We start from the raw sequence: 142,528 nt of genomic DNA on the forward strand, positions 1-142,528 counted from the left end.
GGAATGCTCCTGTTTTCCCCAGTGGACATCTCCCCAGGACAGACGTCCCCGAGGCTGAAAGCTGGGGTCCAGCTGGGGAGCGGCAGAGCCACAAACCTGCTGGACGTGGCTGTGCCCAGCCTGGGGAAGAAGTGCTCCCGAGGGCTATTGCCCGGCTGCTGCCGTGCTGCCGGGCCCTGACACACAGACCGGGGCAAGGCTGCCCGGGGCAGGTGGCACAGGGCCGGCTCCACGGACACTTTCTCACGGCTGCTCCCAGTCCCACTGTCCACCTGGAACAGGCCCCCGCAGCAGACGCAGCCCCCTGCGCCCCCGTACATCTGCCTCCTGCTGCCCGCGGAGCTGGACACAGCTCGCCCGGCCCAGCCCGGCCCCGTGGCTCTCCCGGCCCTGCCCCGCCACGACCCCAGCCCCGCTGTCAGCCCGAGGTGCAGTGGGTGCTGCCCCACGCTGCCAGGGCTGGGCGCTGGCCCTCACCTGCCCACCTACCTAATCCCCGCGCTCGCCACGGAGCAGCCCCGGCACCCTGGGCTCGCAGGGCCACCAGAAGGAGGATGAGCACGAGGGTGGGGGCCATGGTCCCCTGCACCTGCACCATGCTGCTGCTGCTGCCGCTGCTGCTGCCGGCGCATCTGATGTGGTGCCCGGCAACAGCACCGCACACCCCGGCGTGGCACCGCAGGGCTCTGTGACCTCACAGTGCGGCCTCTCCCCCGCAGCCACGGCCCTGGGGCAGGGCACGTTGGAGAGGAGACGCTCTGTGAAGAGCATCTTTTTTTCTGAGCTGAGGGCAACAGGCGACAAGCGTGATGGAGGGCTGCTGCACCGCGGCTGTCAGCTGTGAGCTGTGCAGCTTGTTCCCCACGCTCCTGCAGCTCTCCAGCACAGGTAAGGTTTTCAGGAGTTCTTTCCCAAAGGGTTGCAGTTGTTGAGAAATTGTGTTGCCAAGCAATGTTGACCTTTGTATGGAATAAGGCCTGAGTGATTAAAGTGCACAGAGAAGATATCCTAACCTTGAGAAGAGACACATCCTGGCAGAACTGCTGAAACAAGGTGGATAACAAAGAACAGCGTGGCCAGACTACAGAGTTGGAAAACATCCAAGGAGAAAAAACTGTCCTCAAAAGACTCGTGACCATAAAAGGGAAAAAGGAGTAGGGGGTAACTCCCCAAACGACCACCCGAGCTCCCCGCATGCGTAGTGTAGTTTTGCAACACCAGCATTATGGAAATGTAGTAGATAGGAGGAAAGGCGGAGACTTCTCGAAAAATGTATGAATATTCATGTCTTTAAGGTACATAAAGGATAACCTTTTGTTTTAGTGTGTGCATGATCCCCCATGCACCCAGCGCCGAATAAAGAAATGCCTGTTCTTAACGCTACACTGGTGCTGAGAGGTTTATTCCCGATTTCGGTGACACAGTGGGGCTGTCCACTGTCAAAGGCTGCAGCTGCTGGGCTGTGGGGGTGGCTGGACAGGGCTGGGGGCTGCTGCGAGAGCCCTGCCTGAGGGTCCTGGCGGCCTCAGGGGACCATGTGGCAACCAGGACCCCCGGGTCGTGGTGCTGGGGCTGCCCTGAGCCCTGAGGCTCCTGTGGGCATGGCCTGTGATACAGAGAAAGGATTACTTGTTTTAAGACTTAGTTACTTAGTTACTTACAGAAAACTGCTTAGCAACTTATTTCCTTACTTCTAGCAAGTTATAGTATTACTTATAGCATTTTTTAATATCGCTAAGAATCCTGCTTGCCCTGTTTCTAATATTGCTAAGAATTCTGCTTGTTCTGTGGAATTTTACCAAGGACTACTGCGTCCATCAAAACAAAGCAGTTTCCTGTGAAAATCTACCAAGAAATGCTGTGTTCAGCAAAATATCATGTTTTTGTCCTTGAGGAACAGGTGTGCTCCTGCTAGTTGGGCCTCGGTAATGAGTAAAGTAAACACTGAAATTTTCTGAAATGTTCTGAAAACACTGAATTTTCTTCCGAGGATATTAAACTCCCCATCGTTCCCCACAGCTCACCTTGCTCACCCTGCAGCGGTGATTGATGCCGGCTCCTGCTTCCTCACAGCAGCTCTTAAGTTCTGAGGGGTTTGCCACCGCAGTGATCCAAGCTGGTCACACTGATCGCCCGCTACACGGGGCACCATGTGTGGCAACTGAGGCACGGACTCTCTGTGAAGTGCAGAAGGAAAGAGAGAGGTTGTTGTTACAACGGTACATACTTATGCTCTCGGATGCTGTCGGTAAAGCTCTTACTTCATAATTAGCAAATCAGCAATTAGACAGCTATCAACCTTTTCTCCTACCAGCATCAGACCCCTCTAACACGCGCTGTGCAGACCAATCACCCTCTCGTTCACGCGCTGTTCACGCGGCGGTAACTTCTCACAGCTCAGCACTTTCCCACAGCTCAGTGTTGCAGCTGTCCGTTGTTTTTCCCTGCCACCTTGGCACAACTCGGCAGTTTCTGATCTTTCTCCCCAGGCCTGTTTCTCATCAAATCCTCGCTGCTCCTCAGGGGCTGCGCAGGGCTGACAGGCCGATGCCTCCCACAAGCGACGACCCTCACCTGCCGTCTCAGCGGGGGCAGGGATGGAGACAGGCAGCACGGCAGAGATGCAGGGTAGGGACGGCTCAGGAATGGAGATGAACTGTAGCAGGCGATTTACAGATGTTACTGCAGCAACTCTGTCATGAGATAAACACTCAGTTAGTAGTCTCAGTGGTGAGTACTAAGAAGGAATTTCACAGCGTGACTGAGCACAACGCGCTGTGTTCTGTGTTAGAGTGTTTGCTCTTGAGGTCCCACAAATGAAGTTTTAACGGCTGAAGGTGAGTGAAGCATCTTTTGTTTACTCTCCAAATCAAAGCGGGCTGCGAAATTGTCTGTTGGGGGAAATCCTGGATAAATATCACCTCTAGGATGTGTGTACTTAGAGCTAAGTTCTAATTTAAATCAATCAATTAGAGCAGGGACGGGCAGCGCCGCTTCAGCACCCTGGAGAGCGGCCGGCGGCAGCGGCGCGGGGACCGTCCGCGGACGCGCCCCCGCCCGCGGAGTCCCGGCCCCGCCCGGAGCCGAGACACGGCCACGGCCACGCGCGACCGGCCCCGGGAGACGCAGCCGCCACCCCCCGCCGCAGGCGCAGCGGCACAGGCGCGCAGGGGCGGGGGCACACGGGCACCGGGGCCGGGCGGGCGCAGAGCCCCGCGCAGAGACAGCGCGTGCGCACGCACCCGCGCAGGCGCACACTGAGACAGGCGCGCGCACGCAGGCACAGGGGCGCGACCCCCGTGCGCGCTCTCGTGGGCGCGGCAACACCCGAACCGCGACGCTGACACCCCCACAGACCCCACACCCCACTCGCGCCGTCGCACACGCACTTTCTCACCCGCCGCAGCCCCCGTCCGCGCTCCCACAGCCCCCCCACGCGCAGGCACAGTCCCACGCGGACACCCAGCGACCCCCGGACACAGTCACACCCGCGCACGCACACCCGGACCGCGCGTGCTCCCGCCCCCCGACACGCGGACACACACGCCCGCGGGAGGGGCGGCCGGCGCGGGGGGGGGGCGGGGCAGCTGCCGGCCGCGGGGCGGGGGGGGGCGGGCGCCTGCGCGGGGGGAGCCGGCGCCTGCGCGGGGGGAGCCGCGGCCCCGCCCGCGCAGCCCGTCCCGGTGGGTCCCGGCGCCGCGGCCCCGAGGCGGGGGAGCAGCGGCCGGCCCCGCCCGAGCTGGCGGCAGACAGGGACAGCCCGGGTCGCTCCGGGGCTCCCCCGGCACCTCCCGCCCCACGGTCAGGCTGCGCTCGCGCCCGCCGCGGGGGGGGCGGCTGGTCCGTTCGCGGGCGCGGGGGGGCGCGGAGCGACGCGCGGGGCCGGCGCCGGCGCCGGGCGGCGGCAGCTCGCGGGGCTCGCGCGGCCCCGCCGCTTCCCCCGGAGCCGGCGCCGGGCTCCGCGCCGAGGGGGCCCGTCTGAGCGGGGCCCGCGCCCGCCCTCGGGGCCGCTGCGGGCAGCGCCCGCCCGCGGCTGCGCGCTGGGGACGCGCCGCCTCCGCCGCGCTCGGTCGGGGCCGCGGGCAGCGCTGCCCGGGCCGCGGCTCCGTTCCCGCAGAGGCCGCTGCCGGCTGCGCGCTCCGCTCGCCGCGGCTCGGTGTCCGCGCTGAAGCGCTCGGCGCTGCGCGGGGCCGCCGCGGGGCCTCGGTGCGGCGCTGCTGGAGGGACCGCGCGGGGCCGGGGGCGGCCGCTCGGTCCGGGACACGGGTTCATGCGGGCGGGGGATCCCCGCGGGGTGCTGGGCGCGGATCCCGGCCGGCCGGCCGGGAACACTCCGGCACTGACGGGAACCGCCTCTGCTGCCCTTCCTCTGGCGGGACTCGCTCCGCTGGAGATTCTTCACAGAGTTTATAAACCGCTCGGTCTGTCCGTAACTGCTCCGTGCGGTCACTGAGCGGGGCCTGGCGGGGCAGCACTCCAGCTCTTGCAGCAGTGCCATCCGGGAACTGGGGGGTGTGATTTTAAAAATCCTAGTGAAACTGGGAACCTCGTGTCAAAGAGAAGGGGTAAAAATGATGCACAAATCCAAACAGCCTGTCCAGCCCTTAAACGAGACTAAGGCAAAGCAACGCCTGGTCAGGCCCTGAGAGAGTCACAACTTCAGATAAACTCACACCCAGAGGTGGGGAATCATTTCCAACGTTCTGTTCTGTCTTATGGAAAATCAGAACTAATTAAAACTTCCAGTGCCCGCAGTCCGTGTCCTCCTCTGTCATCATCCTTAAGAGATGTTCTGTGGATTGTGAGTGAAGATCCTGAGCCCAGGTTTCGGTAGATGCTTCGGTTTGATGCTGTGGAAGTTCAGTACGAATACCAACGTGTTTGGGGCACTTTGGTCACAGCTGCCTTGCTGCTGAAGAGGCGGCCGTGCTGCTTTTTATAGTTGTTTTTCTAATAAACATACTATAAACAAAGCCTTTATTTCTTAGAGGCTGTTTCTGGCACCTTGCGGTTCCATCTTTCCCCGGGGGGGGGGAGGTATCTACTGAGAGTCTGTACGTGTTCATGGGAAAGGGAGAAACTGCACGAAGGACAAAATCGAAAGCGTGCAAAGTAAAGTTAAAAAAAATGAGAATAAAATAGGTGTTTGTAGGCGCCAAGTCCATGTGGAAATTGCATTTGGGGAATAGTGAGATTGAATAAAGGATCAGTTTTCTCGTCCCTTCTCAGTATAACTGGACCGTGTATATTTTAGTGGATTTGTAAAAGCTGCAGGGGAGTTGTCTCTAGGGAATGCTGATGTCAGACTCACAGCAGACACCTGGCATTACCCTCCAGAACACCATCTGCCAGGCTGTCTGGAGATGGGGGCTGGAGTCTGACATGGGATGGCTGTTAGAACACTTCAACCAAGGTAAGAGTGTAACTACTTGAGGAAGCAAGAGTTAATGCCCTGGTTGGTGCCGGGTATAAAGAGGAAGGAAATGTACAGAACTGGCAGAATTATTTCTGGTGCAGGAGGAACACAGGACGGTGGTGCAAGGGTCTCTGTGACCGTGTATTTCTGGGATGTACCCACGGTGAAGCGATGCTCCCAGACCCCGGGTTTCTGTTCTTTATAATCCATGACCAGCCACATCGGTAACAATAGCAGCCAGGTGTTGTTTTTAGGGTGTACTGAGCTTTTTGGATCGCTGGTAGACTTTGTATAAAATGCGTCAGTGTAGGTGTGAAGGGTTTTGCTTCAGAGGTGAGAGCCTGGAGCCTCTGCTCTGAGTTGGCAGTGCTGTGGTTTTCCATGTCCGTTGGTAGAACCTGAGGTTGAGAAGAGACCTGCTGCGGTGTGAAGCTGCAGAAGGGCACACAGTGACGGGCGTTCCAGGAACACGGTCTCAGTTGGTGGCACTGGATTTACTTGTAAAGGTAAAACCCGATGTCTTTCCCCATTAATGTTTTTGTTGTTTGCTTGAATTTTTTGTTTGTTTGTGTGTTTTGGTGTACTTAACCTATTCTAAAAACAAATTCCTTGTGTTTTTAATATGCAGGTCTGCGTCCTGCAGGTTGACCTGTGTCAGGGGCACGCTGGAATCAGGAGCTATTTACCCCTCACCGCTGAGGGGTGAACAGAAATTCCTCAGTCTGCAGCTGCTGAGAGCAGCGACCTTCACCGTGGTGTGAGCACCAAGGCACCAGCAGCACACTGCCCTGGGTCTTTAAAGCTGCTTCTGCGCCATCCATAAACTGAAACAAAAATTTTGGAGATGATAAAACCGGCTTCAGACTGCAAATAGTAAAGAGATGGCATAGAGCAGTGGATTAAAAAGGGGACTTGGCTGGCAGTGCTGAGGTGGGGTTGTTGTGCCAGCTCCTGCATCTTGGGGGTCTGCACAGTGAAAGAAACAATTGGTGTGACTCTAATTGGGTCATTTAAGTTTCAATTAACGTTATTTCTCTCATCTTACGTGATAAATGTAATTAAAATATATAAATGCACATTTTATAACCCGTTGGAAGGCTATATTACAATGTATTCATGGTGGGGCTTTTCTGGCTGTCTTTTAGCACTTGCAATATTACTCGTTAAAGGGTAATTCAGGTTCATTTGCTGGTTTAAAACCAAGAAGTGGAGTGAAAATTAGGAAAAGATACAGTGCAATAAGATTATTTCTCCCCCCGGATTGCTTAGCGGACTACTCTAGCTGTCAGAGACGTGAAATACGTGCCCTAACTGCAATTTCAGGTGAGATGTTTGTGGTCCCGTTGCTGGCACTGACACGTGTAGACACGTGCTGCTCGCACCTTGTTTGTGAGCCAGGTGTGTGCCGGTGTGAGCGCCGCAGGTTGGTTGCCCTGGGCTGTGTAGGGCAGCCTGCCTGTTGGAGCACAGCGCTGTGCTCTTCCCTCTCACACGCTGTTGTTTGTGTCTCAAGAAAACAAGAATTTGGCCTGGAGAGAAGTGCTGCTGCGTGTTGTGCTCTTGTCCCAGCCCTGAGCTGGGTGGAGCCCAGAGCTGTGCCTTAAGGACAGGCTTAACCAGTCTGACTGAACTGAGACATGGACCCCATCTAGCCTGCCAAACCAGATGGTGGGGTTTGTTCACTTTTCTGAGATAAATTCCATCCTGGGGAGAGATTCCTGCATTGGTTTCTGCCGTGTGAGCCCTACTGCTCGCAGGTTTTGTTGAATTGTTCCCTGCTGACGTTTTCCTCATGATTTGTACCACTCTTTCACAGTATTGGCCGTGGATCAGAATCGAACTTCAGAACCATTTTAAGAGGCATATTTTTATTTTAACATATTTTTTCACTTTTTTAAGTTGGAGATACTGAATATTTGAGATCTATCTTGTCATACTTCCCTATACGTTACCACTGACTGTGGCTTACTGCAGAACATCCTATATCAGATACAGCAGTTTCATAAACTAATAGAATTGATAGGCAGGGTCATATGATGCATAGTAGCATCTTCTCATTATGTTATTTCAGGAAAGGGAGAACAGTCATTGAGGAAAAAACCTGACAAAGTCTTACAGCTTTATGGTTTGATTTTTTTTCTTGCCCCTTCCACCCCCTCCTCAATCAACATAATCAGAATTTTGCCCATGGCATTTCTGGGTGGTGATTTTTCATATGACAGCAATCAGGGTGTTTTCCTTCCGTTTGACTTTATTTTTGACATGGGCTACAAGCCTTAGTGGTTTCCTCAATACAAATACAAGTTTGATAAATTTCAACAGATAGTTCATGGTATGTAATCACAGTGATGTTCATGTGTCGGGGGAGGCAGCGGGTCTGCCTCTAGTCTAACTGAAGAAGAATTTAACCTTGAAGAAATTCCAGTGTATCCATGAGAGGCGAGAAAGTCCGGAGAAGTGCCATGGAAACAAGATTAGAGAACTAAGATAAGAAGAACTGTCCTGACGATTCAGGTGAGAAACTATCACCCAATCGTGAACTGTTAGTTACTAAAGTAAACCAATCCTGTATGAACACCTACTTTGAAGAAGGTTATAAAAAAGCTTGTTAGAACAATAAAGGGGCTTTTGCAGCCATTTTGGTCGCTTTCACACAATCTGATGTTTGTCGTGTCCGTCTCAACTGCGACATTCATGTATGCCTTTTATCTCAATTCCTCAAAAAAATATGCGCTTGGAAACATGAATAAAAATTTTCTTTTGTACAAAGGGCTTTACCTGAAGTCCTCAAAGTGCTTGGAATTAATGCTTTACCTTAATACAGCAGGTGAAAATTTATTCTGCCAGCCCTCTTGTGATAAGCGTTCTTCTCTTCAGTAACGCTGGCAGTAGGAGTCCCTGTTTTATGTGAAACCACATTCTTTATCGATTTTGCACCACTCCTTTTCCTCAAATTCTGAAGAATTGTAAGTGCCAGAACTTTCCAGACTGATTTATGGTTACTTTTAGCCCAGATTGCCATGAGAACTTCTAGTTTGATATTTCTGTCTCCTATGGAATCCTGTTTACATACAGTAACACTTTGTTTTTATCACACCCGGAATACAGAAGCCGTTGGCTCTTACCCTGTTGTGGGTGGGCTGTTTCAGTATTCTCCAGGGTGTTGCGTGGCCACTTTGGTCATGTTTATTCCAGAGTACTTGGAAAATGGAGATTGTTTCACTACACATTTTCTTTTCTCGTTGCTCCGTGTTTCGATTTGCCTGTTGTGTGCTTTGGGCAGGAGGGGTCAGCACTGGTTGCTCCAGAGGGTTGGATGAGGTCTGATTTTGTTGCACAGTTCACTGTCCCAAGGCACCTTTGTACCTTTCCATTTGTCTTGTGGGGCACACCGCTTAGTTAATTGTCTCTTTCTTACTGATCTCTGTTCCATTTACTGTGTTAATTTTTCTCCTGAACATCCTACATTTGCTTCTCGAGTCTTAACCCAGCTCTCCAACTCTTTCCAGGGATGTTCCGAATCTTTGGGGATTTGTGTAGTTTATCTAAATTTTATTGCCCTCAGCCTCATAAAAATGGATCTTCCTGGCAGACGCTGATGGATGTGTTGTACTTTGGGTTGTTTGCTGCAGTGTGTCAGTTCCATGGTGTTTTTACTTAACCTCCGGTCTCCTCCAGCGTGAGCTTTGGCTTCTCCATAGAGCACCTGCTCGTAGCTACAGTCCAAAGAGGATGGATTTTTTTATGTGCCAAATTCAAGCTGTTTCACTGAAACCTCATACTAAGTCTTCAGTCTTCTGAGCATCTTTCCCCAGGTGCGAATTTCAGTTTCTCTCTTACCTGATGATGGTTAATCTTTCTACTGTTGAAAAACCTGGCTTTCATCTTTAGGTAATATTCACATTGTTCTACATTGTAGATCTTCTTTTAAACAGTGTAGAAAAATATAACCAGAGTGTAGTATTCTTCATCATTTCCAGCAGCTTTGTGTTTTCTTTCCTTTTCTTGAGTTAAATGAAAACTATGAAAAATGTCAGAAGCTTCTGAAGGTGGGTTTTGGGGGCTGTGACCTCACTGATATTTTATGGGGAAAAAACCTACTTCGAAATTGTTTGATATTCTCCTTGCACTATAGAAAGCACTGAGCTCTATCAGAGTGGTGGAATTAAGGATGACACTACTTAAGAGGATAATAAATGTCAAGTAAAAATGAGCTCAGATGTTGCTTGGCTCGGAACAGAAGGCACAGATAAGAAAACCTGAAGCTGTCTGGTAAAACTAATGGGAAAAACCTTTTCTAAAAGATGCCACTAAAATTCCCGAGAACGAAAGTCAGTGAAAAGCTGGTTATCAAGTGTCTGTTGTGTCAGACGTGTCAGATGTCACTTCGGTGCCGAAAGGAAGCAGCTCACAACTGGGTGTTTTAGCAGCATCGATGGGGTTTGGGCACGAAGACAGACTGTGCTAAACCTGCATCAGGGCTGCGGAGTTCAGCGGCTGCTGTACGGACATCGCTGTGCCAAGTAGCTCTGCCCATCGCTGACAGCTTTGTGGGATCCTGTTCAGGCTGCACAGACACTGCGAATAGAGTTTAACGTTACTGTGGTTTGGGGTTTTTTTTAAGAAAAATTGAGCTGTAGAGCAAAATGCTAAACTTCAGTCACACTGTTGAGAGTGATTCTCCCTGCTTTGCTAAAGCCAGTTTTGTGTTTGAATTTAAATGTTTGAACCAGTTTCCATGGTGCAGTATTTCATACAAGTTTTCATTCTTTTTGAAGTCAGAATAACAAAAGGTAGATTTAATCTGTACTTTCAAATACTTTGCTAGCTCACAGTACGCTTTATCAAGGGAAGTACTTTGAGCCACACTTGAATGTTGTGGGTTTTCTGCTTTGAGGGTATTTTGTTACTTTCCTGAGCTCAAGAGTAAATGTGAATATATTACAGATATTATTGTGGTATTCATGTCATCTGAGACAAATTCTTATTTTGAATGAATTTTGATTACAGCCACCTTAAATATTTCCCCCCCTTCCAAAGTCTAACTTCAAAAATACAAAACTTCCCGTATTAGGTGTTTCTTTACAAAATCTCTACTTTGCTATTTTGTTTTTTTGAAGGTGTTCATAAAAATTCTGTCTCAGTTTAGCGAACAATTATATAGTTCCACATGGGCATCAGGCATTATGCCAAGTGCAAGGTCCTGCACCTGGGTTGAGGCAATATCAACACAGACTGGGGGAGGAATGGGTTGAGAGCAGCCCTGTGCAGAGGGACTTGGGATATTGGTGGGCAAAAAATTGGACGTGAGCTGGCAGCGTGTACTCGCAGCCCAGGAAAACAATCATCTCCTGGGCTGTGTGACAAGAAGCGTGTGTTTTGCTGATCAGGAATATCAATTAAACTCAGACACCAGAGTGAAAAGAGCAGGCGCATTTTACTAGAAATAACTAAATAATATAACAGAATAATACAGAAAGCACACAGTAAGAAAAGACAGAACAGTGCACTTAAACAAATAGGAAAACACAGGGTAATGCATCACATCATTACTACCTGAGAGAGAGAATAGTGATTAACAAAAATACATCACCACTTGAATACTTTACCATCATCCAGATCCGCAGTCGCTGGGCAGCCCCGGTTACAGCGAGGATTTGGAGAACCTTTCCCGGCAAGTGGGAAATCCTACGCGGTGCGTCCACCCGTAGGTGAGGCTTCCAGAGTCACTGTGAGCGGGCCCAGCCTTATATACCTGCGATCAGTAAGCCAGAATAGCTGGCACCTTTTGTTTTAAGAGGAAATATCTGGAGTCAGTCTCACGTTAGATTTTCCCAGAGCCTGGCCGGGGCTCAGGGAAAAAACTAAGGGAGTTTTCCCAGCTTATCTAGGTGATTTATGAGCAAGGTCACACACCAGGTCACAGGGCCAGACAATTGTCTCTGTGGCCCTGTTATTGTGGTCTTGTTACCTTGTTTACACACACAAAGAAGGATACATGTTTTATGATGTTTAAGATACATTTTCTATACATATTTCACTAATGACTACATACGGAGTTAGCAATTTCGGTTCAGGACCTATTGTTCAGGTTTCAATATTCCCACCCTTTACATCAGGGCAGGTGGTTTGTTATAATTTTAGTACAATACCTATTGATACAATTCTTGTCAGTTATAAAACATACAGGATTCATTTATAGGTCAACTCTGGTTTGGGCTTATTGTCCAAGCCTTAGCACTTCAGCGTGGCCAGCAGGGCGAGGGGGGGATTCTCCCCCTCTGCCCCACTCTGGTGAGACCCCCCTGCAGTGCTGGGTCCAGAGTCGGGGGGTTCAGCTGGAGAAGAGAAGGCTCCGGGGAGACCTTAGAGCGGCCTTTCTGTATATAAAGGGAGGTTTTAAGAAAGATGGAGAGAGACTTTTTACCAGGGCCTGTAGTGCCGGAACAGAGGGCAGCGGTTTAAAACTGAAGGAGTACGGTCAGAGTGGACAGAAGGAGCGTACGTTTTTTTTACAGTGAGGGTGGTGAGACCCTGGCACAGGTTGCCCAGAGAAGCTGTGGCTGCCCCCTCCCTGGCAGGGTTCAAGGCCAGGTCAGATGGGGCTTTGGGCAACCTGGTCTGGTGAAAGATGTCTGTGCCCATGGCAGGGCGTTGGACTGGGTGATCTTTAAGGTCCTTCCAACCCAAACCATTCTGTGGTTATAAATAATAATAAATAAGTAATGAATTGTCCTCTTTCCCACTGTAGTCTGCAAGCTGACATCCAAGATAGCGTATTTCAGTTATTTTTTTTTTTCTTTTTCTTCCCCCATACTTCCATGACTTGGAAATAGGATTTCCATAGAACAATCCTTTTCCTAATTTATCACTGTTATTTTTCACAGTCATTTTTCCTGTCATTTCATTTCTCTTCTCATAGTACTTTTTCTGTGTGGATGTACTAAATCAGAAACTTCCATGTGATAAATATTCTCTGGTATTTCTTAGAGAACAGTAAAGTTTGAGGCTCACCAGGCTTGACAGCTGGGAAACTGGAACTGAGCAGCTGAAAGCTCTTCTAGGATTTGGGCACCTGTGTTTGCTGGCACACTTGGGGCTCATTTGTTCTGCGTTTGCTAAAGATTAATGAGAAAGCTGCTTTCTATTATTCTAAGTGTGGGATGGACAAGCCCAAGAATAACCAAACAGCATGTAATACCCACACTCTACATCTACAAGCACTTGACAAACCTTAGTCTGGAAATTATACTATTGAACACGTTCAGAAATACCCATTTGCTGATGTGATTATAAATAAAACAGGATGTCACATGTCATAAGAAAAACCTGGCAAAGATGAAAGTTGTCATCTGAGGCAATATCTACAAATTTAGATGTTTAAAATGAGACTTAAAGTTGTGTGCTGGCTTTTAAATAAGCTTTTCATAAGGCAGTTTTTAATCTGAATCTAATGATGCAAACACAGTTTTAATGATGAGTTTGTGGATGGTGCTTCGGTGTGAGAGCACATCTCCTAGGCTGTGCGTGTCACTGTGCAGCGCTGGAAATGGAGAAGATGACATCAGGCAGTAGCTGCCCACTGATTTCATTGTTGCAGGTTGAAGTGCACTGCTCTGTGCTTATTTTGGTGCAATGTTATTTACAGATATATTAAATTTTAAGGGGAACAGGATTGTTTTGTAAATAAATTTGCAGTGGGAAACCATTCCCAGGAACTTAGGTGTGTGGAACAAATGCACAGTGTTTACCTTTAAGAACGCATCCATTTGTTCGCTCTACTTTGCTATGATCTAAATGATCTAAGACAGATACGGGGTTTATTAAATTCAGAGCTTCAAAGGACTTTTGAGATTTCCACAGAATATAATGTTCCACGTAGAGTTACACTTGCATTTCTCCCCGGTGTCTATTGAAAGCGAATTTTGCTTATTGTTTCACTTTTTCTTTTTTTTTTTTTTTTTTGGCATGGCAGTTGTGGCTTTTCTTCAGTTCATTTCAGTGGTTACAGCATTTGCAGAGAGACAAATGTAAGGGACCCATCATGGTATAAATGCTTGAGAGCTGGAAATCAAAACACTTCACCGTTTATAACTCCGTGAAGGAACTTGAAGGCCGTGATTTCCTCGAGGAACATAAAAGTGCTGTGAGACACAGGTTCCCAAGAGCACTAGATGTTGCTCTTCTGTCCATGCAGGATCTGGGCGTTGAACACCCAGCTCCAGACCTGGAATTGATGAATTTCACAAACCTGTGGGAAATACCAAAGCTCATGCAGTTAATGAATGAGGCAGCTAAGCTGGAGATTTCCAGCAGCCTCCCCTGAGCGACCGAGGTTCAGGGCAGACAGGAGCATCACATGGAGTGATGTGCTTGAAATCCTTTAGCCACAGACACCAGCTGCCCAGCTGGGTCAGATGCCGACATGAAAGTGAGTTCCAAAGGCTGAACTATCTGCCTCGATAGCAAGGGAGTTACTTTGGTATGGCTGGCTGTGTCACTTCAACCCTTCCAGGAGAGAACTCCTGGCTTCCTCCAACAGCTGGAGCTGGGACGTACTGGCTCGTCAGCGTGAATGGAAAATATTCAGTGCCCTGGTTTTGCATTGGTTGATATCTTTAATGCATGTTTTGCAAACACATTCATCCTTCTTGAAGCGGTAGATGTGCTGGAGCAGGATAATTACAATGGAATAAATATTAGATAGACTAGATAGTTATTAAAACTAGATAGTTGTTAAATATACCTGAGGCATTTCTTAATCTTGTGCTAGAGCAGAATTCAATATTACTTCTGTAATAATCTTCTAAGTGAGCATCAGATCTTAGCCTGGAGTGCGGGGATAAGAAAAAAGGGTGCAAGTGAAAAAAGCAGATCATTTACTGTTTTATCAGGCGGGAGCATGCTAGCACGGTTTGTTCACAGTTGCTGTACTGCAATGTCAACACTTCCTAGATGCTGTTAGATCTTGCAGCCTGTGTTACTCAGAGCCACTTAGCCCTTCCAGCTCGTGCTTGCCAGCTCATTTGTCACATACAGTGTGTCGAGGTGTTGCCCTGAAAGTACTTTTTTCAGTCTGGCATGAACTGTCTGAAGCCCAGTTATGTCACTCGTAGAGGGAGGCCATCAGCGAAGCAGTCTCAGGTTTTTAGATGCTTTTGACACTCAAATGTTATAAAACTCTCCAATTTCTAGTTTTGTGATGAGACTCAGTAGGTATTCTAAATCGCAATTGGTGAGTACTGTGGGCTATCAGCTTGGCAAATTCTAACCACTGACACATACTGATAATGGGGAAAAAATCACATTCCTCGTATGAGTATTTAACCCAGTGATTGATTCTTCAGTTAGCAAATCTGTTACGTTTATATCCAATTACGGAGTGATTATATATACACGTTAAGCTTGTTTGTGCAATCAGCAGTGTTAAATCTAAATTCAGGAATCTGCTGTGCTGGCTGCTGCTGCTGCAGTCACCCCCGTGCCCTGTGGAGGAGGAGGCTCCCCAGCCCCTCTGGTTTCGTGCTGCCGAGCGAGCCAGGGCAGTTCAGTTCTGTGAAGGGAGAGGATCTTTATGTGCCGATGGGTTTGGGATGGAAACCCGTCTGTGCCAGATACCGAGTTAATGCTGGTCAGTTTGTCTTCCATAAGCGCCTCACAGTGAGCAAAAAAGCTAAGAAAAAGGGTCTGTTGAGTTGGTGTGCAGTCTGCGCTTGGAACAGAGTGCTGCGGTGTGTGGCTTTGAGAACAAGCTGGTGAGCAGTGGCGATATATCCAACAGTATTTATTTTGCATTGTCTGAGCTTGTGTTCTGTGCTGCCACATTTGATTGAACAGACAAGTGGAGGACAGTATCTGTTGTCTGAAATGTGTACGATTTTCCCTTGAAACACAGTTGAAATTTCAGTGTGAATCAGACAGATGTCCTGTCTGCACACCTTGGGAGCAGAATGAGCACCAGCCCGGGTCTTCGCGTTAACACAGTACGAACTGTTTTCACCGTGACAGTGTTGTTCTGGAACGCTTTGCTCCTCTTAAAACATTTTGTTGCATTACCACTTCAGATCAGCCAAGCCCGCATTAAAAAATCTTGAAAGGTATTTGGTTTTCCTCTCTAAGTGTAGAAAAAGTAGGAGGTAATGAGGTCTAAGGAAGAAAGATTGTATTTTCTTGCATTTGACCTTAGTAATAAAGAACAAATAAAAGTATAGAAAATGTATGGTGGGAGGGGCAAGAACCAGAATGTTGTAAAGTGTTTTTGAGTGCTTTTGCTTGCTGGTTTAATTTCCACAGAGCTGTGTGAGTTTGCATATGCCAATCAATTGAAAGTAATGCTTTGCTTTGATTATGAACGTGACTTGAGAATAAAATTAACGTTGTGTAGGGCTCAGTATATGTAAATTGATATATAAATGCTGCTGTAAGTATAATTAATAGCAAAAGACAAAATCAAGCTGACTAAGAGTTTTTAATTAGATTAATATAACCCATTTTTCATTTAATACAATGCTGTCTACAACATTAGATACTATATGCATGCGTGTGAAATCAGTTCAATAACATACTGGGTCCAAATTAGCTGTTCTTATCATTTCCTTGACTGAAAAGAAATTTGAGTTTTATGCTATAATTTTACTAGTCCAGTATCACTGACGTACATGGGAAAGATGCATTAATTTTATTGCTGGGTATTCAGCCCTGACTTATCCTGGTTCTTGCTGACTTAGAACTTAACTTTGCAAATATAGCATCTGGCAAGGAGAAATCTTTCACCTACTTTGAAATCATATTCAGCTCAGTAAGAGTGAGATATTGGAAATCCCAGTGTATTACAACTCCTTTAGATCTTCCTTTTACATTCCAAACTCTGCAGGTTAGAAGAAGGTCGGTAGGTCACTGCCAGGTAGCAAAGAGCAGATGGTGTTTATTCCTGTGACCAGTAAAGCATGTGTCTGTGGGGGTGATAAACCCAATTAGCCAAATGTTTATTGTGCTTTTAGATGTTGTGGTCTTAGTGCCTATTTCCATACCTGCGTGTACGCTCAATATAAACTTCATTGTGCGCTTTGAAAAGAGGTCAGTGGTGCCCTTCTACAGCCTGAATCGTCAGCGTTCGCAGAAATACCGGTTTAGATAATGTCCTTCAACTGAGCCAGGCTTAGAGACGCAATCCCAAGACCCCCTTATTACTTAACTTGCATTTTAGTTGTTTCTAAATAGTAAAAAGCCTGACTGCTGCAGGCTTGGCTAGGACACCGAGGATGACTGTAAAAGGCAGGTGGCTGTTTGTCCTGCAGAGGCCTCCTGCCCTTGGTTCAACAGCCTGTGACATCACTACAGGGCAAGCTCATTGTTAGCTCAGCAGCGCTGCAGTTTTTAAAAATACTGATCTTCTTGAGCAGCTTTCCATCAAGGAGCAGTCAGCCCTCAAAAAGATTGGCGACTCTTTAGAGACCTGGGCTGGGGTCAGCGGTGACCTCTGGCCGTGACTAGTTTGCTGATAGCTCTGACCTCCCTGCCGTGGGCAGAGAAGCCTGAGAGCCGTTCCTGTGTGCCTCAGCCTCCCACACCGCCCGGCGGGGCTGGCCAGAGAGGGGGAGCCTATGGAAGAGCAGTTTGTGCAAAGGTGCGGAAGAATTGTAGGGCAAAAGCCAATAATAAAATGTGCCGTTAGGATCCTCTTTCTCTTTTCTGAGTTGAGACAGAAGGCTCTTGCGTGGGCTCCTGTCCGCAGAGCCTGGCCCTGCTGCACTTCCCTGCAGTGATCCCCACTGTCATACCCGACCCCAGGGATTTCAGTGACAGCACTTTCTGCAGTCACTCCCTGGCCACCCAAATAACTAATAATAGCCATATCCATTCCACAAGGCCTGTTTGATTTTTTTTAACATACTTGACAACTCTTCAGAGTCAAGATAATGTCTTTCAGCAGTGCCTGTGCAGTACCTGGGACGATGAGTCTCTCTGGATAGCTCTGCAATTCAAATAATAAACCCCCTAACCTTGTTAATTGCAGGTTTAATATAGATCTGCAAATTTAATTGGTTCCTTGGCTTTTCCTCAGTTACCTCAAGTCAGAGTTAAAAATAGAATCACACCAAATAAAATGTTTGGGTGTCTGAAAGATTAGCAGATTGTAATAAATCACACTGCTAATGAATGTATTAGAGAAATAGCTATTTAAATTTTCCTGAGTTAAGAACATTTAGGGGAATAAAGATACATCAGACACCAAAATTTCTTTTTTCTTAATCAGAAAATTTATTTTAATTTTAAGGGTCTTTTAAATTGCTTTATTTAAATGCCACAACTTCTTACCAAATTCTGATGGAAAACTGATAAAAATGAAAAGCGAGGGGATATTTTTGCTATCTCAGTGTGGACTTGTATCTGGAAGATGTTTGTCTGGAGTCGCTGACCATCTGTTCCATGGAGTTATACCAAAAATGTATTTTCACTGTAGATTTAGATGCTTGCTATGGTCTAGTAAACAGCCAGACAAGTATTGCAGCTTCTTCTTCAAGCACACCGTAACTATGAACTCCCAGCACTCCTCAAGGTAAAAAAATGTGTAATAAAAAAAAGCGTTTATTTCTTAGGTAAGTCTTCTAGTCACAGTAGCTTTAATGATTCTAACTTTGTTACTCGGATTTAATTTATTCTTGAGGGAATTCTATTGATTTAAACCAGAAATTAACTTGGCACGGAGTTGTCAAGAAGCTGTATCTTCCCTTTGAGCATTTAATTTTGAGTCCGTTTTTCTCCACACTCTGGCATCGGGTTATTGTTCAAAGCAGAACGAAGAGATGAGACCAGGGAGCTCTGTAGAAAGCAGCAGCCTTCTCCTTCAGCCCTGGGACCACCGCAGGGGAGTGTCAGTGGTGCAGTACTTGAAGGTAAAGCGTTAGTGCGTGTCCTTTGGAGTAGATCTCCAGAGACCCTCTGGAAGAGTACCTTCATTTTCTTCTGCTGTTTGCTGTCTCCTGACGTGCTGTACGGGGTTTGGTAGCGGGGGGGCTACAGAGGTGGCTTCTGCGAGAAGCTGCTGGAAGCTTCCCCGCGTCCGACAGAGCCAAGGCCAAGGCCAAGGCCAGCGGCTCCAAGAGGGACCCGCCACTGGCCAAGGCCGAGCCCATCAGCGACGGTGGTGGCGCCTCTGGGCGAACGTGTTGAAGAAGCGGAAAAAGCTGCTGCACAATGGCAAGTTCAACCGGGGAGAGGAGTGAGAATGTGTGGGAGCAAGAGCTCTGCAGACCCCACGGTCGGGGCAGAAGGAGGGGCAGGGGGTGCTCCGGGCCCAGAGCAGAGGTTCCCCTGCAGCCCGTGGGGCAGCCCATGGGGAGGCAGCTGTGCCCCGCACCCAGGGAGGGGAACGGTGGGGCAGGTGCCCACCTGCAGCCTGGGGGGGACCCCACGCTGGAGCAGGGGGATGCCCAAAAGAGGCTGTGACCCCGTGGGGACCCACGGCTGGAGCAGGGCAGAGTGTGAGGAGTCCTCCCCCTGAGGAGGAAGGCGCCGCAGAGACAAGGGGCCATGAACTGACCCCAACCCCCATCCCCTGCCCCCCCGCGCCACGGGTGGGGAGGAGGGACAGAAAATCGGGAGCAGAGCCATTTTTCAGGCCCACAGGTTCACTTTCAGCATCCAAACCCTCACCTTTAGGGCAGAAAGCATCAGTTGAGGGTCCAAAGCCCCACTGATAATGTCCAAAGCCTCAATTTTCATTTCCTAAGTCTTAGTTTTGGCTTCCAAAGCCTCATTTTAGGCTCGAGTGCCTCGTTTTTACAGTCCAAAGGCTTAACTATAGTTTGCAAAGTCTCCTTCTAGAGTCCAAAGCTGCATTTTGACTCTCTGATATCTCCTTGTCAGGCTCCAAAGCAGCATTTTTAGGATCCAGCCAGCCATTCTGAGGATCCAAGATGCATCTTGAGTGTCCAAATCCCTAATTTTTAGGCTCCAAACCCCTCTCATGGAACCCAAAGCCTCATTTTTTGGGTACAAACCCTCATTTATATGTTCCAAACCCCCCCTTTTAAAGGCCAAAGACGGATTTCAGGGGTCTGGAGCATCATTTTGAAAGCCCAAAGTCTGAATTTGAAGGTCCAAAGCCTCATTTTTAGAATCCAGATCCTTATTTCTGCCTGTGTGCGTGTGTTGTGTGTGCGTGCGCACACTCGGGGTGTGTGTGAACACCGCGCGTTGCGCTCTGTGTTCCAACGTGTGTCTCGCAGTGCGGGTGTGCGCACGCTGCGGGTGTGCATCGCACCTTCTCTTTGTACCCACGGGTGTCTCCGGGCAGTGTGTGTGTGTGCACGTGCCCCAAAGCTCTCTGCGTGTCACACTGACTTTTCCTGTCCTCTTTCTGGCCCCGATGTGCCGGTCTTCTCCGTGCCGTGGGGGCTCTGAGCACCCTCCTCTCAATAATCAGAGACCCCCACCCAGGAAATTATTTATCTTATCTCTGGAACTCAGGGAAGTATCTCAGACAGTGACTTGTGAGGAAAAAAAAAGGGGGGGGGGAAAATTTTAAAAGGATTGTTAGTCCAGAGTGCCCAGCTGGAGTCACCACTTTTACTAGAAGAGGGAAAAGTTCAGGCAGCGGTTTGCCGGTGGTGAAGTAACGGCAGCGCGGGGCGGGAGGGCAGGACGGGCTCCACCGGGAAGTTGTGAGATCGCAGGAAAAACACAATAAAGTGAAGAAGAAGCCAATAAAACATGGGGATTTTGGCGCGGATGCGGGAGTCTTGAAGAGGAGCTCCGTGGCTGCCAGCCGGCCGGTTCTGCCGGCCCAGCAGAGAGAGCAGCCGGTCGGGGCTGATCGTGGGCTCGATCCCGGGCTGGCGGCAGGGCCAGGTCAGGCTGAGCCTGCCCGTGCCCCCTGCCAGTGCCCCCTGCCAGTGCCCCCTGCCCGTACCCCCTGCCCGTATCCCCCGCCTGTACCCCCTGCCAGTGCCCCCTGCCCGTACCCCCCATCCCCTCTCCCCCCCGCATTGTGCGAGCCGTGGCAACCGCGGAATGTGTCGGGGCTCCCCCTCTCCCCCCCGCCCAGTTTGCATTGTCTGAGCCGTGGCAACCGCGGAATGTGTCGGGGCTCCCCCTCTCCCCCCCGCCCGGTTTGCATTGTGCGAGCCGTGGCAACCGCGGAATGTGTCGGGGCTCCCTGGGCAACGGGGCCACAGCCGGGCAGTCGGGCAGTGGACGAGCGATGGCTGGCAGCAGCGATTTGGCTCTCCCGGCGTTTCTCGCCCCCGACCCGCCCCGCACGCCTCTGGCCCCTTCCCCTTCCCGCCGCGCCGGGCCCCGCCGCCTCGTCCCCGCCCCGCGGTTCTCGCCCTATTGGCGGTGGCGCCGCTGGATGGGCCGGCGCGGCTGGGCCTGGCGTGGCAGCGCCGCCCCCCGGCTCTGCCCGGCCCGGCCCCGGCCCCCGCTGCCCCCAGGGCTGGTGGGGGGCTGCTGTGCCGAGGTCGCTCCCTCCCTGCTCCGCCCCGCCGCCGGCTCTGTCTCCTCCTCCTCCTTCTCCCCAGGCTCCCCCACCCGCCCGCAGCCGCTCGGCAGCCCGAGCGCCGGCGCTGAGCCACCGGTGCCCGGTCCGGTTCGGGAAGTGCCGAGCCCGTCCCCGTCCCCGGAATCGGGCGAGGGGGCCGGGGTGCCGCTCCCGAAGATCCCCTCGCCGGCCCATCGACATCCCGGGAGCGGCACGGAGCTACACACAGCCAAAGCAGTGCCAGGTCAGAGCGGGACGGGCCGGTTTGGCTGGGCCCGGTTCGGCGGGGGGCGGGGGGGCGGCCGGGGCGGGGCGGTGACGGCCCGGTCTGGCCCGCAGGGAAGGAGAAGGGGCGGCTGGAGGAGCTGTACCAGGTGGGCCAGCTACTGGGGAGCGGCGGCTACGGCTCGGTGTACTCGGGCATCCGCCTCTCTGATGGCACCCCGGTAAGTGGTGGGGACAGTGGCGGGGCAGAGGGGAGGAGAAGGAGGAGGAGGAGGCTCAGCCTGTCGCTCCCCTTGGCTTGCAGGTGGCCATCAAACACGTGGCCCGGGAGCATGTCACAGCGTGGGGTGAGCTGGTGAGTGACCGGGGCTACCGGGAGAAACTGGGGCGTCACGGGGTGGGGGATAAGACGAGGCCCGAGCGGGTGGAAACCGGGACACCGCAGGGGGAGCGGGCGTGGAGTCACTGGGGGACGCGGAGCATCCCGGGTGAGGGGCTGCCCAGTCCCGGGGGGGCCGGGCGGGGGGGCACAGGAGCATCCCCTTGGCAGGGGGGATCCCTGGGCACCGGTGGGGCCGGAGAAGGGGCAGCGGAGCATCCCGGGTGGGGGGGGTGCACAGAACCGTTGGGGCTGAGTAGGGGCACACCCGAGCAGCGGTTCCCTAGCAACGGGGGGCACTGGGGCATCCCCTTGGCAGGGGGGATGCCTGGGCACTGGCGGGGTCGGGCAGGGGGGCACTGGAGCATCCCGGGTGGTCCCCCCGCAGCCCAGCGGCACTCGAGCGCCGATGGAGATCGTGTTGCTGAACGCGGTGGGCTCCTCCGGCTTCCGCGGCGTCATCCGCCTCCTCGACTGGTTCGAGCTGCCGGACAGCTTCGTGCTGGTGCTGGAGCGTCCGGAGCTCGTGCAGGATCTCTTCGATTTCATCACCGAGAGGGGATCCTTGTCGGAGGAGGTGGCGCGGGGGCTGTTCCGGCAGGTGCTGGAGGCCGTGCGGCACTGCAACGCCTGCGGTGTCCTGCACCGGGACATCAAGGCGGAGAACATCATCATCGACCTTGCCAGCGGTGAGCTCAAGCTCATCGACTTCGGCTGTGGCACCTTCCTCCAGGACACAGTCTACACGACATTTGCCGGTGAGCCCACAGCCGGGGGACTGCTCCCGGCACTGCACGGCCCAGGCTGACCGGGCACCGGTTCCCCCTTTGGAGGGGGGGGAATTAATTACTCAGCCGGCTGCCGAGTTGTTTTTGGCGCGGGGCGGATGTTGTGAAACGGGAGCTGGCTCCCAGCCGCTGCCAGCCGCCTGCCCGGGGCTGGGGTGGGGGGATCCAGCCTGACAGAAACAAACACCCGTGGGGGTAGCGGGGCGGGGGGGGTTTGCAAAACCCGTATGCTGGCCGGTTTGGATTGCAGGCGTGGAAGGGCTTGGGCTGCTCCACTCCCCTTGTTTGCCTTGGCTTTTTTTAAATATTTTTTTTTGGCTAAGGCAGGGGGGGAAAGGCGTGTTTTTTTCCCAACTGTGGGTTTTTTTTCCTTTTTTTCTCCTTTTTTTTTTTTCCCTGCACGTATCGGTCGGGCCTTCCCCAGGCCCATGCTGCCCTCCTCCGGCACCGGCGGCTTTTTTTTACAACCCAAAGAGTCCCGTGTTGGCGAGGGGGTGGCGGGTCACACTGTGTGTCGTCCCCCCCCGCCACCGGTGCAGCCCCCGTGTCCCCAAGGACGCTCGGGTGAGGATCCGTGAGCGGGCAGCATCTGCCTGACGAGCTCCGCCTGTCTCCCGTAGGAACACGAGCGTACAGCCCGCCGGAGTGGGTCCTCTACCACCGCTACCATGGGCGTTCAGCAACAGTCTGGTCCCTGGGCATCCTGCTCTATGACATGGTCTGCGGGTACATCCCCTTCGACCAGGATCAGGACATCATCAGGGGCCAGCTCTTCTTCTACCAGCCGATCTCCCTCGGTGGGTCCCCGGCTTCGTGGCGGGCAACGGGTTTGGGAGATGGCACCGGGTGCACGAGTATCCCCGCTCTTACGGCTGTGGAGGAGGGTGATCTCCCGTGGTTAGCTGGGGGAGGTGGCACGTGAGCAGGGTGATCTCCCGTGGTTAGCTGGGGGAGGTGGCACGTGAGCAGGGTGATCTCCCGGGGTTAGCTGGGGGAGGTGGCACGTGAGCAGGGTGATCTCCCGGGGTTAGCTGGGGGAGGTGGCACGTGTCCTGCCATCCTGCTCTCCTCCAAAACAGCTCCTGGACCGGGAGGTTTGGGGGTGGTTCTGAGCACACCCAGCATGTCCTGGGCACTGCGGACGGTGGTGGAAGGTGGACAGGAGCCTTCTCTGACCGGCGGTGTCTGGTTTCTCTCCCCAGAGTGCCAGGATCTCATCGAGTGGTGTTTGTCCTCATGTCCTTCAGACAGACCATCTCTGGAGGACATTTTCAACCACCCCTGGCTGCAAGGCACTCACCTGCCCTAGGAGATGGCAGAGACCCCCCACCTGCACGGATTGGCCCGGGACCCTGGCACATAACAGCTCCAGGCATCTCCTGGCCATAAGAAGCAAAGAAGACCAGGCTTCCTCACCACCGTAGCACTGAGCAGGGATCATCGGGAACACGCACATCCTGTCCCGAAGCTGGGCTGGAGACCTGATCTTCCGAGTGCTGGTGGCCACCATCCAACCCAGCTGTCCTGGGCTCCATCTGAATGACCCTGTCTCATTTGCTGGTCTTGCCAGTAATTTCTTTTTTTTTTGGTTTTGGTTCTGTTATTGGTGGAGAGAGGAGACCTTATTGCAAACCATCTGGTTTTGGTGGCTCCCAAACGTCTTCCTGACCACCTGAATTCGGGACGGTGAGAGGATCAGAGACCTTATTGCAAGAGACGCTTCAACGGGGGAAAAACAGTGGCCGAATGGCTGCCTCCTCGGCTGTCACCGTGCTCGAGTGCCTTCAGCTGAGATCTGGGCTGTGCTGGAAGAAATACTTGAATTTTCCTACACTGCTGCTTTTCCAAGACTCGCCTGGGTATAGACTTCCTTTTCCCCTTTCAAAAAGAAAACGGGTCAGAAGACACCTGGGAGCCAAGCAGGCGATCCCTCACCTCCCGTGCCTCCACCTCGCCTGGATTTTCTGGGTTTCTTTGCTTCCCGGTGCCCTCACGAATGCACAAACAATGCAAACCAACAGAGCTGTAAATATATATTATTTATAAATGTTATACAGGAGCGAAGTTTGATGTGCAGTTGTTACTTTTTTCCCAGTTTTTGTTTTTAAATTTATTTTCATGGATTTGTTTATTACAGAGAGAGTTCTAGCCAGCAGGATAACTTATTTATTTATTTATAATTCACGTGGGTTTCCAACCCACGCCTTGCTCCCACAGCTGCTGCCCCCCCGGTTTTCTGTTCTATTTATGCTTTTTGTTGTGAATCTGCAACTTTCATTTGTTCGAGCCTGGAGAGCGGGACAAAGCTGCAAGTCAATGTCTGCTGTCTTGTACTGCTAAGAACGGGAATGAGATCCTGAAATTGTTGAAATGGTATTTTTAAGACATACATGCAACTTTGTGGCTGGAAAATTGCCTGGGGAAAAAGGACCTGGGGGTGCTGGTCAGCAGCTGGCTGATTCTGAGCTGGCAGTGTGCCCAGGTGGCCAAGAAGGGCACTGGCATCCTGGCTTGTGTCAGAACTAGTGTGGCCAGCAGGACTAGGGAAGTGATCTTACCCCTGTACTTGGCACTGGTGAGGCCGCACCTAGTTGACTGTGTTCAGTTTGAGCCCCTCACTGCAAGAAAGAGTTTGAGATGGTGGAGCGTGTCCAGAGAAGGGCAACGAAGCAGATGCAGGGTCTGGAGCACAGGTCTGATGGGGAGCGGCTGAGGGAACTGGGGGGGTTTAGTCTGGAGAAGAGGAGGCTGAGGGGAGACCTCCTGGCCCTCTACAACTACCCGAGAGGTTGTAGCGAGTTGGGTGTCGGTCTCTTTTCCCAAGTAACAAGTGATAGGACGAGAGGAAAAGGACTCAAGTTGCACCAGGGGAGGTTTAGGTTGGATATTAGGAAAAATTTCTTCACGGAAGGGGTTGTCAGGCCTTGGAACAGGCTGCCCAGGGAAGCGGTTGAGTCACCATCCCTGGAGGTATTTAAAAGCCATGTCGATGTGGTGCTTAGGGACATGGCTTAGTGGTGGCTTGGCAGTGTTGGGTTAACAGTTGGACTTGCTGGTCTTAGAGGTCTTTTCCAACCTAAATGGTTCTATGATTCTGTGAGCTGTTAGAGCCTCTTGAGGCTTTGAGGAAGATGAGAAATAGGTGATCACACAAGACTCTTCACTCTGGACTAACTGATTTTGATACCCTGGAAAAAGAGCTTGAGAGAATCATGTCACTGAAGGAGACCATGGAGTTTGTCATCATTTAAATGTCAGTTTCATAATGTACAGTCTTGGATATTATGGGATAACTTTGAGAGAATTGTTTGTTTCTGAGGGTCTGTTCTCTGTTAGATAGTCAGTCTTGGAGTCCACGGTATGTTTGGCAAATAGCCAGCAGAGGTGTTATATTGAAGAAAAAAGCTAAAAATCATGGTTAGTCTTCAAGTTTGAATACCAGCAAGGTATATTAGACAACTTCTTTGTGTGAAACAAGCAAACAGTGGTGTTGACATGAACCGCTGTAGGAATAGAGTCTACCATCTCTTTGGCCGCATCAGCCAGACTTTGATAACTCACCCCAAGGGCTGTTTCCCTGCCCAGCATCACCTCATTGCAGCCAATGCACTTTGATCTTTTTCTTTTTTTCCAGAAGGAGAAACCATGTGTATTTTCACTTTCTTCAGCGAGCAAAGTTGCTTTTGCTCAAACTTTTCTGAAAATTTCCAGCACTGGGACAGATTCTGATAGAACTCCAGTTTGCAAGGTGGCAGTTCTGGAAGACACCGTATTTTTGCATGCAAACACGTAGTCTGGTGTATTTATGTTTGCTGTGAAGGGGCTGTGTGGTCCCAGGCAGCCCAGCGTGGCCTTACTCATCCCTTTCAAGTTAACAGTGCCAGTGCCTTTTGGCAGCCCAGGGTATTAGCGTGGTATGGAGCAGATGCTCTTAAACTTCCAGCCCGCAGTACAGGAGCTCTTTCTCCTCCAGCCGAGGCAGAAGTGGCACTGGCTGGCTCTGCACAGAACTCCAGAGAAAGGGCTCTAACTGTCTTTTGTCCTGCTTTCAGGTTTACCGCCAGCAAGAGTCAGCTCGCAGCGGTCTGGAGCAGCTGCGCCAGGAGTCCTCTCGCCAGGGACATGCACTGGCCACGGTGTCCAAAGAGAAGGAGTTCCTGGAGCATGAGAAGGCTGCCCTAGAGGTGCGACTGGCAGCCCTGCAGCGGGACAGACAAGGCCTGTCAGAGCAGCTGGCAGAGGTAAGGGCGGGGAGGAAGCCCTAGGCAGGACGTTATATAATGTCTGTAATTATAAAGGTGGTAATCATTCCACGAGGATTTATGGCATCCTGTGTGCTTTTCAAATGTTTTCACCTTCCACAGGCAGAAAATGAAGGAATCTTGAGCAAAATGAAAAAAAGTATACTATGATTTTAATGTTGTTTTCCTGACAGCTAAAACTAGCAAACATCTCCTGGGCCTCGGGCTCAGGTTTATGCCCCCTTGCACATTCCTGTGTGAAGTCCAAAGCAAGGCAGCTTGGCTCTGAGCTGAGTAATAATTAAACCCTGCAGACGTTTACTGAAACTGAAACTGAAGTTTCTCTCTGGTTTTGGTTTCTTGTTCTATGCATTTGAACATAGATCTGTCCTTATCAAGTAGTTTGGCTGTTCCATGCAGACGTTGTGAGTAGGACACTGCCATCTAGGGTGGAGCCAGAGGCTGGTGCTGCAGATCTCGAGGGCCTTCTGGTTGGAAGGTAACTCTTGTTACTGTGGTGCAGGACCCAGGGCTGGTTACACCAGCAGCTGGGAAAGCTCTTTTGAATCCTCACGTCTCTGAGGACTCTTGCCCATCACTGATGTCTGTGTCCTGTACTCCTTACCACCTGCTGTTTAGAGACAGATGTCGTGGAGAAGTTACACAGGGAAGGAGCAAGATTCTGTCCTTCTGCCTTTCTAAGATCATATGTGACAAGTTCTGCTCAGAAAAAAAAAAAAAAGGAGTCGTTTGTCATCCTTGTAGGTGTTTTTTAGAAGACTCCTGAACTTGCAGAGCTGTATAAATGATGTTTTAGACATTGTTTCTCATGTTTCTTGACTTTTTCACTGTATTACTCCAAAGTACGTCGTTAGGATGGCTGATAAACACCCCTTTTGACTCAGTGTGTTTCTTGAGAGCTGCTGCTTCTTCTGAGCTCCAGCTTCTCTTATTTGATGCAGCTGAGTTACGACTGGTCAATTATTGGACTGTTACTAAACTATTAAATGTTCAGCTCCTTTTTAAAAAATTTTTCGGAAGGGATACATTATTATTTTAAAAAGATAAATTAGTTATGAAGAACCTTTGACAATAGATTAAAATTCAGCAGCTGTTGTTGCCAGACGTTGTTCTCAAGAGCCTTTTGTTGTCATAGTTTTGGCCTCTATCTTTTCTGTTCTGTTTTAGAGACTGATTCGATTTATCCTAAAATGGAGCATATTTCCTTTGGACTGCCAGAGATTGGCACAATCAGAAATATGTGCTTGTTTTCCTCTTGAAGATACACCCTCCATTGTCCATCCAAGCAGTGAAATTCTACTGCTGTGGTTTTTATGGCACCCCCGTCCTAGAGAGGCAGTGCTGTGTGTTGTGGGAACCTGGCACACAGGGCGCTGTGTTAGATCAGGGAGGTCACTTCAGCTCCTGGTTCCAGAACCCTGCGTGTCATACGCAGCGGTTGGTTGAAGTCTGTGGCTGTAAGAATTTGGCTCTGCAGTACTACAGCTTCCATTTTAGAGAGCAACAAGTCACTTGGGCTGCTGCCTACTTAAATAGCAACACTTAGAGAAAAGCAGCAAGTTTTTCCCTTGAACTTTCAACAGTTGAAACTGAAGGCTGCCCGTCTCTCCTTTCAGTGGTCCTTGTTCAGATAAAATCTAGTTCAGATTTCTTACGAGTGCTGCTCCAAGCGAGAGATCTTCCTATATCATCGGATGTATTTCTTGAGTCCCTTTTAAATACAAGGAGTCTGGAAAGTTACTTACCCACAGCTACACTGTGAACAGCATTCAAAAAGTCACGGGTCATCCAGGGAAATACTCGTGTTCTGTCCCCCTGCAGAGCAGCTTGGAAGCGCTGATGAGCTGAGGGCTGTGAGCAGAGCCCGGGCTTTTGCTTGTTGGCCCAGACTCTGGGCACAGCTACCCGTGTGTCTGCCAACAGCAATTTCAGATTTGGCCATTGAGATCAAATTCGGCTGGGCTTTCGGTGTTATGCTGGGTCATAAGCAAAGCCTGGGCATTCCCCCGGAGGGGCCCCCATTGCTATTTTAAATGGCAGAAATAGGCTTTCTGTATACAAGTTTCCTTGCAACCCATTTTCCGTACTCAGGGGTAGGGATCTTGAATGACTTCTTACTGGAATAACTCTCAGTGGGTGTCAGGAGCAACAAACTCATTTCTCTCTGTATTCACAACTCACAGGTCAGTGAAGGAGGCGCTGGAATCCAGCCTGTTTGAAGCTCAGCGGCACTTCTCTCAGCTGGAGTCAGCTTGAAATCCAACTTTACACAGTCACGCAGGCCAAGGAGGTGATACAAGGTGAGAGCCTCCTGTCTCTGGTGATCCCCCTGCCTAGGGAAGGTGGTACAAAAATAGCTCTGTGTCCGCAGTGCTTCTGAGGAGTGAAGGAGATGGAGGCAGATCTCTCCTGCACTGAAGTGCAGATGGCTTAAGGTCAGTGAAGTCAGAACCGTTGTGTAGACTCTGAATCTTGCCGTTTGTCCTGTTTGCAGGGGCAGTGAAGTGCTGTCAGTGTGAGCTGGAAGCAGAGCGATCTCTAATGAGGCAGGAACGGGAAAACATGGCACAGCAGCTCTTGCAGACAGAACAGCAGTATAACAATACCCTCAAACTGCGGCAAACTGATCATGAAGTGCAAATAAACCAGCTCCTGCAAGACCTGGTAGGAAACAATATGCTTCTGAATTCTTCAAGCAAGCTTTGTGGGCTGGCTTTAGAAGAGTAATAGCCTGAGTGTGTGAAATGGCAGCAACCATCTGTCATAGGTCACACCTTGCTGGGCCAGGCAGATAATCCTAACCCATAACACTAACCCCTATCCCCTGACCATAATGCCTACCTCCTGACCCCAACCCCTGACCCCAACCCCTGACCCCCTACCCCCTACTCCCTACCCCGAGCCACTAACCCCTCCCCCCAGCCACTAACCTCCTACCCCTAACCCATAACCCTGACCCCTAACCCAGACCCCTAACCCCTACCCCCAGCCCCTAACCACCTACCCCTAACCTGTAAACCCTAACCCATAATCCCCAGCCCTAATCCCCAACCCGTAAACCCTAACCCCCACCCACCATGCCTACCCCCTAACCCCCACGCCCTAACCCCCTAAACCCTAACCCCTACCCTTAACCCCCACCCTCAGCCCCTTACCTAACCCCCAAAACCCCTAAGCCCTAAAACCCCTAACCCATAACCTCCAACTCCTAAACCCAACCCCCAACCCCCACCCCCGATCCCCCCACCCCCCTATCCCCCCACCCCCCACCTCCTAACCTCCTAACACTACCCCCTACACCCTACCCCTATCCCCTGGCCCCCTAGCCCTAACCCCTAACCCTAACCCTAAGCCTTGTACCTGAAGGCGTGTGAAGACCCCCAGGACTCTGCCAGGACAGTAAAAGCAGCCACAGATTCCGTGTGGGCCTAAGGCGAGTTTAGCTGGAGGTTGGGTGTTCCCCACCCAAAGCCTGGCGGGAAGGGGGTAGGATCTTACCAGACTCCTGTCTGCCATGAAGTAGACTCCTCACATTGCTGCCAACTGCAGTCACGGGAACTTTCTCCCTTTCTTTCTGTCCTGTCACCGTCGTCAGAGGTGTTATCTCTGGGCTTGACGCATGTGGAACAGGCCCCTTGTTCCTGGTACTTCTGTTCGTGGCCTGTCTTGTGACTGGGGCATCAGGGTACCGGTCTCTTTCTCACCCTGCAGTCCATCTACATCTTTTCACTGATGGAAAGGGATGTGAGCTTTGAAAATAGACTCTAAGAATAGAGAGAAATCCTGAGGAGACAGGTGCTAGGAAACAGGCAGCCATTGGAGAGCGGAAGGTAACGTCTCCTTTTCATAATGGTTGGACTCAATGATCTTAAAGGTCTTTGCCAACCTAAATGATTCTATGATTCTTCCACATGCTGACCCGCCTTTTAAGTTCCTTGACAGGACGTGATTTATGGAGAGCACAAAGCCATTGTTGTGCACTGTTGAGGTGGGGGGTTGTGGGAGGGATGAAGCTTCACATTTGTTTCGAGGAGCGTGGCTGGGACTTCACCTTGAAGTCTTTCCCTCCACTCCTCAGGCAAGCGAGCGGGAAGGGCATCATTCAGAGCTGCAGAAGATACTGGAGCAATGTGGAAAAGAGAAGGCGGAGACAGAAGGGGAGCACGAGAAGAAGCTGTTTGATATGAAGCAGAAAGTTGCTACCGTGCGAGCTCAACAAGAGGAGGAACGAACCAGAGTCGACAATGCCAAGCAAGAGGGAAAGACTGTGAAAGGAGAATTTGTGTAGCTTTTTTGCAAGGCTAGAGCCGTGGGAGATGTCTGGATGTCGGGCTGTGTGGAGCATGCCCTACATGCTTTCTACATTGAATTTGGTGAGGTGAAAGGCAAGCAGGGTTCTCTTTGGGACTAGGAGTGAGACCTGTCAGAGGAAGCCGGGCAGAAGCATCCCCTTTCAGTTGAGATTTTTGTGCTGCTGTTGTGCTGGGTGTTTTAAGACTTAACTCACAATATCTTCACAGTTCTCTTAACAGTCCTCTTCTGATCTTTACTGATACATGCTTATAACCTTAACTCCATTAAAGACCAAACTGAATTTGTAGGACTGAATCCCCATGAGGGTGGGGTTTTTGTCTGGGGGGGGACAGGGGGACATGGCAAAGATTGTTGACGAAAGAAAAAAACTTTTAAAGACTCCTCTGAAATATTTCTGAGCAGTAAAACAGGGGTGTCTTCTGGGCTGTTTTAAGTCACTTGCTGGTAAGCTCTTTTGTGCCCAGATCTCCTGTGCAACCCTGTGACACAGTGAGAGTCCTCCTTGTGTCCCACCCAAAGTCCTCTTCACGGAGTCTGCCTGGGGACAGCAGTACCCCCAACTGTGTCTGCAGGTATTGAAATGCCAGGGCAGTGCTCAGAGATGACAGTGTGTCCCTGTCATGTCAGTACTTTACCAAAGTCTAATGAATACCTTAAAAATGAAGTCATTTTCACCAAACCCCACTTGGAATACAGGAGTTTTCTGAAGGAGCTGCTCGCTTCAGCCCTCTGGCAGCCCTGCATTTTCTCTGCTGCTAACTAGGTGCAAAAGTTGCTCTTGAAAGACAAACAGGACACAGCAGAAGATGAGGGATACCCTCACCAGCAAGGCGAGACATCTGAGAAGTGCCACACATTTTCCTGTTAGGTGTTAGATGTTTGTTGGAGGTTCAATCACAGGGGGACTGTGGCTGGACCATGTTCATACGGCCAGTCTCACTTAGGAAGCTGTGTCTGCAGGTGGGCAGAGAAGGGCCTGGGAGAGCAGCAACACAGCGCTTTGAGAACGCGTCAGCCCGTCGGTGTTGGAGCCTTGCCACACAAATTCTGTGTGGGAAGTTTAAACCTGTCTTCTCTTTGTTTCTGTGCAGGTCCTGCAAGAAAAGGAGCGTGAGGAGAGTGCTTTGTTAGAGACACTACTTCAGCCTCAGGGAGAGCTAAGAGCAGCCAACCAGCAGCTGGAGCAGCTCAGGCAGGAGGTGAAAGAGCAGCACGAGGATGGGCAGGTAAGTCTGACTAGTAGGGTGGGTTGAAGGAACAGGCCGTTGGCAACTGGACGTTAAGCTGAGAGAGGCTGAGAGAAGCAGGTAACAGAGTGAAGGGTAGTGACAAGGAAATAAAGCCTAAATGCTGTGACTGAGGAGGCAGGGACTGCTGCAGGCACTGAAAGCCCAGAGCCTGATGAGCTCCAGAGATCAGCAACAGGAAGGAAGTGTTACAGTGGAAGCAGAGCTGGGTAGAAACGCAGAAGTGGCTGAATGAATGTGATTTTGAGACAGAAAGAAGAGAAAGCTGAACCTGATGGCAGGTCCCAGCAGCTTGCTCTCCATTTGTGTTTGCAGAACATCACAGAAAAACTGCAAGCAGAGCTGCAGGAAACTCAGAGTAAGATCAAGGCAGTGGAGAAGAGGCACAAGGAAGAAATCAAAACCATGAAAGAAGAAATTAATGTCCTCCTTCAGCAGAGGGATGTTCTACAAAACCAGGTGAGTGAAACAGCAATCGCCACTGCAGTCATCAACCAGGCGGTCTCTCCCCATGGCAGAGCAGCAGGGGAAGGGCTGAGTCCCCCTGGCTGCCATCACACTGTGGTCTCCATCTCAGCTGGGCTGAAGGAGACTGACCGGCCAGCTGCTGCCCTGGACAGATGGGCTGCTCTTTGTGCCTGTTTGCCAGCACTCATCAGAATGGATTTCTGCTGGCCTGTTACTGCTAGCCTTGTTTTTTAAGGTGCTTTTTCAGATGAACATGGTGACCCACTTAGATTTTGAAACAAGCCAGCTGTGAGCCACCATTGAGAATCTGGTACTTTCACGAAAGGGTGAAATTTAAAGTTGTTCTCTCCCTTTCCTCACAGTATATGATATGGCTGATATGGCTGACAGTGGCAAGCTGTAGTCTTTGACTGCTTTGTTGTGTTTTCCTTGAGGTGGAAGAGGTGACATCTCAACCTGCAGCCTCCAAAGAGTCCCAGCAAGTGATTGGCCGCAAAGCTCAGCAAGATCCGAGTGAGGCACAGGAACTGTCAAGGCAGAAGGTGCTGGAGGTTGTGCACCTCCAGAAGATCCTGGAGGAGAAGAGGAGTCAATGGGAGAAGGTAGAACATCAGAACAAGGAGCTGCAAGTGTGTCTGCATTCTTTGGAGGGGGAAAGCAGTCGATGAGGAGAAGTGGAGCGTCACAACACAGAATTTCAGGCTTCGTTGAAGGTCCTAGAGAATGAAAAAGCCAGGTAAATGAAAGTCTGTGAAACTCTCTATTCTGTTTAATGGATTCCCTCTTTCAGATCTTCACATATCCAAGTGGCTCTGGCAGCATTTCATAAAAAGCAGAGTTCTGAACTCTCCATGCAGATAGGTTTCATTCTCTTGATGTGGTGTTTCATTTTCTTTTCTTTTAATCCTTCAATTACAGTTTTTCTGAAGACAGTCGCTTTTGGAGTAGTCCCTTCCTTAAAAGGAGGTGTTGTTTTGTTAGGTCAGCATGTTAATGCTGTTAAATGGAACTTTCAGGGGTTTCAAACCTGAAACACACCAAAGGAGGCAGAACGAGCTGCAGTGTAATGAGCTAGATACATCCATCAGCTCTGTCTTGGGTCTAGTAAATTTTAAACATTTGGGATCTGTATCAGTCTTCCATCCTGATACCTTTGGTTAAAACCATGATTTTGAACTAAGCCAGATTCCCCTCTGAGGCACCCAAGAAATAAGCATGTTTCTTATTGCCATCTGTTTCCTCATTCCTCAGAAAATCCCAGCGGGCGTCTGGAAGGGCTTGAGCAGGGTCCCTGCCAGCCTCACCAGTTACAGGTGTTACTGACTGTCCAAGGAATGCAAGAAAGAAGAGAAAGGGTAGGTAGGGTAGTTCACCTGGTAAAGTCTTGCCAGCCTTCAACACACACCTTCACTGAAGAAGAGAAATAAAAGGCCGTGCCCTCTTGCTTCCCCCGTGAGGGATCTGGCATCTTATATAAGGATCTGAGTATTTCCTCCAAAGCTCCATTACTGCTTCTGGTAACAGCCTTCATTTCTCTAGCTGAAAGTAATATGGTGCTGCAAGTCTTATGAAACTCCCCAAAGATCACCTGGCTGTCAGCTGCTGCTGTTCCTACCAGGACATGCAAGTTGGGGGAAGAAAATGTCTCTTCATTATTGACAAAACCTCTCCCTTGGAGTCTCATTAGTCAAAAGAAAAATTTTCCTCTGCCCTAATGTCTTCATTTCAAGACTTTGTTGTGTTTCTATTCACATTCCCATCTCAAAAAAAATAGGGTATTTAGCCAATAATTCACCTTTCTTCTGTGGAAAAAAAGCGTAGTGGGCACGTGCTTGGGTGTGGTTGCCAGCCTGGCTGAGGACTGAACAAGCAGCCTAGTTGTTCAGACAAACCTCAGCAGACCAATCAATTTTCCCCTTGGTGGTGGAAGTCCTAAGAGTTTATTAAATGTTATATACCATGTAGTAATGAGTTGCATGCTCTGACTTTCAGGCTGACTGTGTCTCTTGAAGAGAGGAACTGAGCCTCAAAACCCTGGAAGAAAACAACCTTGCCCAGCACAACAAGGTTTCTCAGCTTCTTTCTGCTCTTCACCAGGCTGAGCAGCTGCATTCAGACCACAGAAGAGAAATACAAGAGCTCAACAACCAGGTGACCTGTGCACTAGCATCCTCTTCCCCAGGGACATAGAATACCGCCTTCAGCTTGTAGGCCTCAACTTGTTTTCCCTCCCAACAACATACACTCCTTCTGTGTTCTGCCCAGAGACTGCACACTGAGGCTGGATCTGCTGTGTTCTGCCTGGGTTTTCCCCGGTTCTCTCATGGTTCATGGCATTCAATGTCTGAGGAGAAACAGAAGACTCCTTTGGAGCTTCTCAGTGTCTCTGTTACAGATGTTGTCCCCAGATGGTGTTTCTGCCCCTGCCAGGCCCTGAGCAGTCTGGTGAGACAGCATTGGTTATGGCAGTCTGTGGGAGCACTCCCGGCTCGGCCGTTCAGCTGGCATTGGGGAGGTGCCCCATGAAGGATGCCGATTGTCTCCCCTTTGCTTCTAATCCGAAGCGTCCCTGGCAGCCCCACTCTCCATGCAGGAATGCTTCATCTGCCACCTCACCCTGCCAGGCAGCCCCTCGCACCCTCACACACACAGGAACCTTCATTTCTGAGGTTGGAAAGCACGAAAACCTGACAGTTTGACCGTTCCTTTGGGGATGGGGAAACTTCCTTCAGGCCCCTTAGCCTCCAGGTACCTGTTTGTAGCTTGTTTTGCTCAGTTTGAATCCTTGCCCTCGTGTGTTCTCTTTCCAGTGTGGTTTTTGGCTTGAAGTAATTTCTCCTTGGCCCCTTCCTCTAGTCCCGCTCTGTGCCTCAGCAGCAGCGCTGTCCCTGAGCGCTGTGCGTCTGTGTTACAGGTGCAGTCGCTGCAGGAGGCAGCGCTGGAGGAGGAGGCTGGCCTGGCAGCTCGGGAGGAGCAGCTGCTGCGGGATCTGGAGGAGTCCCAAGCAGGCGAACGGTGCTCGAGGAACTCTCTGCGCGTGCTGGAGGCTGAGGTGTCTGAACTGCGTTTGAGGCTCTGCAGCACAGAGAGCAGAGCTCAGGCGTTGGCCACGGGGTGTCAGCAGCCAACAGTGCCCCCCGCGAAGCCCGATCCCAGCTGGACAAACTGCACTTGGTTCTGCAGCGCACGGTCTGTGACAGCAGAGACTTAGTCCCTTGGAGTTCAGGCAAGTGTGGGGCTGGGTTCACAGGTCTGTAGGCGGGTATAGGGGAGCAGGTGCGGGGGGGTTGGTTCTTTGTAATCCTGATGTGACAGACCTGTCCTGTCAGTTTAGGCTGATTCAAGCCTTGGGAAGTCTTGAAATCCTGACATCCCTGCAGAGACAAGTCCGTGTTTGTATGTGGGGAAATGACCAGCATCAGAATGAAATAGGGCCCAAGTCCCAGGGCACGTGCGTCCTTCCTTGAGGCAGTGCTGACATTAGTGGTCATCTGTGGTGGTTTAGTCCCTGCCAGGGTCTGAGACCACGCGGCTGCTGCCCCTCCCCCACAAAGGGAGTGAAATACAAAGCCCCGGGGCTGAGATAAGGAGAGGTTTAATACAACAGAGTAACAGCAACACAACAAACAACAACAACAATAACAATAACAGTAATAGCAATGAACAGAGCACGATATCAAACGATACAGCAGTAAGAGCAGAAAAAATCGCATAACACACGCGCTCACCGATTCTCCCGCTCCGCGCTATGGCGCCGGGACGTGACGTCAGCATGGTATATGAATAACCCAGCTAGAGCTTCCCTCCACTGCTGGGGAAACTTAACCCTATCCTGGCTAAACCAGGACATCATCAAAATAAAGTTAGCGCGGGACACACGGTCTTGCTGTAACACAAGCTCTAGGACAACGTCAAAGGCACTGCCACCTCCTGCTGTGCATAAAGAGGCCTTGTTTGTTGGAGACCCTTTCGGTTAAAGCTGGCAACAGAATGGCTTCTCTCTTCAGAACAGGGTCATGCCTGGGCCCAGCTGTTTCCCAGGCCAGGGACCTCCCTGCGGAGCTCACAGTGGACAGAGTGGCCGCAGCCCTACAAGACCTGCGTCAGCACCTGGAGCAGACGCAGCAAGATCTGGTAACTTGTGTCTAGTGCACCCAGAAATCCCGTCCTGCTGCTGCACTGAACTGACAAGCAGAGTGCCAAAGCCAGAATGGATGTAAATTCTTGTGGGCCATGTTGGCTTGCTGCCATGGGGGAAAGGAGAATCCCCATCCCATGTACCATTACTGCCCAGCTGCCCCCTCCCACCTTGGCTGTTTCTGCCTGTGTGTTTGTACCTCTTTGTCTCCCGCCAGCAGTGGCTCTGTGAGGTGATGCTTCTCTTCTTACCTCTTCCAGAAGGATGCAAGGAAGAAGATACAGGACTCGGAGCTGGAGCTGAGCAAGAGGCAAGCTGAGAAGGAGTATTTCAGTGCCCGTGATCAAGAGCTGCAGAAACAGTTGGCTCAAAGCCAGGAAGGTACAACTTCCCTTTTCCAACCCACTGACCCCATCCTGTCTCACCAGTGGGGGTCTCTGATCCCACGCAGAGGAAAAATGCAGTGCCCAGGGATGGGAAGAGGAGAAAAACAACAAGCCTGAGACTTATTGATAGAACTACCAGGGAAAGATTTTTGTAGAGAAAGATCCAGTGTCTGGCAGTGCATCTGGCTGTGTGACTGGTGATAATGTGCAGAGGTGGTGCCTTTCAGGTCCCACGTCACTGCCAAGTAGGTGTAGTGTGATGCCTCACAGTGTCCTTCTCTGTATGGTCTTTGAAAGCACCAACCTCAAAAAGCCTTGTCTTTATCGACTTCCTTTTCCTCTTACATGGCAGATTCACAGAGCATGAGTTCGGTGTTGAGTTCCTGTGGTATTGCATCCTTCCTTCTGCTGCTTTTCCTCGTTCTCTGGTACCTGGTGCTTCTGCATCCTTCTCACCTGTTTTCTTGCCGATACTGGTTTGGTGTCTGAGCTCACAGCCATAGAAAACACAATTTTTTACTTCCGTAGCCTTTGGTAACATGTTCATGTTGTGTTTATCTATAAACTGGTTTTCACATGTAGCTAGTTGCCTTTTCCTCTAATCTCCAGGCCATCCCAGAGCCTCCAGGGCTATTGGCCTCTCTATATTATAGCTGGACAGACATTCCTTCTCCTTTCTCTGTCATTGCTTTCCCACTCTCCACATCAGAATTGGGTTTTTATCTCATTGTCACGTTTTCCTTGTCCCAGACTACAGGAACAGGGAGGTGTGAGCATCGCTCGTTGCCTCCCCCACAGGCTGTCGCCTGCTCGTGTAGAGCCTTTACCTGTTCAATATTTCTTCATGTTCCCTCTCTGAGATGGAACTGCTGATCATTTTTCAGAGAGTTTTCCAGGCCTTAGATCATTGCTTTTTTCTGGAACATTCATAGGAAACTGTAAGCTTCACTGAGGGTTTAAAGCATAAGCTGCTTTGTTTTACTGAAATAACTGAGAGAACAAAGCATAAAGCAGTTTCAGATTTATGGCAGAACTTGGTTGCTATTGATAGAACTTAAGGTAAACAAAGCACAGTGAATTAGAGAAGTTCTAGTCCCACAAAAGACACACTGCTCGGCCTCCCGACGCCCGGGCATTACAGAGCTCCGTGGGCAAGGTGCTGGCAGAGGGGAACGGGGCCAGGGAACAAGCGCCTGGGCTCAGAGCGGGGCTGTGCACGCCCACAGCTCTTTGGGCAGCTCCATTCGAGCTCCAGTGCTCGGGGGGGGCTCGGAGCTCCCGTCGCAATCCTCCTGCAGAGCACGACCTGTTCTGGCCACGTCCAGACCTCGCGTCTTCCCAATCACAGTAGTCAAGAATAGAAGGACAAAGTGCTGCCACCGAGCTCTCTTCTGGACCCTCTCTACCTCCTTTCTTTCCTCGTTGCCTCTTTGTTGGGAGAAAAGCCCCTCAGGTCTCCCCGGTTCCCCTGCCTGCCTCCCAGAGGACAGCTGCTCCCTCCTGGAAGGAGTCAACGTTCATGCTGCACTGAGGCCTCTCGGGAAGGCCCTTAACGCACACACCGTAAGACCGCCGTAGTTTGCCTGAAGAGCAGAGGGTTGTTCATAATCTGTGCAGCCACCCCACGGGATTTCCTTCCCGCTTTGGTCACCATCATTCTTTGATTCAGCCTTCTAGCTCGCCGCCAACTTCCACAGAGCTGTTCAGCAGTGACTCTGCAACCAGATCCTTTCCCCTCCCTGCACTAGAAGGGTACTTGCAGGTCTCCAACAGGAGGGAAATCCTTCCGGACGATGGACATTGCCCAGGCCCCTTGTTACCCTCCCATAGAGCACGTGTGATTTTTTTTCTCTCAGAGGCGTATGAGGGGACTCTGGCCCTCAGTCACAGGTACTGCCCTGGGTCCCTGAGCTCTGTGGAGTAAATTCCCTGCCAGGAGTTTGCAGTCTCTGCGCTAAAGGATTTCTTGGCTTAGAATGCAAGGAGGAAGCTTCAGTTGGTACAGCAGCAATCATGGTGGGCAACGGGACCCGGAATTGGGCAACGGGAATGCCCTTCGGCTACTGTCACAAGACCATCTACAGCAATCTTCATGTCACAACTCCAGCCGTGACACTGAGCGGAACTTGTAAAGAGAAGTAGCTTTGCCACTGGTGTGAACCTTCCCCGGGGAGACTGAGCTGGCTGCGGGGCCAGCGAGGCCCGAAGCACACGGCCATGGCGCTGGGCAGCCGGCCGAGGCCAGCCCGCAAGGAGGGAGGGCCGGGCAAGGGGCTGCCAGGCCCCGGGGGAAGAAAACCCTCTGGGCCCAGCCCCTAATGCTGCTCCTCGAGAAAGGGAGAGGAGGAGGAAGCCGACAAATGAGCGTGGAGTCTCCCAGGGCAGAGATTAACGGCTCACTTTATTGCGCCGGTGGAGGGGGATCAGGGCCAGCACGCGGGGATGGCTCACGGCTGCTCCCGCGTCTGCGTCCGGGCCGGCTGTAAGGGTTTTGGGCCCGACGTTCCATGCGGGAGCGGTCCCTCATCCGCACGGGCCCACGGCGGCTGGAGCGGCTGCCACTCTCGGGTGCTGGAGAGGGGCAGGAGGACCCCGATGGCAGCTGGCTGGTGGTGCTGGGGCTGCTGCTCGCCAGTACTGGGGAGCCGTGGGACGTCCCCAGTGCCGCCTGGCCGGGGGTGCTGCTCTCAGCACCTGGTGCTGGCGCGCGGCTCCTCTCCCGGTGCCTCCTGGGCCGGCTGTAGGGCGTCTGGACCCGACGTTGCACCCGGGAGCGGCGTTGCCTGTGGTCGGGCCCAGGTGAGCTGGAGCTGCTGCTGCCCTCACGCGCTGGGGAGTCGTCGGACGGCCCAGTGCCAGAGCCAGCGAGCTCTGAGCTGTCACTGGAGTCTGTAGGGGGAAGCAGGAAGGTCACAGGCACAGAAGCCACTGTGGAGAGGCCAGAGCGGTGCCCCCAGCCCTCCTGGGGCAGAGAGGCTCTGTCTGCCAAGCCCAGCCTGGGCACCCGCTGCCAGGCCTTGCCTGGGCCCTGGCCCCAGCCCAGGGGCAGGAAAGTGCTTTGCCTCTTACCGGTGCCCTGGCCAGCACAGCTCTCGCACTCCCAGCTGGTGCTGCTGGTCCCCAAGTTGGAGCAGCGCCGGTGGGTGCCCTCGGCAGCGCAGGAGCTGCAGAGCAGCAGTTCCCAGGGCCTGGGGAATAAAAGGGTTCATGGCTGTGAGGACAAAGTGACCGCAGCACAGGATTGTGCGGCACAGCTCCTGTTCTCAGTCCTTCCGCTTTGAGCTCTTGGCGACACTGAGATCCCGTGCAGAGCCCAGGGTGCCGCTTTGCCAACTTACCCCCGTTCCTCTGCCTGCTCCCTGCCTCCGGGACAAAGGCACTCGCGGGCATCGCAGCGGCTGTGCCTCTCGATGAGTGCTTCGTCTGGAAGCCCGTTGTCCTGTGATGGCAATCTGATGGAGAAAGGGAAATGGCTGAGCCCCTGCCGCCCCGGCACAAGGCCGATGCAGGGCAGCCCTGCTCCTCCCCCCTGCCCGGTTTACAGCTCCTCCGTGAAGCTGAAGCCCAGGCAGACGGGACAGCGGAGGGCCAGGACTGCAGGGGCAGCCCCTGGCATGGCACAGGGCTTGCAGCCTCCGGTCCTGTGAGCCGGCAGGACACCAACCTCACGGGGATTCGGATGCCCATGGTGAGCATGTCATGCAGAAAGGCATACTTGTCTCTGCAGAGGGGGCAGCTGAAGGAAATAGTACCAGTGTACCGAGCCTGGCCCTGCAACGGAAACAAAAGGAGCAGGAGTGAGGCCCTGGTGCTGCTGAGTGCCTGCCGTGTCCTGGGGACGAGGGAACGGCTCCTACCTGGATGCAGCCCCTGTGGAACCAGGCGTCTTTGCAGGCCGGGCACACCATGGTGTAGTAGGACTTTCTGTCCTCCACAGGCTCCAGGCAGATGATGCAGGCAGTGTCCTTCTCCGGAACCGCCTCCACCTCCTGCTCTGGGCAGTGCTCTCTGCAGAAGGACCTGGGGGGAAGAGGGAAGGGATGGGTGAGGTGAGAAGCTGTGGCAGGTGCATCCGCCCAGTGAAAACAGAGCTTCCCGGCTGCTGAAACGTGGCAGTTTTTGGCTTTGTTTCAAGGTCTTGCAGTAGCTGAGACCTTTGACCAATGGGAGCTGCTATTGACTACAGGTCAGATTCGGTCTGGGTATAAACGGACTCCCCTGGGGGAGCCATTTTGAGCTCGTCCCCTGGAGCTGCACGCTGCGGTCAGGACTCTCCCTTTGGGTTTGGGACGCCGCCCAGGGAAACTCCTCGAGGTGCCTTGGGTTGGGACGCTGCCCTGAGCAGGTCCTCGAGGTTGAGAGCCCTCACTTTCTAGGTGAGTGATAGAGCGTTTTGGGTTGTCGTTAAACCCTAGGTAGTGAAGCTTTGTTTACGTTTGGGGTTGTCGTTAAACCCCTGGGGTGTGAGGCTTTGTTTTACGTTTCAGGTTCCCGTTAAACCCCAGGAAGTGAAGTTTGCGTTTGGGGTTGTCGTTAAACCCCTGGGGAGTGAAGCTTTGTGAAGTATTTCGGGTTATTGTTAAACCCCAGAAAGTTATTCTGTTCTCCTCTTGCGGACATTCGGATCTGTAATCTACGGAGAGCTGACTGGTGGTTTTTTTAAATTGGTGGTGGGTTGCTCATTTGGAAGCCAGGAACAGAAGCGCAGGGTCCTTCCCCACTGGGGGTGAGGAGGGGAGAGGTACCTACCTGTGCGGAAGAAAGTACTGGGTGACGCATTCACCCTCCGCGGCACAGGGCAGATGGAAGCTGCGGTCGCAGCCCTCCCGGCAGCAGGTGATGGCAGCCCCGCTCTCACTGCAGACGAAGCATTGCTGGAAAGAGCAGAGCAGCCCCCGTCAGCGGCAGCCTCAGGGCCTCCCCAGCCAGCCCCACGCCTCCGGGCAGGGCGCAGGATGTGGCCGCTGCTGGGCCACAGCCCACAGATCCACCCGGCGCACGAGGCTCCTGGGCTGGAACTGCTGGGAACCAGGCTTTTGTCCCGGAGCTGCTTGGAGGGGCTGGGATTTCTTTCCTGGGCTCTGGGCTAAGCTCCCGCAAACCTCTCCTGACACAAATCTCCCTGACCTTGTCGACTACCCGCTCAACTATGCAGGGAATGTCCTCAGGGATAAATCTCCGCTGCCCTGATTCCTCGTCCTGCCAGTAAAGCAGCTTGCTGGCAAAAATCTGCAGAAGAGAGGAGAGGAGAAGATAGGAGGAGCGGATGAGGAGAGCGTGGCCGGGAGTGCCTGTCGGCGAGCTGGAGCAGCCCCGGGGCACTCACCAGGCAAAAGAAATGGGCATAGAGCTCTTCCTGCTCGATTTTCTGCCCCCAGAGAACCAGGTCCACCGCTGCCTGGCCACACAGCACGCACGCTGGAGGGGAGAGAGCAAATGCCGGCGGGAATGAGCACCTCTGCGGGGCTGGTGGAAGCGTCCCTGAGCACAATCCCTGAGGGGGACTGAGGGGCAGGGCTGGGGGCTGTGGCGAGGAAGGGGCATCACAGGCACTGCCTCCCCCTGACCGCCCCGACAGCCCCTCTGCTGCGCTGCAGGAGGGAAACTTTGCTCTCACCCTGCTCCATCGAGTCGGGGGCCTCCTCCTCTTTCCTGTCAGACATGGGCATGTCCACAGCGAGCGTTGGGAGCGTCCCTGTCCCAGCAGCACCGGGGTGTCTCTCCCAGATGCTCCTCGGCTGACTCTGAGGGAGAAGCGGGGCGCGGGTCAGCTCTCAGCACGGCCCCAGAGCCCCGAGGTGTGGGACCCCCCTCCTCCCTCGGCAGCCCCCCGCAAGCCCCATCCCTCCCCTGCCCTCTCCTCACCTCCCAGGTCGCACTGATGCTCGGCTGGAGCCCAGCGACCCTTTTTATAGGCTTGTCCCTGTGTGTCACAGCAGCTGTTGTGACATCGGGACCCCCATATATGGGCAGGGACACCCCTGGCAGGTTACCATGGCCACGGTGACATCACGCCCCCATATATGGGCAGGGACACCCCTGGCAGGTTACCATGGCCATGGTGACATCACACCCCCATATATGGGCAGGGACACCCCTGGCAGGTTACCATGGCCACGGTGACATCACACCCCCACATACAGGCAGGGACGTCCTCAGCCTCCTGCCACCCCCTCTGAGATTGGTGCCACCCACGTCCCGGTGGAAGTCCCGGTGGAGTCCTGGTGGCAACGGCCCTTTTCTGTGGCAATAAACTGCCTTTTGGAGTCAGCATGAGCCGAGCCTTGGGGGTAGGAACGAACGAGCACTCGTGCCAGACCCAGCTGGGGACTTGTCACCTGTGTCACCCCAAGGGTCCTGGGGTTCCCATCACGGTGGCAGCAATGGTGCCTGAGTCCCCACACTGTCCCCACATCCCCACACTGTCCCCATGTCTCTGTGCCCCCCACTGTCCCCACATCCCTACACTGTCCCCATGGACCCCATGTCCCACCATGGTCCCCATGTCCCCACGCTGTCCCCACACCGGTCCCATGCCCCAGACTGTCCCCATGTCCCCCCACATTCCCTTGTCCCACACTGTCCCATGTCCCCCCATGGTCCACACCCCTAATGGTGCCTGTGCCCCTCCATGTCCCCATGCCCCACACTGTGCCCCTGACCCACAGGTGATGACCTTCAACCCCAGCCCGGTGCCCACGGCCACCTCCCATGGCACCACCACTGTCCCCAGTGTCCAGCCTCTGGTCAAACTGGTGTCAACGGTACCCACGGTCCCCAGTGCCACTGTCACCAGCAGCATCCAGAAGTACAGTGTGGTGTCCCTGTCCCCCACCAGTGACACCGAGGAGGACACTGGGACACCCACGGGTGCCACCACCCCAGCACCCAAACTGCCCCCTCTGCCACCGCCTCCAGTGCTGTCCCCCCCAAATCAGAGCCTGGGGACAGTCTACAACTGCCCCCCTCCTCCTTTGGGAAAACCAACAGCATCCCCGGGCAGTGGCACAGTCCCCCCAGTCTGCCCAGTGACCCCACTGGGACCCTGCTGCTGGTAACAGGGGGTGGCCTGGGGGTCCCCCAGTGTCCCCATGTTCCCCCCTGCAGTGTCCCCATGCGACTTAGGGGTCCCCATGTGTTCCTGGGACCTTTCTATGTGGATGGGTGGGGTTGCCTGGTGGTCCCCCACAGTGTTCCCCTCCTGTGTCTCCCTGTGTCCCAGGACCCCTCTATGGGGACACAAACAGTGGCCTGGGGATCCCCAAAGTGTCCCTGAGCATCCCCCAGTGTCCCCATGTGTGTCCCCAACATGTGTGCGGGACCCGCGTGTGGTGGGTTGATCTCAGCCAGATGCCCGGCAGCCAGAAAAAGCCCGGCCCAGGGATGGAACAGCTGATTTCAGCGGCGGCCTTTGAAGCAAGGACAGAGGTGGTCGGGGCTGTGGGAAAGGAGGCAGGGAGGAGGGGTTGTGGAGAACACCAGAAGAATCACAGAATGACAGAATCATTCAGGTTGGAAAAGCCCCTCGGGATCAGCGAGTCCAACCATCAGCCCAACTCTACAAAGTTCTCCCCTACCCCACATCCCCCAACAGCTCATCCAAACAGCCCTTAAACACACCCAGGGGTGGGGACTCCACCCCCTCCCTGGGCAGCCTATTCCACTCTCTGACCACTCTTTCTGGGAAACATTTTTCCCTCCTGTCCAGTCTGACCCTCCCCTGTTGCAGTTTAAAGCCGTTCCCTCTTGTTCTGTCACTAATTCCCTGGGAGAAGAGACCAGCACCAACCTCTCCACAACGTCCTTTCAGGGAGCTGTAGAGAGTGATGAGGTCTCCCCTCACCTTCTCCTCCTCACACTGAACAGTCCCAGGTCCTTCAATGGCTCCTCACAGGATTTATTCTCCAGGCCCTTCCCCAGCCTCGTTGCCCTCCTCCGCCCTTGCTCCAGCCCCTCGAGATCTCTCTCGGATTGAGGTGCCCAAAACTGGACACAACACTCCAGGTGTGGCCTCACCAGTGCAGAGCACAGGGGGACTATCACCTCCCTACTTCTGCTGGTCACACTATTTCTAATCCAAGCCAGGATGCCGTTGGCTTTCTTGGCCACCTGGGCACACTGCTGGCTCGTGTTCAGCTGTTTGTCAATTAGAACCCCCAGATCCTTCTCTTCCAGACAGCTCCAGCCACACCTCCCCAACCTTGTAGCCATGCAGGGGATTGTTGTGGCCCAAGTGCAGGACCTGGCACTTGGCCTTGTTGAAGCTCATCCCGTTGACGTTGGCCACTGATCCAATCTAGCCAAGTCTCTCTGTAGAGCCTCCCTGTCCTCATGTAGATTGACACTCCGCTTAACTTGGTGTCACTGATGACACACTCTGTGTCCTTATCGAGATCATCAATAAAGAAGTTGAACAGAAATGGTCCCAACACCAAGCCCTCAGGAACACCACTTGTGACCGGCCGCCAGCTGGATTTAGCTCCATTGACCACCACTCTCTGGGACTGTCCATCCAGCCAGTGCTTGACCCAGCAGACCGTTTGCTCATCCAGGCCATGGGCAACCAGTTTTTCTATGAGAATTCTGTGGGGAACTGTGTCAAATGCTTTTTGAAAATCCAGGTAGACAATATCCACAGCTTTTCCCTCATCCAATAGTTGGGTCATCTTGTCATAGAAGGAGATCAGGTTTGTCAGGCAGGACCTGCCTTTCATAAACCCATGCTGACTAGGTCTGATCCCCTGGTTGTCCATTATATGACTTTTAATGGCACTCGAGATGACCTGCTCCATGACCTTCCCTGGCACCGAGGTCAGACTGACAGGTCTATAGTTTCCTGGATCCTCCTTTCTGCCTCTCTTGTAGATGGGTGTTATATTTGCCACCCTCCAGTGCAATGGGACCTCCCCAGTCAGCCATGACTTCAGGTAAATCATGGACAGCAGCTTGGCGAGCACGTCTGCCAACTCTTTCAACACCCTTGGGTGTAACCCATCCGGTCCCACAGACTTGTGTGCATCCAAGTGGTGTAGCAGGTCTCTGACCACCTCCTCTTCAACTGTGCTGACCTCAATCTGCTTCCCCTCCCCATCTCCCAGCTCATGAGGCTGGGTGTCCAGGGAACAGCCAGTTCCACTGCTAAAGACTGAGGCAAAGTAGGCGTTGAGCACCTCAGGCTTTTCCTCATCCTTAGTTACCATGTTTCCCTCTGCATCCAGTAGGGGAGGGAGATTTTCTCTAATCCTCCTTTTGCTGTTAACGAATTTATAGAAACATTTTTTATTATCCTTAACAGCTGTAGCCAGGTTGAGCTCTAGCTGCGCTTTGGCTCTCCTAATGTTCTCCCTGCATAGCTTCACTACATCTTTATAGTCTTCATGAGAGGCCCGGCCCCTCTTCCAAAGGCGATAGATTCTCTTTTTGTTCTTGAGATCCAGCCAAAGGTCCCTGTTTAGCCAGGCCGGTCTCCTTCCCCACCTGCTTGTTTTCCGGCACACGGGAACAGCCTGCTCCTGTGCCTTTAAGACTTCTCTCTTGAAGTATGTCCAGTCTTCCTGGACTCCCATACCCTTCAGGGCAGGCTCCCAAGGGATTTTGTCAATCAGTCCTTTGAACGGGTCAAAGTCTGCCCTGCGGAAGTCTAAGGTGGCAGTTTTACTAACCCCTCTCTTTGTTTCTCCAAGGATCGAAAACTCAATCATCTCATGATCACTGCACCCTAGATGGCCTCCAACCTTTACCTCCCCCACAAGCTCTTCCCTGTTCACAAGAATCAGGTCCGGGAGGGCACCTTCCCTGGTCGGCTCGCTCACCAGCTGTGTGAGGAAGTTATCCTCCACACATTCCAGGAACCTCCTGCATTGTTCCCTCTCTGCTGTGCTCTGATCCCAGCAGATACCCGGAGGTTAAAGTCCCCCACAAGAACAACGGCAAGTGACCGCGAGATTTCTCCCAGCTGTTTATAGAAAGCTTCATCCCCCTCACTGCTTTGGTTGGGGGGTCTATAGCAGACTCCCACAGCAAGATCTGCTTTATTGGCCCTTAACCTAATCCAAACATTCTCAACCCCGTTATCACTATACTTGACTTCTGAGCACTCATAACATTCTCTAACATACATACAGACACAAGCCTGTCAGCCCGTGCATTCCCTTCTGCTAAAAATCCTGGTAGCGTACTGCGACTATGAATGTGCAACACATAACAGGGATTCTGATGTTTTTGGATCAATTCCCACAAGAACCGTAACAAATTAAACAATTTTTCATTATCCACTGTTGCGGGAGAATATTGGACCTGCACAACTCTATGAGAGTTATCAAGCAAAGCCGTTTATTTTTCCAATCGTACATACTTATGCTCTTGCCAAAGCTCTTACTTCATAATTAGCAAATCAGCAATTAGACAGCTATCAACCTTTTCTCCTACCAGCATCAGACCCCTCTAACACGCACTGTGCAGACCAATCACCCTCTCGTTCACGCGCTGTTCACGCGGCGGTAACTTCTCACAGCTCAGCACTTTCCCACAGCTCAGTGTTGCAGCTGTCCGTTGTTTTTCCCTGCCACCTTGGCACAACTCGGCAGTTTCTGATCTTTCTCCCAAGGCCTGTTTCTCATCAAATCCTCGCTGCTCCTCAGAGCCTGCACAGGGCTGACAGGCCGATGCCTCCCACATCTCCCCCTTCTTTGTTTTACAGCTGCACCTGCAAGACTTGTTTCAGAGCTTTATCAATTCAGGTTTAGACAAACTTCAAAAAAACACAGTATACATAAAATAATTCTACAAAAGGCTAAAAATAAAACAGCACTTACAGTTACTAGTTGAAAAGAGTAGGACAGTCTTTTTCACCATCACATGTCCAGGACACTGGGATACACTGGGTTGGCTGAGGACCACAGCTGATTTCATTTACCCGGCATGTTCTCATATGGCACAGTTGAGCACTCTTGTCAGACCCATCCTCGCAGTCCGGATCCCCATCACACTGCCATCTGTTAGGCACACACTGACCACTGATGCACACAAAATCCATTAGGATGAGGAATACAGTGCCATACACCCTCATGTTGTTTAGCATAGCACTGGATGCATCATGGGCACCAGATGGATGAAAAATTGCTGCTTGTGGCACAATATATGTCAATAAAATCTCAGTGGCACCAAGGATATACATTGCTCCTGCAAACGTTGTTCCCAAATAAAAGCATAGCCCTACAGCTCCACCAAACTCTGGGTCTAATGACCTGGATATCATGAAATAGGAGCCACCAGCTGGAACAACACCATTTGTGGCAACAGCACTCTCATCACTGCCATAAAGCGCATGACAAGGATTACCAAATAAGGAAGATACAGAATAGCACACTTACTTAATGGGGTACTAACATTCAGATCCGCAATTGCTGGGGAACCCTGGATGCAGCGAGAATTTAGAGTGCCCTTCCTCGCAAACCGGAAATCCTACGCGATGCGTCCATCCGTAGGTGAGGCACCCAACATCGCTGCAAGCAGGTCCAGCCTCTAAATCAACAGGCCGAAATAACCGGCAATTTTCTTTGAGCGGAAACATCTGATTTCACCCTCCTGTTGGGTTCCACCCAGAGCCTGGCCACCACTCAAGGGGGAAAACCAAGGCAGTTTCTAATAAGGTTAAACACTTGAGTTCTTAATTCTTAATATTGCTAAACAAAGGAAGTTGAATACACACATTCTTACAGCATTTCATCCTTATTAATAACTACATTTTGTCTAAGCTACATCTTTCACTAGTGACTAGCAAGCCTATATATTTCATTAAGGAGTTGCAATTACAGTCAGCATTTTCTCTTGAAAAGGCTGGCAACTGTAGTGTGATTGAGGACAGAGATGGTGTATTTTGTCCTACTGCAGCAGCAAGCATTACCCATACATTCTGCTTAAATGATCAGTCGAAGCGACCGCGAACTGTCGGCACAGGGGCACCCACAGCACCCACAGCCGGCTCCTGAGTGTCCACCAAAGGCTGCCTCTCACGCCTCGGGTATGGTCGCACACACCCTGCCGGTAACCACCGGGGACCGTGACCTGCGGAGACACAAGCATAACCTCTTCCCCAGGTTATTAAAGGATCTGGTCCTTCCCAGTTAGCACTTTCCAGGTTTTTTGCTAACACTTGAGCCTTGCCCTGGACTTCTTGTTGATCTGGTATCTGTGACGAGAAGTGATGCAATATTGATGGCACCTGTGAGGCAGGGGAAATGTTTAAAAAGTTCATGACATATAATGCCTTATTTAGCCTTTTGTGAGGTGTAGATTGATCCCCTCCATCTCCCCCTTTGTTGTTGTACTAGACGCTTTAGCGTGCCATGCGTACGCTCCACAACGGCCTGTCCGGTCGGTGAGTGGGGAATGCCGGGCAGATGCTTGACTGCCCACTGTATGGCAGGATGCAAACACTGCTCCAGAAAAGGTATCAACAGACACAGGTACATATTTTAACGTTCCAAATGCAGCGAAGTGAGTGACGTCAGATTGCCATAATTCTGAGGAGGTGAGTCCCCGAGGGTTGACACCACTGGCTGTTGAAGAGAGGGAGTCCTCTGGTGTTCAGGGCAAGTCACAATGATGTCTTTAGCCTGACGCCTTGATAAAGAAAACTGTTTTTGTATTGCTCTGGCATTTTGGTGGAAAATTGCATGTGAAAGCCGAGCTTGCTCAAAGACATTTGTATTACCCATGTAACATGTGCATAGTAACCAGAACAAGGATACACACAGGCTCCTGTGCTAAATCAGTAAGGTGGCACAGCTTTTCCATTGGCAAGGGCCACTGACCCACCCACACGGGTGATTCTGTTTTCCAGGTTAGTTTCAGGGTGGGTTTAGGGGTGGGTTGTGCTGCAGTGGCGATTAAGACAAACTTGATCCAATTTGAGTTCCCCATCGAGCCATACAGTCACGACTCCATGATGTAGTAGGGGTTTCCAATATAAATGGATGAATATTTGCTACCCAGTTTTCTGGGCCCCTTACATGAATGAGATCTTTGCTTTGAAATGTTACAGCATGACCACCAACCCCGAAAGGCACTCGAGTTACCCGAGCTAACGGCCAATCTGCTCGCAGATATTACAGTCACATCCGCACCAGTATCTAAAATGCCTGTCAGTGCAACAGATTCTTCTGCTTTGGTGAGGGCACATTTTACCAGAGGTCGACCTTGTGTCGCTGTCTGAGTGTGAGAGACTGAAATGTCCTATGACTGTCTCAAAGCTTGCTTGTGTCTGTGCAAACCTCCAAGAGAAGCTGCTGTGGCCTGTGAATTGGTCTGGGGGATGTTGCCCAGAGAAGCGGGAGTGTATTGAAGGATGCACCCCCCCACTTCTTTGCAGTTGCATTGTCAGACTCCGTAGATAAGCCTCAAAGGGGCAGAGGTGTGCTGAGCTGGCCCCATCCTGTAGCCGTTTGTGGCTCTATTGTGTAGGCCAGACCCCATGCCTGCATGGCTAATGAACTGACAAGAGGCCAAGGTTCCTGCCCTGAAGCCAGATGCAACAAAACCTGTTGGACCAGAGAAAAAAAGACTAAAGGCGAGCAGATATGTTAATCAGCCGATACGATGAACTTAAAAAGACAGCAGAAAATTTTCTCTGTGTGCATCTACCATTGAAGCTTGAGTCGTGTGCACCCACCACCGAAGAACTGAAGACTGAGGACCAACGGGACGTCGCTGGATCCATGGTGGTGACTATCCTGCATCCTTGCTTTATTTCTGCCTTTTCCTTCCATTCTGTCCTATCACTACCCCTCTTCACTTCTTTAATAATAAAAACCTGTTTTGGGTATATACGGCATTTGACCTCGTTTGTGTCTTAATCTCGCTCTTGGGATCGTATCGAAACCTCCCCCGACATTGGATCGGGACACTGAGCCCAAACTATTTGAGGAGTACCTGCTGATCCAAATCCTGAGTCACCCCGGCTTCTCGGCATACTATTAGGGGGAGCTGCAGTAAGATAAACAAGCTGAGCAATTTTTGACCCTTTTGCTACTGAACACGGGGGTCCAGGCCATAATTCTGATTTCCCCTTCATAATCGGCATCTATGACCCCTGGTAAAACGAACAACCCCTGTAAGGTTGTAGATGATCTTCTCAGTAATAATGCACTCTTTTTTTTTTTCTTTTCCTTTTTTTTTTTTCTTTTTTTTCATTTCCCAACAGTCCATGTACTCCTGTTGGTATCAAGGATACCGTGGTATCTAGTGATGTTACTGACTCGGAGGCTGCTAGGTCCACCTCTGATCGGTATCGGCTAAATTAGTATAAACCACCACTGATTGCAATATTTGATTAGTGTCTTTTTATTCACACTTGTGCCTGGAGCTCCCCCTATCTTCTTCCAGTGTTTTAAAATACAGCCGAGGGGAAACTTTTTGACTATTCCCCCATTCTGGCCACTTCCCATCTCGTCTACTTTACCTTAACACGCTACCCGATTAAGCTGACAATAACCCCGCAGGCAGATGGTACAAGGGTGCACTCCCCCCGCAGAGTACGCACCTAAATTCAAGACAACAATGAACACAGAATTACTGCCTCCCGCTAGAGGAGATATTTCACCTGTGACACTTCAAACCCTGAGCCCGAACAAACAGGCAGCACCAGTGACCCAGCGGGCGGGCACTAGGGCGCTCTGTCCTAAGGAACGTTCCCTGGTCCTGCACTACCCCCCCACTGGTACAGAGTCTGCCCTGCGCTTCGTTCCTCTGCGGCTGCTTCCCTCGCGGGATAACGGAACTGCGGGTCAGAGAACTCCGCACTGCGCAGCTGCAGCCGGGCTGCGCCTCACACACAGAACAATCACTCAACCACACAAAGGGACCCTTACACTTATTACTCACACAACATAAAATGACAAATTCTACAAACATCAAAACACCGTTAAGAACATACAAAGCCATTGCTAGTTGATTATGTGGTGTTGGCAGACAAGGGGCGCTGCATCCCAGTGTCAGCACCTTCTGTAAAAACTGCCGCTTTTGGTGTTCGGGGGGGGCGGGACGGACGGACGGACGCTGGGGGCGCGGTGCCAGACTCAGCCGCAGGCGGTCGCCCCGCGGCAGGGGGGGCTCGGGGAGGCCCGGGGCTGCCACCGCCAACCCCGCGCTTGCAGGTGGGGGGGCGCGAATGCTGAGTACAGAGATCCACACATTCGGTTTCCAGATAGAATACTGTGCCGGCGTTAGTACCGTTTTTAAAAGTGCCGGCCAATCCCACGGGACCAATTGATACCCGTGAGCGATCACCTCCAGTACACCTGTTGTAAATGAGTTTTGAGGCCCGTCCTCATTAACGCTTTTCTGTCATTCTTCAGTAACAGACAAATGCAGTCCTTCCCAACGTGCCTGACGGCCCGGCGCATAGATTACAGGAGCAACAATCTTTCTCGCCATGTCCATATCCCCTTGTGCCAAGGCTTCTTGCCTCACTTTTACCCACGGATCATCCCCAGCTAAGGGAGGACACAGGCCAGGGTCTCTTTTAGGATTTACGGTGTCAGGGTCTAAAAGATTATCACAGTCTAGAGACCCAGCATATAAATCTTGCTGCCGGCGTTCAAAATATGCGTCCTCGCCCTCTGTGTCCTCATCCTCTGTGTTAACAGCCTGGCCGCATTCATTATTTTGTCTTGTTATTATCTCAAAAAGAGTTCTCCGTGTCGGTAAGAGTTCTGCCACAGCCTGATTCCCTCGCGCTGCACACTCCCACAGTCTTACTGCTGCTCCATCCCCTATCAGAACAGTGAATATAGTAACTGTGTTAACCCCCGGTACTTCTGCTGCTACCCACTGTAAAAGTCTCTTCAAGACATGCGGGTTAATATGGACCTTATTTTTAACTAACAGTCTTTCCATCACTGAATTTTCTTCCGAGGATATTAAACTCCCCATCGTTCCCCACAGCTCACCTTGCTCACCCTGCAGCGGTGATTGATGCCGGCTCCTGCTTCCTCACAGCAGCTCTTAAGTTCTGAGGGGTTTGCCACCGCAGTGATCCAAGCTGGTCACACTGATCGCCCGCTACACGGGGCACCATGTGTGGCAACTGAGGCACGGACTCTCTGTGAAGTGCAGAAGGAAAGAGAGAGGTTGTTGTTACAACGGTACATACTTATGCTCTCGGATGCTGTCGGTAAAGCTCTTACTTCATAATTAGCAAATCAGCAATTAGACAGCTATCAACCTTTTCTCCTACCAGCATCAGACCCCTCTAACACGCGCTGTGCAGACCAATCACCCTCTCGTTCACGCGCTGTTCACGCGGCGGTAACTTCTCACAGCTCAGCACTTTCCCACAGCTCAGTGTTGCAGCTGTCCGTTGTTTTTCCCTGCCACCTTGGCACAACTCGGCAGTTTCTGATCTTTCTCCCCAGGCCTGTTTCTCATCAAATCCTCGCTGCTCCTCAGGGGCTGCGCAGGGCTGACAGGCCGATGCCTCCCACAAGCGACGACCCTCACCTGCCGTCTCAGCGGGGGCAGGGATGGAGACAGGCAGCACGGCAGAGATGCAGGGTAGGGACGGCTCAGGCATGGAGATGAACTGTAGCAGGCGATTTACAGATGTTACTGCAGTTAGTAGTCTCAGTGGTGAGTACTAAGAAGGAATTTCACAGCGTGACTGAGCACAACGCGCTGTGTTCTGTGTTAGAGTGTTTGCTCTTGAGGTCCCACAAATGAAGTTTTAACGGCTGAAGGTGCGTGAAGCATCTTTTGTTTACTCTCCAAATCAAAGCGGGCTGCGAAATTGTCTGTTGGGGGAAATCCTGGATAAATATCACCTCTAGGATGTGTGTACTTAGAGCTAAGTTCTAATTTAAATCAATCAATTAGAGCAGGGACGGGCAGCGCGGGCAGCGCCGCTTCAGCACCCTGGAGAGCGGCCGGCGGCAGCGGCGCGGGGACCGTCCGCGGACGCGCCCCCGCCCGCGGAGTCCCGGCCCCGCCCGGAGCCGAGACACGGCCACGGCCACGCGCGACCGGCCCCGGGAGACGCAGCCGCCACCCCCCGCCGCAGGCGCAGCGGCACAGGCGCGCAGGGGCGGGGGCACACGGGCACCGGGGCCGGGCGGGCGCAGAGCCCCGCGCAGAGACAGCGCGTGCGCACGCACCCGCGCAGGCGCACACTGAGACAGGCGCGCGCACGCAGGCACAGGGGCGCGACCCCCGTGCGCGCTCTCGTGGGCGCGGCAACACCCGAACCGCGACGCTGACACCCCCACAGACCCCACACCCCACTCGCGCCGTCGCACACGCACTTTCTCACCCGCCGCAGCCCCCGTCCGCGCTCCCACAGCCCCCCCACGCGCAGGCACAGTCCCACGCGGACACCCAGCGACCCCCGGACACAGTCACACCCGCGCACGCACACCCGGACCGCGCGTGCTCCCGCCCCCCGACACGCGGACACACACGCCCGCGGGAGGGGCGGCCGGCGCGGGGGGGGGGCGGGGCAGCTGCCGGCCGCGGGGCGGGGGGGGGCGGGCGCCTGCGCGGGGGGAGCCGGCGCCTGCGCGGGGGGAGCCGCGGCCCCGCCCGCGCAGCCCGTCCCGGTGGGTCCCGGCGCCGCGGCCCCGAGGCGGGGGAGCAGCGGCCGGCCCCGCCCGAGCTGGCGGCAGACAGGGACAGCCCGGGTCGCTCCGGGGCTCCCCCGGCACCTCCCGCCCCACGGTCAGGCTGCGCTCGCGCCCGCCGCGGGGGGGGCGGCTGGTCCGTTCGCGGGCGCGGGGGGGCGCGGAGCGACGCGCGGGGCCGGCGCCGGCGCCGGGCGGCGGCAGCTCGCGGGGCTCGCGCGGCCCCGCCGCTTCCCCCGGAGCCGGCGCCGGGCTCCGCGCCGAGGGGGCCCGTCTGAGCGGGGCCCGCGCCCGCCCTCGGGGCCGCTGCGGGCAGCGCCCGCCCGCGGCTGCGCGCTGGGGACGCGCCGCCTCCGCCGCGCTCGGTCGGGGCCGCGGGCAGCGCTGCCCGGGCCGCGGCTCCGTTCCCGCAGAGGCCGCTGCCGGCTGCGCGCTCCGCTCGCCGCGGCTCGGTGTCCGCGCTGAAGCGCTCGGCGCTGCGCGGGGCCGCCGCGGGGCCTCGGTGCGGCGCTGCTGGAGGGACCGCGCGGGGCCGGGGGCGGCCGCTCGGTCCGGGACACGGGTTCATGCGGGCGGGGGATCCCCGCGGGGTGCTGGGCGCGGATCCCGGCCGGCCGGCCGGGAACACTCCGGCACTGACGGGAACCGCCTCTGCTGCCCTTCCTCTGGCGGGACTCGCTCCGCTGGAGATTCTTCACAGAGTTTATAAACCGCTCGGTCTGTCCGTAACTGCTCCGTGCGGTCACTGAGCGGGGCCTGGCGGGGCAGCACTCCAGCTCTTGCAGCAGTGCCATCCGGGAACTGGGGGGTGTGATTTTAAAAATCCTAGTGAAACTGGGAACCTCGTGTCAAAGAGAAGGGGTAAAAATGATGCACAAATCCAAACAGCCTGTCCAGCCCTTAAACGAGACTAAGGCAAAGCAACGCCTGGTCAGGCCCTGAGAGAGTCACAACTTCAGATAAACTCACACCCAGAGGTGGGGAATCATTTCCAACGTTCTGTTCTGTCTTATGGAAAATCAGAACTAATTAAAACTTCCAGTGCCCGCAGTCCGTGTCCTCCTCTGTCATCATCCTTAAGAGATGTTCTGTGGATTGTGAGTGAAGATCCTGAGCCCAGGTTTCGGTAGATGCTTCGGTTTGATGCTGTGGAAGTTCAGTACGAATACCAACGTGTTTGGGGCACTTTGGTCACAGCTGCCTTGCTGCTGAAGAGGCGGCCGTGCTGCTTTTTATAGTTGTTTTTCTAATAAACATACTATAAACAAAGCCTTTATTTCTTAGAGGCTGTTTCTGGCACCTTGCGGTTCCATCTTTCCCCGGGGGGGGGGAGGTATCTACTGAGAGTCTGTACGTGTTCATGGGAAAGGGAGAAACTGCACGAAGGACAAAATCGAAAGCGTGCAAAGTAAAGTTAAAAAAAATGAGAATAAAATAGGTGTTTGTAGGCGCCAAGTCCATGTGGAAATTGCATTTGGGGAATAGTGAGATTGAATAAAGGATCAGTTTTCTCGTCCCTTCTCAGTATAACTGGACCGTGTATATTTTAGTGGATTTGTAAAAGCTGCAGGGGAGTTGTCTCTAGGGAATGCTGATGTCAGACTCACAGCAGACACCTGGCATTACCCTCCAGAACACCATCTGCCAGGCTGTCTGGAGATGGGGGCTGGAGTCTGACATGGGATGGCTGTTAGAACACTTCAACCAAGGTAAGAGTGTAACTACTTGAGGAAGCAAGAGTTAATGCCCTGGTTGGTGCCGGGTATAAAGAGGAAGGAAATGTACAGAACTGGCAGAATTATTTCTGGTGCAGGAGGAACACAGGACGGTGGTGCAAGGGTCTCTGTGACCGTGTATTTCTGGGATGTACCCACGGTGAAGCGATGCTCCCAGACCCCGGGTTTCTGTTCTTTATAATCCATGACCAGCCACATCGGTAACAATAGCAGCCAGGTGTTGTTTTTAGGGTGTACTGAGCTTTTTGGATCGCTGGTAGACTTTGTATAAAATGCGTCAGTGTAGGTGTGAAGGGTTTTGCTTCAGAGGTGAGAGCCTGGAGCCTCTGCTCTGAGTTGGCAGTGCTGTGGTTTTCCATGTCCGTTGGTAGAACCTGAGGTTGAGAAGAGACCTGCTGCGGTGTGAAGCTGCAGAAGGGCACACAGTGACGGGCGTTCCAGGAACACGGTCTCAGTTGGTGGCACTGGATTTACTTGTAAAGGTAAAACCCGATGTCTTTCCCCATTAATGTTTTTGTTGTTTGCTTGAATTTTTTGTTTGTTTGTGTGTTTTGGTGTACTTAACCTATTCTAAAAACAAATTCCTTGTGTTTTTAATATGCAGGTCTGCGTCCTGCAGGTTGACCTGTGTCAGGGGCACGCTGGAATCAGGAGCTATTTACCCCTCACCGCTGAGGGGTGAACAGAAATTCCTCAGTCTGCAGCTGCTGAGAGCAGCGACCTTCACCGTGGTGTGAGCACCAAGGCACCAGCAGCACACTGCCCTGGGTCTTTAAAGCTGCTTCTGCGCCATCCATAAACTGAAACAAAAATTTTGGAGATGATAAAACCGGCTTCAGACTGCAAATAGTAAAGAGATGGCATAGAGCAGTGGATTAAAAAGGGGACTTGGCTGGCAGTGCTGAGGTGGGGTTGTTGTGCCAGCTCCTGCATCTTGGGGGTCTGCACAGTGAAAGAAACAATTGGTGTGACTCTAATTGGGTCATTTAAGTTTCAATTAACGTTATTTCTCTCATCTTACGTGATAAATGTAATTAAAATATATAAATGCACATTTTATAACCCGTTGGAAGGCTATATTACAATGTATTCATGGTGGGGCTTTTCTGGCTGTCTTTTAGCACTTGCAATATTACTCGTTAAAGGGTAATTCAGGTTCATTTGCTGGTTTAAAACCAAGAAGTGGAGTGAAAATTAGGAAAAGATACAGTGCAATAAGATTATTTCTCCCCCCGGATTGCTTAGCGGACTACTCTAGCTGTCAGAGACGTGAAATACGTGCCCTAACTGCAATTTCAGGTGAGATGTTTGTGGTCCCGTTGCTGGCACTGACACGTGTAGACACGTGCTGCTCGCACCTTGTTTGTGAGCCAGGTGTGTGCCGGTGTGAGCGCCGCAGGTTGGTTGCCCTGGGCTGTGTAGGGCAGCCTGCCTGTTGGAGCACAGCGCTGTGCTCTTCCCTCTCACACGCTGTTGTTTGTGTCTCAAGAAAACAAGAATTTGGCCTGGAGAGAAGTGCTGCTGCGTGTTGTGCTCTTGTCCCAGCCCTGAGCTGGGTGGAGCCCAGAGCTGTGCCTTAAGGACAGGCTTAACCAGTCTGACTGAACTGAGACATGGACCCCATCTAGCCTGCCAAACCAGATGGTGGGGTTTGTTCACTTTTCTGAGATAAATTCCATCCTGGGGAGAGATTCCTGCATTGGTTTCTGCCGTGTGAGCCCTACTGCTCGCAGGTTTTGTTGAATTGTTCCCTGCTGACGTTTTCCTCATGATTTGTACCACTCTTTCACAGTATTGGCCGTGGATCAGAATCGAACTTCAGAACCATTTTAAGAGGCATATTTTTATTTTAACATATTTTTTCACTTTTTTAAGTTGGAGATACTGAATATTTGAGATCTATCTTGTCATACTTCCCTATACGTTACCACTGACTGTGGCTTACTGCAGAACATCCTATATCAGATACAGCAGTTTCATAAACTAATAGAATTGATAGGCAGGGTCATATGATGCATAGTAGCATCTTCTCATTATGTTATTTCAGGAAAGGGAGAACAGTCATTGAGGAAAAAACCTGACAAAGTCTTACAGCTTTATGGTTTGATTTTTTTTCTTGCCCCTTCCACCCCCTCCTCAATCAACATAATCAGAATTTTGCCCATGGCATTTCTGGGTGGTGATTTTTCATATGACAGCAATCAGGGTGTTTTCCTTCCGTTTGACTTTATTTTTGACATGGGCTACAAGCCTTAGTGGTTTCCTCAATACAAATACAAGTTTGATAAATTTCAACAGATAGTTCATGGTATGTAATCACAGTGATGTTCATGTGTCGGGGGAGGCAGCGGGTCTGCCTCTAGTCTAACTGAAGAAGAATTTAACCTTGAAGAAATTCCAGTGTATCCATGAGAGGCGAGAAAGTCCGGAGAAGTGCCATGGAAACAAGATTAGAGAACTAAGATAAGAAGAACTGTCCTGACGATTCAGGTGAGAAACTATCACCCAATCGTGAACTGTTAGTTACTAAAGTAAACCAATCCTGTATGAACACCTACTTTGAAGAAGGTTATAAAAAAGCTTGTTAGAACAATAAAGGGGCTTTTGCAGCCATTTTGGTCGCTTTCACACAATCTGATGTTTGTCGTGTCCGTCTCAACTGCGACATTCATGTATGCCTTTTATCTCAATTCCTCAAAAAAATATGCGCTTGGAAACATGAATAAAAATTTTCTTTTGTACAAAGGGCTTTACCTGAAGTCCTCAAAGTGCTTGGAATTAATGCTTTACCTTAATACAGCAGGTGAAAATTTATTCTGCCAGCCCTCTTGTGATAAGCGTTCTTCTCTTCAGTAACGCTGGCAGTAGGAGTCCCTGTTTTATGTGAAACCACATTCTTTATCGATTTTGCACCACTCCTTTTCCTCAAATTCTGAAGAATTGTAAGTGCCAGAACTTTCCAGACTGATTTATGGTTACTTTTAGCCCAGATTGCCATGAGAACTTCTAGTTTGATATTTCTGTCTCCTATGGAATCCTGTTTACATACAGTAACACTTTGTTTTTATCACACCCGGAATACAGAAGCCGTTGGCTCTTACCCTGTTGTGGGTGGGCTGTTTCAGTATTCTCCAGGGTGTTGCGTGGCCACTTTGGTCATGTTTATTCCAGAGTACTTGGAAAATGGAGATTGTTTCACTACACATTTTCTTTTCTCGTTGCTCCGTGTTTCGATTTGCCTGTTGTGTGCTTTGGGCAGGAGGGGTCAGCACTGGTTGCTCCAGAGGGTTGGATGAGGTCTGATTTTGTTGCACAGTTCACTGTCCCAAGGCACCTTTGTACCTTTCCATTTGTCTTGTGGGGCACACCGCTTAGTTAATTGTCTCTTTCTTACTGATCTCTGTTCCATTTACTGTGTTAATTTTTCTCCTGAACATCCTACATTTGCTTCTCGAGTCTTAACCCAGCTCTCCAACTCTTTCCAGGGATGTTCCGAATCTTTGGGGATTTGTGTAGTTTATCTAAATTTTATTGCCCTCAGCCTCATAAAAATGGATCTTCCTGGCAGACGCTGATGGATGTGTTGTACTTTGGGTTGTTTGCTGCAGTGTGTCAGTTCCATGGTGTTTTTACTTAACCTCCGGTCTCCTCCAGCGTGAGCTTTGGCTTCTCCATAGAGCACCTGCTCGTAGCTACAGTCCAAAGAGGATGGATTTTTTTATGTGCCAAATTCAAGCTGTTTCACTGAAACCTCATACTAAGTCTTCAGTCTTCTGAGCATCTTTCCCCAGGTGCGAATTTCAGTTTCTCTCTTACCTGATGATGGTTAATCTTTCTACTGTTGAAAAACCTGGCTTTCATCTTTAGGTAATATTCACATTGTTCTACATTGTAGATCTTCTTTTAAACAGTGTAGAAAAATATAACCAGAGTGTAGTATTCTTCATCATTTCCAGCAGCTTTGTGTTTTCTTTCCTTTTCTTGAGTTAAATGAAAACTATGAAAAATGTCAGAAGCTTCTGAAGGTGGGTTTTGGGGGCTGTGACCTCACTGATATTTTATGGGGAAAAAACCTACTTCGAAATTGTTTGATATTCTCCTTGCACTATAGAAAGCACTGAGCTCTATCAGAGTGGTGGAATTAAGGATGACACTACTTAAGAGGATAATAAATGTCAAGTAAAAATGAGCTCAGATGTTGCTTGGCTCGGAACAGAAGGCACAGATAAGAAAACCTGAAGCTGTCTGGTAAAACTAATGGGAAAAACCTTTTCTAAAAGATGCCACTAAAATTCCCGAGAACGAAAGTCAGTGAAAAGCTGGTTATCAAGTGTCTGTTGTGTCAGACGTGTCAGATGTCACTTCGGTGCCGAAAGGAAGCAGCTCACAACTGGGTGTTTTAGCAGCATCGATGGGGTTTGGGCACGAAGACAGACTGTGCTAAACCTGCATCAGGGCTGCGGAGTTCAGCGGCTGCTGTACGGACATCGCTGTGCCAAGTAGCTCTGCCCATCGCTGACAGCTTTGTGGGATCCTGTTCAGGCTGCACAGACACTGCGAATAGAGTTTAACGTTACTGTGGTTTGGGGTTTTTTTTAAGAAAAATTGAGCTGTAGAGCAAAATGCTAAACTTCAGTCACACTGTTGAGAGTGATTCTCCCTGCTTTGCTAAAGCCAGTTTTGTGTTTGAATTTAAATGTTTGAACCAGTTTCCATGGTGCAGTATTTCATACAAGTTTTCATTCTTTTTGAAGTCAGAATAACAAAAGGTAGATTTAATCTGTACTTTCAAATACTTTGCTAGCTCACAGTACGCTTTATCAAGGGAAGTACTTTGAGCCACACTTGAATGTTGTGGGTTTTCTGCTTTGAGGGTATTTTGTTACTTTCCTGAGCTCAAGAGTAAATGTGAATATATTACAGATATTATTGTGGTATTCATGTCATCTGAGACAAATTCTTATTTTGAATGAATTTTGATTACAGCCACCTTAAATATTTCCCCCCCTTCCAAAGTCTAACTTCAAAAATACAAAACTTCCCGTATTAGGTGTTTCTTTACAAAATCTCTACTTTGCTATTTTGTTTTTTTGAAGGTGTTCATAAAAATTCTGTCTCAGTTTAGCGAACAATTATATAGTTCCACATGGGCATCAGGCATTATGCCAAGTGCAAGGTCCTGCACCTGGGTTGAGGCAATATCAACACAGACTGGGGGAGGAATGGGTTGAGAGCAGCCCTGTGCAGAGGGACTTGGGATATTGGTGGGCAAAAAATTGGACGTGAGCTGGCAGCGTGTACTCGCAGCCCAGGAAAACAATCATCTCCTGGGCTGTGTGACAAGAAGCGTGTGTTTTGCTGATCAGGAATATCAATTAAACTCAGACACCAGAGTGAAAAGAGCAGGCGCATTTTACTAGAAATAACTAAATAATATAACAGAATAATACAGAAAGCACACAGTAAGAAAAGACAGAACAGTGCACTTAAACAAATAGGAAAACACAGGGTAATGCATCACATCATTACTACCTGCGAGAGAGAATAGTGATTAACAAAAATACATCACCACTTGAATACTTTACCATCATCCAGATCCGCAGTCGCTGGGCAGCCCCGGTTACAGCGAGGATTTGGAGAACCTTTCCCGGCAAGTGGGAAATCCTACGCGGTGCGTCCACCCATAGGTGAGGCTTCCAGAGTCACTGTGAGCGGGCCCAGCCTTATATACCTGCGATCAGTAAGCCAGAATAGCTGGCACCTTTTGTTTTAAGAGGAAATATCTGGAGTCAGTCTCACGTTAGATTTTCCCAGAGCCTGGCCGGGGCTCAGGGAAAAAACTAAGGGAGTTTTCCCAGCTTATCTAGGTGATTTATGAGCAAGGTCACACACCAGGTCACAGGGCCAGACAATTGTCTCTGTGGCCCTGTTATTGTGGTCTTGTTACCTTGTTTACACACACAAAGAAGGATACATGTTTTATGATGTTTAAGATACATTTTCTATACATATTTCACTAATGACTACATACGGAGTTAGCAATTTCGGTTCAAGACCTATTGTTCAGGTTTCAATATTCCCACCCTTTACATCAGGGCAGGTGGTTTGTTATAATTTTAGTACAATACCTATTGATACAATTCTTGTCAGTTATAAAACATACAGGATTCATTTATAGGTCAACTCTGGTTTGGGCTTATTGTCCAAGCCTTAGCACTTCAGCGTGGCCAGCAGGGCGAGGGGGGGATTCTCCCCCTCTGCCCCACTCTGGTGAGACCCCCCTGCAGTGCTGGGTCCAGAGTCGGGGGGTTCAGCTGGAGAAGAGAAGGCTCCGGGGAGACCTTAGAGCGGCCTTTCTGTATATAAAGGGAGGTTTTAAGAAAGATGGAGAGAGACTTTTTACCAGGGCCTGTAGTGCCGGAACAGAGGGCAGCGGTTTAAAACTGAAGGAGTACGGTCAGAGTGGACAGAAGGAGCGTACGTTTTTTTTACAGTGAGGGTGGTGAGACCCTGGCACAGGTTGCCCAGAGAAGCTGTGGCTGCCCCCTCCCTGGCAGGGTTCAAGGCCAGGTCAGATGGGGCTTTGGGCAACCTGGTCTGGTGAAAGATGTCTGTGCCCATGGCAGGGCGTTGGACTGGGTGATCTTTAAGGTCCTTCCAACCCAAACCATTCTGTGGTTATAAATAATAATAAATAAGTAATGAATTGTCCTCTTTCCCACTGTAGTCTGCAAGCTGACATCCAAGATAGCGTATTTCAGTTATTTTTTTTTTTCTTTTTCTTCCCCCATACTTCCATGACTTGGAAATAGGATTTCCATAGAACAATCCTTTTCCTAATTTATCACTGTTATTTTTCACAGTCATTTTTCCTGTCATTTCATTTCTCTTCTCATAGTACTTTTTCTGTGTGGATGTACTAAATCAGAAACTTCCATGTGATAAATATTCTCTGGTATTTCTTAGAGAACAGTAAAGTTTGAGGCTCACCAGGCTTGACAGCTGGGAAACTGGAACTGAGCAGCTGAAAGCTCTTCTAGGATTTGGGCACCTGTGTTTGCTGGCACACTTGGGGCTCATTTGTTCTGCGTTTGCTAAAGATTAATGAGAAAGCTGCTTTCTATTATTCTAAGTGTGGGATGGACAAGCCCAAGAATAACCAAACAGCATGTAATACCCACACTCTACATCTACAAGCACTTGACAAACCTTAGTCTGGAAATTATACTATTGAACACGTTCAGAAATACCCATTTGCTGATGTGATTATAAATAAAACAGGATGTCACATGTCATAAGAAAAACCTGGCAAAGATGAAAGTTGTCATCTGAGGCAATATCTACAAATTTAGATGTTTAAAATGAGACTTAAAGTTGTGTGCTGGCTTTTAAATAAGCTTTTCATAAGGCAGTTTTTAATCTGAATCTAATGATGCAAACACAGTTTTAATGATGAGTTTGTGGATGGTGCTTCGGTGTGAGAGCACATCTCCTAGGCTGTGCGTGTCACTGTGCAGCGCTGGAAATGGAGAAGATGACATCAGGCAGTAGCTGCCCACTGATTTCATTGTTGCAGGTTGAAGTGCACTGCTCTGTGCTTATTTTGGTGCAATGTTATTTACAGATATATTAAATTTTAAGGGGAACAGGATTGTTTTGTAAATAAATTTGCAGTGGGAAACCATTCCCAGGAACTTAGGTGTGTGGAACAAATGCACAGTGTTTACCTTTAAGAACGCATCCATTTGTTCGCTCTACTTTGCTATGATCTAAATGATCTAAGACAGATACGGGGTTTATTAAATTCAGAGCTTCAAAGGACTTTTGAGATTTCCACAGAATATAATGTTCCACGTAGAGTTACACTTGCATTTCTCCCCGGTGTCTATTGAAAGCGAATTTTGCTTATTGTTTCACTTTTTCTTTTTTTTTTTTTTTTTTGGCATGGCAGTTGTGGCTTTTCTTCAGTTCATTTCAGTGGTTACAGCATTTGCAGAGAGACAAATGTAAGGGACCCATCATGGTATAAATGCTTGAGAGCTGGAAATCAAAACACTTCACCGTTTATAACTCCGTGAAGGAACTTGAAGGCCGTGATTTCCTCGAGGAACATAAAAGTGCTGTGAGACACAGGTTCCCAAGAGCACTAGATGTTGCTCTTCTGTCCATGCAGGATCTGGGCGTTGAACACCCAGCTCCAGACCTGGAATTGATGAATTTCACAAACCTGTGGGAAATACCAAAGCTCATGCAGTTAATGAATGAGGCAGCTAAGCTGGAGATTTCCAGCAGCCTCCCCTGAGCGACCGAGGTTCAGGGCAGACAGGAGCATCACATGGAGTGATGTGCTTGAAATCCTTTAGCCACAGACACCAGCTGCCCAGCTGGGTCAGATGCCGACATGAAAGTGAGTTCCAAAGGCTGAACTATCTGCCTCGATAGCAAGGGAGTTACTTTGGTATGGCTGGCTGTGTCACTTCAACCCTTCCAGGAGAGAACTCCTGGCTTCCTCCAACAGCTGGAGCTGGGACGTACTGGCTCGTCAGCGTGAATGGAAAATATTCAGTGCCCTGGTTTTGCATTGGTTGATATCTTTAATGCATGTTTTGCAAACACATTCATCCTTCTTGAAGCGGTAGATGTGCTGGAGCAGGATAATTACAATGGAATAAATATTAGATAGACTAGATAGTTATTAAAACTAGATAGTTGTTAAATATACCTGAGGCATTTCTTAATCTTGTGCTAGAGCAGAATTCAATATTACTTCTGTAATAATCTTCTAAGTGAGCATCAGATCTTAGCCTGGAGTGCGGGGATAAGAAAAAAGGGTGCAAGTGAAAAAAGCAGATCATTTACTGTTTTATCAGGCGGGAGCATGCTAGCACGGTTTGTTCACAGTTGCTGTACTGCAATGTCAACACTTCCTAGATGCTGTTAGATCTTGCAGCCTGTGTTACTCAGAGCCACTTAGCCCTTCCAGCTCGTGCTTGCCAGCTCATTTGTCACATACAGTGTGTCGAGGTGTTGCCCTGAAAGTACTTTTTTCAGTCTGGCATGAACTGTCTGAAGCCCAGTTATGTCACTCGTAGAGGGAGGCCATCAGCGAAGCAGTCTCAGGTTTTTAGATGCTTTTGACACTCAAATGTTATAAAACTCTCCAATTTCTAGTTTTGTGATGAGACTCAGTAGGTATTCTAAATCGCAATTGGTGAGTACTGTGGGCTATCAGCTTGGCAAATTCTAACCACTGACACATACTGATAATGGGGAAAAAATCACATTCCTCGTATGAGTATTTAACCCAGTGATTGATTCTTCAGTTAGCAAATCTGTTACGTTTATATCCAATTACGGAGTGATTATATATACACGTTAAGCTTGTTTGTGCAATCAGCAGTGTTAAATCTAAATTCAGGAATCTGCTGTGCTGGCTGCTGCTGCTGCAGTCACCCCCGTGCCCTGTGGAGGAGGAGGCTCCCCAGCCCCTCTGGTTTCGTGCTGCCGAGCGAGCCAGGGCAGTTCAGTTCTGTGAAGGGAGAGGATCTTTATGTGCCGATGGGTTTGGGATGGAAACCCGTCTGTGCCAGATACCGAGTTAATGCTGGTCAGTTTGTCTTCCATAAGCGCCTCACAGTGAGCAAAAAAGCTAAGAAAAAGGGTCTGTTGAGTTGGTGTGCAGTCTGCGCTTGGAACAGAGTGCTGCGGTGTGTGGCTTTGAGAACAAGCTGGTGAGCAGTGGCGATATATCCAACAGTATTTATTTTGCATTGTCTGAGCTTGTGTTCTGTGCTGCCACATTTGATTGAACAGACAAGTGGAGGACAGTATCTGTTGTCTGAAATGTGTACGATTTTCCCTTGAAACACAGTTGAAATTTCAGTGTGAATCAGACAGATGTCCTGTCTGCACACCTTGGGAGCAGAATGAGCACCAGCCCGGGTCTTCGCGTTAACACAGTACGAACTGTTTTCACCGTGACAGTGTTGTTCTGGAACGCTTTGCTCCTCTTAAAACATTTTGTTGCATTACCACTTCAGATCAGCCAAGCCCGCATTAAAAAATCTTGAAAGGTATTTGGTTTTCCTCTCTAAGTGTAGAAAAAGTAGGAGGTAATGAGGTCTAAGGAAGAAAGATTGTATTTTCTTGCATTTGACCTTAGTAATAAAGAACAAATAAAAGTATAGAAAATGTATGGTGGGAGGGGCAAGAACCAGAATGTTGTAAAGTGTTTTTGAGTGCTTTTGCTTGCTGGTTTAATTTCCACAGAGCTGTGTGAGTTTGCATATGCCAATCAATTGAAAGTAATGCTTTGCTTTGATTATGAACGTGACTTGAGAATAAAATTAACGTTGTGTAGGGCTCAGTATATGTAAATTGATATATAAATGCTGCTGTAAGTATAATTAATAGCAAAAGACAAAATCAAGCTGACTAAGAGTTTTTAATTAGATTAATATAACCCATTTTTCATTTAATACAATGCTGTCTACAACATTAGATACTATATGCATGCGTGTGAAATCAGTTCAATAACATACTGGGTCCAAATTAGCTGTTCTTATCATTTCCTTGACTGAAAAGAAATTTGAGTTTTATGCTATAATTTTACTAGTCCAGTATCACTGACATACATGGGAAAGATGCATTAATTTTATTGCTGGGTATTCAGCCCTGACTTATCCTGGTTCTTGCTGACTTAGAACTTAACTTTGCAAATATAGCATCTGGCAAGGAGAAATCTTTCACCTACTTTGAAATCATATTCAGCTCAGTAAGAGTGAGATATTGGAAATCCCAGTGTATTACAACTCCTTTAGATCTTCCTTTTACATTCCAAACTCTGCAGGTTAGAAGAAGGTCGGTAGGTCACTGCCAGGTAGCAAAGAGCAGATGGTGTTTATTCCTGTGACCAGTAAAGCATGTGTCTGTGGGGGTGATAAACCCAATTAGCCAAATGTTTATTGTGCTTTTAGATGTTGTGGTCTTAGTGCCTATTTCCATACCTGCGTGTACGCTCAATATAAACTTCATTGTGCGCTTTGAAAAGAGGTCAGTGGTGCCCTTCTACAGCCTGAATCGTCAGCGTTCGCAGAAATACCGGTTTAGATAATGTCCTTCAACTGAGCCAGGCTTAGAGACGCAATCCCAAGACCCCCTTATTACTTAACTTGCATTTTAGTTGTTTCTAAATAGTAAAAAGCCTGACTGCTGCAGGCTTGGCTAGGACACCGAGGATGACTGTAAAAGGCAGGTGGCTGTTTGTCCTGCAGAGGCCTCCTGCCCTTGGTTCAACAGCCTGTGACATCACTACAGGGCAAGCTCATTGTTAGCTCAGCAGCGCTGCAGTTTTTAAAAATACTGATCTTCTTGAGCAGCTTTCCATCAAGGAGCAGTCAGCCCTCAAAAAGATTGGCGACTCTTTAGAGACCTGGGCTGGGGTCAGCGGTGACCTCTGGCCGTGACTAGTTTGCTGATAGCTCTGACCTCCCTGCCGTGGGCAGAGAAGCCTGAGAGCCGTTCCTGTGTGCCTCAGCCTCCCACACCGCCCGGCGGGGCTGGCCAGAGAGGGGGAGCCTATGGAAGAGCAGTTTGTGCAAAGGTGCGGAAGAATTGTAGGGCAAAAGCCAATAATAAAATGTGCCGTTAGGATCCTCTTTCTCTTTTCTGAGTTGAGACAGAAGGCTCTTGCGTGGGCTCCTGTCCGCAGAGCCTGGCCCTGCTGCACTTCCCTGCAGTGATCCCCACTGTCATACCCGACCCCAGGGATTTCAGTGACAGCACTTTCTGCAGTCACTCCCTGGCCACCCAAATAACTAATAATAGCCATATCCATTCCACAAGGCCTGTTTGATTTTTTTTAACATACTTGACAACTCTTCAGAGTCAAGATAATGTCTTTCAGCAGTGCCTGTGCAGTACCTGGGACGATGAGTCTCTCTGGATAGCTCTGCAATTCAAATAATAAACCCCCTAACCTTGTTAATTGCAGGTTTAATATAGATCTGCAAATTTAATTGGTTCCTTGGCTTTTCCTCAGTTACCTCAAGTCAGAGTTAAAAATAGAATCACACCAAATAAAATGTTTGGGTGTCTGAAAGATTAGCAGATTGTAATAAATCACACTGCTAATGAATGTATTAGAGAAATAGCTATTTAAATTTTCCTGAGTTAAGAACATTTAGGGGAATAAAGATACATCAGACACCAACATTTCTTTTTTCTTAATCAGAAAATTTATTTTAATTTTAAGGGTCTTTTAAATTGCTTTATTTAAATGCCACAACTTCTTACCAAATTCTGATGGAAAACTGATAAAAATGAAAAGCGAGGGGATATTTTTGCTATCTCAGTGTGGACTTGTATCTGGAAGATGTTTGTCTGGAGTCGCTGACCATCTGTTCCATGGAGTTATACCAAAAATGTATTTTCACTGTAGATTTAGATGCTTGCTATGGTCTAGTAAATAGCCAGACAAGTATTGCAGCTTCTTCTTCAAGCACACCGTAACTATGAACTCCCAGCACTCCTCAAGGTAAAAAAATGTGTAATAAAAAAAAGCGTTTATTTCTTAGGTAAGTCTTCTAGTCACAGTAGCTTTAATGATTCTAACTTTGTTACTCGGATTTAATTTATTCTTGAGGGAATTCTATTGATTTAAACCAGAAATTAACTTGGCACAGAGTTGTCAAGAAGCTGTATCTTCCCTTTGAGCATTTAATTTTGAGTCCGTTTTTCTCCACACTCTGGCATCGGGTTATTGTTCAAAGCAGAACGAAGAGATGAGACCAGGGAGCTCTGTAGAAAGCAGCAGCCTTCTCCTTCAGCCCTGGGACCACCGCAGGGGAGTGTCAGTGGTGCAGTACTTGAAGGTAAAGCGTTAGTGCGTGTCCTTTGGAGTAGATCTCCAGAGACCCTCTGGAAGAGTACCTTCATTTTCTTCTGCTGTTTGCTGTCTCCTGACGTGCTGTACGGGGTTTGGTAGCGGGGGGGCTACAGAGGTGGCTTCTGCGAGAAGCTGCTGGAAGCTTCCCCGCGTCCGACAGAGCCAAGGCCAAGGCCAAGGCCAGCGGCTCCAAGAGGGACCCGCCACTGGCCAAGGCCGAGCCCATCAGCGACGGTGGTGGCGCCTCTGGGCGAACGTGTTGAAGAAGCGGAAAAAGCTGCTGCACAATGGCAAGTTCAACCGGGGAGAGGAGTGAGAATGTGTGGGAGCAAGAGCTCTGCAGACCCCACGGTCGGGGCAGAAGGAGGGGCAGGGGGTGCTCCGGGCCCAGAGCAGAGGTTCCCCTGCAGCCCGTGGGGCAGCCCATGGGGAGGCAGCTGTGCCCCGCACCCAGGGAGGGGAACGGTGGGGCAGGTGCCCACCTGCAGCCTGGGGGGGACCCCACGCTGGAGCAGGGGGATGCCCAAAAGAGGCTGTGACCCCGTGGGGACCCACGGCTGGAGCAGGGCAGAGTGTGAGGAGTCCTCCCCCTGAGGAGGAAGGCGCCGCAGAGACAAGGGGCCATGAACTGACCCCAACCCCCATCCCCTGCCCCCCCGCGCCACGGGTGGGGAGGAGGGACAGAAAATCGGGAGCAGAGCCATTTTTCAGGCCCACAGGTTCACTTTCAGCATCCAAACCCTCACCTTTAGGGCAGAAAGCATCAGTTGAGGGTCCAAAGCCCCACTGATAATGTCCAAAGCCTCAATTTTCATTTCCTAAGTCTTAGTTTTGGCTTCCAAAGCCTCATTTTAGGCTCGAGTGCCTCGTTTTTACAGTCCAAAGGCTTAACTATAGTTTGCAAAGTCTCCTTCTAGAGTCCAAAGCTGCATTTTGACTCTCTGATATCTCCTTGTCAGGCTCCAAAGCAGCATTTTTAGGATCCAGCCAGCCATTCTGAGGATCCAAGATGCATCTTGAGTGTCCAAATCCCTAATTTTTAGGCTCCAAACCCCTCTCATGGAACCCAAAGCCTCATTTTTTGGGTACAAACCCTCATTTATATGTTCCAAACCCCCCCTTTTAAAGGCCAAAGACGGATTTCAGGGGTCTGGAGCATCATTTTGAAAGCCCAAAGTCTGAATTTGAAGGTCCAAAGCCTCATTTTTAGAATCCAGATCCTTATTTCTGCCTGTGTGCGTGTGTTGTGTGTGCGTGCGCACACTCGGGGTGTGTGTGAACACCGCGCGTTGCGCTCTGTGTTCCAACGTGTGTCTCGCAGTGCGGGTGTGCGCACGCTGCGGGTGTGCATCGCACCTTCTCTTTGTACCCACGGGTGTCTCCGGGCAGTGTGTGTGTGTGCACGTGCCCCAAAGCTCTCTGCGTGTCACACTGACTTTTCCTGTCCTCTTTCTGGCCCCGATGTGCCGGTCTTCTCCGTGCCGTGGGGGCTCTGAGCACCCTCCTCTCAATAATCAGAGACCCCCACCCAGGAAATTATTTATCTTATCTCTGGAACTCAGGGAAGTATCTCAGACAGTGACTTGTGAGGAAAAAAAAAGGGGGGGGGGAAAATTTTAAAAGGATTGTTAGTCCAGAGTGCCCAGCTGGAGTCACCACTTTTACTAGAAGAGGGAAAAGTTCAGGCAGCGGTTTGCCGGTGGTGAAGTAACGGCAGCGCGGGGCGGGAGGGCAGGACGGGCTCCACCGGGAAGTTGTGAGATCGCAGGAAAAACACAATAAAGTGAAGAAGAAGCCAATAAAACATGGGGATTTTGGCGCGGATGCGGGAGTCTTGAAGAGGAGCTCCGTGGCTGCCAGCCGGCCGGTTCTGCCGGCCCAGCAGAGAGAGCAGCCGGTCGGGGCTGATCGTGGGCTCGATCCCGGGCTGGCGGCAGGGCCAGGTCAGGCTGAGCCTGCCCGTGCCCCCTGCCAGTGCCCCCTGCCAGTGCCCCCTGCCCGTACCCCCTGCCCGTATCCCCCGCCTGTACCCCCTGCCAGTGCCCCCTGCCCGTACCCCCCATCCCCTCTCCCCCCCGCATTGTGCGAGCCGTGGCAACCGCGGAATGTGTCGGGGCTCCCCCTCTCCCCCCCGCCCAGTTTGCATTGTCTGAGCCGTGGCAACCGCGGAATGTGTCGGGGCTCCCCCTCTCCCCCCCGCCCGGTTTGCATTGTGCGAGCCGTGGCAACCGCGGAATGTGTCGGGGCTCCCTGGGCAACGGGGCCACAGCCGGGCAGTCGGGCAGTGGACGAGCGATGGCTGGCAGCAGCGATTTGGCTCTCCCGGCGTTTCTCGCCCCCGACCCGCCCCGCACGCCTCTGGCCCCTTCCCCTTCCCGCCGCGCCGGGCCCCGCCGCCTCGTCCCCGCCCCGCGGTTCTCGCCCTATTGGCGGTGGCGCCGCTGGATGGGCCGGCGCGGCTGGGCCTGGCGTGGCAGCGCCGCCCCCCGGCTCTGCCCGGCCCGGCCCCGGCCCCCGCTGCCCCCAGGGCTGGTGGGGGGCTGCTGTGCCGAGGTCGCTCCCTCCCTGCTCCGCCCCGCCGCCGGCTCTGTCTCCTCCTCCTCCTTCTCCCCAGGCTCCCCCACCCGCCCGCAGCCGCTCGGCAGCCCGAGCGCCGGCGCTGAGCCACCGGTGCCCGGTCCGGTTCGGGAAGTGCCGAGCCCGTCCCCGTCCCCGGAATCGGGCGAGGGGGCCGGGGTGCCGCTCCCGAAGATCCCCTCGCCGGCCCATCGACATCCCGGGAGCGGCACGGAGCTACACACAGCCAAAGCAGCGCCAGGTCAGAGCGGGACGGGCCGGTTTGGCTGGGCCCGGTTCGGCGGGGGGCGGGGGGGCGGCCGGGGCGGGGCGGTGACGGCCCGGTCTGGCCCGCAGGGAAGGAGAAGGGGCGGCTGGAGGAGCTGTACCAGGTGGGCCAGCTACTGGGGAGCGGCGGCTACGGCTCGGTGTACTCGGGCATCCGCCTCTCTGATGGCACCCCGGTAAGTGGTGGGGACAGTGGCGGGGCAGAGGGGAGGAGAAGGAGGAGGAGGAGGCTCAGCCTGTCGCTCCCCTTGGCTTGCAGGTGGCCATCAAACACGTGGCCCGGGAGCATGTCACAGCGTGGGGTGAGCTGGTGAGTGACCGGGGCTACCGGGAGAAACTGGGGCGTCACGGGGTGGGGGATAAGACGAGGCCCGAGAGGGTGGAAACCGGGACACCGCAGGGGGAGCGGGCGTGGAGTCACTGGGGGACGCGGAGCATCCCGGGTGAGGGGCTGCCCAGTCCCGGGGGGGCCGGGCGGGGGGGCACAGGAGCATCCCCTTGGCAGGGGGGATCCCTGGGCACCGGTGGGGCCGGAGAAGGGGCAGCGGAGCATCCCGGGTGGGGGGGGTGCACAGAACCGTTGGGGCTGAGTAGGGGCACACCCGAGCAGCGGTTCCCTAGCAACGGGGGGCACTGGGGCATCCCCTTGGCAGGGGGGATGCCTGGGCACTGGCGGGGTCGGGCAGGGGGGCACTGGAGCATCCCGGGTGGTCCCCCCGCAGCCCAGCGGCACTCGAGCGCCGATGGAGATCGTGTTGCTGAACGCGGTGGGCTCCTCCGGCTTCCGCGGCGTCATCCGCCTCCTCGACTGGTTCGAGCTGCCGGACAGCTTCGTGCTGGTGCTGGAGCGTCCGGAGCTCGTGCAGGATCTCTTCGATTTCATCACCGAGAGGGGATCCTTGTCGGAGGAGGTGGCGCGGGGGCTGTTCCGGCAGGTGCTGGAGGCCGTGCGGCACTGCAACGCCTGCGGTGTCCTGCACCGGGACATCAAGGCGGAGAACATCATCATCGACCTTGCCAGCGGTGAGCTCAAGCTCATCGACTTCGGCTGTGGCACCTTCCTCCAGGACACAGTCTACACGACATTTGCCGGTGAGCCCACAGCCGGGGGACTGCTCCCGGCACTGCACGGCCCAGGCTGACCGGGCACCGGTTCCCCCTTTGGAGGGGGGGGAATTAATTACTCAGCCGGCTGCCGAGTTGTTTTTGGCGCGGGGCGGATGTTGTGAAACGGGAGCTGGCTCCCAGCCGCTGCCAGCCGCCTGCCCGGGGCTGGGGTGGGGGGATCCAGCCTGACAGAAACAAACACCCGTGGGGGTAGCGGGGCGGGGGGGGTTTGCAAAACCCGTATGCTGGCCGGTTTGGATTGCAGGCGTGGAAGGGCTTGGGCTGCTCCACTCCCCTTGTTTGCCTTGGCTTTTTTTAAATATTTTTTTTTGGCTAAGGCAGGGGGGGAAAGGCGTGTTTTTTTCCCAACTGTGGGTTTTTTTTCCTTTTTTTCTCCTTTTTTTTTTTTCCCTGCACGTATCGGTCGGGCCTTCCCCAGGCCCATGCTGCCCTCCTCCGGCACCGGCGGCTTTTTTTTACAACCCAAAGAGTCCCGTGTTGGCGAGGGGGTGGCGGGTCACACTGTGTGTCGTCCCCCCCCGCCACCGGTGCAGCCCCCGTGTCCCCAAGGACGCTCGGGTGAGGATCCGTGAGCGGGCAGCATCTGCCTGACGAGCTCCGCCTGTCTCCCGTAGGAACACGAGCGTACAGCCCGCCGGAGTGGGTCCTCTACCACCGCTACCATGGGCGTTCAGCAACAGTCTGGTCCCTGGGCATCCTGCTCTATGACATGGTCTGCGGGTACATCCCCTTCGACCAGGATCAGGACATCATCAGGGGCCAGCTCTTCTTCTACCAGCCGATCTCCCTCGGTGGGTCCCCGGCTTCGTGGCGGGCAACGGGTTTGGGAGATGGCACCGGGTGCACGAGTATCCCCGCTCTTACGGCTGTGGAGGAGGGTGATCTCCCGGGGTTAGCTGGGGGAGGTGGCACGTGAGCAGGGTGATCTCCCGTGGTTAGCTGGGGGAGGTGGCACGTGAGCAGGGTGATCTCCCGGGGTTAGCTGGGGGAGGTGGCACGTGAGCAGGGTGATCTCCCGGGGTTAGCTGGGGGAGGTGGCACGTGAGCAGGGTGATCTCCCAGGGTTAGCTGGGGGAGGTGGCACGTGTCCTGCCATCCTGCTCTCCTCCAAAACAGCTCCTGGACCGGGAGGTTTGGGGGTGGTTCTGAGCACACCCAGCATGTCCTGGGCACTGCGGACGGTGGTGGAAGGTGGACAGGAGCCTTCTCTGACCGGCGGTGTCTGGTTTCTCTCCCCAGAGTGCCAGGATCTCATCGAGTGGTGTTTGTCCTCATGTCCTTCAGACAGACCATCTCTGGAGGACATTTTCAACCACCCCTGGCTGCAAGGCACTCACCTGCCCTAGGAGATGGCAGAGACCCCCCACCTGCATGGATTGGCCCGGGACCCTGGCACATAACAGCTCCAGGCATCTCCTGGCCATAAGAAGCAAAGAAGACCAGGCTTCCTCACCACCGTAGCACTGAGCAGGGATCATCGGGAACACGCACATCCTGTCCCGAAGCTGGGCTGGAGACCTGATCTTCCGAGTGCTGGTGGCCACCATCCAACCCAGCTGTCCTGGGCTCCATCTGAATGACCCTGTCTCATTTGCTGGTCTTGCCAGTAATTTTTTTTTTTTTTGGTTTTGGTTCTGTTATTGGTGGAGAGAGGAGACCTTATTGCAAACCATCTGGTTTTGGTGGCTCCCAAACGTCTTCCTGACCACCTGAATTCGGGACAGTGAGAGGATCAGAGACCTTATTGCAAGAGACGCTTCAACGGGGGAAAAACAGTGGCCGAATGGCTGCCTCCTCGGCTGTCACCGTGCTCGAGTGCCTTCAGCTGAGATCTGGGCTGTGCTGGAAGAAATACTTGAATTTTCCTACACTGCTGCTTTTCCAAGACTCGCCTGGGTATAGACTTCCTTTTCCCCTTTCAAAAAGAAAACGGGTCAGAAGACACCTGGGAGCCAAGCAGGCGATCCCTCACCTCCCGTGCCTCCACCTCGCCTGGATTTTCTGGGTTTCTTTGCTTCCCGGTGCCCTCACGAATGCACAAACAATGCAAACCAACAGAGCTGTAAATATATATTATTTATAAATGTTATACAGGAGCGAAGTTTGATGTGCAGTTGTTACTTTTTTCCCAGTTTTTGTTTTTAAATTTATTTTCATGGATTTGTTTATTACAGAGAGAGTTCTAGCCAGCAGGATAACTTATTTATTTATTTATAATTCACGTGGGTTTCCAACCCACGCCTTGCTCCCACAGCTGCTGCCCCCCCGGTTTTCTGTTCTATTTATGCTTTTTGTTGTGAATCTGCAACTTTCATTTGTTCGAGCCTGGAGAGCGGGACAAAGCTGCAAGTCAATGTCTGCTGTCTTGTACTGCTAAGAACGGGAATGAGATCCTGAAATTGTTGAAATGGTATTTTTAAGACATACATGCAACTTTGTGGCTGGAAAATTGCCTGGGGAAAAAGGACCTGGGGGTGCTGGTCAGCAGCTGGCTGATTCTGAGCTGGCAGTGTGCCCAGGTGGCCAAGAAGGGCACTGGCATCCTGGCTTGTGTCAGAACTAGTGTGGCCAGCAGGACTAGGGAAGTGATCTTACCCCTGTACTTGGCACTGGTGAGGCCGCACCTAGTTGACTGTGTTCAGTTTGAGCCCCTCACTGCAAGAAAGAGTTTGAGATGGTGGAGCGTGTCCAGAGAAGGGCAACGAAGCAGATGCAGGGTCTGGAGCACAGGTCTGATGGGGAGCGGCTGAGGGAACTGGGGGGGTTTAGTCTGGAGAAGAGGAGGCTGAGGGGAGACCTCCTGGCCCTCTACAACTACCCGAGAGGTTGTAGCGAGTTGGGTGTCGGTCTCTTTTCCCAAGTAACAAGTGATAGGACGAGAGGAAAAGGACTCAAGTTGCACCAGGGGAGGTTTAGGTTGGATATTAGGAAAAATTTCTTCACGGAAGGGGTTGTCAGGCCTTGGAACAGGCTGCCCAGGGAAGCGGTTGAGTCACCATCCCTGGAGGTATTTAAAAGCCATGTCGATGTGGTGCTTAGGGACATGGCTTAGTGGTGGCTTGGCAGTGTTGGGTTAACAGTTGGACTTGCTGGTCTTAGAGGTCTTTTCCAACCTAAATGGTTCTATGATTCTGTGAGCTGTTAGAGCCTCTTGAGGCTTTGAGGAAGATGAGAAATAGGTGATCACACAAGACTCTTCACTCTGGACTAACTGATTTTGATACCCTGGAAAAAGAGCTTGAGAGAATCATGTCACTGAAGGAGACCATGGAGTTTGTCATCATTTAAATGTCAGTTTCATAATGTACAGTCTTGGATATTATGGGATAACTTTGAGAGAATTGTTTGTTTCTGAGGGTCTGTTCTCTGTTAGATAGTCAGTCTTGGAGTCCACGGTATGTTTGGCAAATAGCCAGCAGAGGTGTTATATTGAAGAAAAAAGCTAAAAATCATGGTTAGTCTTCAAGTTTGAATACCAGCAAGGTATATTAGACAACTTCTTTGTGTGAAACAAGCAAACAGTGGTGTTGACATGAACCGCTGTAGGAATAGAGTCTACCATCTCTTTGGCTGCATCAGCCAGACTTTGATAACTCACCCCAAGGGCTGTTTCCCTGCCCAGCATCACCTCATTGCAGCCAATGCACTTTGATCTTTTTCTTTTTTTCCAGAAGGAGAAACCATGTGTATTTTCACTTTCTTCAGCGAGCAAAGTTGCTTTTGCTCAAACTTTTCTGAAAATTTCCAGCACTGGGACAGATTCTGATAGAACTCCAGTTTGCAAGGTGGCAGTTCTGGAAGACACCGTATTTTTGCATGCAAACACGTAGTCTGGTGTATTTATGTTTGCTGTGAAGGGGCTGTGTGGTCCCAGGCAGCCCAGCGTGGCCTTACTCATCCCTTTCAAGTTAACAGTGCCAGTGCCTTTTGGCAGCCCAGGGTATTAGCGTGGTATGGAGCAGATGCTCTTAAACTTCCAGCCCGCAGTACAGGAGCTCTTTCTCCTCCAGCCGAGGCAGAAGTGGCACTGGCTGGCTCTGCACAGAACTCCAGAGAAAGGGCTCTAACTGTCTTTTGTCCTGCTTTCAGGTTTACCGCCAGCAAGAGTCAGCTCGCAGCGGTCTGGAGCAGCTGCGCCAGGAGTCCTCTCGCCAGGGACATGCACTGGCCACGGTGTCCAAAGAGAAGGAGTTCCTGGAGCATGAGAAGGCTGCCCTAGAGGTGCGACTGGCAGCCCTGCAGCGGGACAGACAAGGCCTGTCAGAGCAGCTGGCAGAGGTAAGGGCGGGGAGGAAGCCCTAGGCAGGACGTTATATAATGTCTGTAATTATAAAGGTGGTAATCATTCCACGAGGATTTATGGCATCCTGTGTGCTTTTCAAATGTTTTCACCTTCCACAGGCAGAAAATGAAGGAATCTTGAGCAAAATGAAAAAAAGTATACTATGATTTTAATGTTGTTTTCCTGACAGCTAAAACTAGCAAACATCTCCTGGGCCTCGGGCTCAGGTTTATGCCCCCTTGCACATTCCTGTGTGAAGTCCAAAGCAAGGCAGCTTGGCTCTGAGCTGAGTAATAATTAAACCCTGCAGACGTTTACTGAAACTGAAACTGAAGTTTCTCTCTGGTTTTGGTTTCTTGTTCTATGCATTTGAACATAGATCTGTCCTTATCAAGTAGTTTGGCTGTTCCATGCAGACGTTGTGAGTAGGACACTGCCATCTAGGGTGGAGCCAGAGGCTGGTGCTGCAGATCTCGAGGGCCTTCTGGTTGGAAGGTAACTCTTGTTACTGTGGTGCAGGACCCAGGGCTGGTTACACCAGCAGCTGGGAAAGCTCTTTTGAATCCTCACGTCTCTGAGGACTCTTGCCCATCACTGATGTCTGTGTCCTGTACTCCTTACCACCTGCTGTTTAGAGACAGATGTCGTGGAGAAGTTACACAGGGAAGGAGCAAGATTCTGTCCTTCTGCCTTTCTAAGATCATATGTGACAAGTTCTGCTCAGAAAAAAAAAAAAAAGGAGTCGTTTGTCATCCTTGTAGGTGTTTTTTAGAAGACTCCTGAACTTGCAGAGCTGTATAAATGATGTTTTAGACATTGTTTCTCATGTTTCTTGACTTTTTCACTGTATTACTCCAAAGTACGTCGTTAGGATGGCTGATAAACACCCCTTTTGACTCAGTGTGTTTCTTGAGAGCTGCTGCTTCTTCTGAGCTCCAGCTTCTCTTATTTGATGCAGCTGAGTTACGACTGGTCAATTATTGGACTGTTACTAAACTATTAAATGTTCAGCTCCTTTTTAAAAAATTTTTCGGAAGGGATACATTATTATTTTAAAAAGATAAATTAGTTATGAAGAACCTTTGACAATAGATTAAAATTCAGCAGCTGTTGTTGCCAGACGTTGTTCTCAAGAGCCTTTTGTTGTCATAGTTTTGGCCTCTATCTTTTCTGTTCTGTTTTAGAGACTGATTCTATTTATCCTAAAATGGAGCATATTTCCTTTGGACTGCCAGAGATTGGCACAATCAGAAATATGTGCTTGTTTTCCTCTTGAAGATACACCCTCCATTGTCCATCCAAGCAGTGAAATTCTACTGCTGTGGTTTTTATGGCACCCCCGTCCTAGCGAGGCAGTGCTGTGTGTTGTGGGAACCTGGCACACAGGGCGCTGTGTTAGATCAGGGAGGTCACTTCAGCTCCTGGTTCCAGAACCCTGCGTGTCATACGCAGCGGTTGGTTGAAGTCTGTGGCTGTAAGAATTTGGCTCTGCAGTACTACAGCTTCCATTTTAGAGAGCAACAAGTCACTTGGGCTGCTGCCTACTTAAATAGCAACACTTAGAGAAAAGCAGCAAGTTTTTCCCTTGAACTTTCAACAGTTGAAACTGAAGGCTGCCCGTCTCTCCTTTCAGTGGTCCTTGTTCAGATAAAATCTAGTTCAGATTTCTTACGAGTGCTGCTCCAAGCGAGAGATCTTCCTATATCATCGGATGTATTTCTTGAGTCCCTTTTAAATACAAGGAGTCTGGAAAGTTACTTACCCACAGCTACACTGTGAACAGCATTCAAAAAGTCACGGGTCATCCAGGGAAATACTCGTGTTCTGTCCCCCTGCAGAGCAGCTTGGAAGCGCTGATGAGCTGAGGGCTGTGAGCAGAGCCCGGGCTTTTGCTTGTTGGCCCAGACTCTGGGCACAGCTACCCGTGTGTCTGCCAACAGCAATTTCAGATTTGGCCATTGAGATCAAATTCGGCTGGGCTTTCGGTGTTATGCTGGGTCATAAGCAAAGCCTGGGCATTCCCCCGGAGGGGCCCCCATTGCTATTTTAAATGGCAGAAATAGGCTTTCTGTATACAAGTTTCCTTGCAACCCATTTTCCGTACTCAGGGGTAGGGATCTTGAATGACTTCTTACTGGAATAACTCTCAGTGGGTGTCAGGAGCAACAAACTCATTTCTCTCTGTATTCACAACTCACAGGTCAGTGAAGGAGGCGCTGGAATCCAGCCTGTTTGAAGCTCAGCGGCACTTCTCTCAGCTGGAGTCAGCTTGAAATCCAACTTTACACAGTCACGCAGGCCAAGGAGGTGATACAAGGTGAGAGCCTCCTGTCTCTGGTGATCCCCCTGCCTAGGGAAGGTGGTATAAAAATAGCTCTGTGTCCGCAGTGCTTCTGAGGAGTGAAGGAGATGGAGGCAGATCTCTCCTGCACTGAAGTGCAGATGGCTTAAGGTCAGTGAAGTCAGAACCGTTGTGTAGACTCTGAATCTTGCCGTTTGTCCTGTTTGCAGGGGCAGTGAAGTGCTGTCAGTGTGAGCTGGAAGCAGAGCGATCTCTAATGAGGCAGGAACGGGAAAACATGGCACAGCAGCTCTTGCAGACAGAACAGCAGTATAACAATACCCTCAAACTGCGGCAAACTGATCATGAAGTGCAAATAAACCAGCTCCTGCAAGACCTGGTAGGAAACAATATGCTTCTGAATTCTTCAAGCAAGCTTTGTGGGCTGGCTTTAGAAGAGTAATAGCCTGAGTGTGTGAAATGGCAGCAACCATCTGTCATAGGTCACACCTTGCTGGGCCAGGCAGATAATCCTAACCCATAACACTAACCCCTATCCCCTGACCATAATGCCTACCTCCTGACCCCAACCCCTGACCCCAACCCCTGACCCCCTACCCCCTACTCCCTACCCCGAGCCACTAACCCCTCCCCCCAGCCACTAACCTCCTACCCCTAACCCATAACCCTGACCCCTAACCCAGACCCCTAACCCCTACCCCCAGCCCCTAACCACCTACCCCTAACCTGTAAACCCTAACCCATAATCCCCAGCCCTAATCCCCAACCCGTAAACCCTAACCCCCACCCACCATGCCTACCCCCTAACCCCCACGCCCTAACCCCCTAAACCCTAACCCCTACCCTTAACCCCCACCCTCAGCCCCTTACCTAACCCCCAAAACCCCTAAGCCCTAAAACCCCTAACCCATAACCTCCAACTCCTAAACCCAACCCCCAACCCCCACCCCCGATCCCCCCACCCCCCTATCCCCCCACCCCCCACCTCCTAACCTCCTAACACTACCCCCTACACCCTACCCCTATCCCCTGGCCCCCTAGCCCTAACCCCTAACCCTAACCCTAAGCCTTGTACCTGAAGGCGTGTGAAGACCCCCAGGACTCTGCCAGGACAGTAAAAGCAGCCACAGATTCCGTGTGGGCCTAAGGCGAGTTTAGCTGGAGGTTGGGTGTTCCCCACCCAAAGCCTGGCGGGAAGGGGGTAGGATCTTACCAGACTCCTGTCTGCCATGAAGTAGACTCCTCACATTGCTGCCAACTGCAGTCACGGGAACTTTCTCCCTTTCTTTCTGTCCTGTCACCGTCGTCAGAGGTGTTATCTCTGGGCTTGACGCATGTGGAACAGGCCCCTTGTTCCTGGTACTTCTGTTCGTGGCCTGTCTTGTGACTGGGGCATCAGGGTACCGGTCTCTTTCTCACCCTGCAGTCCATCTACATCTTTTCACTGATGGAAAGGGATGTGAGCTTTGAAAATAGACTCTAAGAATAGAGAGAAATCCTGAGGAGACAGGTGCTAGGAAACAGGCAGCCATTGGAGAGCGGAAGGTAACGTCTCCTTTTCATAATGGTTGGACTCAATGATCTTAAAGGTCTTTGCCAACCTAAATGATTCTATGATTCTTCCACATGCTGACCCGCCTTTTAAGTTCCTTGACAGGACGTGATTTATGGAGAGCACAAAGCCATTGTTGTGCACTGTTGAGGTGGGGGGTTGTGGGAGGGATGAAGCTTCACATTTGTTTCGAGGAGCGTGGCTGGGACTTCACCTTGAAGTCTTTCCCTCCACTCCTCAGGCAAGCGAGCGGGAAGGGCATCATTCAGAGCTGCAGAAGATACTGGAGCAATGTGGAAAAGAGAAGGCGGAGACAGAAGGGGAGCACGAGAAGAAGCTGTTTGATATGAAGCAGAAAGTTGCTACCGTGCGAGCTCAACAAGAGGAGGAACGAACCAGAGTCGACAATGCCAAGCAAGAGGGAAAGACTGTGAAAGGAGAATTTGTGTAGCTTTTTTGCAAGGCTAGAGCCGTGGGAGATGTCTGGATGTCGGGCTGTGTGGAGCATGCCCTACATGCTTTCTACATTGAATTTGGTGAGGTGAAAGGCAAGCAGGGTTCTCTTTGGGACTAGGAGTGAGACCTGTCAGAGGAAGCCGGGCAGAAGCATCCCCTTTCAGTTGAGATTTTTGTGCTGCTGTTGTGCTGGGTGTTTTAAGACTTAACTCACAGTATCTTCACAGTTCTCTTAACAGTCCTCTTCTGATCTTTACTGATACATGCTTATAACCTTAACTCCATTAAAGACCAAACTGAATTTGTAGGACTGAATCCCCATGAGGGTGGGGTTTTTGTCTGGGGGGGGACAGGGGGACATGGCAAAGATTGTTGACGAAAGAAAAAAACTTTTAAAGACTCCTCTGAAATATTTCTGAGCAGTAAAACAGGGGTGTCTTCTGGGCTGTTTTAAGTCACTTGCTGGTAAGCTCTTTTGTGCCCAGATCTCCTGTGCAACCCTGTGACACAGTGAGAGTCCTCCTTGTGTCCCACCCAAAGTCCTCTTCACGGAGTCTGCCTGGGGACAGCAGTACCCCCAACTGTGTCTGCAGGTATTGAAATGCCAGGGCAGTGCTCAGAGATGACAGTGTGTCCCTGTCATGTCAGTACTTTACCAAAGTCTAATGAATACCTTAAAAATGAAGTCATTTTCACCAAACCCCACTTGGAATACAGGAGTTTTCTGAAGGAGCTGCTCGCTTCAGCCCTCTGGCAGCCCTGCATTTTCTCTGCTGCTAACTAGGTGCAAAAGTTGCTCTTGAAAGACAAACAGGACACAGCAGAAGATGAGGGATACCCTCACCAGCAAGGCGAGACATCTGAGAAGTGCCACACATTTTCCTGTTAGGTGTTAGATGTTTGTTGGAGGTTCAATCACAGGGGGACTGTGGCTGGACCATGTTCATACGGCCAGTCTCACTTAGGAAGCTGTGTCTGCAGGTGGGCAGAGAAGGGCCTGGGAGAGCAGCAACACAGCGCTTTGAGAACGCGTCAGCCCGTCGGTGTTGGAGCCTTGCCACACAAATTCTGTGTGGGAAGTTTAAACCTGTCTTCTCTTTGTTTCTGTGCAGGTCCTGCAAGAAAAGGAGCGTGAGGAGAGTGCTTTGTTAGAGACACTACTTCAGCCTCAGGGAGAGCTAAGAGCAGCCAACCAGCAGCTGGAGCAGCTCAGGCAGGAGGTGAAAGAGCAGCACGAGGATGGGCAGGTAAGTCTGACTAGTAGGGTGGGTTGAAGGAACAGGCCGTTGGCAACTGGACGTTAAGCTGAGAGAGGCTGAGAGAAGCAGGTAACAGAGTGAAGGGTAGTGACAAGGAAATAAAGCCTAAATGCTGTGACTGAGGAGGCAGGGACTGGTGCAGGCACTGAAAGCCCAGAGCCTGATGAGCTCCAGAGATCAGCAACAGGAAGGAAGTGTTACAGTGGAAGCAGAGCTGGGTAGAAACGCAGAAGTGGCTGAATGAATGTGATTTTGAGACAGAAAGAAGAGAAAGCTGAACCTGATGGCAGGTCCCAGCAGCTTGCTCTCCATTTGTGTTTGCAGAACATCACAGAAAAACTGCAAGCAGAGCTGCAGGAAACTCAGAGTAAGATCAAGGCAGTGGAGAAGAGGCACAAGGAAGAAATCAAAACCATGAAAGAAGAAATTAATGTCCTCCTTCAGCAGAGGGATGTTCTACAAAACCAGGTGAGTGAAACAGCAATCGCCACTGCAGTCATCAACCAGGCGGTCTCTCCCCATGGCAGAGCAGCAGGGGAAGGGCTGAGTCCCTCTGGCTGCCATCACACTGTGGTCTCCATCTCAGCTGGGCTGAAGGAGACTGACCGGCCAGCTGCTGCCCTGGACAGATGGGCTGCTCTTTGTGCCTGTTTGCCAGCACTCATCAGAATGGATTTCTGCTGGCCTGTTACTGCTAGCCTTGTTTTTTAAGGTGCTTTTTCAGATGAACATGGTGACCCACTTAGATTTTGAAACAAGCCAGCTGTGAGCCACCATTGAGAATCTGGTACTTTCACGAAAGGGTGAAATTTAAAGTTGTTCTCTCCCTTTCCTCACAGTATATGATAGGGCTGATATGGCTGACAGTGGCAAGCTGTAGTCTTTGACTGCTTTGTTGTGTTTTCCTTGAGGTGGAAGAGGTGACATCTCAACCTGCAGCCTCCAAAGAGTCCCAGCAAGTGATTGGCCGCTGTGGTGGTGCAATTCTTACCCCCCCCCCCCCCCCCCCCCGCCCCTCTTTGTTGGGCTGCTTGGTGCTAGGTACGATTCCACCCACATCCCCTGAGCTATACACCAATCTGTGGAGATAAGGACTGACAATGTTAACGAGCCTGGCTCCTGCCCCTCCTGATTGCTCGGAAATGGTTAAAATGGCCCATCAACTCCTAAGGGCCTGGCACACCTGTGCCTGGGATGTGGTCAAATGGGAACAATAACAGAGTCGCACATTAATCAAATTCTTTTGTAACTGCTGGAAGGCACCAGAAGGTATTTGACAAAAGTCAATTATCTTGGACCCTATAAATGGCGACCACCAGGGAGACCCTTTGAGCTCTCCTGGATTGCAGTGGCCTGTGACCAGCATCTCCCCTGAGCTGGAGCCTCTCAGGTACCAAACCCTTAAGGTGTTGTCTGCTCCAGACGGAAGGCCAGGGCGAAGTCCCCTGCTCGAGTCTCAATTATCGCCCGTTGAGGAATGCCAAGGCATTGTGAGTATTTGCTCTAAACTCGAGAGGGAAATTTTCTTTGAGGTAGCTTCTCTTTACTGGTGTGTGTGTGTGTGTGTGTGTGTGGGTACGTACCCTTGTTTCTGTGTGTGTATGTCCGTTCTGTGTTCATTCTACTGAATCCAAACACCTTTGTTTCTGTATGTTCGTCTCTTTTGTTATGTGCATGCATGTATATATATATAGGTACCGTTAAGTAAGTTAGTGTGAATCTTGTCATTTTAGAACCTGAATAAGTTGCTTTTCTTTCTTTCAGTATTTCTGAACTATTTTATAATAATAAATTGCTGTTAGTTATTAATAAACCTAGATTTCTTATAAATATTACCGCGTCAATACTTTCATCCGCGACACAAACCCCCAACCTTATCCCTTAAACCTTGATCCTAACAAAAAACCCTAAACCTTAATCCTAACACCAAACCCCTAACCCTTAATCCTAACACCAAACCCCCACCACTAAACCCCTAACCCTTAATCCTAACACCAAAACCCGAACCCTTAATCCTAACACCAAACACCCAACCCTTAATCCTAACACCAAACCCCTAACACTTAATCCTAACACCAAAACCCCAAATTTATCCCCTATTCCTTAATCCTAACACCAATCCCTTATCCTAATATGAAACACCCAACACTAAACCCCTAAACCTTAATCCTAACACCAAACACCCAACCCTTAATCCTAACACCAAACCCCTAACCCTTAATCCTAACCCCTAAACCCCTAACCCTTAATCCTAACAGCAACATCCCAATCTTATACCCTAACCCTTAATCCTAACACCAAACCGCTAAAGCTTAATCCTAACAACAAACTGAGAAACCAAAGCCCCTAAACCTTATCCTAACTCCAAAACACCCAACATTATCCCCTAAACCTTAATCCTAACACCAAACCCCCAACCTTATCCACTAAACCTTAATCCTAACACCAAAACCCTAAACCTTAATCCTAACAACAAACCCCCAAATGATCCCTTAACCCTTAATCCTAACACCAAAATCGTAACCCTTAATTTTAACACCAAAACCCCAAATGATCCCTTAACCCTTAATCCTAACATTAAACCCCTAACCATTAATTCTAACACCAAACACCCAACCTTATCCCCTAAACCTTAATCCTAACACCAAACGCCTAACCCTTAGTCCTAACATGAAACCCCCACCACTAAACCCCTAACCCTTAATACTAACACCAAAACCCGAACCCTCAATCCTAACAGCAAACACCCAACCCTTAATCGTAACACCAAACCCCTATCCCTAAATCCTAACACCAAACCCCTAACCATTAATCATAATATGACACACCCAACACTGAATCCCTGACCCTTATTCCTAACACCAAACCACCAAGCCTTATTCCTAACACCAATCCCCTAACACGTAATCCTAACACCAAACACCTAACCCTTAATCCTGACCCCTAAACCCCTAACCCTTAATCCTAACACCAAAACCCTAACCGTTAATTCTAACACCAAACACTTTACTCTTAATCCTTACAACCCTCAAACCCTAAACCCCTAACCCTTAATCCTAACACCAACACCCCAACATTATCCCCTAACCCTTAATCCTAACACAAAACTGCTAACCCTTAATCTGAACATCAAACTCCCAAATTTATCGCCTAACCCTTGATCCTAACACTAAATGCCATGCCCTTAATCCTAGAACCAAACCCCCAAATTTATCGCCTAACCCTTAATCCTAACACTAAACACCTAAGCCTTAATCCTAACACCAGAACCCCAACCTTATCCCCTAATCCTTAATCCTAACAACAAAGCCCTAACCCTTAATACTAACACCAACCCCACAACCTTATCCCCTAACCCTTAATACTAACACCAAACCCCTATCCTTTAACCCTAATATGAAACCCCCAACACTAAACCCCTAAACCTTAATCATAACACCAAACCCCCAACCCTTAATCCTAACACCAAACCACTAACCCTTAATCCTAAAACCAAACCCCTAACACTTAGTCCTAACACCAAACCCCTAACCCTTAATCCTCACAGCAAAACCCTAACCCTTAATCCTAACACCAAACACCTAAACCTTAATCTTAAAATAGCCCCAAAACCTAAGCCCCGAACCCTTAATCCTAACACCAAACACCTAATCCTTAATCCTAACAGCACATCCCCAAGTTTATCCCCTAACCCTGAACCGTAACACCAAACGCATTGCCCTTAATCCTAGCACCAAACCCCCAAATTTATCCCGTAACCCTTAATCCTAACAACAAACCCCAAAATTTATCCCCTAACCCTTAATCCGAACATCAAAACCCCAACTTTATCCCCTAACCCTTAATCCTAACACCAAAGCCCCAACCGTTAATCCTAACACTAAACACCCAAACCTTAATCCTAACACCAATCCCCTAACTGTTAAACCTAAATCCAAGACCGCAGCCTTATCCCCTAACCCTAATAACAAACCCCAAAACCTAAGACCCTAACCCTTAATCCTAACACCAAGCCACCAACCTTATCCCGTAACCCTTCATCCTAACACCAAAACGCTTAAACCTTAATCCTAACACCAAAACCGCAAACCTCCACTAACCATTAATCCTAACACCAAACCCCCAACCTTATCCCCTAACCCTTAATCCTAACAAACCCCTAAACCTTAATCCTAACACCAAACCCCTATCCCTTAATCCTAACACCAATTCCCTAACCCTTAATCCTAACACCAACCCCGCAACCTTATCCCCTAACCCTTAATCTTAACAACAAACCCCTAAACCCTTAATCCTACCACCAAACTCCTAACCCTTAATCCTTACACCAACCCCCCAACCCTTAATACTAATACCAACCCCTAACACTTAATCCTAACACCAAACCACCAACCTTATCCCCTAACTATTAATCCTACTACCAAACACCTAACACTTAATCCTAACACCAAATCCCTAATCCTTAATTCTAACCCCTAAACCCCTAACCCTTAATCCTAACCCTTAAGACCCTAAACCTTAATCCAAAACCCTAAACCCCAACTTTATCCCCTAACCCTTAATCCATCCCCAAACCACTAACCTTAACCCCTAACCATTAATCCTACCACCAAACCCCCCAAATTATCCCCTAACCTTTAAACTTAACAGCAAACCTGTAACCATTAATCCTAACATCAAACCCTCAACCTTATCGCCTAACCCTTAATCCTAAAACTAAAACCCCTGACCCTTAATCCTAACACCAAACCCGCAGCCTTATTCCCTAACCTTTAATCCTAACACCAAAACCCTAAACCTTAATCCTAACATCAAACACCTAACCCTTAATCTTAACAACAACCCCCCAACCCTAAAGCCTTAATCCTTAATCCTAACACCAAATGCCCAACCTTATCCCCTAAACCTTAATCCTAACATCAAAGTCCTAACCCTTAATCCTAACACCAGACCCCTCAACCTTTATCCTAACATCAAACCCTCAACCTTACTCCCTAACCCTTAATCATAACCCTAAACCCCTAACCCTTAATACTAACAGCAAACCCTTAAGCTTTAATCCTAACACCAAACTCCCAACTTTATCCCCTAACGCATAATACTAACACCATATCCCAACCCTTAATTCCAACACCAAACCCCAACTTTATACCGTAAACTTTAACCCTAACACCAAACTCCCAACCCTTAACCCTAACACCCACCACCCACCCCTAAAACCCTAATCTTTAATCCTATCACTAAACCCCCAACCTTATCCCCTAACCCTTAACCCTAAAATCAAACCCCTAACCTTTAATCCTAGCAAAAAACCCCTATCCCTAAGCCCCTAAACCTTAATCATAACTCCAAAACCCCCAAACGTATCCACTAAACCCTAATCCTAACACCAAACACCTAACCCTTAATCCTAACACTAAACCCCTAACCCTTAATCCTAACAACAAACCCCTCACCCTTAATCCTAACACCACACCCTCAACCTTATCCCCTAACACTTAATCGTAACCCCAAACATCTAACCCGTAATCCTAACATGAAACCCTCAATATTATCCCCTAACCCTTAATCCTAACACCAAACCCTCAACCTTATGCCCTAACACATAACACTAACACCATACCCCCCAACCTTAATCCTAACACCAAACCCTCAACCCTTAATCCTAACACCAACCACCCACTGCTAAACCCCTAATCTTTAATCCTATCACCAAACCCCCAACATTATCCCCTAACCCTTAATCCTTACACCAAACCCCCAAATTTATCCTCTAACCCTTAATCCTAACACCAAATCCCTAATCCTTACTCCTAACACCTAAAACCCTAAACCTTAATCCTAAACCCTAAACCCCAATCCTAAACCCTAAACCCCAACCTTATCCCCCAACCCTTAATCCTATCCCCAAACCACTAACCTTAAACCCTAATCATTAATCCTAACACCAAACCCCCAAATTTATCCACTAAACCTTAATCTTAACACCAAGACCCCAACCCTAAGCACCTAACCCTTAATACTAACACCAAACCCCCAACCTTATCCCGCAATCCTTAATCCTAACACTAAACCCCTAACCTTTAATCCTAACCCCAAACCACCAAATTTATCCCCTAACCCTTAATCCTAACACCAAACCTCCAAATTTATCCCCTGACCCTTAATCCTAACCCCTAACCCCCAAATCCTTAATCCTAACCAGTAAGCCCCTAACACTCAATCCTACCCCCTAAACCCCTAACTCTTAATCCTAACACCAAAAACCCAACCTTATCCCCTAATCCTTAATCATAACACCAAACCCACAACCCTAAATCCCTAGCCCTTAATACTAACACTAAACCCCTAAGACTTAAAAGACTTAATCCTAACACCAAACAAACAACGCTTCATCCTAACACCAATCCCCCAACCCTTAATCATAACACCAAACCCCAAACGCATAATCCTAACACCAAACCCCCAACCCTTAATCCTAACACCAAACCACCAACCTTATCCCCTAAACATTAATCCAAACACCAAACACCCAACCTTATCGCCACTTAATCTAAACACCAAACCAACACCCTTATCCCCTAAACATTAATCCAAACACCAACCCCCGATACCTTAATCCTAACACCAAACCCCCAGACTTATCCACTAACCATTAATACTAACACCAAATCCCTAAACTTAATCCCACCAAACCCCCAAAACCAATCCCCTAACCCTTAATCCTAACACCAAAACCCTAACCCTTAATCCTAACATCAGACACCCACCCTTATCCCCTAACCCTTAATCCTAACACCAAACTCCCACCCCTTAATCCTAACAGCAAACCCCCAACTCTAAGTTGAAGAAGAACTCTAAGCCTTAATCCTAACACTAAACCCCCAAATCTTAATCGTAACACCAAACCAGCAATGCTTAATCCTAACAGCAATCCCGAACCCTTAATCCTAACACCAAACCCCCAACCTTTAATCCTAACCCCAAACCCCTAACCCTTAATCCTAGCCCCAAACTCCTAACCCTTTATCCTAACCCCTAAGCCCCTAACCCTTAATCCTTACAGCTATGCCCCTAACCCTTAATCCTAGCCCATAAACCCCTAACCCTTAATCCTAACACTTTATCCCCTAACCCTTAATTCTAACAGCAAACCCCCAACCTTATCTCCTAACCCTTAATCCTAACACCAAACTGTAAGGGACTGTTTTATCTATCTCAAACATTGCTGTCGCACCACCCTCCATTTCCTGGCCTCGGCATCCTGCTGTCGGAGGAATACACTCTGAAGAAGACGAATTGCCCCCAACCGACCACCACATCCACCCGAAGTTAAATCCGGATGAGGAAGACGTGCAGGCCAGCACGGGACCATGGGGCAGCACGTATGACTATGAGCTCCATGGAAACGGGTGGTGTCTTCGGAGAGATTGTGGGAACTGGGACAATAAAAGGACGGGTACTCCTTTTTCGTGAGCACGCTGTTCACCCTTGTCATCTCGTCCTTCCTCAGAGCTGAGACTTTGGCGGAGTTTGGAGCTTGGAGCACCATCACCTGCACCGAGACCGAGCCAACAGGACGTCGCTGGATTCATGGTGGTGGTAATTAGTCTCGCTGCATCTCTACTGTTTGCTTGCTTAGGGATTCTGACTTTTTTCCTTTCTTTTCTCTCTGTCCTATCGCTATTATCAGTTATGTGTACAATAAAGTTCACAAGGTTGTACAGCATCTGACCTCGTTTGTGTCTTAATCTCGCTCTTGGGATCGTTTAAGAACCCTCCCTGATATCGGATCGGGACATTTTAAATTGGCATCATGGACAGGATCCCTAGAGACGAGAGTGCTGTACTACCTTGCTGTGCTGGATGCAACCCTCTCAGGATGAAATAACCCCCTTTGTGTTACATTAAGGTGTGACCTCCTGAGAGTGAACAGGGGGAAGAGTGGGCATTTGTGTTTGGGTAAGGTGTGACCTCCTGAGAGCGAACGTGAATTTTGAAATTATGGTGTGACCCTCTCAGGACGAAAACCCCTTTGAGTTGCTTTTGTGTGTGAATAAGGTGTGACCTCCTGAGAGTGAACAGGGGAAATTTGACATTAAGGTGTGACCCTCTCAGGACGATAATCCCCTTTGCATTAGGAAAAGGAAAAAGAATGGCCACCCTGAAGGCAGCCGATGCTTGTGATGATGTGCCCTCATGGGTTGAAGGAATAGATAAATTGTATGATCTTTTGGAGGCACACCGGTCTCGCCCCTCAGTTCAGGGACAAGACTGTGTGAAAAAACACTGGTTTCAGCCGCAGAGTGTGGTGGATAGGATAAGGGTATTGCAGCAGGAAGCTAAGGTTAGGAGGGGGAAAGGAAAAGCTATAATTTGTGCAGTGTTAGGAGCGAGTCTGGCAGCTGCGGTGGCAGAGAGAAAGCAGAAGCCTTGTCAAGCTGATATTATGATAGACTCTCTGCAGAGGGTCATACAGACCCTGCAGGAACAATTGAAGGAAACCAAAGAATTGCTAGAGGAGGAAAGGAACCAAAATATAATATTAAAGGACGAGTTGAGGGAGCAACTTTTGACAGAGACGGATTTGCTGGCGGAGGCACAAGTGAAGCTTTTGGAGAAGGGGATATGGCAGATTTATCCCCAAGGAGATTTGCAGAAGGCAAAAGAAAACTGTAGAAAGCCTCCCCCATCTGTATCCACTGGTTAAAACAGAGTACGTGTATGAGGACGATAGCGATAACCATCCTCAGGTTATCACCAAAGTAGTCCCATTTACAGCAACTGAATTGGCAAAGCTGAGAAAAGATTTTGCAAGGACTGCAAAAGAATCAGAGACAGAGTATGTGTGGAGAGTGTCTTTGTCAGGAGGGGATGGAATTTTGTTGTCAGAGAAAGAAGCAGAAGGATATTGGGGTCCGGGTGTGTTTCAGCTACCGGCGACCACTGAGCCCCATGGTCATTGACTCAGAGAGCTGCGTACTGGGCCGGAGGGCTGAACCCCTTGGAGAGGGGAGATCCCCTTGTCATAACAGGTACGGTGGATCAGTTAGTGGAAAGTGTGCAGAAGGCAGCCTGTCTGCAGATGATGTATGATCAGGAGCTCAAGCCTAACCAGGGCTCCCCAATGTTGATGTCTGTGGACCCAGAGAGGATGACTCCCCTGATACGGGGACTTCCTGACTCCCTGAAACCCATTGGCATTCAATTGCAAGGGAAGATTCAAAACACCCCCAATGCAGAAAGAATGGCGGCCGCTCTGGAGGGCATAGTGACCCCTGACCATTGATGGCCGGGGAGGAAAGTATGGACATGGGGAGAGGTAGCCCAGGAATTGATTAATTTTGGGAGAAAATATGGCCCTGTTGCTGGATCGTCCCAAAGAATCAAAACCAGGGTCATACGGGCTGCAGAACAAATTAGTGGGCGACAATCATCCACGAGGAAGGGCCAAGGCTCAGAGTCACCCCGAGGTCACAATTCTGTGAGAGAGAGGCCCCTAACTCAACAGGCACTGTGGCAGCTAGGGCTTCAGAAAGGCATTCCCCAGGACTTGATGGATGGACTCCCTACTCAAAAATTAGAACAACTTGTGCAGAAATGGTCAGGACAAAGGGTCACTTTTGGACCAACCCCTAATGCTCCACCCTTGATAGACCTTGGGGAGGAGCCGGCTGGGGAAAAGAAGGTGGTGGGAAACTAGACCCTCTGCCCCCCGAAGGTGAGGGGGGAGGTGGAGGATGGATGTTTGTAAGACAAGTCACCTGCAACACAAAAGGGGATTTACTGATTACTGTCACTGTAGGATCAAAGAAAAGACTGTTAACATTTCCGATTGATACTGGGACACAAATCACTGCACTAACGCGGACCGAAGCAGAACAATGTGGATTCCATCTAGAAACCTAATTGTTTTAAATGCCTTGGGAAAAACACAGTCAGTACCTATGACTCTGGTGCCACTATGGTTACCAGGAGAGGAAAACCCTGTCAACACCATGGTGGCCATAGGATCTTTTCAGATGAATCTTTTAGGTATAGATGTTTTAAAGGGTAGGCAGTAGTGGGACACCCAGGGAAACTCACGGTCTTTTGGTGTTCCCCAGATCAGGCATTGACCGAAACATCGGGCAGAGAGGTGGTTTATTGCAAGCGGCACCTACCCTACCTCCCTCCAAACTGACCAATGTTAAACCCTACCCATTGTCTATAGGAGCAAGGGAGGGAATTACACCAGTTCTGGAAGAATTGAGAAAATAAGGGGTTGTAGTTTCCACTCACTCCCCCTTCAACTCTCCAGCATGGCTAGTCCAAAAACCAAACAGCAAATGGAGATTGACAATAGATTATAGGAGGCTCAATGCCAACACAGGTCCACTAACAGCTGCTGTACCAAACATTGCTGAATTGATACCAACCACTCAGGAACAATCCCACCCTGTCATGGCAACAATTGATGTCAAAGATATGTTTTTTACGGTCCCTTTACAGCCTGAGGACCAGGATCGCTTTGCCTTCACCTGGTAAGGACAGCAGTACACCTTTACATGACTCCCTCAAGGATACAAGCACTCCCCCATGCTAGCTCACCATGCTCTAGCGCAAGAGCTGGAAACAATCCCCAGAAAAGCAGAGGGGAACATTTATCAATATATAGATGATGTACTCATAGGAGGGAGTCAGGTAGAAAGTATAGGGCTGACAATTCCACCTGAGAAAATACAAAGCCATTCAAGTGAGGTAAAATTTTTAGGAATCTGATGGAAGGGAGGCATGACGTGTATCCCACCAGATACTCTCTCCTCTCTCGATCAGATCAAGATGCCAGAGTCAAAGAAAGACTTAGTGTGCACTAGGGTTGCTTGTGTTTTGGAGGAAACACATTCCTGACTTTTAAATTATTGCTAGGCCATTGTATGACTTATTGAGAAAGAGAGCTCAGTGGGAGTGGACTCAGGTCCATGGTGAGGCTTTACAGTTGTTGGTGTTTGAAGCGACTGCCTATCAAGCCCTGGGTCCAATTCACCCAACAGATCCTGTTCAAATTGAATGGGGGTTCGCCAAGAGTGGACTGTCCATCCATTTGTGGCAAAAGAGTCCAGAGGGTCCTGTTAGGCCCATTGGTTTTTGTTCTTGTAGCTTTAAAGATGCTGAAAAAAAGTATACAACTTGGGGAAAAGGTCTATTTGTAGTTAGTTTAGCTCGGAGAGAAGCCGAACGCACCGTCCGACAACAACCTTTAGTTCTTAGGGGCCCATTTAAAGTGATCAAAGCAGTTTTGGCAGGAACTCCACCCCCTGACAGGGTGGCCCAGAGAGCCTCCGTGCACAAATAGAACACTATTGTGAAATTTTTTTCTGTAACTGAAGGAGCCACAAAAGTGTTAAATATACAAGATGAGGTAGACCCGGATAGGGAAACACCCGAGCTTTTGTCTGTAATACAAGTAGCTCCTCCGTTTTCTGGACAATTGCAAAATGTCTGGTTTACGGATGCCTCATCAAAGAGAGAGGGAAATATCTGGAAATACCGAGCTGTGGCACTTCAGGTAGACACCAAGGAACAGATCATTACCAAAGGAGAAGGTAGCGCACAAGTAGGAGAACTAGTTGCTGTGTGGAGCGTTTTCCCACACGAGGCTCAGTCTGCTTCTTCTGTCTATATCTATACTGACTCTTATGCTGTATTCAAAGGTTGCACTGAATGGCTTCCATACTGGGAACAAAATGGATGGGAGGTCAACAGAATACCTGTATGGCAAAAGGAGAAATGGCAGGATATCCTTACCATTGCCAGGCAAGGGAAATTTGCAGTAGCATGGGTAGCATCTCATCAGCAGGATGATACCCCAGTGAGCCGATGGAATGACAAGGTGGATGAACTAGCCTGGCTGGCTCCCCTACAAAGCACCCAGATAGCAGAAGACTGGGAATGTCTGTTAGAATGGCTACATGTAAAGTGGAAACTTGCAGGAGTTAAGGACCTCTATTGTGAGGCACAAGCCCAAGGGTGGCCAGTTACCAGGGAAGAATGTAAAACTTGTATATCTTCCTGTGAACAATGCCGTGTCCATCTGGACAGACACCCTCTGGAGGGTGACCCCCTGCACTTAAGAGAGGGAAAAGGCCTATGGGAGGCCTGGCAGATTGATTACATCGGTCCCTTTTGAAAATCAGAAGGAAAGCACTATATACTGGTAGGTGTGGAGATAGTATCTGGACTAGTGCAAGCTAAAGCACGTGCTAAGGCAACAGGAGAAAACACAATAAAAGCTTGAAAGAATGGTTTGGAATTTTCCCCAAACCACAGTCAATCCAGTCAGATAATGGCTCACATTTCACAGCCAAGGTGGTCCAAGAGTGGGCGGCCCAGGAGGGAATTTTGTGGGTGTTTCATACTCCGTATTACCCACAAGCAAATGGAATTGTGGAAAGAACAAATGGCCTACTAAAACGCTTCCTCAAACCGCATAAACCAGGATGGGCTGAGCGAGTGTGGGATGCAGTGACCAGCGTAAATGGCTGCCCAAAGATCACAGCATTCTGTCCAAAACCTGCAACAAGTATGCCAGCCCCACATGGTCCTGATCACCCCAGCAATCCATCGCATTTTCCAGGACAACCTGTCTTGGTCGAACTTCCTACAGTGGGCACTGGTGTTGGACACACCCCTTAATAAGTACACCTGGAAAGCCAAAGATGCTTATGGAAAGGAGCGCAAAATTAATACAAGGTGGATTATTCCATCTTTCTGATTAACTCACTTCCGGTTCTCAAAATGAACTGAGAAGATTTTTCTTTTCTTTTCTCTTGCAGGTAAAACCTCCCCCGGAGAACGATATCCTGAGTCACGACAGGGGATCCTGATGTGGATTTTGATTTTTTGTATAGTATTGATGTCTATTGTCTTATTAATATTTGTAGGATGTGTTGTGTACCATCGTTGAAACTGTTTTGGGTGACCGTTCTCCTCTCCCTTGGTTCCAGAGGAAGCTCCGGCTCTCTAAGTGTTAACCGAGAAGGGGAGGAAAGCAAATTCATGGGTTTAGGTCATTCTGTTGGAATCAGGGAAGATCCCTTTGCTAATGGAGCTGGGACTTTAAAAGGTCATTGCTGGGCCCATGAAGGTGAGATGGAAATACCAAGGCCTAAACAGCACGTGCGCTCTGGGCTGGGGGTGTCCATTTTGACAGACCCCCGACTCAGGCGAGTCAGACCACCATCTATCTTCAGCTCTGCAGTCTGCGACAACAACCAGAACGTACACCCTTTTGATACTCAATTTTGTGGCAGTTGCGTTGTTAGTTTTGCTATATTTTCTCTTGTGGTATGTATGTGTTCATCCTGTAAGTGTCCATGTAAACCATCTTGTAGTTGTACCTGTTCATGATACAACCACCTTTCCCCTCCCCGTCCCCAAAGACCGAGAGCACATCCCTTGGCCCGGCCTGGGACACGTCTTGTTTAACTTTGTTTGGTTAAAAAACTGTTGATTGGTAGTGTTACTGTTACCTTTTTATATGTTTGTTTAGAATATTGTTAACATTGTTACGAATAGTGGTGTTGTTTATTTACCTTTGTTTAAATCTGGGATAGAAGTTTCTAGTCCCAAGTAACCATGCGCCTTAGGATAAAAGGGGTGTGGAAAGTGATTTTCCCACCGTGCATGCTGACCCCAACTCCGGCAGACCAGAGCAGCAGACGCGCGGACTGCCAGGGCCTCAGACACTTTGCGGTATTTTGTTAAGACCACGGGAAAAATGGAACAAATGATAAGATTAATTTTAATTCACTTTGCAGCCTTTGGCTTGTTAACCATTATCTTAATTGTTATTATAATACTTCTTTTTTGTCCCTGTTAATGTCAATCATGTAAACTGCCTTCATGTTCTTCTGCCGATTCATCAGAGCCTTAGAATTGGTTTTTAAGATGTTTTGGTTTTATAAAGTTAGTTAGTTTTGAACATGATATATTTGTTAAAGATGTTATTGGTTATATGTTTGTTAGTTAAAGATGTTCATATTTGTTATTGATGAAAAATTTGCTGGAAATCCTGTTTGTTGTATTTCGCGCTTTTTCTGGTCTTTCTCTTTTTCTTTCTGTACTGTTATTTTTCACGCCACCACGAAGACAGCAATGTTGAGCCACGGGGTGGCGTAAGGGACTGTTTTATCTGTCTCAAACATTGCTGTCACACCACCCTCCATTTCCTGGACTTGGCATCCTGCTGTCGGAGGAATACACTCTGAAGAAGACGAATTGCCCCCAACCGACCACCACATCCACCCGAAGTTAAATCCGGATGAGGAAGACGTGCAGGCCAGCACGGGACCATGGGGCAGCACGTATGACTATGAGCTCCATGGAAACGGGTGGTGTCTTCGGAGAGATTGTGGGAACTGGGACAATAAAAGGACGGGTACTCCTTTTTCGTGAGCACGCTGTTCACCCTTGTCATCTCGTCCTTCCTCAGAGCTGAGACTTTGGCGGAGTTTGGAGCTTGGAGCACCATCACCTGCACTGAGACCGAGCCAACAGGACGTCGCTGGATTCATGGTGGTGGTAATTAGTCTCGCTGCATCTCTACTGTTTGCTTGCTTAGGGATTCTGACTTTTTTCCTTTCTTTTCTCTCTGTCCTATCGCTATTATCAGTTATGTGTACAATAAAGTTCACAAGGTTGTACAGCATCTGACCTCGTTTGTGTCTTAATCTCGCTCTTGGGATCGTTTAAGAACCCGCCCCGATCAGGACAGGCAGGCAGGGGCGGGCAGAGCAGGCAGCGCAGGCAGAGCGGGCAGAGCGGGCAGGGATGGGCAGCACGGGCAGGGACGGGCAGCGCGGGCAGCGCCACTTCAGCACCCTGGAGAGCGGCCGGCGGCAGCGGCGCGGGGACCGTGCGCGGACGCGTCCCCGCCCGCGGAGTCCCGGCCCCGCCCGGGGCCGAGACACGGCCACGGCCACGCGCGACCGGCCCCGGGAGACGCAGCCGCCACCCCCCGCCGCAGGCGCAGCGGCACAGGCGCGCAGGGGCGGGGGCACACGGGCACCGAGGCCGGGCGGGCGCAGAGCCCCGCGCAGAGACAGCGCGTGCGCACGAACCCACGCAGACGCACACTGAGACACACGCGTGCACGCAGGCACAGGGGCGCGACTCCCGTGCGCGCTCCCGTGGGCGCGGCAACACCCGAACCCCGACGCCAACACCCCCACAGACCCCACACGGCCCCGCACCCCACTCGCGCCGTCGCACACGCACTTTCTCACCCGCCGCAGCCCCCGTCCGCGCTCCCACAGCCCCCCCACGTGCAGGAACAGTCCCACGCGGACACCCAGCGACCCCCTGACACAGTCACACCCGCGCACGGACACCCGGACCGCGCGTGCTCCCGCCCCCCGACACGCGGACACACACGCCCGCGGGAGGGGCGGCCGGCGCGGGGGGGGGCGCGGGGCGGGCGCCTGCGTGGGGGGAGCCGGCCCCGCCCGCGCAGCCCGTCCCGGCATGCCCCAGCGCCGTGGCCCTGAGGCGTGGGAGCAGCGGCCGGCCCCGCCCGAGCTGGCGGCAGACAGGGACAGCCCGGGTCGCTCCGGGGCTCCCCCGGCGCCTCCCGCCCCGTGGTCAGGCTGCGCTCGCGCCCGCCGGGGAGGGGCGGCTGGTCCGTGCGCGGGCGCGGGGGGGCGCGGAGCAACGCGCGGGGCCGGCGCCGGGCGGCGGCAGCTCACGGGGCTCGCGCGGCCCCGCCGCTTCCCCCGGAGCCGGCGCCGGGCTCCGCGCCGAGGGGGCCCGTCTGAGCGGGGCCCGCGCCCGCCTCCGCCGCGCTCGGTCGGGGCCGCAGGCAGCGCTGCTGCGCTTGCGAAGGTAAGACCGTGTGTTTTTCCCCGTTAATGGGGTTTTTTTTGTTTGTTTGCTTGATTATTTTTGTTTGTTTGTTTGTTTGTGTGTCTTGCTGTACTTAACCTATTTTAAAAACAACAAATTAATTGTTTAATTAGCAATAGGTAGCTGAACTCTAAAGAACGGGCAAATCTCCATCTGCTGGAGAGGACTTTTGCCTGTTAACTGAACTATTTTGTGTACCAGTCTGTTATAAGAGCTGGAAGAATCACACTGTTCATGGATAGTTTTAACAGATTTTCTTGTAAACTGGTTACAGGTGGTTATTTTCTTGGGTAAGATAGTACTGCTTCTCGTCAGGAGATGTCCTGATCAGTGTATGAAGTCAGATGATGCTTGGTCAAATCAAAAATGCCACCAGTGAAGAGCGTGTTCTTGAGCAGCATCTTTCGTACTGACCTTGCCCTCTGCCCCAGCACACTGCACAGCTCCAGGGAGAGCTGAGAGCCTCTCTGGTCTGGGGCTGCTTCCTGCCGTGGCAGCTCATGAGCTGCTGCTGTGTGTTGTTGTGCGTGTATGTAAATATTTATTGCTTTGTGTAAGATGTCTGTGACTATGAATATGAAAAGAAGTGTGTGACCAGCTGTGAAGGTGTGGAGGATGTAGAAAGTGATGACTGGCTGGAACTGTCTGGCAGTTCAAAACTTGTTTGTTATCAGCATTATTTTTAATCAGCTAAAGTGCCAGCTAATTGTATATATACTTATATTGTCCATACACTTTTTGGGACAAGCAAATTTTATGTATGTGTGGCTTTAATAATATACTGTGCAAGATATTCCCAAGGCAGTTGTGTGTTTTGTAATACAAACATAAAGGAAAAAGACCTCTTGGAAGGAGGAGCCACAGTAAGAGCATCTCTCCCCATGGAAATCTCAGCATTACTTGGGTCACGAGGCAGCTGATTTCTCTCTGTGCAATGACAGTACAATTGACCTCAGACATTCATTTGGCATTCTGAAGGCAATGAGAATCAGGCCTTTACCTTTAATCTTGAGTTAAGTCTCTAGATTATTCCACATGGCATAGCATGAGTTTGTTAAACCTCCGGTCGTGTCAATGAGTCTCCTATAGCTCAGCATCATAAAGCTCCTTGTAGGACAGGTATGATTATTCAGAAGGTGTATAATTCCTTAGCCTGCACACCCAATGAGCATTAGTACAGTCTTTCATACAAGCCTGCAATAATTGTTCTATCCAGTCTGGAAAAGATGTAATGCAAATTCATTTTGTCTTATGTTCAGGATTTCAACTAATATATTGGCTTATGTGGGGTTTGGATTTCTTTGGGCTCTTGGAGATTCATTTGCTTTTCATGTAGAAAGGCAGATTTAGTTCATAAGTGCATCTTTCCATTAAAAACCTGGGGCAGTAACAAGTTGTCTTGGCAATATAGAACATGACAATCTGTCCTTAGCCCAGGATGGGAAGGGCTGTTGGTCAGGCCTGTGACCTGCTGAAGTCAGGCTTCTGATACTTTTTAGTTTTTATCAAGTTTTCCATTGAAAACTACTTGTGAAAATATACTTTCAAATGTATTAGTTTACTCTGTCTAAACAAAATAAGATTAATGTAAAACATTAATGTAAATTCACACAGTAATATTAATCTGTGAGCAGTCACTTTTCTGGTTACTGGTTTTTTTTCCCTGATGTTTACATCAGGTGAGAAGAAATCTTTGTTCACAAAATAGTTTGTGTTAATCATTGTTTACTGCTGTCCCAAGAAATGCAGCGTGAAGAACTGGAAGGTTGACTCTGGGAAGACACTGATGTTCGGAGCATGTATCTCAGATATCTCAGTTTCATTAGAAATCAGATTTATATATCTACATTTGGATACTTCTCAATAAGAAAGGAGTAGGGACAATGCAGACTCTCGATGAATCCGGGTCACTTCTGATTTCCCCCCAGCAGTGGTGGCTGGGCATTACAGCCTTGGCGCAGAGCTCACTGCAGTTAATGGCCATCTCTGCCCTGCCGCCAGCGGGCTGTCAGGCGTCATTAGACAGATACACAGACTGATGGTGCAGCTGAGAGCTCAGTAACCGTGGAAACCAGCAGAATATACTACAGGTTTTAGAACTTTCATTAGAATTTTGTTTTTTAATTTTTTTTTAAAGAGGAATAGGGTTTTTTTTATCATGGTTTGACAACACGTTATGTGTTCATTATCTTAGGAAGTGCTTTTGCTTTGCAGAATGTAATGCGGGTAAGTCCCAGGCGATAACCTGCTGCGATTGAGAGATGGGAGACAGGCTTGATGCAAGCAAAGTTCTCCACTTTATTACATGTAACACTCATTTTTATAGAAAATCAGAAGATGCGTGTGTTAAATTGATTGGTTGCTATGCTTCAGAATTCTTATCAGCGCGCGCTAATTGGTAGCTGCTTAACCTTTAGCAATTGGACTAATAGCAGCTAAGCCACTCCTGTAAAAAACTCTAAATTCCTTGCTGTCTTCACTGTCTTCAGCCTTTTATCAATCATGACTCACAGGTTAGCAATTCTTCACCATATCAGCACTTTTCTCAGTGCTTTTCTCTTCCCTTTATCAGGGCTCCCAAGGTTTGTAGCCTACAAGTTCCAGTACGTCCCCCTCTAACAACGGAGCAGTACAGGCCATTCTGAGTCCTTCAAGTCGTACCCGACAATAACCGTGTTTAGGGAAAACAAGGTACTATGAAATGTTAGAATGAGTATAACAAAGCAACCTTTGTAAGTGTTTGTGTTGGGCCTAAGTTGTTAGTCATGAAAGGTGGGCTTGCTTAAGAGGAGAAAAGAAAGATAGATGTGATTAAAGAAAAAAAAATATAAAAATCTCTTCCTTTCAGACATCTGAAGCAGTTTAGGACCATTTGATCTGTGATCTTAGAAAACGTGTACTTTGAAACCCAGTGAATTCTCTTGCAAAGAGGGAACAATATAAATGCAATAACTGAAGGTTAGATTGTGATACCCTTGTGTAAAAAATAAAAAACAGTGCTTCATTCTTTAACTGGTGCTACTTGATTTGGTGGAGCTGGTCAAGGCGCAGTTCAGTGTGACTCACAGAGTTTAGTCCCAACTGTTTAAGGGAAGGTCAGAGGCATTTGCTGAGGCTTATCTAGATGGCCACAGCCTTGTCAACAGAGTGTGCTGGTGTTTGGCAACATGAATGTTTCCTTGGCAGGAGAAGAGGGTTTGTTTGTCCTGGGGATGATCTGAGTAAATGTCTCTTGTGCTTGGTCTCCTTGGTGCATCCATTGAGGGAACACCTCCTGTAATCATCTGTCTCTCCTCCTTTATGCCTCAGAGGAGATATTTTTAAAACTCGAGAATTTGGAAGACTGATAATATTTGCAGTCAGTGGCAGAGAAGGCAGAATAGCTGGATAGCTGAGCAGAAAACCCCAGTCAGTGTGCCCTTGCCAAGCTCTGAGCACTGTGTGATGTGTGGAACAGAGCGGCTGTTCCTAGGCAGGAGGTGCCGTGGTTGGGCTCCACATGCCCACAGAGAGCTTCAGATCCCAGCACCTTCTGGGAAGGGGCTGCTCTGGCCCAACAGGTGGGTCAAATTCTTGTTCATGGGAGGTGTGCTTTTCTCCTTTGAGCCATCTGCAGATAATATATACTGACACCAGATGTGCTCTGGCGTGCTGGGCTGTGCCACAGCCTATAAAATCTGACAGGATCCCTCGTGGCCAGGGCATAAGTCTCCTGAGAAAGGCTGAACATCTGCCCAGCCCACCAGAGCGATGCCAGGGGAGTGAAATAGTTTCTCGGTGACCCCTGAGGACACGGGTTTGAAGCTCAAAGTATGAGATGTATTGGGTCTTATTTAGAACACGTAAATGTTGCTGCTGTTTGGTGGTTCCTCTCCAAGCTTTATTAAAAGCAGGAACACATCCCAGCTGTCTGTACCCTGAGCTGTACCAAGGCTGCACACCCTGCTGGCTGCAGGGTCACTGCAGGTCCCTGCTCACCTCTCCCAGTGTAAAGTTTTACGCTCTGTATTTCTGATAATACAGGCCCATATTGCCGATTTTTCTGAATATTTCTAAGAAAATTTTCTCCTTGCATTTTGTCTTTTTTTGAGACTGTGGTAAGAACTTCTTGGTGTTGTCTGGGGGCTGTGCCTTGTATCCTTGGGTCAGAGGGTGAGCTTGTGGGGGTGCAATTCTCACCCCTCCCCACCCCTCCTTGTTGGGCTGCTTGGTGCTGGGTGTGATTCCCCCCACCTCCCCCAGCTGTACCCTGTCTGTGGAGATAAGGACTGAGAATGTTAACGAGCCTGGCTCCTGCCCTCCTGATTGCTGGGAATCGGTTTATAACAGCCCCTCATCTCCTGAGGGCCTGGCACACCTGTGCTTGGGATGGGGTCAAATGGGAACAAGAACAGAGAGACAGAAAATAATTAGAAGCTAATACAAATTTTTGGCTGCAACTTTTCCATTCTTGACAGTTCACCTCTGTCCCCTCTCACAGCCTTTAAAGTTTTTTTATAACTAATGAAAAAGTAGGATGGAGAGAGAAAAGAATGGGGGAAAAGGAACAGAAAATGCAGAAAAGGTGGAAAAAGGAGAGGAAAAGTAACAGAAGATTGTAAGGGGAGAAGGGAGTAGCAGTACAGAAAAGGATATAGAGAAGAAAATTAAAACAAAAAAGTGAGGAATTAAATTCTGGTTTAGCAGGTGTAAAATGTTGTTCCTTTAGTTCTAAGAAACTGATGAAAGCTAGAAATTGACTTGTGGAAAACAGACTCTACAACTCGAATAGAGTTATACAGCAGGTATGTTTTACTCCGGCCGGGGTGCAAGGGGATTTCTCCACAAAGCTTGCACCCCAACAGCACTTTTTACCAGAAACTTATCGAGTGTGGATATACATATTCATTGATTACATAACACAAACATACATATGCATGAGTGAGGCTGGGTTAGTTCTAGAAGCTGGTGTCAGCAGTTTATATTCTCTTTGCACCTGCACATTGCATCCTGGGGGGCACCTCTGGGGATCTGTTGGAGGAAGGCTCACAGTCCTCCTCACCTTGTACTTTTCCCCGGAGCATGTGCAGATTCTCTTGGCCAATTTCTTGAATAACAAGAGTGTTTTCAGCCGGTTTACTCATTCTATCTTATCTAAGAGAACCAATGGAACTTCTACCATCCGTACATGGCTATCTTTACTCATTACCAAGGCCCAACTGGTTAGAGCACATCTGTTTCCCAAGGACAAAAACATGGTATTTTGCTGAACACAGCAGTTCTTGGTAGATTTTCACAGTAAACTGCTTTGTTTTGATGGACACAGTAGTCCTTGGTAAAATTCCACAGAACAGTCTGGGCAAGCAGGATTCTTAGCAATATTAAAAAATACTATAAGTTGCTATAAGTAAGTAAATAAGTCTCAAAACAAGTAATCATTTCTCTGTATCAATTCCCCCCTTTTCTTTTCCCTAAGCAAATTCTTTTGCAGTCAAAAGGGTTTAATTATATTTTATTACTGTTTGTAAGATGTATATCTATTTTGTTAGGTTCTTCAATTTACACCAAAAGATAAGATTTACTGTCATTAACATTGTCGTGATTATTAGTAATATCAGTATTGGGTGAGTCAGTATATTTAAGATTTTGGTAGCTGATGGGGAATAGCCTGTAAACACATCCCACCAGTAGTGTTCTCCGTCTGACTTCACTCGTTTCATGATTTGGTGTATTCTCTCTGTATCATGCTGGACAGTAATTAAAGTCTTTTGTCCACTTTTTTTGGACCTGTTTCATCAATCCTTTTAAATTTTCATGATGCAAAAGTTTTCTTACTAGGGTCAGATCCATTCCAATAGGGTGGCTGCCAATTTTGAACTAACATAATTAGATCGTAACAATTGATAAGTTGTGACAGGAGCAGTATAATTGAAATCACACCCTGTAAGACTAACGAAATTGCAGATACAGATGTTCGAATGATTACTTGTATCTATTATAAGATCATCTACTTGTACAAAGTTACACAGGGTTCTTAAACAAACACATCCCACACCCATGTAAATTATAACAGTCTCGGGAGTTTCATTAGGGTGAATCTCGAATTGGCAGATTTGTTCAGTGTCCAGATAAATGTCATGAGCTTTGATGGTGTTATCTTCACAAATGGATCTTTGCTGGTCTTGCACAGCACAAGCCTCAACATTAATAGTTTGCCATTTCTTCTTATTTTTTATAGCCCATACCCTGTGCTCTAAGGGATAAATCACCGTTCCATGATGATTCAATCCTAATGCAACAATCAGATATATTTTATATACCCCAGCTCGATATATCATTAATACAAAAGCTGTGGCTGTGTTCTTAAGGGGGTCAAAGGTAAAATTAACTAAGTGCCACCATGATTGAAATCTTCTTTCAAATTCTGTTGTGTTATCCTATATTACCTTTCGGAATTCTCTTGGCAGGATTCCGTCCTCACCTTCCCTGAAGATTGAGGCTGCTGTTGATTGTATCCATACTTGAGCTTGGACACAACTAAGGGCTGTAGAAACGTTAGTTTAATGCATCCACAATTATCTTATTATCCTTTTCTTTTAGGTTCTCCCATTGTGGAAATGTACTTACCATAAGCCACTGATTGTTGCCCAAAGCTAGGAGGGAGGATTTTAGAGGATATTGTATTTTGTTCAGGTCACTGGTTACTGTAGCGAGTTTGTTCATTATTATTTCTGAATCAATACTATTTAAAACTCCCAATCCTGTCCCTAGAGCACCAATTAGGTCTCTTTTTGTTCGCCCCGTATGAAGTGTTCATCTTTGCATCCAGGTTTGTCCATCCTTTGTAGGAGGTCTTTAAGAAAGATGAACAGGCTGGCTGGATCTCTGAAATATTGCTTTGCATCAGTAGCTCAACTCGTTTAAGAGACCATGTTGGATTAGATATTAACTGTTGTTGACCAACATTCTTAATTACATATGGGCCTATCGGATACACATATGGTGCTCTCAATCGTTTAAGTTCTATGTGGTTTGAATTAGTAATCTGAGTTGGAATAGTATAAACAGGAGTGGTTGTGGTTTCCTCCTGCATTATATTTAATCTGAATTTGAAAGATACTGCTTGGTCCCCTAGTTTGGTTCCTCCTAAACAAATAATGGATACTGGTTGGATTGCAGTAAATACATACCAACAAACCTCAGCCACACAATGGGTTTGGCCTATTTGGGATCCCATTCTCCCATTGGAAATTTTCTTGATAGTAATTTGTGTCAGGGGAAGTGGATCTTTTACATCACTCGCATTGAAGATTCTACAACCGATCTGTACCTCTTTTCCTCCTTTAACTGTCCAGGTATGGATCAAATTCGTCTTTTCCCATTTGTCTGGTTGAAATGTCATGTTGTCATATATTATAACGATTGCAAAATTCACCCCCAATAAATTCTTTCCCATAACATCCAAAATAAGCATCTGTCCAAGGCCATTCCCAAGCACGTGTTAAATTACAGTTCAGCAAAATTATAAGCACCCATACCCATATCACCATTTTTGGATGCGAAGCTTTAGCAGTCCCACAGCTGTTGACTCCCATTTTGGCTTAGGAGCTTTCTTCACCCTGGTGTGGTGTATCCACGATGTCTGTTCCATAATCTTGATTGCTGTATGGGAAGTTGACACCTGACACGGACCTTCCCATTTTGGTTCCAGAGGTGAATCTGAAAAAGATCTGATATATACATAATCACCCGGTTTAATGTCGTGTACAGGCTCGTCCAGACCTCGAGCCCTGGTCCCCAGGACCAATTTCTCTATTTCTCGCAGCTGCTTTTGTAGACTTATAACATAATCGGTTAGTTATTGGGGTCACCATTAGCCGGGGTCCTTATTTCTCCATGCGGGAACAGAAACGACGCAACACCAATGTGATGATCAGGTCGTCCATCATCTTTTTTTTTCCTCCTATTTTTCCAATCCTGGTTACATTTATATTCTACTAAGTTCTGTACACGCACTCATCTATCTTCTAATAGGCTACAGGTCTTCTACACGTGCTGTTCACGTGCCTCTACAAGCATTTGCATTAGTTAATTGCAATTAGCACGTAAAGCCCAAAACTTGCCAAAACTCCCTTATCTCATACCCTGTTTTGCTCAGACTTGTGTGCTTTTGCTGACCACAGGTGTTTCTCACTTATCTGCTATCTTGTGTGTTTTTGCCAGCCTTATTTTGCTGGCCTTGTCTTCATCCTTGCATTCTTCTGTCTGCACTAACTTTCTCCCAGTGCGGCCCAGACTCCTATATCTCCCCCTTTTTTTTTTTTATTTTATTTGCTCAACCAAACTTTGCAGCATCCTCTGCAAACATTGGAACAAGCAAGGAAGAATCAACATCAAAAGCAGCAATACCATCAATACCATCAATGCTCCTTTGACCAATGTTTGTAACCAACCTCTCAGTCCGAGATCAATGAGCCAATCTGAAAAGGGGCCATCTCCCTCTGTAATATGTTTCATGTTATGTTGCATTTTCGCTAATCGTTGGTGTATGCTCTGTGAATGGTCAGACAAATTAAAGCAACACATTCCTTCAAAATCTTCACATCTATGCCCATGTGCCAATAATAAAAATCTACAGCAGCATGATTTTGCAAAGTAGCATGCCTAACACTATCAACATCAGTAAGCAGCGCACTCAGCATTTGCGAAGTTAGATTAAATTGCTTTTCACTCCAACATGCTAATCTACGTATATATTTTTGCATTTATGGCAGCCATTCCTTGCGGGAAGAAGAAAGAAGTAGCTATAACAGTGGCTAATGAAGGTAGCCACACGTTGTCGTTGCAGGTGTCGTCAAAGGTTCGAACAGATCCGCGTGATCTTATCCTTGTGCACCTGCCAACTTCGAGGAACGTTTATTCCAACATCACAGCTCCTATCCACTACCTTATTATTTTGCCTAATACATTGCAAAGCTAAGCGTTTACAAAACTCAAAACTAATTTCTGCTAAAACTCTTTGCCCAAGATCTTCAATTAGGCTTAAAGCCCTAGAAAACTGCTGTTGTTCTCTAAAACTCTAATCTGTCCTTCTGTACTAACAGCTAATCGCTGATACACTGACCTACCTATAAAATCAGACAACCAATCTGCTTCAGTAAAAGATAATCCGGTCAGCACACAAGTGACATTTATACACACTTTCCCGATCATGCACACATGTGACTCTCCAAGTTCCCCTGTCACACCATGCACAATGTATAAAAACCCAAGGTCGACAGTTCAGACCATGTTCCGTACTAGCTGTGTCATGTTCTTCAAGCTGTTTTACGGTGAGCGGCTGTGTTCGAATAGCCGCATAAAATGACTACAGATTCGGTAAAAGACACAGAACTTCACTGTTCACTGGATGTAGTGCCGTTAACAACGGCGTCAGGACCAAGTTCAATCGATGTTGGTGTCTCTGGAGTGCCTCAGGATGCAGGGTTGGTGTCGTCATTCTTTGCGATCCACGGTTTCACCCACTTTGCGGGGACCCATTTGGGTGGATCACTACCTGTGGAAACACAAGCATAACCTCTTCCCCAAGTTAGCAACTCCATAGGTCCCTCCCATTGCCCAGATTGAGGGGAATACAATTGCACTTGAATTTTTTGAAAAGAATAATCATGCTTGTTTGTTTGCATGTGTATTCGCGCAGGCAGTTCATCTTGCCCTCCACGTATATTAAGCCAATTTAAAACAAATAATGTTTTTGCCAATATCTCATGAGGGGAACCCCCTGTCTCCCCGTTTTTTCAAAATAACAAGGTGATGTTTCAATATACGATGGGCGTGCTCAACGATTGCTTGCCCAGTAGAGTTGTGTGGTACTCCATGGAGAAGCTGAATTCCCCAATGTTGTAAAAAGGCAGTGGTGGAGGCTGCCCGATATGCAGGACCATTATCAGTTTTAATTTTCTTTGGACACCCCATAACCGCAATTGCTTGCGTCCAACGTTGACGAGCTGCTGCTGCCGAGGCAGAAGCATGAGCAGAGGCCCATATAAATGAGGAACAGGTATCCACTGACACATGTAAGTAGTGAAGACGCCCAAAAGGCGGAAATACAGTGATATCAGTTTGCCAAACTTCCCGTGGCTGTAAGCCACGAGGATTCACACCACCGTCCTGTAGCGGTGTGAGAGTGGCACAGTCTGGACAAGCAGCCACTATCGCCCGTGCTTGGGTCTTAGGGATGTTAAATTGCTTACGTAAGGCAGTTGCAGACTGGTGAAAAAAGGCATGAGATTTATAGGCTTCTTGAACAATGTTACGCGTGTCTGCTAAAGCGGCAACCAACTGATCAGCTCGAGCGTTGCCTTCTACAAGACCTCCAGGGAGCCTAGTATGGCTCTTTATATGCATGATAAAAACCCGATACGTGCGATGATTAACAGTATTTCGTAAGTCGACAAAAGCCTGAAAAAGGGTGGGATTGTTTACATGTCCTAACAAGGCCCTTTTGATTCGTTGTACTACACCTGCCACACATAAAGAATCAGTCACAATGTTTAAATCTTGAACGTTCCAGCGGTTAAGCACAGCAATCACCACTTTAAGCTCCAAAATCTGTACAGATGTATCGCAAACAAAACATTCTGATTGCCATATTCCATTCTCCTTCCAAACAAATCCTGCCATTTTGGTCTTGCTGCTGGCATCTGTAAATACTGTTAAAGCCTGTAAAGGTTGTCGACTAATGACAGGAACAGCAGTCATTGTTAAAGCAGTTTTAAATAGTGGATGCTTTGGATAATGGTTGTCAATTTGATAGGATTTGTTCATCACAGCCAATGAGAAGGACATAGATGATTCGCACATAGCCTGAATTAGGTCCAGTGCATACGGCACAACTACTCAATTCGGTTCCTTTCCAGCAATAGATATTGCTCTCTGAACACCTTTTCGGATAATACTTGCTATCACATCCACACGTGATGTTATTGTTCTATGTCCTCTGGCTGATAAAAATAACCAGTCAATAATTCTGAGGGGATTAGACTGTTGTTCACGCCATTGTCCTAAAAAAGCTGATACTTCTGACTCTGTATTATATACAAACAATTGTAATGCTTGAACAGGGTCAATACGAGCTCCAGAATTAACACTCAATTTCAGGGAAATATTATCCAGGGCGTGTTTAGCTGATGCTGTTGGAGACCTAGGTTCTTGAGGATTACAATTTCCTTGCAACAACTTAAATAAAGGCTGTAAATCTGTGTTAGTAATGCCACAAATACTGCGGATCCACTGAATATCTCCCACCAATTTCTGTAGATCATTTAATGTTTCCACTTTCTGTATTATTGATAGCTTCTGTGGCCTAACAGTAGATTCAGTTAAAGTCATCCCTAGGTATTTCCATGGCTCAGTCCGTTGTACCTTTTCAGGGGCCACAACAAGTCCCATTATATTTAGAGCTTCTATCAGTTCTTGAATCTTGAATCTTCAGAAATGGGTGTTTTTTGGCAAAGCAACAAATCATCCATATAGTGATACAAAATACAGTCGATATGATGTTCTCGAAAGGGTCGTAGAGCTAAATCCACATACCATTGACATATTGTGGGAGAATTTTTCATGCCCTGTGGTAACACTACCCAATGATATCTCTCAGAAGGTTTTGCTCTATTTGTAGAAAGGACAGAGAAGGCAAATTTTTCATAATCCTCTGGATGCAAAGGTATTGTAAAAAAACAAACTTTCAAATCAATAACCACAATGTCCCACCCCTGAGGGAGCATGGATGGATTGGGTAATCCTGGCTGAAGTGCTCCCATGTCCTGCAGAACTGCACTAACCGCTCGCAGATCTTGTAACAGTCTCCATTTTCCAGACTTCTTTTTGATGGTAAACACAGGTGTATTCCACGGACTGGTAGAAGGGACAAGGTGTCCAGCATTCAATTTTTCTTGCACGAGATCCCTTAAATGAGCGAGCTTCTCAGTTGGTAGCGGCCATTGCTCCACCCATACAGGAGTATTAGTTAACCAGTTCAGTTTTAAAACAGGACGGGGGTCGCTCACTACAATGGCCGCCTCTAAAAAGGTGTTTGTAATACACATCCCCACTGAGACAAGACATCTTGCCCTAATAACCAGAGTGTCGTATGTAGTACATATGGTTTCACTTGTGCTCTGAGACCTTCTTTGTCATCTATAATGGTAACAAAATGTGCACTTTGCTGTGTAGGGGATGCTCCTCCAATTCCTACAACCATGCTGGATGCCATAATCAAAGGCCAAGAAGGTGGCCATGCAGCATATGGTATAATGGTGACATCAGCTCCAGTGTCAAGCATGACTTGTTCAGAGCGGATCTTAACTCCATCATTCCCAAGTATTGTGACTGTTCTCATAGGCTTATTGTTGGTGATCAATTGTGAAAAGGCAACAGTCACTGGTCCAGTAGACCCAAATCCTTGATCGCCTCTTTCGCGATCTTGACTCTTAATAACATGTGCTCGAAACAGAATTAATTGAGCAATACGGTCACCTTTATGCAATGTGGATGGAGGGTTTAGAATTCTCACCATTATCCCAATTTGTCCAGTATAATCAGAATCAATTAATCCAGGAATAATCATAATTCTTTGCTTCGATGCCGAGGATCGCCCTATCAATAATGCACTAAGTCCATGTCCTAACGGTCCTGTAACTGCGGAAGGAACTACATGCACTGAATCATCTACTATTGTGATGTCGACTCCCACGGCCAAATCGAGGCCTGCACTTCCTCGGGTGGCTGCTGAGAGCTCGTCAAGGCAGCTGCCACTTGGGGGAATTTGAATGTCTTGGCGCCCCCCGGAAAGGCGCTCTGCGAGGAGTTTCCCAGCAAGGGGCTCCCGTCTTTCTTGAATTTTGATCGACACTCACTGGCCTTATGCCCAAATTTATCACATCGGTTACAGGTACCGGCACATGGCGCTGTTATGGTAGCTTTCTTTGTCTGAGGACATTGTCGCTTAAAATGATCAGGTTTACCACATAAAAAACATCCTTCCTTTTTCCTAGCATTTTTAAGTCTAGGATCTCCTTTTCCCTGACTTGTAACAGGTCTTAAAGCTGCAGCAAGGGCTCTTGCGTGGATAGTAGCCTTTTCTTGCTCTTCCAATAATGGTGGCAATCGTGAACATGCCTCAACCATCTGTGTCAGGCTAGCACCTCGTGGGAGACTGGCAATCACTTGTTGGCATCTTTGATTTGCATTTTGATATGCCAAATCTTTCCCCACTGCTGTTTTAGCATCAGGTGTAAGATTAGGTGCAGTATCCAGTGCCTCTTTCAATCGATCAATAAATTGCATATATGGCTCATCTGGCTTTTGCTTCACTTGATGATAAGGCAGTCTCGGTTTTCCAATTTGAGGCAGCTCTTGAAGCGCCTCTAAGGCCAGTGCCTGAGAGTGTTGTGTTATACGAGGGTGCAAGGCTGCCTGTGCTGCTCCATTACAATACTGTCCTGTCCCCATAAGTTGATCAAGTGTAACAAATCTTAAAGGATCATGTCCATCCAACTGATGGAGGTTGTTTACCATTGAAATCTCACATTTTTCATGCCATCTATCTTTAAACATCATAAAAGCAGTAGGGGGAAGAATAATCTCCAAAAGTGCTCTGATATCAGTTGGCACTAAATCTTGATTGTGAAAAAAGGATTGTATCACGGTCATAACTTGTTTCTTATCATACCCAAAGTCCATGACTGTTCTTTGTAACTGATTCACAGTCTTCCAGTCAAATGGATGCCACACCCGCTGGTTCCCTTGCACGACAACTGGCATTGCCATAACACTAGGTGGCAGCATCTGCCCTTCTATAACTGCATGTTCAATCACCCCCTTCCATCTCTGCCCCACAGTATAATTAGGGTCCTGGGGGGGGGGGGCGGATCAGGCACGGGAGGACTGGATGCCGAAGAAGCGGCATTGTTTTCATGTCCTTTTCTTTTGTCTTTGCCCTGCAGCCATCCAGCAACCCGTTTTAATGGAGTCATTGAACTAACTTCCCCTTCTCCGTTCTCTAAGTGTTTAAATTTTGTGTATGCTCGCTGTTCCTTTGATGTAAGCCCATTTCCAAATTTACCTCTCAGATAACTACCCGCCTCTTCTGGAGTCATCTCTCCGTCCTCTAACAGCTGCATTACCCAAGCTCTGGCTCTTTTTTCCTTCTCTCTCAATTTCTCCTCAGTAATCTGAGTCTCTTGTGGGGGTCTCTCAGAATTATTTTGCCCACCGGGCGCACCCCTAGCTTCTGGCCCACAGACGCTCTCTTCGACTGCTTTCAAACCATCCCTTATGGCTTGATGAGCCTTTTTATACGCCTCACGAATAGCCTGTTTGGCTGACCCACGATCTAGCCGTTGCATTTCATCCAAAAGGTCAGACATTGCTTTCTCTTGTTGGTTTAACAGACTAGCAAGCTGTTCAGAATGAGGTTTAGGATAGACTGCCCGAGACGACTCATCATCCACATCCATAGGGAGCGGCACTTTAACTAGGTCTATGGAATTCAACAAAGTATCAGGAGGAGGTGAACCAGGCAAAGGTGGGGCAGAGGGCATTGTTGGCGGCACCCAGGGTTCGATCTCAATCCTAGGACCTGCCCAAAATTCCCTTTCTGACACGGGACACACAACTTTACAGGACGCAGGCACACCATCAAATAACAAGTTCTTTTCCTCCTTCTCTTTCTCCTCCTTGTCACTCTCCTTCCACTCAGCTGCAGCAATTGTGCGAGCAGCGGCAGCAGCAACAACACAAGCCCGACCTTTCATTACTTCCAATATCACTCGCACACTTCGATAAGTAGGTGCTAATTTTCTCGCTTCCTTTTTCCCTGCTTGAATCGATTCCCACAAATCAGTCCCAATAGATTTCCAAACTTCTTCATCATACAACTGATCAGTATTAGTGATTAATGTCCTACGTCTACACCAGAGAAGCAGCGTGGCTAAATCCCTTTCCTTGAGATCCACCTCTGTCTCCTCTGCGAGCTGCATCAAACTTCAAACTGCAGCCTTTTCTGTCGCTGATGCAGCGAGCCCCATGCTGTTGGTATCTAAGCCCCTACTTTCCCGGCTTAGCGCGGATCCGCTCCTGCCTCTCTCGGGCAGCCCGGCTTACCTCCGATAACGCCGGCCGTCAGCCCCCGCCTTCCTCCGGCTTCTGTTCAGGCGATTCTATCAGAATCAGCAATGATTCTATCACGTTGTAAATCACGTCGATAGTAAATCACTCACATTGATAGCAGGTCACATCGGCATGCCGGCACATCAGCACTTTGGCACATCGGGGTCACCATTTATTGGGGTCACCATTAGCCGGGGTCCTTATTTCTCCGTGCGGGAACAGAAACGACGCAACACCAATGTGATGATCAGGTCGTCCATCATCTTTTTTTTTCCTCCTATTTTTCCAATCCTGGTTACATTTATATTCTACTAAGTTCTGTACACGCACTCATCTATCTTCTAATAGGCTACAGGTCTTCTACACGTGCTGTTCACGTGCCTCTACAAGCATTTGCATTAGTTAATTGCAATTAGCACGTAAAGCCCAAAACTTGCCAAAACTCCCTTATCTCATACCCTGTTTTGCTCAGACTTGTGTGCTTTTGCTGACCACAGGTGTTTCTCACTTATCTGCTATCTTGTGTGTTTTTGCCAGCCTTATTTTGCTGGCCTTGTCTTCATCCTTGCATTCTTCTGTCTGCACTAACTTTCTCCCAGTGCGGCCCAGACTCCTACATTTAGTATTTCATCTCCAACCTGGGTTGATGTTCCTGCTTGTATCATATATGGTTTCCCATATACTATTTCAAAAGGACTTGATCCCTCCTTAGTTCTGGGTTTGGTTCTGATTCTTGGAAGGCCTAAGGGCAATGCTTGGGGCCAGGACAATCCAGCTTCCTGGCCTAGTTTTACTATTTGTTGTTTAATTAAATGATTCATTTTTTCTACTTGACCACTGGCTTGTGGATTATATGGGGTATGTAATTGCCAGTCTATTCCTGAAAGTTTACTAACCTGCTGGACAATTTTTGCCACAAAATGTGATCCCCGATCTGAGGATATTGTTGCTGGAACCCCAAACCTTGGTATTATTTCTTGTAACAATACCTTAGTTACTTCTCTGGCTTTATTAGTTCAGCAAGGGAATGCTCCTGGCCACCCGGAAAAGGTATCTGTCAAGACTAAAAAAGTACAAAAACCCCCCTTTTCTTGGGAGTTCAGAAAAATCAATTTGTATTTTCCCATCTGGAACCAAAGACTGCACTTCTACTTTACCTTCTTTAGCCACTCTTTTGGCCTCATGATCTGCCATAGTGTTGCCAAGTTCATGGATGGAACTTCCTCTCTGGTGAGCCTTACAATGCATTATAGCCACCTTTTCAGGTAGTTGCACTGCTTCCAGGAGTTTGAGGAGTTCTTTGGCATGCTTTATATGTTTGCCCTGTGCAGACAAGAGTCCTCTTTCTTTCCACACTGCCCCATGAGCATGGACCACTTTGAAAGCGTATTTAGAGTCCGTCCATATATTAATTTTTCATACCCTTGGCCATTTCTAGTGCCCAAGTTAAAGCTATTATTTCTGCCTTTTGTGCTGAGGTATTTGGAGGAAGAGCTTTAGATTCTATTACCTGATCTTCGGTGGTCACCGCGTATCCTGCCTTGCAGATACCTTGTCGGACAAAACTGCTCCCGTCCATATACCAGGATTCATCAGCGACCTCTGATGGTTCCTCCTTGAGGTCTGGCCGGCTGGAATAAACTGCTTCAATCGTTTCCAGGTAGTCGTGTGTCACTGGTTCTCCTGTGTTTCCACTGAGAAAAGAAGCTGGGTTGACAATATTAGTACCTCTATTTTTATATCATCCTGTTCCACTAGGAGAGCTTGGTATTTCAGGTACCTTTGGGGTGAAGGCCAGTGTCCTCCTTTCATGTCTAGTACTGCAGACACCATGTGGGATACTAGTACTGTCATTTTTCTGGCCCAATGTGAATTTTCGTGTTTCTTGGATATATAGAACTACTGCTGCTACTGCCCTCAGGCAGCTAGGCCATCCCCCGCTTACTTCATCGAGTTGTTTAGAGAAGTATGCCACTGCCCTCCTATCTGGTCCCAAATTTTGGGCCAGGACCCCTAGGGCTATTCCCTGTTTCTCGTGGGAGAATAACCAGAAAGGCTTAGTGATGTCTGGTAAACCCAAGGCAGGGGCATCCACCAGCTTCTTTTTCAGCCGACAGAATGCTCTGTTCGCCTCTCCATTCCAAGTAAGGGGTTTCGGATTTGATTTTAATAGTTCATTGTAAGAGTCGGTCAGAAGATCAGCGTTGTCTCAACATTGTCATTGGGGACATGGACAGTGAGGTACCCGACAATGGCCTGTTTGGAGCGCAGTTGCCGACCCCTGGACTGGAATGTGGTGCAAAGGCTCCTGAATGCAGAACTGTGTGTCACAGCGAGTGCTGTGCTGTTCTCCTGAGTACTGACCCGTGTGGTGCAGGCAGTGCAGTGCTGTTCTTTGGTGCCTGAGCCGTGTAGTACGAAGAGTGTTGTGCTATTGTTTGGTACCTGGACCTAGCCAGAGCTGTTAGAGATAATTGCATAGCCACTGTCAAAAAAGATGGATCACAACAGTTGCCATAACATCAATGAAGAAATCATGAACCTTAGATGAACTTTGCTTCATTATAATACCAAAACACACCTCCTGGTTGAAGGTTACCCGCCTCCAAGACTGACCACACCTCAGACACTCCCCCTGCGCATGTGCGATGGCCTCGCTCGAGAAGGGCGGAGACCCCTGAGGCAGAGGTGGAGCAAGGTGTGTTACTGAGCATAAAAGATGACTTCTGGACAACGAAAATGGGAAGCTTCCCCACCAAGGACCACGACGATCGACGACGCAGCCTCAGCTGGACCCGGGACCGTTAGGAAGTCGTGAGATCAGCAGTGGTAGCTATAACCTCTCTCTAAACTTAACTTTACTTTTCTCCTTTCTTTCACCCATCTCTAACTATCGCGTGCCACTTCACAGGCAACACAATAAAGTTTCACTGTTTGATTACTGCTATCCCCTTTGGTGTTGGTCACCTTAATTTTGCATTTTCGAGATCGTAGCAAACAAACCATCACGAGTCCACCGAGTGGACCGTGACAGACAGCGGAAACTCTGATTTCACAGGGGTGATGCCAGCACCATCCAGCAACTCGAGTTGCTTTAAAGGATCACATACAAGTCATTTGGCAAATGTTCTCTAATTTAACTGTATGTGTTAAAAATATGTTTTACTTTTAAATCCTTAGCCATCATGTTAAAAAAACCCATGTATATTATCGGCTTCACTGTGTTAAACCAAACTCAAGAGGACTGGGAAGAAAGCATATCACAAATATACTAATGTGGATTTTTATCTCAGAATGTTTTTTGTATTTCCCTCTTAGATGTTTTTGAGACTTCAGTAAGTTCCTAAGTTTTGACATTTCACCCACCTAGTGGTGAAGGGAAGGCAGTGGATGTAGTTTTTCTGGATTCTAGTAAAGGTTTTTGATGGTGTCCCTCACAGCATCCTTCTGGACAAGTTGTCCAGCTGTGGGGTTGTCATCAATTTACCAATAAGTAGAAGTAATTGTGTTTGATTTAATAGAAATATAAAATCATCAGAAATATTTAGAAAAATTTTTATTTGTTGTGGTTTGTATCAGCAACCGATTGCTGCTTTAGAATCCCCTATACAACCCCATACCAAGGCCAAAGAGATTGGTCATAATCATCTAGTAGAGACATTTGGAACCTAGGTAACCAAACACAAACTGATTTGTAAGTTGATTTATAATATATATACAGGACCACAAAAATACAAGTAGTTGTCAAAGTCTAGGATTAATGGGAACTGGGGGGGAACAACCATAAACAGCTTACAAGTACCTGCCAAGGAAACTGTGTCCTTGGAAAATATGTTTGTGTATGAAACCGTGTCCTTGGAAAATATGTTTGTGTATGAAACTGTGTCCTTGGAAATTGTATATGTGTAAGTTCTATATAAGATGTGTGATTTTAGTGCTTGGTGCGTGCTGTTGGTGTGAACACTCCCCTCTGCGCCTGGCCGTCAATAAAGAAGTGCCTGCTTATCTGCATCAAATTGGTGTTGATAAGTTCTTTATTCCAGATTTTCGGTAACAGGGTGAGCAGGTTCACGGTGCACTGGGTGAAGAACTGGCTGAAGGGCAGAGCTCAAAGCCTTGTAGTGACTGAGGCTACATCTGGTTGGAGACAAGCCACCATCGGCGTTCCTCAGGATTCAGTCCTAGGGCCAGGTCTGTTCAGTGTTTTATCAACGATCTGGATGGAGGAGTTGAACGTACCAATATCAAGTTTGCCAGTGATACCAAACTGGGAGGTGCTGATGACTCTCTTGAAGGACAGGAGGCCTTGCAGACGGATCTAGATAGATTGGAGCACTGGGCAATCGTTAATGGGATGAAATTTAACAAATCAAAATGCCGGATTCTGCACTTGGGACGGCGCTATGGCAGGCACAAGGGTAACTGGGAGAGGAGTGGCTGGAAAGCATCCCTGCAGAAAGGGATGCAGGGGCGCTGGCTGACAGCAGGCTCAGTGTAAGCCAGCAGCGTGCGCCCTGGCAGCCAAGAGGGCAAACCGCCCCCAGGGGTGCATCAACCACAGCATAAGCAGCCAGGCAAAAGAGGGGATTATCCCGCTGTATTCAGTGCGGCCTCACCTTGAGTGCTGTGGCAGTTCTGGGCCCCACCATTTGAGAAGGCTGTGAAGGTCCTGGAATGTGTCCAGAGGAGGGCAAGCAAGCTGGTGAAAGGGCTGGAAGGAATTCCCTGTGAGGAGCAGCTGGGGACTTTGAGTTTGTCTAGCTTGGTGAGAAGGAGGCTGAGGGGTGACCTCATTGCTCTCTAGAGCTTCCTGAGGATGGGAAGGGGAGGGGGAGGTGCTGATCTCTTTTCCCTGGTATCCAGGGATAGGGTGTGTGGGAATGGTTCAAAGCTGCGCCAGGGGCAGTTTAGGGCAGACATTAGGAAGCATTTGTTTGCCAAGAGGGAGGTCAAACACTGGAACAAAATTCCTGGAGAGGTGCTTGATGCCCCAAGCCTGTCAGTGTTTAAGAGGCATCTGGACAATGCCCTTAATAACAGTCTTTAACTTTTGGTCAGCCCTGAAGTGGTCACACAGTGGGACTAGACAATCCTAGTAGGTTTCTTCCAGCTGAACTAGACCTTCCCTTCCCCATTTCCCTTCCCCATTTCCCATTTCCCTTCCCCACTTCCACTTCCCCACTTCCACTTCCCTCCCAGTGTGACAAACAACAAGGAGACTGTTACTTGCCTGAAATGTCAGGGCTTTTTCAGCGCCAAAACCACGTTCAAGGACACCCATCACAAAGGTTACAAGGGCTAACAGGATTTTATTGTCTTTTTCTCAAGCTGTTTCAGAGCAGATGCTCACAAGCATTAACATGGTGCACATGCGTAGCCAGGAGCAGGGTGATGCAATCCTTGGTTTAGCTTGAAAAAACATCACTTGAAGCCTGGCAAAGGGGAGTGAGAGCCACAGAAAGTCACAAATGCCCTGCGTCATGTGGAGGGACATTATGGTTAAGAAAATATTAATCTTTGCCGGAAACAGGAAAGCAGATAGCTGACTGATGCACAAAGAAGGTGCTCTTGAGAGCAAACGGAAAAGTTTTAAGAGTGTGACTTTTCTCTCTTTTTTTGGGAATGAACTATTTTCGCATGAATTTCCATCTTGGCATCCAAAAAACCCACAAACATTCCTGCACCTAGTTTATAATGATTTTTATATTTTTATAATTATATTTTTATAATTTTTATATTTTTATACTTTTTATATTTTTAGAATTTTATTTTTATAATTCTATCTTATAACTTTTTATACTTATTTTTATAACTGTTCTTATAATTATTTTTATAACTATTTGGCTATTTTTATTATTATTTTTGCTCTTTTTATTCTTTTAATTGTTTTTTATTATTATTTTTATCATTAGTTTTGCTCTCGTGTTTCTAAATTCTTTGTTTCAGTCTGTAAGAAAGGACTATCATCAATGCCACGTTTGACTTATGTAATTTTTGTAATTCTCTTTTTATAATTCTATTTTATAGCTTTTTATAATTATTTTTATAACTATTTTTACAACTATTTGAATGGCTATTTTTATTATTATTTTTGCTCTTTACTTTTTATTAATTGGGGTTTTTTTTCTATTTTTATCATTAGTTTTGCTCTCGTGTTTCTAAATTCTTTGCTTCAGTCTGTAAAAAAGGACTATCATCACTGCCACGTTTGACTTAGGATGACAAAGTGGCAGCAGGAAAACAGGCCAGGTAGTCCCTGTTTCCTGAAGAGCGAGAATCTGAAGAATGAGGACCAGGACCAATCACAGACTTTTAAAAGAGGAGGAGCGAGAAGGAGGTGCATGGTATTTTCCAAAGTATTACACTTGCCAACGCCGGTTGTACTTGCGGCCCTCCAGAAACTGCTCTGCTGTGCTTCTGGGCCAGGTGTGGGAAGGAGAGCCAGGGCGAGCCAGGGCACCAGGGGTGTCTTGGTGGTGCAAGAGTGTGGTGGTGCAATTCTTATCTCCCCCCGCCCCGCCCCCCCCCCCCCCCCCCCCCCCGCCCTGCCTCTTTGTTGGGCTGCTTGGTGCTACATGCGATTCCACCCACATCCCCGAGCTATACACCAGTCTGTGGAGATAAGGACTGATAATGTTAACGAGCCTGTCTCCTGCCCCCTGCCAACTGCTCGGAAACGGCTATAACGGCCCATCATCTCCTAAAGGCCTAGCACACCTGTGCCTGGGTTTAGGGTTGGGGGTTTGGTGTTAGGATTAAGATTTAGGGGTTTATGGTTGTGGGGTTGATGTTAGGATTAATGGTTGGGGGTTTTGTGTTAGGATGAAGGCTTCGGAGTTTGGTTTTAGGATTAAGGGTTAGGTGTTTGGTGTTAAAATTAAGGGTTATGGGATAAATTTGGGCGTTTGGTGTAGGATTAAGGGTAAGGGTTTTAGGATTGGTGGTTTGGTGTTAGGGTTAAGGGTAAGGGGCATAGGCTTGCGGGTTTTGTGTTAGCACTAATTGTTAGGGCCTTAGGCTTGGGGGTTTGGTGTTAGGATTAAGGGTTAGGGGTTTAGGGTTGGGGGTTTAGTGTTAGGATTAAGGCTTGGGGTTTGGTGTTAGGATTAAGGATTAGGGGCTTAAGTTTTGTGTTGGTGTTAGGATTAAGGCTTGGGGATTTGGTGTTAGGATTAAGGCTTGGGGATTTGGTGTTAGGATAATTTTAGGGTTTTGGTGTTAAGATTAAGGTTTAGGGGCATAAGGTTGGAGGTTTGCTGTTAGGATTAAGGGTCGGGGTTTGTTGTTAGCATTAAGGGTTAGGCATTTGGTTTTAGAATTAAGGTTTAGGTGTTTGGTGTTAGGATTAAGGCTTGGGGTTTGGTGTTAAGATTAAGGCTTGGTTGTTTGGTGTTAGGATTAATGCATGGGGGTTTGGTGTTGGGATTAAATGTTGGGTGATTCGTGTTGGGATTAAATGTTAGGTGATTCGTGTTGTGATTAAATGTTGGGTGATTTGTGTTGGGATTAAGCCTTGGGTCTTTGGTGTTGGGATTAAGGTTTGGGGGTTTGGTGTTAGGTTTAAGGCTTGGGTGTTTGTTGTTAGGATTAAGGTTTGAGGGTTTGGTGTTAGTATTAAAGTTTTGGGATTTCTTATTAGGATTAAGGCCTGGGGGTTTGTTGTTAGGATTAAGGTTTGGGGGTTTATCTTGGGGGTTTGGTGTTAGGATTAAGGCTTGCTAGGCTTGGGGGTTTGGTGTATCGATTTAGGCTTGGGGGTTTGGTGCTTGGATTAAGTCTTGGGGGTTTGGTGTTGGGATTAAGGCTTGAGGATATTGTGTTTGGATTAAGTCTTGGGTGATTGGTGTTGGGATTAAGGTTTTGGGGTTTGGTGTTGGGATTAGGTCTTGGGCGATAAGGTTAGGGGTTTGGTGTTAGGATTGCCTTGCTTGTTTGGTGTTAGGATTAAGGTTTGGGGGTTTGGTGCTGGGATTAAATCTTGGGTGATTCGTGTTGGGATTAAGGTTTGGGCATTTGGTGTTGGGATTAATGGTTTGGGGATTGGTGTTAGGATTAAGGTTTTTGGGTGTTTAGTGTTAGGAGTAAGGTTTGGGGGTTTGTAGTTAGGTTTAAGGTTTGGGTGTTTATTGTTAGGATTAAGGCTTGGGGGTTTGGTGTTGGGATTAAAATTTTGGGATTTGTTTTTAGGATTAAGGCCTGGGGGTTTGTTGTTAGGATTAAGGTTTGGGGGCTTAGTTTAGGGGTTTGGTGTTAGGATTAAGGCTTGCTAGGTTTGGGGGTTTGTTAGGATTAAGGCTTGGGGGTTTGGTGTTGGGATTAAGGCTTGGGGGTTTGGTGTGGGGTTTAAGGGTTGGGGGTTTGGCATTTGGATTAATGTTTTGTGGGTTTGGTGTTAGGATTAAGGTTTGGGTATTTGGTTTTAGGATTAAGGCTTGGGGTTTTGGTGTTAAAATTAAGGCTTGATGTTTGGTGTTAGGATTAATGCATGGGGGTTTGGTGTTGGGATTAAATCTTGGGTGATTCATGTTGGGATTATGGCTTGGGGCTTTGGTGTTGGGATTAAGGCTTGGGTGTTTGGTGTTAGGATTGAGGCTTGTGTCTTTGTTGTTAGGATTAAGGCTTGGGGGGTTGGTGTTGGTGTTAAAATTTTGGGATTTCTTGTTACGATTAAGGCCTGGGGGTTTGGTGTTAGGATTAAAGCTTGCTAGGTTTGGGGGTTTGTTAGGATTAAGGCTTGGGGGTTTGGTGTATCAATTTAGGCTTGGGTGTTTGGTGTTAGGAATAAGGTTGGTGATTTTGTGTTAGGATTAAGACTTGGGGGTTTCGTGTTGGGGTTTTGATGTTAGTCTTAAGGGTTGGGAGTTCGGTGTTAGGATTCAGGCTTGGGGGTTTGGTGTTAGGATTAACTTTTAGGGGTTTAGGATTGGGGTTTTGGTGTTGGATTAAGGGTTAGTGGATAGCGTTGGTTGTTTGGTGTTAGGATTAAGGGTTAGGCAGTAAGTGTGGGGTTTGCTGTTAGGATTAAGGGTTACGTTGGGGGTTTGGTGTTAGGATTAAGGATTAGCGGATATATTTTGGGTTTGGGGTTAGGATTAAGGGTTAGGGGAAATCGTTCAGGGTTTGGTGTTAGGATTAATGGTAAGGCGAAAAATTTGGGGATTGGTATTACTATTAACGGTTAGAGGTTTGGTGTTAGGGTTAAGGGTTAGGGGATAAGGTTGGAGGTTTGGTGTTACGATTAAGGGTTAGGGGTTTGGTGTTCGTATTAAGGGTTAGGGGATTACTTGTGGGGTTTGGAGTTAGGATTAAAGGTTAGAGGATAAGGTTGGGGATTTTGTGTTAGGATTAAGTGTTAGGGGCTTAGGTTTGGAGTTTTAGTGTTAGGATTAAGGTTTATGGGTTTGGTGTTAGGATTAAGGTTTAGGGGATATGGTTGGGGTTGTGGTGTTAGGATTAAGGGTTAGGGGTTTGGTGTTAGGATCAAGGGTTAGGGCATAAAGTTGGCATTTCAGTGTTAGGAATACAGGTTAGGGGATTGGTGTTAGGATTAAGGGTTAGGGGATAAATTTGGGGGGGTTGGTGCATAGGATTAAGTGTTAGGGTATAAGGTCGTTTGTTGCGCATTAGGATTAGGGTTAGGGGCTTTGAGTTTGGGGTTTGTTGTTTAGGATTAAATGTTAGGTGTTTTGTTTTAGGATTAACAATTATGGGATAAGGTTAGGGGTTTGGTGTTAGGATTAAGGTTTAGGGGATAAGGTTGGGGGGTTGGTGTTAGGATTAAAGGTTAGGGGATAAATTTGGGGGTTTGGTGTTAGGATTAAGTGTTAGGTGCTTAGCGTTGGGGGTTTGGTGTTAGGATATAAGATTTAGGGGTTGGGTGTTAGGATTAAGGGTTAGTGGATAAGGTTCGTAGTTTGTTGTTAGGATTAAGTTTGGTGTTAGGATTAAGCATTAGGGAATAAAGTTGGGGGTTTGGTGTTAAGATTAAGGGTTAGGGGTTTGGTGTTAGGGTTAAGGGTTAGGGGTTTGGTTTTAGGATTAAGGTTTAGGGGATAAGGTTGGAGGTTTGGTGTTAGGGTTAAGGGTTAGGGGTTTAGGGTTGGGATTTTAGTTCTAGGATTAAGCTTTAGGGGCTTAGTATTTAGTATTAAGGGTTAGGGTATGAGGTTGGGGGTTTGGTGTTAGGATTAAGGGTAGGGGTTCAGTGTTAGGATTAAGGGTTAGGGAATAAAGTTGGGAGTTTGGTGTTAAGATTAAGGATTAGGGGTTTGGTGTTAAGATTAAGGGTTAGGGGTTTGGTTTTAGGATTAAAATGGGTTAGGGGATAAGTTTGGAGGTTTGGTGTTAGGGTTAAGGGTTAGGGGTTTAAGGTTGGGAGTTTGGTTTTCGGATTAAGCTTTAGGGGTTTAGGAACTAGGATTAAGGGTTAGGGGATAAGGTTGGGGGTTTGGTGTTAGGGTTAAGGGTTAGGGGTTCGGTGTTAGGATTAAGAGTTATGGGATAAATTTGGGGGTTTGGTGTTAGTATTAAGGTTTAGGGGATAAGGTTGGGTGTTTGGTGTTAGGATTAAGGGTTAGGGTATAATGTTGGGGGTTTGGTGTTAGGATTAAGTGTTAGGGGTTTTGTGTTAGGATTAAGGGTTAGGGTATGTACTGGGTCTGGCTGAGCCAGCATTGCTTTTCCCCTGTAGCAGCCTCATGGTGCTGTGTTTTATGTTGGGAGCTGGCAGGGTGTTGATAGCACACTGGTGCTGTGGCTACTGCTGAGTGGTGCTTACACAGCACCAAGGCTCTTTCTGACATTTCCCCGCCCCAGTGGGACCGGGTGGGCAAGATCTTGGGAGGGGACACAACCAGGACAGCTGAGCCTTCTCCTCATCACTTGTTACCATGTTTCCTCCCGCATCCAGCAGGGCATGGATACTCTCCCTGGTCTTTCTTTTGCTGTTGACATACTTATAGAAACATTTCTTGTTATCCTTGTTTGCTGAACAGATGCGAGCCAAGTCACTGAACATCTGGAGGAGTGAAGAAAGCTTACGGAATGAATAAATGAGTGTTATGTGGGACCTGGGCATGACGTAAATGGTATGGAATAAGGGGTGGAGACTGTACTGGGTCTGGCTGAGCCAGAATTGGTTTTCCCCTGTAGCAGCCCTCATGGTGCTGTGTTTTATGTTGGGAGCTGGCAGGGTGTTGATAGCACACTGGTGTTGTGGCTACTGCTGAGTAGTGCTTACACAGCACCAAGGCTCTTTCCAGCGTTTCCCCCCCCCACAGTGGGACCGGGTGGGCAAGATCTTGGGAGGGGACACAACCAGGACAGCTGACCCCAACTGACCAAAGGGATATTCCAGACCATATGACGTCTGCTCAAGTATAAAGCTGGAAAAAAGGAGAAAGGGGGTGGGGTCACCCTGGGTCCTCCAAGGCAACTACTACACGTATCGGAGCCCTGCTTTCTGAGAAGGCCCAACATCTCCTGATCATGGGAAGTAGAGAATAAATCTGTTTTCTTTTTTTTGCTTCCACGTGTGGACCTTTGCTTCGCTTTGTTTATATTAAAACTGCTCTTGTTTTATCCAAAAGGGTTGTTTTTTTTTCCTATCTTATCTTTCCCCTTTTTGCCCTGTTGAGAAAAAAAAAAAAAGGGGGGGGGGGGGGGGAAGTGATAGAGCGACTTGGTGGGTACCTGGCATTTAGCCAAGGTCAAACCACCACAAGGTGCTAGCAGGGAATTCTCTGCCTGCCTTTCCCCAGTGCTCTGCAAGCTCTCCAGGACAACAGCAAATCTGGGGCTCTGTGCTTTCTTTCACCCTGAACAAGTGTTAGTGTCATCTGCAGCACTCCTGTCTAACATCTTTATTGATGATCTGGACAAGGGGATCAAGTGCACCCTCAGTAAGTTTGCAGACAGCACCAAGTTGGGTGGGAGTGTTGATCTGCTCGAGGGTAGGGAGGCTCTGCAGAGAGACTTGGACAGGCTGGAGCGATGGGCTGAGGCCAACTGTATGAGCTTCAATATGGCCAAATGCTGGGTGCTGCACTTGGGCCACAACAACCCCCAGCAGCGCTACAGGCTTGGGGAGGAGTGGCTGGAGAGCTGCCAGTCAGAGAGGGACCTGGGGGTGTTGATTGACAGCCGGCTGAACATGAGCCAGCAGTGTGCCCAGGTGGCCAGGAAGGCAAATGGCATCCTGGCTTGCATCAGAAATAGCGTGGCCAGCAGGGACAGGAAGTGATCTTGCCCCTGTACTCGGCACTGGTGAGGCCGCACCTCAATTACTGGGTTCAGTTTTGGGCCCCTCACTACAAAAAGGACATTGAATGACTCGAGCGTGTCCAGAGAAGGGCAACGGAGCTGGTGCAGGGTCTGGAGCACAGGTCTGATGCGGAACGGCTGAAGGAACTGGGGGGGTTTAGTCTGGTGGAGAGGAGGCTGAGGGGAGACCTCATGGCTCTCTACAACTCCCTGAAAGGAGGTTACAGAAAGCTGGGGATGAGCCTCTTTAGCCAAGTAATAAGTGATAGGACAAGAGGTAATGGCCTCAAGTTGCACCAAGGGAGGTTTAGACTGGATATTAGGAAGTATTTCTTTACAGAACAGGTAGTCAGGCATTGGAATGGGCTGTCCAGGGAGGTGATCCTTCGAGAAACAAAGAGAGGGGTTAGTAAAACTGCCACCTTAGACTTCCGCAGGGCTAACTTTGACCTGTTCAAGAGACTGGTTAACAAAATCCCTTGGGAGGCTGCCTTGAAGGAAATGGGAGTCCAGAAAGACTGGACATACTTCAAGAGTGAAGTCATAAATGCACAGGAGCGGGCTGTTCCTGTGTGCCGAAAAACAAGCAGGAGGGGAAGGAGACCGGCCTGGCTAAACAGGGACCTTTGGCTGGATCTCAAGAACAAAAGGAGAATCTATCGCCTTTGGAAGAGGGGCCAGGCCTCTCATGAAGACTATAAAGATGTAGTGAAGCTATGCAGGGAGAACATTAGGAGAGCCAAAGCGCAGCTAGAGCTCAACCTGGCTACAGCTGTTAAGGATAACAAAAAGTCTTTCTATAAATTCATTAACAGCAAAAGGAGGATTAGAGAAAATCTCCCTCCCCTACTGGATGCAGAGGGAAACATGGTAACTAAGGATGAGGAAAAGGCTGAGGTGCTCAACGCCTACTTTGCCTCAGTCTTTAGCAGTGGAACTGGCTGTTCCCTGGACACCCAGCCTCATGAGCTGGGAGATGGGGAGGGGAAGCAGATTGAGGTCAGCACAGTTGAAGAGGAGGTGGTCAGAGACCTGCTACACCACTTGGATGCACACAAGTCTGTGGGACCGGATGGGTTACACCCAAGGGTGCTGAGGGAGTTGGCAGATGTGCTCGCCAAGCTGCTGTCCATGATTTACCTGAAGTCATGGCTGACTGGGGAGGTCCCATTGCACTGGAGGGTGGCAAATATAACACCCATCTACAAGAGAGGCAGAAAGGAGGATCCAGGAAACTATAGACCTGTCAGTCTGACCTCGGTGCCAGGGAAGGTCATGGAGCAGGTCATCTCGAGTGCCATTAAAAGTCATGTAATGGACAACTAGGGGATCAGACCTAGTCAGCATGGGTTTATGAAAGGCAGGTCCTGCCTGACAAACCTGATCTCCTTCTGCGACAGGGCGACCCGCTTATTGCATGAGGGAAAGGCTGTGGATGTTGTCTACCTTGACTTTAGTAAGGCCTTTGACACCGTTTCCCACAGCATTTCCCTGACAAAACTGACTACTAGTGGCTTGGATGGGCACACGCTTCGCTGGGTTAAAAACTGGCTGATGGCTGGGCCCAAAGAGTTGTAGTGAACGGAGTTAAATCCAGTTGGTGGTCAGTCACAAGTGGTGTACCCCAGGGCTCGGTTTTGGGGCCACTCCTCTTTAATATCTTTACTTATGATCTAGATGAGGGGATCGAATGCACCATCAGTAAGTTTGCAGACGACACCAAGCTGGGTGGGAGTGTTGATCTGCTTGAGGGTAGGGAGGCTCTGCAGAGAGATTTGGACAGGCTGGAGCGATGGGCTAAGGCCAACTGTATGAGTTTTAATAAGGCCAAATACCGAGTGCTGCACTTGGGCCACAACAACCCCCAGCAGCGCTACAGGCTTGGGGAGGAGTGGCTGAAGAGCTGCCAGTCAGAGAGGGACCTGGGGGTGTTGATTGACAGCCGGCTGAACATGAGCCAGCAGTGTGCCCAGGTGGCCAAGAAGGCCCATGGCATCCTGGCTTGCATCAGAAATAGTGTGGCCAGCAGGGACAGGGAAGTGATCTTGCCCCTGTACTCAGCACTGGTAAGGCCGCACCTCAATTACTGGGTTCAGTTTTGGGCCCCTCACTACAAAAAGGCCATTGAATGACTCGAGTGTGTCCAGAGAAGGGCAACGGAGCTGGTGCAGGGTCTGGAGCACAGGTCTGATGGGGAACAGCTGAGGGACCTGGGGGGGTTTAGTCTGGAGGCTGAGGGGAGACCTCCTGGCCCTCTCCAACTCCCTGAAAGGAGGGTGCAGAGAGGGGGAATGAGTCTCTTTAAACCAAGTAACAAGTGATAGGACAAGAGGTAATGGCCTCAAATTGCACCCGGGAAGTTTTAGACTGGATATTAGGAAGCATTTCTTTACAGAACGGGTGGTTAGGCGTTGGAATGGGCTGCCCAGGGAGGTGGTGGAGTCCCCATCCCTGGAGGTGTTTAAGAGTAAAGTTGACCTAGTGCTTAGGGATATGCTGTAGTTGGGTACTGTCAGTGTTAGGTAAATGGTTGGACTAGATGATATTCAGGGTCTTTTCCAACCTAGACGATTCTGTGATTCTGTGATGGCGTCCCCATCCCTGGAGGTGTTCAAGAGGCGGGTTGACATAGCACTTAGGGATACGGTATAGTTGGGATCTGTCAGTGCCAGGTTAACGGTTGGACTGGATGTTCTTCAAGGTCCCTTCCAACCCAGATGATTCTGTGATTCTGTGACACAAGCGCAATTCTGCGAAACAATGTGAACACTTCTCCTTCCCAGGCACAGAGAAGGTGCTAGCAGGGAATTCTCTGCCTGCCTTTCCCCAGTGCTCTGCAAGCTCTCCAGGGCAACAGCAAATCTGGGGCTCCGTGCTTTCTTTCATTCTGAACAAGTGTTAGTGTTTTCTGCAGAAAAGCCATTCTGCGAAGCAAACGCGAACACTTTTCCTTCCCGGGCACAGCGAAGGTGCTAGCAGGGAATTCTCTGCCTGCCTTTCCCCAGTGCTCTGCAAGCTCTCCAGGGTGTGAAGAATATGGTGGTGATTCATGTTAAAATATGATGACTTTGTTAAGAGTTTACCATATACATAAGTTAAAGGAGATTTGTCATAGTTTTATTGTTAAAAGGAGTTTGGAGGGGTTTTTTCCCTCAGTGACTGATGCTAAGCAGGTGGAAAATTACTGGTGGGACCCCCATCAGAAGACCCAGCAACACCGGATTGCGCAGGTGAAATATGATTGGAGGAATCCCTGCCAGGAGCCCCAGCAACACCAGAAAGCCCGGGAAAGTTTGAGGGGCCCTACTGCGCATGTGAAGATGGGACTATAAAAGACAGTGACGCAGCACCACCTGGTGCTTGTCGGTGAGGAGCAGGAAGCCCCCCCTGACCCCCGGCATGCCTAGATTTTTGCTTGTTCTTATTGCAAATAAATTTATAAAAGATATTTTTGGCTCTGCCTCTACATTTATAACAATTTGGTGACCCCGACGTGATACTTCGGGACCCGTGGAGTATTGATTTCCAGGGGAGGCGCGCTCCACCTTTTAGGTGGCTCCCGGATTCCTTTGCTTCCTCGGACCGACAGTACCACGAACAGAAGGCAATAAGAACAAGCAAAAGAAAAGCGAAATCCCCAGACGATGCTCCCCGGAGATTCCCCGCGAAGGATCCAGGCAAAGACCTCGGACTGTGAGTGACACTTGGTGCGGGAGGGGTGATTTTCTGCCTGAGTGAGTGCGGTGTGACGGAGACGTGACTGCGTCATGAAGCAATTGTGGAGCCCTTCTAGCCGCGGTTTCAGTCTCGCGAGAGGCCTGGCCGGCGAAGGGGCGAAGCGAAAGGAGTGAGTGCGGTGTGACTGAGACGTGACAGTGTCACGAAGCGAGTGTGGAGCCCTTCTAGCCACGATTCCAGAGTCTCGCGAGAGGCCTGGCCGGCGAAGGGGCGAAGCAAAAGAAAGAAAGGGTTTGAAAGGACTCAGGCAAGGGTTTTCAGGATAGGCATTATCCTAGGGTTTATGGGATCAGTCTTATCTCAGGACGCCGGCAAAGACTATGGGCCAGAAAGGGAGTAAATCCCGCGGCTCGGGGAACCCACGGAGAGGTTCCCAGAGAGGGAGCAATTTGCCCGATATTTCTCAGGACAGTCCCCTGGGTTGTAATCTAAAAAATTGTTATAATTGGCGTGAAACAAAAGGGAAAAGTAAAGAAAAAATGATTCAGTATTGCATGGTCGAGTGGACCAAAGAACCTATCAAATCTGATCACTTATTTTGACCAAAATTTGGAACTACTGACAATTGGACATGTCAGGCATTAAATTCATATGTAAGTAATAAAAAACCTTATAATCAAGAAGAATGCGACTACGCTCAGGTGTGGAGAGGTTCCCGAATAACATCAAAAATCCTATTACTAAAGAATAAAAACACTGATAAGAAAACTTTCAAACAAAAAGAATGGGAAAGAAAATCTTCCTCCTCCTCATGAGGGAAGCTCAGAGGATGAGGAACCAAAACCTACCGCTCCTTCCCCTCCATCAACTAGCAGAACCAGCAACCAAGGAAAACAGAAACAAACAACAAATAGTGGGGCAGAGGTTTGGGAAGGCGTTGGTGGCGGCAGGTGGCCCCTAGGACCGCGGCACGACCCCGCACCACACCCGGCCCCCCCGCAGCACCACAGGGAGGGGGCCCGATGGCGGCTGCACCCCCGCGGGGACTGCGCTGAGCACTCCGGTCTGACCACGGTTCTAGAGGAGCCCGGCCGGGGAATAAAGCAGAGAGCGAGCAACAGATTTTACAAATATATTCGGGGGTAGACCCAACCTCCCCGGTGGGAGAGGCTTTACTAAAAACTCAATTCATAGCCAAATCATGGGGTGATACCAGAAAGAAATTAGAAAAGTTAGACGACTGGCAAGATCGGGGTCTGCAGGAGCTGTTGAGAGAAGCACAGAAGGTGTATGTTAGAAGGGACGAAGAAAAGCAGAAAGTGAAGGCGAAAATATTTGTTGCAGCAGTCAGAGAAACTCAGCAGAGAGAGGAGAAGCCTCCGAGATCTCACTCTAATGAATCACCTGGAGCTTTAGGTGGTGAAAAGAGAGGGACAGTAATTAGGGAAAACACATTAGCCTGCTATTATTGTGGAAAGAAGGGACATTTACAGCAGAATTGTAGAAAGCGAGAGCAGGATGAAAGGATGTTTAAAAAAGAATAGGGGTGTCAGGGGCTCTATTTCCTGGGGACAAAGCATCAAAGGAGCCCTTGATAAAATTGAAATTAGGTCCTCAGGGAGAAGAGTTTGAGTTTTTAGTAGATATGGGTGCCGAAAAATCAACTGTGAAAAACATTCCGAGGGGATGTAAAGTGAAAAAAGAAACTACTCTAGTAATAGGAGCTAAAGGGGAACCATTTAAAGTACCAATTGTCGGGGATGTAGAAATAGAATCCCAACACCGTATAGTTATAGGGGATTTATTGTTGCTACCAGAGGCTGAAAATAACCTTCTGGGAAGAGATTTAATTACGGAGTTAAAATTAATAATAATAATACAAGGAAAAGAAATAAAAATTTATACATTAACATAAAAAGATGAACAACAAATAGATCCTAAGGTCTGGTACACAAAAGGAGAGACTGGAAAACTTGAAATAAAGCCTATTAAAATTAATTTAATTAATCCAGAGACACCAATTAAGATAAAACTATACCCCATTCCCCTAAAGGGTCGAGAGGGGTTGAAACCAATCATAGATGAATTACTAAGTAAAGGCACATTGGAACCTTGCATGTCTCCACATAATACACCTATTTTACCAGTTTTAAAATCAGACGGATCTTACAGATTGGTGCAAGATTTAAGGGCTGTGAATCAGCGAACTGTGACTCGTTTCCAAGTGGTAGCAAACCCCTATATACTACTTAACCAACTATCCCCTGACTATATTTGGTAGAGTGTGATTGATTTAAAGGATGCATTTTGGTCCTGCCCCCTAGACGAAGGGAGCAGAGACTATTTTGCGTTTGAATGGGAAGATCCATTTAAAAATAGGAAACAACAACTTAGATGGACAGTACTTCGCTAAGGGTTTACTGAATCACCCAACCTCTTTGGACAGGCATTAGAGAAATTATTGCTGACATTCAAACCATCCTCAGGAATAAAACTCCTACAATATGTAGATGATTTGTTAATAGCTGGACAAACTGAGGATGACGTCAGGATGGGGACTATAAAATTATTGAACTTTCTAGGAGAAAAGGGATTAAAGGTTTCAAAGTCTAAATTACAGTTTGTAAAAAAATGAAATAAAAGTACTTGGGACACTGGCTCAGTAAAGGGAAGAAGAAATTAGATCCTGAAAGGATATCAGGAATACTGTCTTTATCACCACCCAAAACAAAAAGAGAAATTCGTCAGGTATTAGGATTATTAGGCTACTACAGACAATGGATAGAAGGATATAGTGAAAAGGTAAAATTTTTATATGAAAAGCTAGTGTCTGACAGGTTGAAATGGACTGAGGAGGATGAGAATAAGTTTCAGAAACGAAAAGAAACACTGGCTGAGCCTCCAGTGTTAAGTTTACCAGATGTTAAAAGGCCTTTTCAATTATTTATAACTACCTCAAATCAAACTGCTTATGGGGTTCTAACCCAAGATTGGGCTGGAAGTAAAAAACCAATTGGATATTTTTCAAAATTGTTAGATCCCATAAACAGGGGCTGGCCAACATGCTTACAATCTTTGGTGGCGGCTGCCTTGCTAATTGAGGAGGCACAAAAAGTGACCTTTGGAGCCAATATTACAGTGTTTTCTCCTCATGATGTGCGTAGTGTACTACAACAAAAAGCTGAGAAATGGCTCACTGATAGTCGGCTATTGAGGTATGAGACTATCCTAATAGAAGCACCAGAATTAGAGCTGAGAGTAACCGGTGCTCAAAACCCTGCTCAATTTTTATATGGGGATCCTAGAGGTGAATTGAGTCACGACTGCATTGAAGCAATAGAATTACAGACCAAGATAAGACCAGATCTAGAAGAAGACGAATCATCTGAAGGCAAAAAGGTTGTTTATAGGTGGGTCCTCTAAAGTTGTAGATGGAAAAATAAATCAGGGTATGCAATAGTCGATGGAACCAAGTTAGTGGTTAAAGAATCAGGCCCTCTCAGTCCTGCCTGGTCAGCTCAAGCATGTGAACTATACACTCTATATCGAACACTTGAAATTTTGAAAGACACGAAAGGCACTATATATACAGATTCCAAATATGCCTTTGGGGTGGTTCACACCTTTAGAAATATCTGGGAAGAAAGCGGAATGATTAATACTCAGGGAAAAGATCTGGTGCATCAAAAATTGATAGTTCAAGTATTGCAGGCACTGAGAGGTCCTGAAGAAATAGCCGTAGTGCACATAAAAGGATATCAAAAAGGAACAGGATATCAAACTAGAGGTAATAATCTAGCAGATGAAGAGGCAAAAAAAGGCAGTTTTAAGGGAACCAAGAAAACTATATATAATTGAACGGGAGGTAGATTATAGAAAAAAAGATATATAACCCTCAAGAACTAACCGAGATTTAGAAGTTAGGAGCTACTATGATAGAATGAAGGGAATATTAGCCCAGACGACTCCTTTAGGATTTGCAGTACATAAAATACAACCTGAAGATAAAGTAATGATTAAAACCTGGAAGGAGGAAAGCTTATCTCCTAGATGGGAAGGACCATTCCTGGTATTGTTGACTATGGAGACAGCTGTAAGAACTGCTGGAAGAGGATGGACTCATATTTCCAGGGTGAAAGGACCAGTCATAGGTGAATCAAATTGGAAGATCTAGTCAGCACCTGGAGATTTTAAGCTTCAAATACAACACAGCTAAAATAGAACTGGACTTACTAAAACAGACTGAGCAACATCAATAGTAGTGAAATTCTGAATCGTCCATATGAACCCTGTGTGTATGTATATATGTTAAATGTTTACTTTGTAAAAAGTTGTGATATCTATGATTTTTTTGGCTTTAGACTGTTTTGCATAAAAACATAAATCAGTTAAACAAAGGAACCAAAAGAAATAGGAAGTAAGAGAGTGAGAGAAAAGCTGAGGATAAGTCCAAGTGAGGGCAAGACCAGATTGGCCTCCATTTTTGCTGTTAAGAAGACACAAACCCGACCATTGGCAGCAACCCAATGGGTCCAGGGGTAAACAGAAAAATGTGCCATACCGGACCTCACTATGCTGACTGGCTTTTTCTCCTCATTTTATGTGTTAACCTCGCGATGGCTAAAAAGGGTCAAAACACTACCAGCTTATATGACACCTTTGAAGAGAATGAGTTTGTTATGTTAGCAAAAACTATAAGTAAAACTTTCAATTTAAGTCATTGCTAGGTTTGTGGGGGACCTTTGGGATTGTCAAGTTGGCCGTGGGTCTCTGTGCCGCTTTCCCCATCACAAATTGTAAGTAACTATAGTGACGTTAATAATACTACCTGGGAAGATAGTGAAAAATGGCCAGTTCAATTCCCTAACAAGGGTAAATTTTGTCTGAACCGAACTCAGAAAGGAGGAGTTGATGTGGGGGAGAGTAAGTGTCAATGGACACTTACACATAAATTAATTAACAAAGATAGAGGTATCTATATATGGTTGTGGCTTAATGAACAAGGACGCAGTAAAGGATTCAAGGGGTTCTGGTCAGACAAAAATGAAACTGAATATACCAAACTATGAGGAAACAGTTTTTATAATCGAACTTGCGAATGGAAAAATGACACTGGGTCCTGGTATTGTACTATACGGATAAATAATAATTTAAACGAAGTTTTCAGCCCTTTGGGTGACAAAAATACGACTTATTTTCAAACCCTGAGGACTGCAGAGGGACCATTTGCCAAAGGTACAAAGACCAAAAAAGGCCACTATTAGATATGCGGACATACTGCCTACAAACAATTACCAAAAACTGGCTCATGTCCCTATCCAAACACAGAGTGGTTGGAATGGCGATCTATAGTCCTGGTTACCTGGAACCCTGTGGGTAAAACACTTCTATTTTACCTGTTGTGTGCATTTGCTGCCCTAATGTTTATACCATGTATGATACCATGTTTTATTAGATTGATTCATTCAGTAGTTCAAGGGATGCAAATCTCTGCAATACCAATAGATACTGAATTGGCCAGAGGAGAAAACATACACCCACTAATGACAGTTAAAATAAAGAAAACAGAACACCCAAATCCCATACAACAAACCTTAGCCCGTCTTGAAACCCAAACACGAATCAATTTAATAAAACAAAATGAGAGGGATTGTGAAGAATATGGTGGTGATTCGTGTTAAAATATGATGACTTTGTTAAGAGTTTACTATGTACATAAGTTAAAGGAGATTTGTCATAGTTTTATTGTTAAAAGGAGTTTGGAGGGTTTTTTTCACTCAGTGACAGATGCTAAGCAGGTGGAAAATTACTGGCGGGACCCCCGCCAGAAGACCCCAGCAACACCGGATTGTGAAGGTGAAATATGATTGGAGGAATCCCTGCCAGGAGCCCCAGCAACACCAGAAAGCCCGGGAAAGTTTGAGGGGCCCTACTGCGCATGTGAAGATGGGACTATGAAAGACAGTGATGCAGCACCACATGGTGATCGATGGTGCGGAGCAGGAAGCCCCCCCCCACCCCTGGCGTGCCTAGCTTTTTTGAATGTTCTTCTTGCAAATATATATATAAATGATATTTTTGGCTCTGCCTCTACATTTATAAAAAGGACAACACCAAATGAGGGGCTCTGTGCTTTCTTTCGTTCTGAACAAGTGTTAGTGTTTATTGCACAAAAGCGATTCTGCGAAGCAATGTGAACACTTCTGCTTCCCAGGCACAGAGAAGGTGCTAGCAGGGAATTCTCTGCCTGCCTTTCCCCAGTGCTCTGCAAGCTCTCCAGGACAACATAGAATCTGGGGCTCTGTGCTTTCTTTCCTTCTGAACAAGTGTTACTGTTTTCTGCACAAAAGCGATTCTTGCGAAGCAATGTGAACAGGCACAGAGAAGGTGCTAGCAGGGAATTCTCTGCCTGCCTTTCCCCAGTGCTCTGCAAGCTCTCCAGGACAACATAGAATCTGGGGCTCTGTGCTTTCTTTCGTTCTGAAGAAGTGTTAATTTTTTCTGCACAAAAGCGATTCTGCGAAGCAATGTGAACAGGCACAGAGAAGGTGCTATCAGGGAATTCTCTGCCTGCCTTTCCCCAGTGCTCTGCAAGCTCTCCAGGACAACATAAAATCTGGGGCTCTGTGCTTTCTTTCGTTCTGAACAAGTGTTACTGTTTTCTGCACAAAAGCGATTCTTGCGAAGCAATGTGAACACTTCTGCTTCCCAGGCACAGAGAAGGTGCTATCAGGGAATTCTCTGCCTGCCTTTCCCCAGTGCTCTGCAAGCTCTCCAGGACAACGTAGAATCTGGGGCTCTGTGCTTTCTTTCGTTCTGAACAAGTGTTAGTGTTTTCTGCACAAAAGCGATTCTTGCGAAGCAATGTGAACACTTCTGCTTCCCAGGCACAGAGAAGGTGTTAGCAGGGAATTCTCTGCATGCCTTTCCCCAGTGCTCTGCAAGCTCTCCAGGACAACATAGAATCTGGGGCTCTGTGCTTTCTTTCCTTCTGAACAAGTGTTACTGTTTTCTGCACAAAAGCGATTCTTGCGAAGCAATCTGAACACTTCTGCTTCCCAGGCACAGAGAAGGTGCTAGCAGGGAATTCTCTGCCTGCCTTTCCCCACTGCTCTGCAAGCTCTCCAGGACAACGTAGAATCTGGGGCTCTGTGCTTTCTTTCGTTCTGAACAAGTGTTACTGTTTTCTGCACAAAAGCGATTCTGCGAAGCAATGTGAACAGGCACAGAGAAGGTGCTATCAGGGAATTCTCTGCCTGCCTTTCCCCAGTGCTCTGCAAGCTCTCCAGGACAACATAGAATCTGGGGCTCTGTGCTTTCTTTCGTTCTGAACAAGTGTTACTGTTTTCTGCACAAAAGCGATTCTTGCGAAGCAATGTGAACACTTCTGCTTCCCAGGCACAGAGAAGGTGCTAGCAGGGAATTCTCTGCCTGCCTTTCCCCAGTGCTCTGCAAGCTCTCCAGGACAACATAGAATCTGGGGCTCTGTGCTTTCTTTCGTTCTGAAGAAGTGTTAATTTTTTCTGCACAAAAGCGATTCTGCGAAGCAATGTGAACAGGCACAGAGAAGGTGCTATCAGGGAATTCTCTGCCTGCCTTTCCCCAGTGCTCTGCAAGCTCTCCAGGACAACATAAAATCTGGGGCTCTGTGCTTTCTTTCCTTCTGAACAAGTGTTACTGTTTTCTGCACAAAAGCGATTCTTGCGAAGCAATGTGAACACTTCTGCTTCCCAGGCACAGAGAAGGTGCTAGCAGGGAATTCTCTGCCTGCCTTTCCCCAGTGCTCTGCAAGCTCTCCAGGACAACGTAGAATCTGGGGCTCTGTGCTTTCTTTCGTTCTGAACAAGTGTTACTGTTTTCTGCACAAAAGCGATTCTTGCGAAGCAATGTGAACACTTCTGCTTCCCAGGCACAGAGAAGGTGCTAGCAGGGAATTCTCTGCATGCCTTTCCCCAGTGCTCTGCAAGCTCTCCAGGACAACATAGAATCTGGGGCTCTGTGCTTTCTTTCCTTCTGAACAAGTGTTACTGTTTTCTGCACAAAAGCGATTCTTGCGAAGCAATGTGAACACTTCTGCTTCCCAGGCACAGAGAAGGTGCTAGCAGGGAATTCTCTGCCTGCCTTTCCCCAGTGCTCTGCAAGCTCTCCAGGACAGCAGCAAATCTGGGGCTCTGTGCTTTCTTTAGTTCTGAACAAGTGTTACTGTTTTCTGCACAAAAGCGATTCTTGGGAAGCAATGTGAACACTTCTGCTTCCCAGGCACAGAGAAGGTGCTATCAGGGAATTCTCTGCCTGCCTTTCCCCAGTGCTCTGCAAGCTCTCCAGGACAACATAGAATCTGGAGCTCTGTGCTTTCTTTCGTTCTGAAGAAGTGTTAATGTTTTCTGCACAAAAGCGATTCTGCGAAGCAATGTGAACAGGCACAGAGAAGGTGCTAGCAGGGAATTCTCTGCATGCCTTTCCCCAGTGCTCTGCAAGCTCTCCAGGACAACATAAAATCTGGGGCTCTGTGCTTTCTTTCGTTCTGAACAAGTGTTACTGTTTTCTGCACAAAAGCGATTTTTGCGAAGCAATGTGAACACTTCTGCTTCCCAGGCACAGAGAAGGTGCTAGCAGGGAATTCTCTGCCTGCCTTTCCCCAGTGCTCTGCAAGCTCTCCAGGACAGCAGCAAATCTGGGGCTCTGTGCTTTCTTTAGTTCTGAACAAGTGTTACTGTTTTCTGCACAAAAGCGATTCTTGCGAAGCAATGTGAACACTTCTGCTTCCCAGGCACAGAGAAGGTGCTAGCAGGGAATTCTCTGCCTGCCTTTCCCCAGTGCTCTGCAAGCTCTCCAGGACAACATAAAATCTGGGGCTCTGTGCTTTCTTTCCTTCTGAACAAGTGTTACTGTTTTCTGCACAAAAGCGATTCTGCGAAGCAATGTGAACACTTCTGCTTCCCAGGCACAGAGAAGGTGCTAGCAGGGAATTCTCTGCCTGCCTTTCCCCAGTGCTCTGCAAGCTCTGCAGGACAACATAGAATCTGGGGCTCTGTGCTTTCTTTCGTTCTGAACAAGTGTTACTGTTTTCTGCACAAAGCGATTCTGCGAAGCAATGTGAACAGGCACAGAGAAGGTGCTAGCAGGGAATTCTCTGCCTGCCTTTCCCCAGTGCTCTGCAAGCTCTCCAGGACAACATAGAATCTGGGGCTCTGTGCTTTCTTTCGTTCTGAACAAGTGTTACTGTTTTCTGCACAAAAGCGATTCTTGCGAAGCAATGTGAACACTTCTGCTTCCCAGGCACAGAGAAGGTGCTATCAGGGAATTCTCTGCCTGCCTTTCCCCAGTGCTCTGCAAGCTCTCCAGGACAACATAAAATCTGGGGCTCTGTGCTTTCTTTCCTTCTGAACAAGTGTTACTGTTTTCTGCACAAAAGCGATTCTTGCGAAGCAATGTGAACACTTCTGCTTCCCAGGCACAGAGAAGGTGCTAGCAGGGAATTCTCTGCCTGCCTTTCCCCAGTGCTCTGCAAGCTCTCCAGGACAGCAGCAAATCTGGGGCTCTGTGCTTTCTTTAGTTCTGAACAAGTGTTACTGTTTTCTGCACAAAAGCGATTCTTGGGAAGCAATGTGAACACTTCTGCTTCCCAGGCACAGAGAAGGTGCTATCAGGGAATTCTCTGCCTGCCTTTCCCCAGTGCTCTGCGAGCTCTCCAGGACAACATAAAATCTGGGGCTCTGTGCTTTCTTTCCTTCTGAACAAGTGTTACTTTTTTCTGCACAAAAGCGATTCTGCGAAGCAATGTGAACACTTCTGCTTCCTAGGCACAGAGAAGGTGCTAGCAAGGAATTCTCTGCCTGCCTTTCCCCAGTGCTCTGCGAGCTCTCCAGGACAACATAGAATCTGGGGCTCTGTGCTTTCTTTCCTTCTGAACAAGTGTTACTGTTTTCTGCACAAAAGCGATTCTTGCGAAGCAATGTGAACACTTCTGCTTCCCAGGCACAGAGAAGGTGCTAGCAGGGAATTCTCTGCCTGCCTTTCCCCAGTGCTCTGCAAGCTCTCCAGGACAACATAGAATCTGGAGCTCTGTGCTTTCTTTCGTTCTGAAGAAGTGTTAATGTTTTCTGCACAAAAGCGATTCTGCGAAGCAATGTGAACAGGCACAGAGAAGGTGCTAGCAGGGAATTCTCTGCATGCCTTTCCCCAGTGCTCTGCAAGCTCTCCAGGACAACATAGAATCTGGGGCTCTGTGCTTTCTTTCCTTCTGAACAAGTGTTACTGTTTTCTGCACAAAAGCGATTCTTGCGAAGCAATGTGAACACTTCTGCTTCCCAGGCACAGAGAAGGTGCTAGCAGGGAATTCTCTGCCTGCCTTTCCCCAGTGCTCTGCAAGCTCTCCAGGACAGCAGCAAATCTGGGGCTCTGTGCTTTCTTTAGTTCTGAACAAGTGTTACTGTTTTCTGCACAAAAGCGATTCTTGCGAAGCAATGTGAACACTTCTGCTTCCCAGGCACAGAGAAGGTGCTAGCAGGGAATTCTCTGCCTGCCTTTCCCCAGTGCTCTGCAAGCTCTCCAGGACAACATAAAATCTGGGGCTCTGTGCTTTCTTTCCTTCTGAACAAGTGTTACTGTTTTCTGCACAAAAGCGATTCTGCGAAGCAATGTGAACACTTCTGCTTCCCAGGCACAGAGAAGGTGCTAGCAGGGAATTCTCTGCCTGCCTTTCCCCAGTGCTCTGCAAGCTCTGCAGGACAACATAGAATCTGGGGCTCTGTGCTTTCTTTCGTTCTGAACAAGTGTTACTGTTTTCTGCACAAAGCGATTCTGCGAAGCAATGTGAACAGGCACAGAGAAGGTGCTAGCAGGGAATTCTCTGCCTGCCTTTCCCCAGTGCTCTGCAAGCTCTCCAGGACAACATAGAATCTGGGGCTCTGTGCTTTCTTTCCTTCTGAACAAGTGTTACTGTTTTCTGCACAAAAGCGATTCTTGCGAAGCAATGTGAACACTTCTGCTTCCCAGGCACAGAGAAGGTGCTAGCAGGGAATTCTCTGCCTGCCTTTCCCCAGTGCTCTGCAAGCTCTCCAGGACAACATAGAATCTGGGGCTCTGTGCTTTCTTTCCTTCTGAACAAGTGTTACTGTTTTCTGCACAAAAGCGATTCTGCGAAGCAATGTGAACAGGCACAGAGAAGGTGCTAGCAGGGAATTCTCTGCCTGCCTTTCCCCAGTGCTCTGCAAGCTCTCCAGGACAACATAAAATCTGGGGCTCTGTGCTTTCTTTCCTTCTGAACAAGTGTTACTGTTTTCTGCACAAAAGCGATTCTTGCGAAGCATTGTGAACGCTTCTGCTTCCCAGGCACAGAGAAGGTGCTAGCAGGGAATTCTCTGCCTGCCTTTCCCCAGTGCTCTGCAAGCTCTCCAGGACAACATAGAATCTGGGGCTCTGTGCTTTCTTTCCTTCTGAACAAGTGTTACTGTTTTCTGCACAAAAGCGATTCTTGCGAAGCAATGTGAACAGGCACAGAGAAGGTGCTAGCAGGGAATTCTCTGCCTGCCTTTCCCCAGTGCTCTGCAAGCTCTCCAGGACAACATAGAATCTGGGGCTCTGTGCTTTCTTTCGTTCTGAAGAAGTGTTAATTTTTTCTGCACAAAAGCGATTCTGCGAAGCAATGTGAACAGGCACAGAGAAGGTGCTATCAGGGAATTCTCTGCCTGCCTTTCCCCAGTGCTCTGCAAGCTCTCCAGGACAACATAAAATCTGGGGCTCTGTGCTTTCTTTCGTTCTGAACAAGTGTTACTGTTTTCTGCACAAAAGCGATTCTTGCGAAGCAATGTGAACACTTCTGCTTCCCAGGCACAGAGAAGGTGCTATCAGGGAATTCTCTGCCTGCCTTTCCCCAGTGCTCTGCAAGCTCTCCAGGACAACGTAGAATCTGGGGCTCTGTGCTTTCTTTCGTTCTGAACAAGTGTTAGTGTTTTCTGCACAAAAGCGATTCTTGCGAAGCAATGTGAACACTTCTGCTTCCCAGGCACAGAGAAGGTGCTAGCAGGGAATTCTCTGCATGCCTTTCCCCAGTGCTCTGCAAGCTCTCCAGGACAACATAGAATCTGGGGCTCTGTGCTTTCTTTCCTTCTGAACAAGTGTTACTGTTTTCTGCACAAAAGCGATTCTTGCGAAGCAATGTGAACACTTCTGCTTCCCAGGCACAGAGAAGGTGCTAGCAGGGAATTCTCTGCCTGCCTTTCCCCAGTGCTCTGCAAGCTCTCCAGGACAGCAGCAAATCTGGGGCTCTGTGCTTTCTTTAGTTCTGAACAAGTGTTACTGTTTTCTGCACAAAAGCGATTCTTGCGAAGCAATGTGAACACTTCTGCTTCCCAGGCACAGAGAAGGTGCTAGCAGGGAATTCTCTGCCTG

General features: G+C 48.9%; 2 protein-coding genes and 3 pseudogenes across 2 annotated transcripts; all 5 read left to right on the forward strand.

Annotated features, from left to right (window-relative positions):
• The first annotated feature begins 20,771 nt into the window (after window positions 1-20,771).
• On the forward strand, window positions 20,772-23,655 carry LOC141916763 (serine/threonine-protein kinase pim-1-like; annotated as a pseudogene).
• A 5,079-nt stretch (window positions 23,656-28,734) lies between these two features.
• LOC141916764 (uncharacterized) lies at window positions 28,735-90,500 on the forward strand. The gene is made up of 7 exons (XM_074809520.1): window positions 28,735-28,854; window positions 29,049-29,218; window positions 31,960-32,094; window positions 32,431-32,574; window positions 83,126-83,152; window positions 83,489-83,632; window positions 90,366-90,500. Exons 2-7 carry the CDS (start codon window positions 29,096-29,098, stop codon window positions 90,498-90,500), a joined length of 708 nt encoding a protein of 235 aa, XP_074665621.1. The 5' UTR covers window positions 28,735-28,854; window positions 29,049-29,095.
• LOC141916801 (uncharacterized) lies at window positions 32,831-37,157 on the forward strand. Its single transcript, XM_074809582.1, has 9 exons — window positions 32,831-32,839; window positions 33,018-33,212; window positions 33,565-33,687; window positions 33,835-33,896; window positions 34,596-34,734; window positions 34,849-35,028; window positions 35,498-35,809; window positions 36,591-36,717; window positions 36,982-37,157. The coding sequence occupies exons 1-7, from the start codon at window positions 32,831-32,833 to the stop codon at window positions 35,792-35,794; spliced, it is 1,005 nt and encodes a 334-aa protein (XP_074665683.1). The 3' UTR covers window positions 35,795-35,809; window positions 36,591-36,717; window positions 36,982-37,157.
• Window positions 71,787-74,713, forward strand: LOC141916545 (serine/threonine-protein kinase pim-1-like; annotated as a pseudogene).
• A 6-nt stretch (window positions 90,501-90,506) lies between the features above and the next one.
• Window positions 90,507-92,867, forward strand: LOC141916765 (uncharacterized; annotated as a pseudogene).
• The last annotated feature ends 49,661 nt before the right edge of the window (window positions 92,868-142,528 follow it).

Source organism: Strix aluco, chromosome 30, assembly GCF_031877795.1.
Source record: "Strix aluco isolate bStrAlu1 chromosome 30, bStrAlu1.hap1, whole genome shotgun sequence".
In the NCBI taxonomy this organism is placed as follows: Eukaryota; Metazoa; Chordata; class Aves; order Strigiformes; family Strigidae; genus Strix; species Strix aluco.

Coding starts and splice junctions, on each gene's coding strand:
- LOC141916764 (XM_074809520.1), top strand. CDS start 29,096: ATGAGGCAGGAACGGGAAAACATGGCACAGCAGCTCTTGCAGACAGAA. Junction 29,219..31,959: donor ACCAGCTCCTGCAAGACCTG/GTAGGAAACAAT, acceptor GTTTCTGTGCAG/GTCCTGCAAGAAAAGGAGCG. Junction 32,095..32,430: donor AGCAGCACGAGGATGGGCAG/GTAAGTCTGACT, acceptor TTGTGTTTGCAG/AACATCACAGAAAAACTGCA.
- LOC141916801 (XM_074809582.1), top strand. Junction 33,688..33,834: donor TCAGCTCTGTCTTGGGTCTA/GTAAATTTTAAA, acceptor CTCATTCCTCAG/AAAATCCCAGCGGGCGTCTG. Junction 33,897..34,595: donor GCCAGCCTCACCAGTTACAG/GTGTTACTGACT, acceptor TGTCTCTTGAAG/AGAGGAACTGAGCCTCAAAA.